The following is a 136,333-nucleotide window of genomic DNA, read 5'->3' on the forward strand; positions in this document are numbered from 1 at the left end:
GTTAGCGTTATTGTTGGAGCGTTCCAGCTGTTGGGTTAATGTCATGTTCTAAACAACCGCCAGCAAACTTTTTGTGAATTGACCGCCAGGTCTCTCTTCAAGGTGGAATCGAAAAAAACGTGTTGACGAAATGATTAGAATTTAGTTTTGGTTAACAAACTACCGCTTTCGGTTAACTCCAGTACTTTTGATAACATTTCATTGAACACAAATTGTGATTAAAACCCTCTTTTTTTTGTGCCGCGGATGTTAATTTGCTCACGTGCCGTCTGCTGCAGTAGAGCGCCAATAACAAAATCATTAGTTTCACATGCAAGAAAACCTTTTGGTTTGGATCTTCAAAAAAGTTGCGATTCGGAAGCAGACGCGCGCATTGTTGAGCAGCTTTATTGAGGCCATCGGTTGACGCGCGCTACACGACACGGCGCCGCGCCGCGCCATCCTTCCGACAACAACCGGGTCTACTTCCCCGCCAGCTGCTGGTAGAGTTTGGGCACGTAGTCGTCCCACTCGGCCTGGTAGCAGGTGGCGGCCACGGGCGCGTTCAGCCCGTACTTGCGGCGGAAGGCGCCCGCGCTGAACTGGCCGCGGCCGTCGCCCGAGCGGTTGCTGAGGATGCGCTCGCTGCACGACAGCGCCCCCGCCTGGCTGTACACCAGCCACACGTAGCGGTGGAGACCTGCGCGCCACAAACGCCACAATCACTCACTTGCGCAACACCGCGCCTGGCAAGCGAGCGGACAACCCTCCGCAAACGTAACCAAACGTTTACTTTGTAATTGTGTCACCTGTTCCCTTAGGAGGACCGGAACCCACGTAGTCGGACAAGACGTCGCCCGAAGTAGGGTCGTTTCCTTTCATGTTGACCACCAGGAAGTGATGCCACTCCCTGACGACAACAAGGTCAAGTTCAATAAGGACAAATTCCAGTAAAAAAAAAAAAAAAACGTGAACAATTTGAAACAATTTTGAATTCACATTCATTTAAAAAAAGTCATTTTAATTAATAAATTACTAATTTGATAATTTATAAATATATATAATAAACAGAATTAATAAAATAAATAAATTAATTTAAAATAAAATACCGTAAAAAAAATGGATGTGAAAGTTCAGCAACAAACTTCAAAATAAAAATTGGGGAGCAAATTATCATTTGAAAACTGTTAACGTGGAAGAAATGTCAACATATTTGAATTTGCAAAAATGACAAGAAAAGCTGGCAAAATATTTGTATTAGGGGGTGTGTCCCAAAAAATCAATTTGAAATGTCCCGAAATCGACTTTCTTTAAATTTATTTTAATATGGTCTTGCCCTTATTTGTGTGTGCCTTTTTGGGGAGCGCTGTTCATGTTGTACCCAATTTGGCCACTTAGAGGCAGTGTGGTTCCACTAGAGAGTAGAAGGAAAAAGTCTCAATCAAGTCATTCCAATAAAAGTAGTTTTTTTTGCGGCGGAGGAAGAACATATGCCGGTGAGTAATGTTAACATGCTTCTCTTTAAACATTCCTGAAGCGTTTTGTATGATTAGACCTTCTTTTGTGTTATAAAAATTTAAATGATAAAGTGCTGCACGTAGCGCGCTCATTAGCATTAGCGAGTCAGACTGGAATAGATCAAGATTCTTTGCTCATCTATAAATTGAAGCAGAAATCATTGTCTATCAAATCATTCTGAATCAAAAATCGAATCGACCCCAAAATTGGAATCGAATCGTGAGACGGTCAAAGATTTTTATGATTAAAAAAAACAAAAAAACATCCATCCATCCAATCAGGAAAAATTCACATTTGTTAACATAATAATAGAATATTTATCTAATAGGAACATTAGGCGACAAACTTGAATTTAAAATGTAAATATAAGAACTGGGTAACAATTTTTTTAAATGTAAACGTATCAAAATGACATGCAAAAATAAATGTGAAAAGCTGGCAAAAATACACAATAGTAAAATGTTAGATTAAAAAAATGGAAAAAGTGGCAGGAACGTTGAATAGAAAAATGTTTAACATGAAAAATGGGCGCGTCTTGCAGTTCAATAGATGGAGTTAGCAAGCAAATTGATTTCAAATTCTAAAACGGAGAAATTAGGGGAGACAATTTTGGGAACGTGAATTTGCTGCAAAATGTGTCATGAGATTTGGACCTGAATTTGGGGTTCTTCCTGCTGGGGGCGTCGGGGTCGGTCAGGGCCAAAGTGTAAAGTTTGCTGGGGTCGCATCCTTCCCACTCGATGCAAGTGGGCCGCGTCTGAACCTGGAGGGGTGAAAGGTTGAACTGTTAAAGGTCAACTTTAAAAAACACACTTACTCAAACAAAGTGCAGTTTAAGAAAATGAAACAAGAAACGTTGGGGAGACGTTTGCCCTTGTTTTGTCAATTGTCTTCAATTTACCATAAAATGTCAACAAAACGGAATTGAAAAGAAGAGGTGAAAAATTTAATGGATAATTGACTCATTTTCAGCAGTAAGAAGATTTTTTTTAAAGAAGAAAAAAATGTATAATTAATGTGATAACTTCATTATTTTTCAGGTGCAATTATAACCTTGCTGTCAACCAAAGATGACATCACACTGCTTAGGAAACAAGTAGCGACCAATCATGGCTGTTTGCTAACGTCACATGACCAAAGCCAGAAACCTGGTGAGCCGTGATTGGTCGTTTGCTGAGCACGCCTGATGTCATTTTTAGTCGACAGCAATTCATTGAACACGAACAAATAATGACGTCACCACCTTCATTATATACATAATAATGTAATAATAATAATAATATATAACTATTATCTGCTTTAAATGGCTAAAAGAGTCAATTGAACGCGTTCTCGTCTTTTCAAAGTCACACAGCTTCTTTCCTTTTCCTTTTTTTTTTTTAGCCTTTGACATGACACCAGTACCGTCACTTGCCTCCGATGCAGGTTGGCGTAGGTTCGCTTCCCCGCCTGGGAGAGCATGTTTGTTTGTAGGTGTGCGTGTTCGTGTAAGTGAGTGCAAAAATAAATAAATAAATAAATAATAATGGACAGGACAGCTGAAGCCCGGGAATCGAATAAACACTTTGATCGCACATTTTCTGCCACAACTCGCGGCTAGGCTAGGCTAAGCTAGGCTAAGCTAATGTCGCTAACCTGCGTGGGCGTGAGCACTTTGCCCAGCTCGTCGATCTCCACGGAGCCGTATTTGACGACCAGAGGCCGGCTGGGCTCCTCCTCCACCTCCTGGAGCTGCAGCGGGCCGCTCCACTGTTTCACATCCACGGGCATGTTATCTGGACGGAGCCGCTATCCGCTGCTTTGGTTTAAAGGCCACAAGGGAGTGGGGCGTTCAGGGACCAGCGCAAAAGATGGAATTTTATATAAACGGCCTCTGTAACATACGTCACAACATGCTTCCCTCAATTTGGACTATATTTGAGGGCCATTTGCTACACAAGTGACTATTTTCATCCTTTATCTCCCATCACTGTATATTTTTATCAGGGTAATTCCTTTATCAATGAACGTTACTGAGGACATTTAAACGCCACAAACATCAGCAATGGCACAAAACGGCCACTGGAGGGCACTTCAAATTAGACAGATTTATTACGCTAAATTGGACATTCAATAAAACCGTGATTTTAAATGTGTGTGTGTGTTTATTAGCAACCGAGACTGTTATTTATTATTATTGTTGTTATAGTTTTAAAAAAAAACTGCCCCCTTCCTGCCCGGCAACAGCACAGAAAACAAGTTACTTTGGGTACTTTGTGACCAACTTGGAATTCTGTGTATCTATTTTGACATCTGTCCGTGTGACATAACATGTGATGATTTTGCTGAATGACAATAAACCTGAGTCTGAATGATCTGCCAAGTGAGGGCATGGGAAGTGTCTGCGCCTTTAAGAAGGTGCGTTCAGGGCGTGGCGAAGGTTTCCGACAAAGTTCCCTCGCAAGCAAAAAGAATGCCAGAAACTGAAGGAAGAAGTGCGACACAAGCGAACAAACAAAAGTAGCGGGGCGCTTGAAAATGCAGCCGACGTCACGCGGGTCCTCCTGAGGAGGAGCCACGTGACGCCAACATGGCCGCTCCGTTGTTCGCCGACCTCACCTGGGAGCTTCCGCCTACGTCACCTGGTCAAACTGGTCGGACTGGGGTGGGGGGGAACTTTTTTGTTGTTTTTGAATCACGCTCCCTCACTCCCTCTCTCTCTCTCTCTCGCTCGCTCTTTGTAGTTAAATTGTAATAGTTGTAAGGAAATGACGAGCGCGTGGCGATGATGACGAGGAGGACGTGGGTGGTAGCGTGCGTGTTGGCTACTACAGGTGAGTGAGTTCGGCCCGCTCACATGATGAGGTACGCGCGCAACACGTTGCAACCGGCCATGTTTGTTCCAGTCGCTGTTTGGGCGTCGGACGCGCCGGCCTCGTCGGAGCCGGCCTCGCCGTCCGACCCGTCCGACCCGTCCGACTCGTCCGCCATCACGGCCGCGGCCGGCGACGTCGTCCTGCTTCCGTGCTACTCGGAGGGCTCCGTGACGCCGTCCCGGACGCGCTGGATGAAAAACGGAAACGAGGCGGTGCCGAGCGGCCCAGGGGACGGCGAGTCGCGGGTGCTGGTGCTCGGCAACGGCAGCCTGAACTTCCGGACGGTGTCGGAGGGCGACGAGGGCGTGTACCTCTGCGAGGCCACACTTCCGGGGAACATGACGTGGCGCGCGCGCGTCCTGCTGCAGGTGGCAAGTAAGTCGTTGCTGAGTTGATCTTAAACCGCGGCTATGGGGTCGATGCCACGGACTTCCGACTTCCGGGTTTTACACATCAGCGCGGTTTCCGGCCACTGCTGGCCGCGTTCCAACACTGACAGACGCTATAGCATAGGTGTCAAACTTTGGTCCTCGAGGGCCGGAGTCCTGCAGGTTTCGGAGGTTTCCCTCTTCCGACACAAGCCGATTCCAATCGGCAGGATCGTTATCAGGCTCATGCAGAGCTTGCTGATGAGCTGATCATATATCAGCTGTGTTGGAGAAGGAAAACATCCAAAACCTGCAGTTTTCAATATATTTGATGACATGATTGTTATTTAATTAAAACTATAATTGATTGACTTTTTTTTTTTTTTTTTTTACTCTTGAACAATTTGAAACCTCAATTATTCTTTTTTAATTCAAATATGTCTCACGGACTCAAAAGTTTGCCTCCCCGATGTCAAGTGTGACGTCACCTTGCGCCCCCCTCAGGCGGTCCGGAGAACGTGTCGCTGTCCATCGTGCCGTCCACCGTGCTGTCCAACGGCACGCTGGTCTCGCACCGCGGCTCCGGCGTGTCTTTCCACTGCGTCGCCTCTTCGTACCCGTCCCAGCGCCTCACGTGGACCTTCGCCGGGACGACCGCCGGCCGCGGGACGCCGCTCGCCTCCGCCGCCGGCGCCCCCTGGCTGGACTTCAGGATGAAGGACATCCAACCCGAGGCGCAGGGCGTCTACAGCTGCGTCGCCAACAACACGCTGACGCACGCCGTCGCCAACGCCAGCGCGCAGCTGCTGGTCTACTGTGAGTTCATGTCTGTCTTTTTTTTGGACTCTCAAGTTATCATTCTCGTTTGGACTCTTTGGCTGCATGTTTGTTAAAAAAGATTGATTTGAGTAAAACTGCCATAATTGTTTGTCTGAGTTTTGGGGGGAAAAGAAAAATCCAAGGTCGTATTTAAAGTCTGTTTGGTGTTTTTTGTTGGCGCAGACGCTTCCGAGCGCCACCCCGAGTGCTCGTGGCTTCAGTCTTCGGACCCGACGCAAGTTGGCTTTAGCTGCGCCTGGCCCGGATGCTACCCGGACCCCGAGCTCAAATGGACCCAGGGCGGGGACGGCCACGGGGACGGCGAGGGCCGCGTGCTGGCCTCGGAGGTGACGTCCGTCCTGCGGGTGGCGCTAAACCGCTCCCTGCTGGCCGGCGGGCAAACGCTGAGGTGCACGGCGCAACACTCGGCGCTCGCCGCCGGGCGGGAACCCGCTTGCTGCTTTAAGCTCGGTACGTGGCGCGCATGCTAACGACATTAGCCAGTTTGCTCTTGGAAATAACAATGTCCATGACATCCTTCGAAGACCGACGGACACGTTTGACCGCGAGGAGCAGCTCCTGTTTCTAACGGACACGCTTAACGCTAGGCGGCTAACGGCGTGCATGTGCTAATACCGCAGAGGCGCCGAGTCCTCAAGTTTCCCCGCTGGCGTGGGTGCAGGAGGGCAACAGCGTGACGCTAACGTGCACCGAAGCGGCGTCGATGCCGCCCGCCAACGTCACCTGGAGGCGAATGGCGGAAGGGGCGGCGCTGGCGCCCGGCCCCAAGTACGCCCTGAGCCGGGACGGCGCCACCTACAGCCTGACCGTCGCCAACGTCAGTCGGGACGACCGCGGCGCCTACTTCTGCTGCGGCGAGAACGCGCTGGCGCTACGCCGGGCCGAGGTCTACCTCAACGTCACAGGTGAGTGGCCCGGGAAGGAGCGGAATGCCGACCGACCGGTCGCCGCGCCTCTTCTTGTCTTGACGCCGCGCCGTTTGTCTCGCCAGCGGCCTCCGACTACACGGGCGTCATCGTGGGCGTCTTCATCGCCGCGCTCATCGTGGGCCTGTCGGCCGTCGTGGCCAAGCTGCTCTTCGCCAACAGACATCGCGTCTGCCTCGGTAACTGCGTCTGCGCACCCCCCGTCCACGTCCAAAATCGCTTGCCGCGCCCCCTTGAAAAGGTCAAAAAAGCTTTTCTTGCAAACCACGCGTTCCTCCCACAAATGTCGTTGGCGCACCCCCAAAAAAGTGTTTCAAGTGACAAACAGCCAAACATAACTTGGCACACCCCCTAAACATTCTCAGTACTTTGTGCGCACCTTCAACATTCGGTTCTTCTCATTGCGTGTATTTTTGAGAGCCTTCGCGTCATAAAGTCACGGAGCCCCTAAAGTGACATGGGAGAATTGAAACGAGAAACATAAATAAAAAAAAGTCTCCCATGTCACTTTAGGGGCTCCGTATAAAGTAATCGTCGAAGATGCAAAAGAACACGCCAAAAGGTGCGCATGGTCATCAGCGGGAATTGCCTGCCTTCAACCTCGCAACTCATTTGGTGGCGCACCTTCTTCCCTTTAAGTCACATACACGCGCGCACCACGCACTTTTGTATCCCTCTGGAGTTGGCGCACCCCGGCCTAGAAGGGCCACGTATAAATATATTGTTTCTAGAGGGCGGCGGCAATATTCCAAGAAGAAAACGTAAATTCCCGACTTTGTAAAGTGGCAAATTTGCGAGAGAGAAAATCGCAAATTTGTGACTTCGTTAAGTAGCAATTTTGTAAGAAAAAAAACAGTAACATTTTTGACTTTATAAATTGGCAAATTTGCGGGAAAAAAATCACAAATTTGCCACTTTATAAAGAGTTTTTTTTGCCCCACCCTCTAAAAAAATATTTATACGTGGCCCTAATACACATATATACACATTTATACAAATTAGTGGGCGCACCCCCAATCAAATAGTTGATGCCAGGGGTGTCCAAACTTTTTCCTTTGAGCGTCACGTGTAGAAAAATCAATAGATCCAAGGGCTGTTTGGACTTAAAAAAAAAGCTATATATATTTATCAAGCATAACAAAAGAAGTCAATAAAGCAGTTTCATTATTGTTTATATATTTTATTTATTTATTTATTATTAAACCTGCTACCTGAAGCACTTTCTATAAGGCACTTTGTTTTTTGGGGTGGTGAGACCCTGAACGCCACCAGGAAATATCGGAAATATCGGAAATATCTACTTCCTGAGCACAAGTGATGTCATCTTCAGTCAACAGCAAGTCGACATTTTAGTTTGTAAAGATATAATTGTACATGAAAAAATAATAAAATGATCAAATTAATTCTGAAAATTGTTCAATGAGTTCCTTTAAAAACACTTCCATGGCAATTATTCACGTGATATTTTCACAATTTGGACCTTGACACAGCACAAAATGGGGGAAACCATTTTGGCTTGTAAAAAGTCATTATCTTTATTAACCAGTGTTATGAAGACAAATGTTACTTGTTTAATTGTAAATACTTCATTTCTTATTTAGAATATATCAAACAAATTGATCAGTTGTTATTTTTAGTATAAATGCGCGGGCCGCTTCAAATTCGATGGTCGACCACAAATGGCCCCCGGGCCACAGTTTGGCGACCTCGGATTTACGCCATGCATGCCCTTCACCATGCTAACGTAATCGGCGCACCCCCACGAAAATCTGAAAAGCTATAATGGCTAACTTTGAAAGCGGAGTACCTCAGCTAAGTTGCGCACCGCCAACAAAAGCGTTTCCAGCTGCGCACCCCCTTTGAACATCCTGATTACTAAACAGACTAAATGGTTTCTCATAAGAATCACAATTCTCATTTAGTACGATTCAGAATCGATTTTGTATAAATATCCGTTCTTTTGAGTGATAAAAGTGCCGCGAGTAGCGTGCTAATTGGCGTTAGCGACCATTCTTTGCACATCTATAAATTGAAGCAGAAATCACTGTCAATCAAATCGATTCTGAATCGATTCGCAGGCCTAAAAATCGGAATAGAATCGAATTGTGAGACCGTGAAAGATTTTCACCCCTACTGAGAAAGAAAAATCATCACAGCTTTTATTTGGACTTTTTCTGACCTTGGTTTTTGCCGTTTGTGTTGCAGGGCGACCTTTCGGGTGAGTCAAGTGCCGCCGGTCACTTTGTCCAATCGGTACTGCAGCAGCGACCACTCATGGTGACGTCGCCACAATTGAAGCGCACACGTTCTGTTGGTGTTGACATTTTGAAGTGCAACCATTTATTGACAACGGGGGCAAGTATTTGAGCAAATGCAAACACGGATTGAGACGGTGAAAAAAAAAAGGGGGAGGATACTGATGGGTCGCTGTCGACATTTCCAAGACGACGAAAGGAGGCGCGCGGACGTGGCGAATGTTTGAAGCTGTTCCTGTTGCAGATCGTCGGGGGGCGACAGAGGCCACGTGCTGAGCTTGGTGGAATCTGACGAAGAGCAGATCTTCCAGGCCGTCCCGCGCCTCCCCGCGGTCACGGACGCACGCCCCACAACGTTGGTCCAGATCCACAGACTCCCGTCCGGTACGCGCTCGACATGTGTCACATTGGCAGGGGGGTGGTTGTGGTTTTGACGCCAATGTCGCCCCCTGCAGGTGAGCAGGAGGACACGGGAAAGCAGGACGCCGGCCAGGCGCCGCCCGACCTGGTGACCTTCTAGCGCTGGCGAGCGAGTCTCATTTCCTCATTTCCTCATTTCCTCATTTGCATTCCATTCGCAAGCGCTCACTTTGATTCCGTTGAGATTTTTTTCTAATTTGATTTGTTTCACTTCTACGGAAGACGATTAACGCCAAACACGAGGGTTGGCAAGATTGTGACTTTAAAGTCAGAATCCTGCCATTTTTTTTCTCCCTTCACTGGCCGTAATCATTTTCCGTACACTTCAATTCAATCCAATATTGATTAATTATGGAACGTCAATTCTTCTTCAATATCGAGGACATGATCACAAAAAGCGCCACATGGAATTTTGCAAATGATTGAGTTTATTAATGAAAGTAACGCGTTATCATCACCTAAAATGTTTACGCATCAGCAAGGATGAGGTGGATTATTTTCATAATTCTAATTCAATAATTGTAAATGCAAATTCAAAAGATTTTGAACAATCTTGAAGTGCAATAAGTCCGGTCTTTCATAAATGCAAGAAAATACAAATCAGGAAAACGGTCAAATGCTTTAAAAAGAAAAAAAAAGGGCTTTTAAGATATTAAAATAATTTGTGGTTTTATGAATCGATATCAGGCTGGAAAAGGAAAATCGATTCACTATCTTAAAAAAATAAATAAATAATTGTATTCAGCCCGACCGACAGGTACTCTGAGAATGTGAAAGGAGCGGTGTTTGTTTTTGTGCGGCTCAGCTTGCAAAATGTCCCATTGGTTGTGATTTTTTAATTTTTGGGTTTTGTTCTACCACACGCCCCCCCCCCCCCCCCCCCACGCAACACTCAGCATAAGCGTCCGTTTCTCAGCATGCTTTGCATTCCTTCAGAATGAAACTGAACAGGAACAACACGAACGCGTGTCAACGTTCACATTTGGAAAAAAAGTTCAGCGTGGAATTTTTGTACAGACAATAAATCGTTTTTATGTTGACATAAAATGTGTACATCCTCAACAAGTCTGTGCTTATTTTTGTGGTTATTAAAACGGCACCCTTTTCAAAACATGAGACTCCTTGAATCGTTTCCAGAATTCCTTTCAAAAAGGCAAACTTTCAAAGATGATAGATTCATGTTCTTTTTTTTTTTTTTTAAAGAGCTCAGTATCGTTCATTCGCTAATGTCATCATCATTGCTCTTTTTTTTAATATTTATTTTGTATGTGGGTGTGCGTTTATTAAAAAAAATCCCATACCGTTCACCTAAACCGAACACCGCCGTCAGGAGACCCGAGGAAGGACCAAAGAAAGGAAAGTGAAATCCAGCAGCGACCAGACGCCACCCAGCGGGCCCCCAACCCGAGTCCTTCACCAAGCCCAGAAACATCTCAATTGCAACACATCACGGAGACCTCATGTTTCATGTTCCTCTTGATCAAATCGTGTTTATTACAAGAGCAAAATGAGGGCCTTGCATCAGAATCAATAGAAGTGCAGTAAAGCTTTGCTACGTGCTAGCTAACGTGCTATATGCCAGTCTTTTAGCTCGCACATTTGAACTTTCTGCAGTTTTTGCATTGGTAGCACTTGTTCAATTTTTTAGATAACTCAATTGTATACATACGTGGTTTTGATTCTTCGTTTATAAACGTGCAAGCAACTTTAGATTAATTTATGTTTATATCGCAGATTGTTACAGGAGTCAAACGACATGTCATCACATTTTGAAATCCAAAATAATCCTCACAGATTCAATTACAACCGTCCGAAGTCCATTGCTTTTCAATGGACGGAGAGGGTTAGTTCGCAGTTAAAGGCCGCCATTTTGGCCAACTCGGAAATGTCAATCAAGCCGATTTTGCCGAGTCAACACTTGTACTGTATTTTAGTCTTGGTCGTGATGGTGGTAGTGGTTGTAGAACCTTTGAAAACCAGCAAAGTTCATGAGTGTAAATCAAGCGGAATGGGCAACGAGCAACCTGGGGCGGGGGGCGTGGCTTTTCCCGTGGGAGCCACATTTGGTCGTTAGGGGGGCGCGGCTTAGCGACGTTGCGCAAGGAGCCCCGAGAACGTGACCAGGCAATGACCGCGCTCGGAAAAGTGTCGTCATCAGCGCGGCGTCGCCTTCTTTCACGGCTGACGTGACGCGAGGTAACCGTCGCCGATTCCCGCCGAGAGCCAAGCGGGGCGATGTGAAGACGACCGCGACCGCCATGTGCTCAAGCCAAGACAACGCGGCGGGGCTCCAGCCGACGTGTACGTAAACGCATCACCGCCCTTCGCGTCCCGCCGCCGAAGCGCAGCAGGCCGCGGAAGAGGCGCGGGCGGGCGGGCGGCGTCCGTCCGTCGTCCGTCCGTCGTCCGTCCGTCCGTCCGTCCGTCCGTCGTCCGTCCGTCGTCCGTCCGTCCGTCCGTCCGTCCGCCGTCCGTCCGTCCCCGCTCGGTGAGTGTTGACGCGCTTGTTTTCGCCTTCCGCAGCCTCCTCCGGTTCCGACCCGGCGCTCATCTTGGAGCTGAAGACCCGGCGGCCGCCGTCGTTGGAGGGCCGGCCCGGCTGCGAGACGTGGAGCGTGGACTTCTCCCCGGACGGAGCCTGGTTCGCCTGGTCCATGGGTCACGGCATCGTGTGGGTGGTCGCCTGGCCCCTCGACTCGCAGTACGTGCTCCTTGAACCTCGCGCGAGGCGTTCGAGAGACCCTCGGAAACGCTGACAACTTTTTTTTCAAGATCGTCGTGCCTTGGCAAAAAAAACGTGTCGTCAAACGTTACTTTGGCTCTTCAAAACGACGATTAAATGCTTCGAAGGCAGCAACTGGGAAAATAAACGTTTACAATCTTGCGGAAAGATTTTTGATTGAACATCGCAAGAGGCGTTCGTAAAACCCTCGGAAATGTCTACACTGTTTAAGAATTAAAAAAGGCTTTCGTCTACGCAAGTATAATCTTACAGTGATGATTCAATAGTTGAAATGAAAAAAAAACACAATTAACATAAAAACACATGCGCTATTCAAACTTGTTCATTGAACATTGTACAAAACCGTGGAAATGTTATATTAAAATGGGGGGAAAGGTCATATATCCACAATCAGTTGTCTTTAAATAACTGTTATTCACTATTTTTCAGAAAATAAAAAGCAAGACTTGCTTGAATAATATGTGTTTTAAATTTAGGGACTTCATTGGAAAACAATGACACATGGTGACTAACTGACACATATTTGTGAATCACGCAGTGAATATTTGTGCCTGAATATCGCCCGAGAAAAGAATGTTTTGTGTCCAAGTCTTAAAATGATGTTTAAATAGTTAAACAATATTACTTGGTAAATTATTATTATTTTTTTTTCAAAGGCAACACAAAAAGAGACCGCTATCCACAACAATTTTTCAGAATTAAAAAACAACAAACATGACTTGGCACAAAAATAATAATACAAATATAGTGACCTAAACTGAAAACAATGATTCATGTCCTTCAACCTCATGAGAGGCGTTCGTGAAACCTAGGAAATGTCAACACTTGCAACATTCATTTCAATGGAAAAAAAAAAAAGTACTTGCAAGAATTTATTGTGTACCGTCTTACGATGGCAATTATTATTGGATGGTTTGTTTTTGTCAACTTTGCTCGCAGAGATGAAGGTCAGGACGGCGATGTGGACCGAGGGGACAAGAGCTTCAGTTGCGGACATCCCGTTTGGGGTCTGGCCTTTGGGCCCCGAGCCCCAAAGTCGACCGCCCACAAATCGCTATCGAAAGGCAACAACAACAACAACAACGACGGCAACGCTCTACTTCTGGCCACCGGTTTGGAAAATGGCGCCATCAAAATCTGGAATGTTCTCACCGGTGAGCTTGCGCTTCCTTTCTGGCGTGTCGGTGATGACATCATCGCGAGAAAAAAAGAGTACATGTACTTAAGCGCAAGGGATAGCGACTGCACCGGCCCATTAATAGTGAAAATCCACATACATTTGATTCCTGTTATAAATGCTTTAAAAAAGGAAAAAAATTCTTCACTAAGTGCGGATTAACTGACAATTACTTTTCCAAGAAAAAATAACCAGGGTTGCAGCATAGAATATATACGAAATTGACAAAAACATATTGCCAAATATGTACAAAAAGTACAACAGATTGCATCTAATTACAAGTAAAAAAAATAATTAAAAAAAACGTACACCCTGTACTTACAAATAAATAATAATACCGGTACTTGCACTGTATACTTAAATAAAACAGGTAAAAAAAAAAAGACTGGTAAATGTAGTGATTTGGGCACAAAAAGAAAATAACTTGGGCAAGTTAAAAAACAAAAAAAAGTAGTACTGTTTGAGTATAAAATGGCGCCATCTACTGGCGGCTGTGTGTCAATCTTGAAAGTCCCAGTGGAGCGTTATCGATCAGACGCTCGTGCGTCCATGTTGAAAAACGAGCATGTTGACCGGTGGCGGACGGTGGAAGAATCAAGATGGCAAACGCGGGTCACCCCATTTTCCTCTCGCGATTGAGAGCGTTTGCCAAAGTTGAAAGAAAACAAACGCCCCTCGCCTGTTTGACAAAATACAGCCGTCTGCTTTCAAACGTCAAAAGTCAAGTGTCGGTCAAATGCTGCTCGCTGAAGAATGTTCTCCAGTACGCGTATTTGTACTCGCTCGCTGCTTGACAAAGGTTTTTGTATGTTTTTTTGCGCGGCTTGAGGCGTGGCCGTGTTGGACCTTCACGGCCACGAGGGCGTCGTGCGCAGCCTGCTCTTCCTTCCCAACGGGACCCCGACGCTGGTGTCGACGTCCCGAGACAAGACGCTGCGCGTGTGGGACCTGGCGCACAAAGGTGCAAACGCAACATCCTCAATTTCAACAAAAAAAGCATGAAATGGATTTTGGCTTAATTGTAATATAATTATTATTTATTGAGTTGTTTAGTTTATTATTTACTTTATGAATGACTTATTATAAAATGAGTGTTTCAAGTTGTTGTTTATTATTTAGTCTACATATCACATTGAGTGAAGGACTCCGAACACAATTTAGCAGTAATAAATGTGATTTAAAAAAAAAAATATATATATATATATATATATATGTATCTATCTATATGTCCACGAGTTGCACCCTTGATATGCTCTGAAATTGAAAAGAAAAATGTGCTGTTCCCGTTCCAAACGTCCAACATGAAACACTAATGCTATCTAGAGGCAGAAAATCACCTTAACACAAATGTATGACTCAATGTATTACACTCCTTTTAACCATGAATCTTTATGAATTACTTATTACTTATCAAATGAGTCTTTCAATCAACTAAAAGTTACAACCACTTTTGTATTTGGTAGCCATTTGTGGCCACTTTTGTCAGTTAAACAAGAGTATGAGAAACTTACAAATCTATTTTATTGTACATTTGTGTGATCAATTTCCAAATCATATCAACGATGGAAATCGCGATTAAAAATGGCGAGGTGGGCACGAAATGAAGTTGAAGTTGCGATGAGACCTGCAGAAATCTTGACTGTACAAAGTTAGTCACGTCTCGATCGGAGAACGATGTTGTTTCTGTGACGCCGAATAAAAAGCCAACGCGGGGCTCGTTGTCCTTTTGTGTGCTCAGGCAAGAAAGTTCAGGTGCTGTCCGGCCACAAAGACTGGATCAGCTGCTGCTGCGTGTCGTCCGACTGCAGCATGATGGCCACCGTGGGGCGCTTCGACAGGGTGAGCGCCTACCATACTCGGGCCTGAACGGTCCCGGGGCTTGCGTTTGCGTCAAGGCGGCGGAATGAGGTTAACACGTCTCTGTTAAGTGGCGGGAGGGGGAGGCGGCCTGCTCGCTGCATTTGGGCGCCAACGCCCGACTATGGAGGACCAAAACGGCCCAAAAGAAAGAAAGAAAAGTGAAAATATATAAACGTCGTATATAAAAAATTACAATTCAAAAATGAAACACAACAAAATAAATATAAGTGGAAATAAAAACAACAATATATAAATAAAAGTAAAATAAATAAATAAATAAAATGGAAATAAATACAAAAAAATATTTACAAATAGAATTAAATATCGATCAATCCATAAAAAACGCTCTGCTCTCACATTTATTCATTTCATGCTGCAAACGCTCTGTCGTCTTGAAATGTTATTCAAATGAGGGGGCGGTCCTAAGCGTGTCTTGGGTTGGGCTCCGCCGTTGCAAACTGCCTTTCATTGGTCGAGTGAGCGTCTCGACGAACAAGGAAGTCTCGCTCCGGCAATGGACGCCTTTCTTGTCCGCTGTCACCGCGACTTGTTTTCCAGCAACTCAAGTCGCAAGTTGTGGGATCAAAAAAATCAATCAATGTGAGAATAGAGCCTTTGTATTTATTGATTGATATTTAATTATATTTATATATTTATTTTTGTATTTATTTCTACATTTATTTTTATTTTTATTTTTTGAATCTCATTTTAAATATTTAGACTTTTTTTTAATGTAATTTTGAGTTTTTTATATCCGTTTTTATTTTCACATGTATTTATTTATTGATTCATTTATTTATTCTTTGCTTGGACATTTATTAATATTTAATTATATTCATATATTTATCTTTGTATTTATTTCCAGATTTTGTATTTTTTGAATCTCGTTTTTTTTGTATTTATTTTTACTTATATTTATGGATGTATATTTTTTTCTTCTCGTTTTTATTTCCATTGATATTTTCTATTTAATTTTTGATTTTGATATTTTCACTTATTTATTTATTTATTCTTCGCTTGGACATTTATTCATATTTAATTGTATTCATATATTTATTTCCACATTTTTTATATTTATTTTTTGAATCTCGTTTTTAAAAAATTTTTGTACTTTTATTTATATATTTATGGATATATCTATTTTTTCCTTCTAGTTTTTATTTCCATTGATATTTTCTATTTAATTTTTCAATTTTTTTCATATCCATTAATATTTTCCGTTTTATTTATTTGTTTATTTATTCATTCATTAATTTAAAATTTGGTCCGTTTTGGTCTTCCATACCGCACACGTCGCAAACAGGAACCGGAAACAAGGCAGGAAGTCGTAAGTCCCGCCTCCTCCGTGGCATATATACCCCATTGAAGTTGCTGTAGGTTGTGTTTTCAAGTGTGCCTGTTTGCTGAGGGTTTTTTTTTCCTCCCCCTCATCCACACTAGGCTCCCCTCCAGGATCTTAATCGATTTTCCCTCCTCCCACTTCCTCATGTTTACTTCTTTACAATCTAAATAAGGTTGTCTATATTCCATTTTGTTGCAGTGAAAATGAAACGATTGTGATTAAAGCCGATGGACTTGAACTTCTAGTCAAAGCCAGTCGGCTTGCAAGGCTGACGGACGTAGCTAACGGACTTACGGCAAAGTCCAGCGGACTTAACGTCGGCGCCGGCGGATGCGTCGGGCGGACTTGCGCTTACGTGTTGTCCTTGGCAGATGGTGTGCCTGTGGAGCCTTCGCTCGTACACGTTCATCCGCAACTTGACGGGCGGCGCCCACAAGACGCTCTACCTGCTGTCGGCGTGCGACTTTTCGCCCGACGGCGCGCTGCTCGCCACCGCCGCCTTCAGCGGGGCCAGCTGGTGGATCGACCTGTGGGACCCGTACACTGCGCAGAAGTTGGCCTCACTCGCGTAAGGAGCCAGATGGGCTCGCCGGCAGCAAAACGCCGTCCGGTAAACGGGCTGCTCATGTCTTGCTAAGCTAACGTGCTCATCTCCCGCCACAGGGACTTCTTTGAGGATTACGGGCAAAACCAAATCTCCTCCATTCAGTTCTCTCCCAGCGGCGTGCACCTGGCCATCGTGACGGACGACAGGTGAGTTGGATCGTCACGGAAACGTACTCGCCTTGGTTGTCACGGTAACACAAGCTTGACCCGCAGAGCGCTCTGCATTTGGGAACCCGGCGAGCCGGGCCTGAGCATGCAGACGGAAGCCGACCGCGACTCCAACGGCCTGTGCTGCAAGTACCATCCACAAGGGGGAGTCATCGCAACCGGGTAAAAACATGCTTCATTTTTAAAACATCGCTAGCCTAGCGCTAATGCTAAAAGCGAAGGGAGGGTCCCATTCAAATGCTAACAGAAATTGGCATCAACGTCGGGAGTGTTTTCTGCCAAATAATGAACATCGACACACACATTCTTCCCAATGTGTGAGAAACGAGTTATTTGAATAGAATTCAATCGCAACACATGAATCTATACAATAACCTTGCATATGTCTTTTTTTACATTTTTCAAAAGGTCATAGGCTACTATGAACTTGTCAATAGTGAACGTTTGGACTTAAGTGACACCCATTGAGAAGGAATTGGGGAGGGGAGTCATTTTATGCATTATATATATATATTTAAATATGCGCCACATTAATCTGTATTTTTTGTTTTCTGCCCAAAATTTGTATCAGCATTGGCCTTAAAAAATGCATATCAATTTAATTCAAATGTTTATTTCATTCTTTAAAAAAAGAAATGAAAGGGGAAAGAAAGAAGTGAAACTTGTGCCCCTGATTGAAAAAAAAAAAAGAAAAAAAAAAGAAAGGATAAATAAAACAAAAATAAAAAAATAACAATAGTAATAGTATGGTTGGGGCCCTAACTTGAAAGTAACCTTTGAAAGACTTAAGTGATGAAAATCTCTTGCTCACTCAAAGCAAATCATTTCAGAACCCGCGACGGCCACGTGAGGTTCTGGCGCGCGCCGCGGGCCGTGCCGGGTCTGCGCCACCTGTGCCGCGCCGCCCTGCGCCACTCGGTGTCCACGCACCAGGTGGAATCGCTGCCCCTGCCCAAACGCATCCTGGAGTACCTCACCTACCGCGACATCTCCCCGCACTCGCATTGACTGCGGACGGAAAACAAAAAACGGAACATTTGTCTTCGAAATGACTTTGGAGATTCTTCTTAATATTTTTGCACTAGCACTCTTTGATACTGCTGCTAATTTATTTTTGATTGTTCGTTCTGGTTTGAATGCACCGCAACTGTGTAACCGCATGTTAATAAAACATGAATAACTTTGATTAAAAACATTAAAATGCACATTTGAAGTCATATTTGTGTTTAGCTGTTGATGAAACATGCAAAAAGGCTTCGGAGAATTTTGCAGAGTTGTCAATTTTTTGTTGTTATTTTAGTTTTGAATAAATGTTGGTGCTTTATACGAAGTGACAAAGCCTTTTATTTCAAAATCAAGTTTTTGTTTTAGAAATGAAACTGCCGTCAAATTATTTTAGAAAAAAAACAACCCAAAAAGGTCTTTTTTTATTATTATTTTTTTCTTTTACATGCTTATCTCAAAACCGGAATAACTGATTCCAAAACACTTAATCACACTTTTGTTGTTGTTATATTATGGTGGATGAAGCTTAATCAAAGTAAAATAACGTGTCTAAGAGTTTTAAGTTATGTGTGTAAAGGCCCATGTATAACTTTTTTTGTGTTAATTTAAAAAAAAAAAAGGTAATGTTTTGGCTTCAAAGGAAAATGGGTAAGGATAAAGTTCAAGATTGACACTTTTGTTAAACTTGGGGACAATTTGTTTTTCTTCTGAATTGTCATTTTTTTAACTATTTGAGAAATTGGTAATCATAAAAGTTCACTTGAAAAGAAAACTTAAAAAAATATTAACCTAATCATAAAAACAAAACAAAGAATAGTTTGAGTTTAAAAGAAAGTGGAAGATATGAGGCATTGTAATTTTGGATTTAAAAAAACCGACGTTACTGATCGCAGGTGAGAAATTCTGCCTCTGTCTCGTGGTATTCGGCCGTTCTCGTGAGATATGAGATTGACCAATCAGAGCGATGGTCGTTTTGCGTCACGCGGTCAAGTGACCCGGCCTGGCCAATTACGTGCGCTTATCAAGGGGCGGGAAATTGAAACGGGAAGTGTAGTACTGGGGAGCTTGTCAGACAACCAGCCAACTAGCTAGCTGCAGGTTTGCTCTTCTCTTGGTCGTTTTCTATTTTCTTCATGCTTGACGCTCAACTCAGGCTAAATGTTTCTTTGTGGGAGCCTCCTGTGTGGCCAAACAAGAGCTCGTTTCGAAGGAGACAAAACGCGGGTTTTGTGAGTGCAGTTTATTGTAATGTTGGCCTTCCTCAGTTCTTTTTGCCAGTTTGCGTCAATGTTACGCAATATTACGTAATGTGCATTCATTACTATCTAGCATTGCGAGACCGTCCATGGGATGATTTCTTGAGCAATTCAATACTTGAGCAGTAAGTTTTTCTTAGAATGGCATTTGACTGACTGGAGTTTTGGTCCTGTTTTACAGGCCAGCTTTTTGACCGTAATGGCGATCTGAAGGAAGGAACCCGTCTGCAGGTCTTGAGCCTAAAGAGCTCTTTGGATTTTGAGAGTGGCAGAATCGCACCTCGCCTGCTGGGCCGGTAGGTGGCTCCTTGCAGCCCGCAGTTTCTCCCCACTTTCACACCCCCCCATTGCCACTCGAGGTTGTCACATGAGTGGGTTTTTTAATCCCGCCCTATGCCACGTTTGTAGAGAGAAAAAAATCCTGTCCAGTCTCGGTATCGAATTGTGTCCTATGAATCGTGATACAAATTGAATCGCCGGTACTAGGCAATTCACACCCCTAATAAATATAAATATATATATATAATGCTGTTCTATTGCCGTTCAGAATGACTCAGACTCCCATTTTGGAGGTCAGCTACATGCTGATGCCCCCCCCCCCCCCCTAAACCGGATAATCCTGCTCCTGTGAATTTTTTGTCCTGTCCTGTCCCAAACCCGTAAAGTAGTTGATTCCTGAAAAAAAATGTCAGTCTCTGATTGTCACCAACTCAACATTAATCCCGCCTGTTCAGTTCCTTCATTTTGTTTGTTGTCGATGTGAATTTATGTTATAATATAAGGTATCAGAATTCCCCCCTTGAGTCCAATGCTAGACTTTTGATAACATTCGATGACGAGCCAGCCTTGTTCGTCTTGTCTGGCTCTACAACAGGTTCCTTTCCAGCTCAGAGTATTGCTATAAAATGATGCAAGCCCGGTTACTTCCAAAAATGAGATTTTTAATACATGAAAAGTTGAGAACAGATTTGACTTCAGTTTAAGGAATATTTTTTGTGTGTGTGGCAGTCAGGAACATTTGCCATCTGTATTACGCAAGCTAAGACAAAAAATACTTTTAGGAACACTTTCACTAGGGCTACTTTTCTAATGGCGCGGTTGCCACGGCGACCGTCCGTCACTGGGCCTCGCCGACCACCAGGTCGCGGACGGCCTGGAACGCCGCCACCATGGAGCTCAGCTGGATCTTCTCGTTGGTGCCCGATGCCAGCCGGTGTCTAAAAGGAGAGAAAATGGCGTGGGGTCAGCACGAGACGCCGCCGGCTTTTACGTGGTCACCCGCTCGCGTCGCTTACTCCACGTCGGCCATCTTGATGAGCAGGTCCATCCGCACCGAGGACGGGAAGTCCACTTTCAAGTCGGGAAACGAGTTTCAGATGAGTGACAAACACAAAGAAAATAGTCACGTCAATGAAATGAGATTCACATTTCTTTGTTGGAGATTCATATTTCTAATGGATGAACTAGCGAAGCGAAATCAATGTAGCCAAAATGTACGCTAGCGACGTATGTAGCGCGTTGTTTGCATTTGAGAGAATTGAAGCTGAGGGCGTCATTCTTTACGAAAACCTCCTTTGTAATTGTTGAACTTAAGCAAACTCGTGCGAACGTGTTGGACGGTCAGCAAAACGTCCCGTGGTCAGGCAGGATTTGTGCTTTTTGGACGCGGCGCGTGCCTCGGCGTACCTCTGTGGACGAGCAGGTGCACTTGAGTGAGGATGTCTTGCAGCGCCAAACCTTTCAACGTCTTCAGCTCCAGGATCTCTGGCGGGCGCGTCAAGAACAACGTTAACATCAAATCCATGTCGCCCAAATTGGGCCTTAATTCAAGGGACGGCGTTTGGCGGGCCGGCTGCGTCGCGCAACGCCCGCCAAACGTACCGACAGGTTTGAAATCGAGCCAATTTTTAACATTTCGTGGCCGTGCGTTTAGTCGGTGTCGGCGGTGCGGGGGTGGGGCCGCACGCAATCGCCGTGCCAGCGGCTCCTTTTCTCAGGTTGGGAGGGGCTGGTGCTTGGAGAGCAGAAACACTTTGAATTTCTTATACTCGGGCCAATGGAGGGAAAGACAACTTCGGTCATGTTTTTGGTGAGCAATTAGCATTTGAACGTGGCCAAATGTTGCAGTCCCTTTAAACCTTTTGCATTTTCAAGTAGCAGGTTTGAGTTTCCTTTCCTTTTTCTTTAAATATAATTTTTTTTTTTTAAATTCCAACATAGAAGGTGAAGGATTCAACCACTTTTTTTTTAAAGAGCTTGACCAAATACACAGCAGTCAAAATTTGATGATGTAATTGATAGACCGATATGTTTTTTCTTGGGGCCAATACGGATACATATGATAAGAAAAAGGAGGCTGGTAACCATTTGGAGATGATATTCTTTTGCAGTAAAATGAAATGAAATGATATGTTTGTTACTTTTCAAATTTTCAACATGTTTAATGTTTTTCTTTTAATTTAAACATACAGCAAATAGACAGCTTTGTTTTAAAATTCTAACAAGACAGTAAATAATTTTCTATAGTAACTGTTTTTTAAATTTTACTTAACTAAAATGTTAAACTTTTACTTATGTTTTAAATTAAAGGCTAACCCCCCCAAAAAAAAGTTACATGAAATGACCCTAGTTCTAAATTGTGCTTCACAAACAGTCAATTTAAATTAATTTAATATATTTATTAAATCATTATTTTATCAAAATTATTGTAAAATTTGTCCAAACATGTTCACAATTTCTTTGACGAGGAAAGCTGTTTATGACAAGTAAAATTATTTTTTTGTCAATGTTTTTATTGAATTATTTTATTAAAATACATTTCTTGAATATTTAATTAAAATTAATTTGATTTATTTCATATTAATTCAATATATTTATTAAATAATCATTATTTGGTCAAATTTGTCAGAACATGTTCAAACTTTCTTCGTGACACGGAAAGCTGTTGACAATTAAAAACTGCCCGTCAACATCTTTGCAACCTTTTACAAACTCTAAAGAAAACACAAAATTCACCAAGTCGGCAAACGTTCACCGCTGAGAGAAAGTTGACTTACGCTTGTAGGCGCTGGTGAAGTCTTTATTGAGCGACCAGTCCAGGATGTTGGCGATGTCCGAGCGCAGCGGGTGTCCCGTGCACGTGTACACCGTGTCCTCGCTCACGCTGCCGTACGCCATGCTGGTGCTCTGCCGACACGCGCGCGGGGGGGGGCGTCAGTGGGAAGCTCAAAATGGCCGCAGCCGGGGCAAAGACGGCGCCACCTGCAGGATGTTGAGTGCTCTCCGCATGTCGCCCGACGACAAGGTGACCAGCGCCTTCATTCCGTCTGGGGTGACGTCGATGCTGGCCCAAAAAAGAAGAAGAAGCCTCAAACTCGCACATTCGTGTTGATTCGGCGTATATTGTCCGTTTGATCTGTTATTTTGGTTTCAATCACGCATGTTAGTTTTTATCGCAACTCGTCAAGCTCATCCTGTTTGGTTTTTTTAGTCAAGCATTTCAGTAGAGCTGAGTTTGAAAAAAATCGAATAATTGATATTAAATCGATTTTTTTTTCTTTTTCAAGCCTGATATCATCAAACCACGAATCGATTATTTTAATCTTTTTCCCCATAAATATTATTTTAGTCAGAATCCTGCCAAACTTTTTTTTTTTGCTCTCTCTTCACTGGCCATAATCCTCTTCCGTATACAACGCATCCGTTTTTTTGTGTGAAAAATGTGCATCGACGAACGTGTTTTCTAAGTAAATGTTTCCTCAAATCTTTCATTGAAATGATTTGAAATGCCTTTAATGGGTTTGGATAAGGAAAAGTAAGAAAGTGGCTTGAGGACGTGCAATTATTGAACTATGTCCGTCGTCAAGCCGGCAGCCACGAACGAACCTCTCCTGCTGGATGACGTGCTGCAGCCTGGGTATCATCTGGTCCGGCGCCAGCGGTCCGAAGCGGAAGCGCGTGCAGCGAGACTGCAGCGCCGGGATGATTTTGGACAGGTAGTTGCAGATCAGGCAGAAGCGAGTGTTCTCCGTGTACTTCTCCATCACTACGGCAACGGGAACGCGTTTGTTGATCGCTGCATCACGCGTTGCCGCAAGCGCACGTCCAAGCGGCTCACCTCGCCGCAATGCGTTCTGGGCGTCTTGCGTCATGGCGTCGGCCTCGTCCAGTATCACCAACTTGAAGCCTTTCCTGAACAAGCGCGGGAAGCCCAGGAGAAAGATTTTTTTTAATTGGACCTCGAGAGTCCTTCGATTGAAAACAAGTCAGCGTGCCACTTGAGCTGGAAACGAAACGCGTGCCATCTTACTTGAAGATGGTTCTGGTGCTGGAAAAGCTCAAGACGGGCCCTCGCACGACATTGATGCCTCGGTCGTCCGACGCGTTGAGCTGCAAGACGAGCTCCGGTCACAACAGCATCAAGTGGCAAACGGGCCGAGAGGACGTACCTCCAGAACCATGGAGTTGAACTCCTTGCCCTTGTACAGCTGCTTGGCACAGGCTAAGATGGTGGACGTCTTGCCGGTACCGGGCGGGCCGTAGAACAGCAGGTGCGGCAGTCGATCCTCGCTGATGAACTTCTGGATTGGAAAACATGCTTGTGTCTTATTGGATCGGATGATTAGCGCAAGTTGTCGACTTACTGGTGGTGAGAATGTCTTTGTGCGAAATCAGGTCCTGTAGTTTCTGCGGTCGGTATTTTTCCACCCTACGACAAACAGTCACGTTTGAAATGTGACGGCTTCAACCTAACTTCACCCAAATCTCGGTATTAAATACAAATATGAATGCTTTGGAGAATAAAACAAATGGTAGAAAATTTACTTGGTAGGGATATTCCGACAACGTACACTGAACGCACAAGCATTATTTTGGCGTAAATAATCTGTAGTTGTCGCGCGATTCACGGCAAAATAACACAAAGTGACGAGTTGCCGATCACGGCAAAGATTTTGACTAAGGAAAAGGGAAACGATCATAGAGCGTTTGAAGCAACTCTGCTACCGTCGACGCGACAAAAACTGTGAAGTCGGACTCAAGTGAAGTACTTGAACTACTCAAGAGCAAATGAAGCAAGAAGAAGCAGAGCAGTTCGGCGGCACCGGGCCTTAATTGCGACCTAAGCTAACTTGGCTCGTCAACGCCGCGTGTCGCTCACCAGGGTAAGTTTCTGGGTTGCAGCGGCGCTTTAGCGGTGGAGGCCATCACTTAATTCTGGAATACAAACGTCACCGGCCGCGCTAACAGCAACTTTGACGCGGCTCGAACTCAACTGGTGCTTCGTCGCCCTGTTTGCCGCGCGAGACACAAAACGGAAGAAGCGTCCCTGCGTCACGACGTACAGCCAATGGGAAGGCTCGTTCCTTGGTTGCGGATGGGAAAACGAATGTTGCATTCGGGGAAGGTGGGAAGTCTGAAGTTTCCGTCTTCCGACAGGAAGAGTGCCCAGGAAATGTGTTTTGAACTGGCAGGTCCGAGTTGCATGGTACCGACTTCATGGACACACAAACCGTGCATTGGAAAACTAATTGATGTGATTATAAACATTTATATCTCTTTATTTCTTATTACATTAATTTTGTTATTCGAAATAAGTAGCGTCACGTGACAACGTGATTTGTACCGATTGTGTTAACTACTACTACTTTACATTTGCCTCAAACGCTTCGAAGTCGCAACTGGGACAATCAAAGTGACAAAACTCTAATTTCCCATGTTCCTCGAATGCAACATTAAAGCTCGGGAAAAAACGCTTGAAAAGTTGCGCAGAATATTTACAAAAAGACATGTTGTTTATTGTAAATAAATGTGTAAATCGTTGCAAATGTACTATATTCCTAAAAGACGTGATTTTTGTAATGTACATTTCGCTTTTTTAAATCAAATAAAAACAAATACAAGACAGGAATAACCCAATGACTATAGTACCATACTTTGTCCACCCCTGATCTGATCTGGGCTTGTATGTTGACAGTGGTTGTATTGAGGTGAGTTCGGAGCCTATAGACTTTTCTTGCACCCCCCTCCCAGCCCCCAGTTTCGCTTGAGATCTCGCGAGATTTGCACGGCTTTGATTGACGGCTAACATGTCGGGGGAGTACCCCGCACCACCACCACCATCCTCATCGCTTTAACACCATTTGAGGGACACCCCCAGGCAGGTAGAGCGCCCCCCCCTCCCCGGCCCCCCATCAGCCCCAGCCCTCCACCCCCCCTGCCGTTTTCCATTTTGGAGCCTCCGTGTCCATCGACGTTTTGGTCCTGCTTACCGGCAGGCCAGCGGCCGCCGCCATCCTCGCATCACTGCGAGCGAGCGAGCTCCTCCCCCTCCCCCCTCCACCCCCTTCCTCCTCCTCTTCCTCCTCTTCCATCACCACCGTGATGAGGCAGCATCAGCCTCATCATCACCGCCACATTCATCAGTGATGGAGCCGCTAATAACGCCGCCGCGACACCTCCTGCCTCCTCTTTGGACCTTCGTTCCTCTTCCTCGCGCGTGAGAACGCTCGCTCGCACGCACGCACGCACGCACGCACGCACGCATAGGAGAGGAGGGTGAGTGTGCGTGTGCGTGGATGGGAACGATGAGCGAGGACGAGAGCGGCCCGCGTGTGGCGCGCGCGAGCGTGAGCGCGCACAAAGCGTTGCAGCAGTGCGAGCTGGTGCAGAACATGATCGACATCAGCATCTCCAGCCTGGAGGGCTTGAGGACCAAATGTGCCACATCCAACGACTTGACGCAGAAGGAGATGCGCACGCTCGAGGTGAGTGAGCGAGCGAGTGCGCGCGCGCGCACGCATCGTGCGTGCAAGTGGCTTCCTGCTCTCATTGCGTAACTCAGTGCAGAGCCGTAAATCAAGAGGGAAAAAGGAAAAAAAAAAGGGGGGGGGCTGCAGTTGTATTCTGCAGGTGGACATGAAAAAGAAAGGAAAACACCCCCCCCCCTACCCCCACCCCTCCACACACACGCTCGCTCACCTCCTCCTCGTGCTTGTTATGCAAGGGGAACACAGGAATACACCAGAGGTGCAAAAAGTACTCAGACGAAGGTGGTCTGAATGTGCGTGCCCCCCCCCCCCCCCACATAAAAAAGAAGACTCGGGTCAAAAGTAGTCCAGATTCAACTCGTGCAAAAAATACATCAAATCAAATCTGAAATGCGATTAAAAATCATTTCTGCTGTTAAGCTCTGGTCAAATGTGTTTGATTGATGTACAATATCCTTGATGATCTTAAAAGGCACGTACAAATAGGATTATTGATCACTAAAATACTCTGCTTAAAGTAGACGTACTGATTTATCGCCTTTATACTTTATCCAAAGTTTTTTTTTTTTTTTTTTTTTTTTTTACAAGTGAGCATCTTACACGTACTGTATTTTTCACTGACAAACGTTCGTTACTCCGGTAGAAGCAGAAGTCTCGATCCAATTGATCTACTTAAGTAAAAGTACAGACTGTCCACTGTACAAATGTTTTGGTCTACCACATAAAATACTCTGGACTATAAAAGTAGAATATTCAGTAACTGTTTACAGAAGCCAGAAATAATAACAGTTGTACAATCTGATATGTACTTCACTATATACAAAAATAGAACTTCAGTAATGTAAAACATATTGAACCTGAAAAGTAGGCTACTTTAGTACAAAAGTATTTATTTATTTTTTACTATAAAGTATACTGTACTCTGAGCTATGAATTTAACTCCCGCACTTGCGTAGAAGTTAAAAAGTACAGACAAAAGTAAAAATGGGTTGTTATGTCAACGATATCACATACTGTAGTCAAAGTATAAGTACTGATTCAACAATAAAAAGTACACAATCGGATATGTACTTCACTACAAAAGCAACACAAGTATACAGTACTGGAACTTCAGTAAAAGTAAAAAACGTAAGCTACTTTTGTACAAAAGTAAAACAACCTGTGACGTATGCAGTACTCTGGTAAAAAGTAGAAGTGTTGATTTAGGTCCTGTACTTAAGTAAAAGTTTGGTTTTTAATTTAAAAGTACACACTCCAAAATGTGCTAAAAGCTAACATTTAGTTTTTCCAATCAAGTATGCAGTACTCTGGTAAAAGTAAAAGTACTGATTCAACTCCTGCGCTTGACTAAAAGTAAAAAACACAACATCTGAAATGTATTCAAGTGCAAAAGAATAAATGTTTTTTTGTTGTTGTTTTCTTTACAGTCAAGTTGCAAGTTTTGGATCCAATTCTTGTACTTGGGTCAGAATGGGGAAAAAGTACAAACTCAAATGTACTTACGAGTAAAAAAAAGAACTTTAACTTTCAATACTCTGAGCAAAGTAAAAATACTGAATTCTGCAAAAGAAGTACAAGTACTGATTTACGTGACGTCGTTTTCCTACACTCAAGTAAAAAGTACAAACTCTCAAAAAGTAAATCAAAGCAAAAATGGACAAACGCCAAAATGCACTTAAGTTGGTGCGTGCAGTACTCTTGTAAAAGTACAAGTACTGATGATGAACTTGCTGTACTTTATTGACCTGTATTTGAGTAAAACAGTTTGTTTTCTTTAAACAGGCAATTACATACAAATAGTCTGGTAAAAGTACAAGTACCGTTTCAAATCCTGTACTTAACTATAAGTAGAAGTAAAAAAGAAAGTCCTCAATCTGAAATGTACTTCATTCCAAAAAGGAAAATGCTTTTTTTTTTAAACTGCAGTACTCTTAGAAAAGTATTGATTCAGCGCCTGTACAAAGGAAACAAATACAAATACGGAAAGTTCCTCAAGTACTCGAGTACAAAAGTTTTAGTGCCAAACACATGCAATATTCTGTTAAAGGTGCAACTGCTGATTGCAGCGTGATGCTTACATCAAAGTAAAAAAGTACTTTTGAAGGTTTTCACGCTCTGAGAAACGGGAGACTCGCGTATAACATCACTTTGAGGAAACCAAAATACGTTTCTTATTCATTTATTGTCTGTCTGCGTGCGTTATTTGTGTTCAGAGGTGGCAAATCCAGGTCCAGAAAGTCAAAACCCTGCCACGCTTTAGCTTTAGCCCAGGTGCTAGCTAGTTTCCTAGCTAGCTCCCATGGTGCTTGTTTACCTGCTAGGGAGCTAGCTAGCTAGCTAGCATCAGGTGCTAAAGCCAAACTGTGGCAGGGTTGTGACTTTCTGGACCTGGATTTGCCACCCCTGTTTGCGTTCAAAATATAAAGAGTTGGAAAAACACAAATAGCGATGCTAACGGTTAGCACGTCAATGTCACTTATCATCCACGTTAGCATCGTATTGTGCCAAACTGCTGCTTGTTGTCAAGCGAGCTGAGTTGAGTTGAGCTGACGGCCGCCGCGCAGCGCTTGCGTTGACAATTTTTGATGAATGACGACCGCTCGCGTCTCGGAACTCGTAAGTCACGTCGGCTGAATTTCCCGGCTCACTTGTAGTTCAAAGTGTGCCTAATGATTTGTCCACTGAGCACGCATGCCTCCGGGCCTCTTTTGAAGGAGCTGACCCAATAATCGACCAGACAATTCAAACGTACCTCTTTGACATGTTAGCGCGGAACTGCCAATGTGGAGTCAACATTTTTGACTGCCGATTACGTTGGAACATACTCGCAAATTCATTTGAATGTCCTTGTAGGCTAAATGCTACAAACCCAGCATCTTTTCCCATAATGCAACGGGGGTATTACTTGCACAAGTGCGAGTGAAAAAGAACACTTATTTTTTTGGCCTTTTAGCATTTGGCAACATTAAGGAACTTTCAGTCTATGTTGATTATGGCGGCGCCATATGGACAAAAGCGGTATTGTTATGTTTGAATGAAGACCACGGTTCCTACGAGGACAAGCGCATTGCGTTGTTGTTGTTGTTTTTTAGCTCCAGCGAGTGAAATTGGGGCCAATGTTGATCCTTGACTGTCCTTTTTTCCGGGCTAGCTTAAAGCCGTAAAGCAGTCGGAACATTTGTGGGTTTTTTGTGAGGCAGTGTTCCTACCACCCTCCTCGTGCCGATACCGACGCCCTCGGGCCGTGGCAAAGGGTCCATTCAACTTGTTTGAAGTCCATGTTTCATTCAAAGAGTTATGAAAATGTTTTGATTAAGGTTGAAAAGTTCCTTAGTGCTACTTTAAAGCAATACGTTTGAAAATGAAGTAAAAAAAAACACTGTATTTGTAACTATTCAGATTTATTTTTATGTCTGCAGGATTTTGGGTCTGCATTTTGTTTCCTACATCATGCAATGAGGTATCGATTTAGGCAATACCCCATTGCATTATGGGAAAATATGCTGTGTTTGTAGCATTTAGCCTACAAGCATGTTTGTACATTTTTTTTCTTTCCATCAGTCTGATCAATACAGTTGATTCATTGATTGATTGCTGTAAGCATTGAGAAACAAAAAATAAGTTATTACACTCCATATAGCGCCCCCCCCCCCCTTTTTTTTTTGTATCATCATCACATGACATAATCTGGCCTGTTGCTGTGCAGCGCTTTTTCCGTTTGGTCATTCCAGTCCATGAACGGACGTACCAACAAGCAAAAGCCCAGGAGTGCCATTTATCTCGTCGTCTCAGACGGACTTGAGCGCTGAGCACCGAGCGAACGTGCGGCGCCGACGCGCGCGTGCAAGCAAACGCCGTTAAGCGCGTCGCATTTATGGCCGCCATAAAGTCACTTCAAGGCCAAGTGATGCGGCGCTCGTGTCATGTGCGAGCCACAGAAGCAGGCAGCCAACGCCTCAATGTCGGATTAGCGACTTCGTTGGGGTCTCGTCGCGACACGCCGCTCTCGTTCCCGCTCTCGTTCCCGCTCTCGTTCCCGCTCTCGTTCCCGCTCTCGTTGCCCCGTTTTGTAGCTGTAAGGAAACAGGACAAAAGGACGAGAAGGAACCAACCCTGTAATAGCCAAAAGCTGCCCACCTCCAGAAAGAGTTCCATTTGCCTGTAGATGGCAGTAAAGCACTACGTTTGTCTAAATGGAGCTCCTCAACAAATTTCAAGCAAGTTCCTCCACATCAAGACGCCAACAAACGCTGGCAAACGATTCCTTCTCGCGCGACTCACTTCAACTTACTGAAGATCCTTGACAATAAGATGCCAGCGGATGGCGGCAAAGCACTACCTTTGGCTAATTTAAAATGCTCAACTCACTTCAACACTTTTCCTTGGCAACCGGATGCCACTAGATGGCAGCAAAACGCCACTTTAGTTCAAATGAAGCTCTTACATTTATTTCAACATAATTGCTTTTTCGTTTTTTTTTTACCGATCAGAAATTGACTGTGAACTTTTTCGCCACATATTCACCATGAAGCTTTCCAGAAATGTATGTTAAATTTCCTGAACATGTTTACAGAAATGTACTCCTACAAATTCCAGAATTTTTCTGTGAACTTTTCCAGAAATTGACTGTGCCCCCCCCGAGATTTACCGTGACACGTTTGCAGAAGTAGACTGTGAAACTTTCCGCACATTTATCGTGACGTTATGCAGAAATTTATGTTAAACGTTTCCAAAAATGTACCGAACATTTTCCAGAATTGTAATTTGACCAGAAAGTGACCGCACGCTTTCAATACATTTACTGGCCACTCAAAGAAATTTTTCAGAAATCTGTTCAACATTTCCCAAAATGTACCCCAAACTTTCCCAGCGATTTTTCCCCTCAAACATTTCCAAGAATGCCCCAAAACCTTTTGCCGAAAGTTTCCCAAAACATTCCCTGATTATTGACCTTGAACTTACGTCTCAAGGTGGCGCTCGCCACGCTTGCGTCACATCAGACGTGAGCGCCGTTCGTTTTCGGTGACGTTCAATCTGGCGTGTGCTCGTTTGTCAGGGCAAGCTGGTGAAGTACTTCAGCCGCCAGATGTCGTGCAAGCGCAAAGTGTCCTTGGAGGAGCGCGACGCGCAGCTGGACCACTTCCCTCGCCTGGGCCACTGGTTCCGCATCGTCAACCTGAGGAAGGAGGTCGCGCAGGTGAGAGGGGGCGGGGGGTGCGAGGCGCGCCCGTTGTGCGGACAAAATCGCTCCAAGAACGTTGAAGTGGTGGAAACCAAGATGACGATTGTTTGTTTGCTTGCTTGTTTTAAAATCACCAAGAAGTTGGTCGAAGGTTCCTGTCGACTCTTATAATAGTTTTACATTTTTCATTCAAAGTTTTTTGTCTTCTCATTTTTATTTTTTAAATTCATTGGTTTTTAGAGTTAGTTCGTCGTTTTTGGTTTCAGTTTACTTTTGTTGAGCTCCGACGAGGTGAAGAACAACAGCGGGGGAAATCGAACCAAAAAAGAACAACGAGTGTCGACATTTCCCAAATGTTCATCTGTGACTACGTTTGCGTGCCGTCAATATTTGGGTCTTGCAAATAGTTCAATCAAGGTGGCGCCATACGATGGAGAATTCAGGTTGCGTAAGGGATAACAGTCTTATTTCTGTTTTTCAAACCCCAATAAGAACGTATTTGTGTTTTTGCACGTGCCTTCCAATATTGTTAATATTCGGGTTTTTAGAAGGTTATGGACTGTATGTAAATGTAGCCTGTCCAATGCTACAGAAGTTAGCATGCTAGCAGTGTTTTTGTTTTTTATTGATATCATCTTCACAAATTGTACAAACAATTTGGTACATTGAATAGAACATGAGAACGACATGCGACTTGTAACGGCACAACGGACCAACAAACATCTCATAAAAAAAGAAAAAATCAGAATAAACAATGAAAAAGAAGCAATCATGAAGACGTGTATAGCTTTAAGATACCAAAGTCAATATATGCGCTGAGTAGAGCTTTTGTATTGTCAATTTAAAGAGCTGAGGTGATTGTTTGTGATGCGTTCATGAAACCAGACAAAAAGTTGACTTTTTCTGTATTTGGAAATGTGGGAGAAATACTTAGCGAAGCTCGTTTAAGCTAGCAGCGCTGTCACGCTAACCCCGTCGGAAGTTAGGCTGTAACGACAGAGCTGCTTGATTGTGAAGAAAAGATTCATCACAATTCATTTGGTAAGAATTGAGATCACGATTTGGACGAGCATTTTGTTTTTTTGCCGCAAAACGAGAAAATGTTTCAACATAAAAAAATATACATTTTGTCAAAACACGTTTCTTTTGGACCAAACACGATTTTTATTAAATTAGCGATTTAAAATAAATGCCCCAAAATGAATTGAATTCAATTTCCTTTATTCCAACAAACATGTCAGTTGCATGCTGGCCTTCCTTCTCAAAAGTATTGGAACAGCGTCATTAAAGGCCACGTGAAGCCCAGACAGACTTGCTGGCGTGCGACGGGGCCAAAGGTCAGCTGGCGACAACACCAGCTCAACACAAACAACGTGACGTCGTCACAACGGGAACCAGCCTGGGCATGCAAAATCCGAGCTTGCCTGTAGATGTCATCATCATCATCATCATCATCATCATCATCATCATCATCATCATCATCATCATCATCGGCATATTTCACCTTTTATGTTACATTTAATTTCCCAGTTAACAAATACAAATCAGCGGGTTTGTAACTCTCTGGATTTGCCATTTTGTGGTGTTTCTATGCTGTGCCTGTCAGGACATGAGCCCCGCCGGGGTGACGCTGGAGGGGCTCCTGGACATGAGCGAGCAGCAAGTGTGCGAACTGCTGCAAAAGTTTGGCGCCAACGGCGAGGAGTGCGCCCGCCTCAACGCTTCGCTGGCCAGCCTGAGGAGGGCGCATCAGCTCGGTAAGATCCGACCTCCGCGGGGGACTAGCTTAGCCGCTAGCAGAGTAAGCAAACGCATCGCTAGGCGGCGACGCACGGGGAAAGTGCGGCCATTCTTTTTGTACGCGCAATAAAAGTCAAATGAAATGCAAAACATACTTTGAATGTGAATGTTGAAGAAGTTTTACTGGCAGCGAAGTTTGCCTGTCTTCCTGTGGGCGGGGCCGTAAAGTACGTGACTGACAATTAGCAGACAGTCTTTCTTTCTTTCTTTCTTGCTTTCTTTCAGCCGTCGATTTGTTTCACCCCCCAAAATAAATACATCGATTCCCATAACGGCACTCAAATGTGTTTGAGGCATTTTGAGGAACTCTGATTATGATTTGTTACTTAACAACATACCAATAAGATATAAGTGAAAAGATTGAGCGCTCAATTGACGCGTCGTTTTATTCCACCCACCCCATTTTAAAGTCAGTTTTCTGTATTATGTCCCATTTTACTTTCTAGGACAGAATTTTTGTTTTTTTTCCAAATCACAATGATTCAAAACAAACATTCGCATCGACCGTGTATTTTTGCTGCTCTCTGTAACAATTTGGCCAAAAATATCTTTACAATGTTTTCTATCTAATCTAATCTTCTAATTAGTAGATTAACACTTTAGCTGTTGACAATGGCTACTCGTGCAAGGCCAACAGTTTTCAGGCTGGATTGGGGTTTGAATTTCCCGCCCGAGTCTGTCTGCGGATGTGACGTCAGTTTGATTTTTCATCAGTAGCGATTCTTAATTGATTTTTTTGCGTTTGGTGGCGTTTTGGCAGTTGATTTATTATTTGGAATGTGATTATATGTACACAAATGCACCCTCTAAAAAAATAAAAATAAATAAAATAATAATAATAATAAACAGCCATGGGCTCTAAGGTGCCAGTTTATGTCTGGCCGAGCTTCCTTTTGTTGTGTTCGTGCAGCTCTTTAGGTACGTCATGAATATCGTGTTTAGGATCTTTATAGGTTTTCTTTTGTCAGTGCTGAGTCAAATTAATTGGGAGAAAACATTAATGATCAATGAAAAAAATATATAACGAATGAAAAAACCCTTTTTGTCCCTTAATACTTTTTTTCTCACCACAAAGAATTCACAGGAAGGATGCACTTTGGCTTGAATGGCGTCAGAGCTCCATCTAGCGGACAACCGCTGCAAGGACATCATTCTGACCTCAGCATTTATTTACCGTTTCAGGACAAAAATAAGGATATAGCGTTCAAAGGGCAACATGTTGGCCAATTAGCATTATTATTTTAAATCAGCTGACTAATGAATTGCTTGGCCTTTGTTTTGTTTTTTTTTGCAACAAATTGTCCCTTTTGAAAATGTCATTTTCAAATGATTTACTGGTATTGATTGGCTCAAATGGATTTCATTTCACACATACCAGCTTGACTTTTTTGCTTTTCTCCCAGATGACTTAAAAAAAAAATCGATTTTCTGGACAAGGAAGCGATATCGTGTCATATTCTTTGCGCCTGAAAGACAAGTTGAATGTCTTACTGCATTCTCGTGGATAAATGGAACGAGGCCGGTGCGATTTGAAGAGAAAATGGTTTGAATGTAACAAGACGGTGCGAGTAGCGATGTGCAAAACCCCCAATTGTAACGACGTTGGGGTTTTCTGTAAACGTTCAAAGTCATCATGTGGAATATTCCGCGCAGGTGTTTTTTGAGCATTCCTCATCTTTGCCAATCATTTGTTGCCCCGTTTCATCTTTTTTTGGAACGTGTCGCAGGCATCACCTTCAGATTGAGGGAATATTTGCAAAACAATAACATTCATCAGTTTGATTGTTAAATATCTTGAACGCAGCTTGAAGAGGATATGCAAATCGTTTGATTCGGTTTTTAGCAATGTTTTACAAAACGTCACAATTTCATTGGAATTGCCGTTTGTAACAAATAGCACCGATTTATGAAGGAAATGTTCGTGAACGCGTACGAATGCGAAAGAGCAAAGAATAGAAAAAGAACAATAGACCAAAAAGGGCGACTTTGACATTCATTCACTTTATTAAGCACACTAAAAAAAAGGCATTTGAAAGGCTTCCAAGTTGTTGTTGTTTTAAAAAAAATAAAAATAAAAAAGAAGAAAATTCCGCAATGGCAGAGGTGGCAAATCCTGGTCCAGAAAGTCAAACCCCTGCCACAGTTTGGCTTTAGCCTCTGATGCTAGCTAGCTAGCTAGCTCGCTAGCAGATAAACGAGCATCATGGTCAGCTCGCTAGGGAATTAGCTAGCAGCTACCTGGGCTGCAGGTGGCGGAGTCGAACCGTCACTTGCTTACGATGCAGGTTGGCGCGGGTTTGCTTCCCCGCCATGTTTGTATGCGTGCGTGTTTGTGTGAATGTGTGGCAAAAAAAAAAAAAAAAGGGCTCGCACCTGAGGCTAAAGCTAAACCGTGGCAGGGGTTTGACTTTCTGGACCAGGATTTGCCACCTCTGACCTCTTGTCACGATGCTACTCAGTCTTGAAAGCCTGATTTGAAACCGCAACCTTTGCTCGAAAGTGTCAATGATTGACTTGAAACCGAACCCAGACTTGAAAGGTCAATTTCAAGTCCTCTCGGAAGTCTTCTTGGAAATTCTGACTTTTGCTTGAAACCCCAACCTTGGCTTTAAAGTACAATTTGAAACCTTCAACCTGTTTTCAAATCAGCCTTAATTTGATGAATTACGATTTTGCTCTTCTGTTCAGAGCAGAAACGGAGACGGCGTTTTCTTTATTCGTGTGGCCTGGAAACAGCAATTTGGTCGCAAAATTGTTTCTTTGCTCTTTTATTATCATTAGTATGAGTTGTTGGGGATGTGATGGCGTTCACACTTTTCCAACACAAAATTAATTGCCTTGTCAATTGTGTTTTCTTTTTTTATTGTATCCGTACCAAAGGAGGGAGAAAGAAAGAAAGAAAGAAAGAAAGAAAGAATAAAGATGGTGGGTGGTGGTTCGAATGATGATGATGATGATTTCAATATTTTAATTGTCCCCCTTCGGGAGCGGAGGTGGTTCGAAGTGCAACGTTGCCGTGACGTCAGCCTTCTAATTGCCAACAATTAGCAGACACGCCAGCTTTCCATTTGCCTTGCCATTTACTTTCCGCCTCCACAACGCTTTCCAAAATACATTTCAACAAATACGTCCGTTGTGGTTGCACTTATAGAAAATTAGCATTTTAATTAGCAGTAACCTGAAGAAAAAACAAACCCCAAAACATTCGATTTCTTGTTTTTTGTTTTTTGTACGTCTGAGCTCAATGATGTCCTTCTCCGTTGAGACACCAGGGGGCGACAAAGGCCCAGCCCTGCAAGGCCATTGCAATACCACACGATGTTCAGAGGGGGGCAGTAGAGCATCGCTACAATCGTGCGCTTATGTCGAGCACGCACAGACGCGCCAAAGCATAATTCAACATTCAAGTCGTTCTCATGGACACTTTGTCAGTTTTGGTGAAAACTTGAAATGGTTCGCACCAAAACAAAAGAGAAACCCTCCCTCATCCATCTCCGCTGATGGCCTCCCGTTTCTTTTGCCTCTCAATCTAATCCGTTGGCTTGAACGTGACAATGTGTTCAATGTCCAACATTTGGGACCCCCCCCCCCCCCCCTCTCCCCCCGAAGATGCAACAAATGCATCGTGTATTTCCAGTAAACTTTCCATCCAATTCAAATCGGGATATGATTGGACGCAACTTAAGTACTCCTTTGCTGGATCCTTTGCCGATGCATCGTTTGGCAGCAGTCGGAGCTTATCGCCGTCACGCCATCGCCAATCTTTTTGAATGCGACGCCACGCGTCCTCTTTTGGGCGGTGCGGGAACGAGCCGAGAAACGGAAGCCTCCCACTCCCTCGTTAAAGCGATGGCACCAGAAGGTCGTTAAACGAATGACTGACCGCCGCCGCTAAAAGTCATTTGGGCTCGGCAGAAAATGGAAAAAAAAAAAAAAAAGGCCTAAAGGTCAATGTCCTCCGACTAATCGCCGGGTGGACATACGCCCACCGGACACAACATTAGGAACCACATTGACAGCCAATATGTCGAGAAAATGAGATATGACGATGATAATAACGCATCGAACAATTAAAGAGACTTTTTTTTTTTGGTACTTGAAAGACTTCCCAGTTGTCTTAATATGTTTCGAAAGCAGAGTTGGACTCGCTCCGAAAGTGAGAGTGCAATACAGGACTGCATAGCAACTGCATAGCAACTGCATAGCAACTGCATAGCAACTGACGACATTATCATCATTGGGTGCATAGTAATTGAGTAAGACTCGAAAAAGGAAGAGTGGCAAGTCATCACACGCGATTCCGTTTACACGTCGGAAGACGAGAGACATAGTAACCGTATAAGCAGCTGAAAACCACGTAACAGCCCTCGACATCCAACAAAGTCTTTTGGAGCCAAATGCTAAACCTGACAGGACGTCCGCCATTTTGGTTTACTTTGTCATTTGTGGCCGTTTTTCATCTTTTCATCGAGAAAAAGTATTCGATCGTCTTCAAATTTCATCGAAAGATGAAAGTTACTGAAAACTCTTCAGTTTGCCGTTTGCAAAGAAAACCGCTGGCGCTTTTTAGGGTCGAAACTCATGAAACGTTGCAGCTGACCTGACGCATCAACAACATCAATATTTGACCATTTTGCAATTTTCCATAAATGCCAATTTCAATATTTTTTTAAATCGTACATTTTTTTTCCTTCTATCTACCCATTTGAATGACGCATTCCCATTTGTATGTTGAAAAATCTTTCGTAGCCAGATGTTCAACCGAACAGGAAGTCGGCCATTTTGATTTTATTTTGGCAAAAGCGCGGCGTTTTTTGGCCTTTTTCCAAAGTCGTCATGAAAGTTTGCAAAACCCCGAAAGTCCGCAAAAGCATTTCGACTTTGGAGGTTTTTTTCTTTCGTCCCCCCAACGTGGTCAGGATCGCGAAGACCCTCCAGAGCTGCCCACAACTCCCGTTATGTTTTGTCGCGCTCGTCAGTATGCGCGTTTTGCAAAATGCCGCGGCCGAACGTGTTGCGCGTTTGTTTGCGTTTGTGAAACACAATCGAGTTGTCGAGATTTTTCTTTTCCTTTCATCCGCTCAAAGGAAGAATCCAAGCATTTCCAAGGCCAAGGATTACAGATGATGTCCGTGTGAGATGTTGCCCCCTGCAGTCTCCATGACTCATAGTGGCGGCGGGGGGGGGGGGGGGGGGGGGGGGGGGCGGGGGTTGCTTATATAAAACGTGTGGGTTACAATCCGTCCGGATTAGACACGGCCTGCGAGGACGAGAAAGCGACGACTTTGCGGCTGGCTGGCGCGAAGGCTGCAGGATGGAAACTAATGGAATTCTGCGCTCTTGGGAACGCCGGCCGCAAACACGATGACTCATAGATTTACCAGGCAGCTGCCACACACGCGCGCACGTGCGCGCACACACGCGCGCCCTTGGTGGCCGATTAGAAGCGATCCTCCATGATTTGCTGAAAAAGTCAGCCGATTACTTCCTGTCTGTTTTCAGGAATGGCTTCCTTTTTTCTTTTTCTTTTTTTGGTGGGTCTGCTCATTCAAGACGCACCCACCAAATTGGGAATTGGGAATTTGTTTGTGGAGTTTTTGTAACCATTTCCTTGATTTTTAGGAATTGATATTCTATAGTTAATCGAAATCGATTCGAATCGGGAAAAATCGAATGGAACTGAACTCCTGTGTATCGAAATTGAATGGATTGAGGAATTTAGAAGTGATAGTCAGCCCTAATAATTCATATATTTGTATTTGACAATTTTAAAAATGTGCAGAATTTCACAATGACTTCATGTTAAAGATTTGAGCTGTCACCAACATCTTAAAAATGCAACGATGCCATCTCGTGGCAGAAAAATGAGCTCAACACAAATCAATATCACACTGTTTTTTTTTTTTTTTTTAAATTTTAACTCAATTTTATGGATTATTATGAAATTACTGTATTAATGACTAGAAGATGCAAACATAACATTTTTTCCCACTTTATGAAAACACAGAAAAAATTATTGTACATTTAGAACAGATATAAAATTTGCGATTAATCACGAGTTAACTATCAAAATCATGGAATTCATTATGATTCCAAATTGTAATCGCGCCTAATTACGGGAACGTCGAGCAAAGAATGAAAGTGGTGGGACGAATATGTGCCATATGAATTCACGTGTTTGACGTAACGTAAGGTGTTCCGCAGGGTTCCATTCTGAGGCCTCTACTTGTTTCTTTGGCTCCCATCTTAAGAAAACAGCTCAAAGTTTTGAGTTGAGCGAAGGGAGTCGCCGTCTTAATGACGTCATCGCATCCAGATGCGAATACGTGCAAGATGGCCTCACGATACTTTTGGATTATTGAGGCATATTTGCATGTTAGCCCAGGAACAAAGTGGCGGTATAAAAAAAAAAAGACAAGACATTTAAATGTCAGTTTGCCAGCCAGTTGCCAGGCAACCAATGGGAGGCTCGGCCGGTCCCGACCTGACAAAAACCTGGGAAAAAAAGAGCGTGACATTTCCTGCATGTTTCTGCTGTCACCCGACACCCGTCGACTTTCAACAACCTCCTCTCAACTTTTTTTCTCTCTCTCGTATTCCTCATTGAGTTGAAAAGCTCGCCGATTGGAGACGAGTCATTCACACATCACCAAGCGGAAATGTGACGCAGGTTCGAGACGCGCGGCTGTTTAATCATCTTTCTATTTTCTGGAGAAATCTCAATGGTTGCCCACAACCCGTCTAGGCGGCCGCCTATTTGGATGGGAAATGAATCCCGCGTTCGTTGTCCAACCTCAGCTGCGACTTTCTGCTCCTTTCGCTTTGCAACACGACATTTGGTGGGCGCAGACAGGAAGTGGATTCGTGGTGGGAAAAAAAAAAAGAAAGAAAAAAAGTCAAGTATAGTGATGTGAATCTGACCGCTAACCAATGCTGGCTAACTTACTAGCTTGTAGCATGGAGCCATACGAGCTATTAAGTTGTTGGTAATTAGTAATAAAAGATAATTGTGTGTCAAAAGCTGAGAGAAAATTGGATGTGAAATTGTTTGATATCTGAAATGTTCAATATAATCTGCTGACAAAAAAAAAACTTGGATAAAATGATTGCCCGGACTAAAACGAGACGAAAACCTTGACACGTTTTGTTGACAAAAAGTACAATTGTTTTCTTGTACTAAAATAAAAACTAAATTGCTGGAATTATAGTCGACTAAATAAAAACGGCACGAGGCGGACAAACTATGATCAAAACTAACAAGCGTGATTGAAACGCGACTCAGACTGAGACTAAATTTAAAAATGGCGGATAAAATCACACGACCTTGAAGTGGACAGATATTGGCATGCTAGCATGGAATGCTAAGTCAAGTTAGCATCCATCTTAAGATGGAGTGCAGCTAAAAATAAACGTGTCGCGTTCATTGATGTGACTAAATGACGTACAACCACAACCCCGCCCCCAGCCCCGCCCCCAGCCCCGCCCACAGCCCCGCCCACCAACCTCCTTTGCAACGTGTAAAAGCCGGGGGCTTCTTTGTCATCCCAAGTTCACAAACTCCAGCGGGACTTTTTATACGTTCGTTGAAACATTTTTATTTTTTATTTTTTATCTTTGTTGGAGTTCAGTTGATGCTGCCGGTGTTGATTTTGTGTTTGAAGTTAGCGTTTGATGCTCGTCGCTCCTCCGAGACGTCGCAAAGCAAAAAATAATCACGCACGCACGCACGCACGCACGCACGCACGCACGCACGCACGCACGCACGCACGCACGCACGCACGCACGCACGCCCTGCGAGGTCCAAAACGTCCCCGGTTGCCGAACATGAGCGTCCGTGGGGAAGATGGCGGCGCTGCCGGGAGTTTGTTTTCCTTCAACTCAATAATTAGACAGAGGCCAATAACTTTTTGTTTTTCAGGGCTAATAGCGATTATTAGTAATCAAGGAGGCCATTAACCATATTTATATTTATATGATATTTATATTTCACTGAAAAGTGAAAAACTCAAACAAGCCTCCCTGTTGTGTTAAGTTTTCCAAAACGTAATTCATTTCAAAGAGAATCGGAAGTTGTAGAAAGTTTGGAACGTCAACAGCGTCTTGAGCTAGACCAGTGCTGTCAAACGTACGGCCCGCGGGCCGGTTCAGGCCCGCAAAGGGGTTTAATCCGGCCCGCGAGACAATTTTGTAAAGTACAAAAATGATTAAATTGGACCAATTAATCAGCTGGCATAGAAATCATAGAAATGTGTCAGTTGACAGGAAGTCCTCAGATGAGCGATGCCAATGACACGGAATCGTCCTGAATGTCAATATTTTACACACAATTTGGAGTTACGGTTTGTAAAAAAAGAAAAAGAAAAAAAGACTCAATCATAGACTGACAAAAACGTATTCAATACGACACAAATTCAATTCCTGCTAACACAAACACATGACAAGGATTAACGTCCTTATGACTTCATTAACTGCGCCACGCAATGCATTCTGGGAACAATATGCAAAACAGGGCGATTGAACGCGTCCGGGACTCGTGTCGGCAAAGCGTTGCCGCGTTTCATTTGCATTCGTGTCATTTTTTGGAACAACGCGATCACAGTTGAGCTCCGTAATTCCGATCGGCCCACGAATAGCCAAAGTATAATCGACGGCAATTGTTTTCGAGTTATGGAGCAATATTTTACCGATGCGGCCCACTTGCTGATATCTTTTCCTCCAAGCGGCTAATATGAGTTTGACACCCCCGAACGAGACGGAGTGCAATTTCTGCAGTCATTGCGTGGGAATGCTTATGAAGTCAATTGAAAGATGAACGATGTGAAAACGACAAAGTATTCATTGGAGTTGAAAGATTTAAAAAATAACTTCAACTGGGGGGGGTTCGAAGTAAGTTGAAATTGATATGAAAAGTGTTATCTGAAAGTACCCTCCATTCATTTGGATGGAAAAGTGGATCGAATGATATCCAATAGAAAAATCAATCCGTCAATAGCGCCACCTAGGCATGCAGTACCCTCCATTCATTTGGATGGAAAAGTGGAACTATGTGAGCCAGTTGGTATGCATTTATATCACTTAGCATAATTACCATGGCTAGATTTGCGATGTACAATCGGAGGTGGGATTGGAACCCGCGACCTCCCGGTGACAGGTCAAGGTCATTTACCAAACGCGAGTGATGACGGCTGGTCACGATGGCCGCTCGTATGCGTGGAAAGTGAAAATGTGTCCCGTTGAAAATCAAGGAGGGAAAGTTGATGTCGAAGGTTCAATTGTGCAAATCCTGGACGGAATGTGGAACCAGGCGAGACATGGCCAAGATGGCGGCAATTTTTGGAATGCTGTCAATCGGAAGTATTTTTTGTGCGGGGGTTGTGTTTCTTAGGCAAAAAAGCGAGGAGAAGAAAAATGTCAATAACGTACGCGGGAATGCTGAGGATTGTTGTTTACTTGATTGCACAAGAATGATGAATTATTCGACTACTACTAATCGTAATGAAAACTAAACTAAAATAAAAGCATCCCCCCCCCCCCCAAAAAAAAAAACTTGCTCTAAAAGTTCCTGAAAAGTCATTGACTGAACAAAAGTCAAAAGGAAATCAAAACAAACAGAAATGAAAAATCCCAAACGTTGTGGAAATGTTCACAGGCATATTTTCTTTATCCTCTCTGAAGAATGATTGAAATGAACGCGTGCTCGTGAGGACGTGTGAGCGTCCTCCTGTCCGTCCGTTTGTCTGGATGTCCGATTCGTGCCGCGGCCGGGCTGGCCTTGACGTTTTCTTTCTCTTCTTCTTTGATTTCCTGGCGAAGAGCAACTCGAGGAGGATAAGTTGCACGGCAACGCAGGTAAAGTATGTTTGCCGCCGGCGCCATCCCGATCATCCATTGGCTGCCGACAAGCTGGGCGTCGACCCGCCTGGTCAGCGTTGATTTGCAAAACCTGCCAAAAATAGCATTTTTTCCTTTTTTGGATACGCTTCAAAATCCAAACCCTCCAAGCGTCCAACAATGCACATTTCTAGCGTTTCCATTCAGTTTTTTCCATCGGCAATTATTTTTGTAAATTCAAATCAAAAAATGTGTGGATGGAAACCGGCAGTTTTGTTTTCCAGGTCAAACATTTTCCAGTCAACGTTTTCACGCATTTCGAAACAGAAAAACGACAACCGTGTTTTTATCAAGTAAAAAGTACAGATACTCGGATAAAAGTAAAAAGTAGTGTAAAAAAATCAATACTCGGGAAAGTACAAAGTACTGAAAAAAACCGACTCAATTAAAGTAACAAAGTAGTTGTACTTAGTTACTTCCCATCTCTGATCGTATACACAATTTGCAGCATTTTGCTGCTGTATTAATATTAGGGCTGGGTATCGATTCCGATTTCCTCAATCGATTCGATTTCGATTCACAAGAGTCCAATTCAAGTTTCCCAATTAGATTCGCTTCAATCTGATATCAATTAATTATGGAACATCAATTCTTCTTCAATATCAAGGACATGATAAAAACGCCACAAATATTCAATTCCAACATAACTTTGAACACGTGTTATTATCTCCCAAGCGTTACACAAATATTGAAATCATATTAATTATTACTTAATTTAGTTAATAATTCATGATGTAAAAAAAAAAGAATAAAAAAAACGTTTAGATACGTTTTTGGGACCACGGCAATATTTAAAATACAACATTTCAGTCAGGTTATTTCAAGAAAATCCCGCTTTTAAAAAATTCAGCCTTTAAAGTTCTATTTTCTTAAGAATTTATGGGAAAAACACAGAATCAAATAATCGATTCATGTTTTTAAGAATCGATATCGACATTGAAAAGGAAAATCGTTCCCATATGGATTATTCGATTTTTATTGTTTTTTTTTTAAACCCAGCTCTACTGTACATCGTTCGGATTCCGCTTACCATATGGGAACGCAACATTTGCTCCAATTACGAGTCGGCACTATTTGACAGTTTTTGCCCATTTGAGTTTTTGTTTCAATAAAAAAAAAAAACAACCCCATCTCATTGTTCTCATTCTGCATCGCCCCAAAAGCACCCGTGATGACGCGCGGTGTCGCCCGCAGGAAGCCACGCCAAGCAGGATTGCTCCATCCAGTGGCCCACGTCCGATTCCGGCAAGGAGAACACGCCCGTGTGCCAGCCCGAGGCCAGCCAGTGGATCCGTTTCCAATTGGCCCAAAGTCCCAAAGTCCAGTCCAAGTACAAGCAGCACACGTGCCGCAGCCCCCCGGCGCCGCCGCTGTACGCAGAGCGGCTGACGGTGGACGGAGCGCCGCCGCCGCTGCCGCCGCCGCCGCCGCTGTTTCTGCCGCTGCCGCCGCCCGCCTCGGACTGCGGCCACCGCTCGCTGCCGCCCTCGCCCCGCCAGAGGCACGTGGCCCACGCGCCCCCCCGGACGCCGCTGGTGTTCAACACCATGACGCCGCCGGGCACGCCGCCCGTCAGGCGCAGGAACAAAGTCAAGGCGCCGGGCACGCCGCCGCCGCCCAGCCGCAAGCTCATTCACCTCCTGCCGGGCTTCACGGCGCTGCACCGCAGCAAGTCGCACGAGTTCCAGCTGGGAAACCGACTGGACGACACGCACACGCCAAAGTAAGTGAGCGCCGCTTCAAACGCGGGCCCGAGCGATTCGGCGCCGGCGATTCCAATGAGCTCGTTCGTTATTGTCCTTCAAAAATGCTTTTAAAAACCCCAAAGCCAAAATGTCCTTCAATTTGGTCGTCGCCAATGACTTGAATGCATGATTTGAAATCGATTAATTTCACCGCAACAAAGACGCTTGCAAGTGTGACGTCATCTCGCAGCAGCCAATCGAAAAGCACCTTCAGGTGACAATTTGGCAGGCTTGACCTTTGACTCCGACGGATAACAAATGCTTTACTTGTCCAATTGTGTTTTTTAAATATTGTCATACACTTTGTTTTTTTAAAACTAATACTGAAACTAAAACTAAGAATTTTTTAAATAACTAAAACTAAAAGTCACACCATTTAACAAAAGGACATCAAAAGTAACTGAAATGAAAATTCCCAAACTATAATAACCCTTTGGAGGTAACACCCACTCCCAAAGAGGCCCCGCCCCCAAATTTGAGAAGGACTGTGTTAGTTACAGTCATTTTATTGTATTTATTTTCTTTTCTATTTTTATATACAGCATTTTATTTGCGTGCACAATTCAACTGCTGAACACAATTTTGGCCCATCGGCGGTCTCCGAAGTTTGCAGCGCCACCTTTCGGCAATCGGCGGCGGCGCGCGCGCTCACCTTCCAATCAGCGGATAAACAAAGATGGAGGCCGCAGATAAGATAAGGCGGCCCCGCCGAGAACCCGCTCGCCGACGGCTCGGCCCGGTTTTTGCGTCCGCCGCGAGCGCTGATCAGATTTGAGGAGGCGGCCGCTGCCGGCTAATCAGGAAGCAGAGCCCGGCGCGCTCGTTCCGCCGAGGTCGGCTAATGCCATTTGCGGCTCAGCCACCGGCCGTCAGGGTTCGAGTCGTGCATTTGATGACGGGCAAGGGCGAGAGCACGGCAGGATTGATTAGCGCTCGCCGCGAGCCCGGGCTCCGAAGACCCCCGGGGGAGCCGAGCGGCTCCGTTCCCATCCGGCGAGCGGCGTGCTGACGTTTTCACCGGGAGCGCCATCAACTTGCGTTTCCGCTTTCTGCCGACCTCCGGGGAGTTGATGAGGCGGCTTCATTTGGACAAAAGTAGCGCTTCGCCACCTTCCGGTGTCGGGATCGACCGATAATCGGCCAGGCACCGATATTGGGCGTTTTGGACCGATATCGGTATCGGCCTTTTTTCCAAATCTGCCGGCCGATAAAAAACATTTGAATCTCAGGAAGCCATTCGAATTTTCCGTTCGCTTTGTAAGCGATGACCTTGCGAACCGTCGCGACCTTTTGTTTTCGTTTGACATTAAAACTAAAGAATACGTTTAAGATTTCCGTTTTTTTAAATGTATGCTTTTATTTCCTTGAGTGTCCATTTCACTTTTTAAGACGTACTGATAAACCTTGGGAGAATTTTTAGAAAATAGCAAATAGTTCAATAAGCATGAAGACTTTAAGACGTCACAACAAAGTGAAGATCATACAAAGAGAATTCGGGCCACGAAGAGGAAAAAAAAAGTTGGGCAGGATTCCGACTTCATTCTCAGAATTCTCACTTTAGATTAAAGTCACAATTATACTTTATTTTATTTTATTATTATTTTATTTTATTCATTTTTTATTCTCACTTTAAAGTCAGAATTATTATTTTATTCTATTTTCTTTTTTAAACTTTAACGTCAGAATTCAGACTTCGGAGTGAGAATCCTGACAAACTTTTTTTTTCTCTCTCTCTCTTCACTCGCCCTAATTTTCTTCTGTAAGATCAACTTTTGTGTTTTTATTTGTTTTATTTTGATAGAAAATGAATATCGTTTTCAAATATCGGATAGCGACCTCCTTGACTGCTAATCATCGGTATCCGGATCCGCCCTGAAAAAAACGTATCGGTCTCTGGCTATTGTTGCTGTCAAGGAAATATATGGAGGAGCTCGACTTAGCCAAAAGTAGTGCTTTGCCACCATTTGTTTCCCACGGCACCCGAGCGACGGTAGCGCTGCGCTACGCGGCGGCGGCGTGGACTGCCGCGTCGGAAGCGAGCCGTCAACGCCGTTGTCAGGCACGAGCGCGAGCGAGCCGAGGTTCCGCCTCCTCTCCAGGCGCCAGCGTGAATATTCACGAGCTGGGCCGTAATGAGAGAAAATGTCCGCTCTCGTTTTCACGCCTGCTCCAAGAATGTCTGTCGGGTCGCAGGGCAATCCCCGATTATTGTGTCCCGGCCAATGAAGTGAGGAGCGCTTATTAAAAACCTGCAGGTGCTGCTTTCTGCTCTATGCTATGCTAATTAGCCCCCAAGCAACATGAATCTCGATGTATGTAAAATTGTGTGAATGCTGAAAACATTCCAATTCTTTATTATTGTCGTGTGAATGCTGAAGCATTTTTATTCTCCACACTTTTTTGCTGTGTAACAATTCCCAAATTATTTAAAAATGTCCTCATTTTTCGTCAACTGACTTCATGAGCACACGCGTTCAAATCTTAGCATTCATCTTTTCAGCATTCACACGACATTTCTGCAGAAAAGGCACGTCGAGTTCGAAAAGCAGCACTTGACAAGATGGTGGCCTTTCCGTTTGTCCTGTTTGTGAAGACGGCGCGCTCGAACGTTCATGTTGCCAACGAGCTTTTTGGCCGTCCCGTCCCGTCACGTCCCGTCTTGTCCCGTCTTGTCCCGTCTTGTCTCGTCCCGTCCCGTCCCGTCTTGTCCCGTCCCGTCTTGTCCCGTCCCGTCTTGTCCCGTCCCGTCTTGTCCCGTCCCGTCTTGTCTCGTCCCGTCTTGTCCCGTCCCGTCCCGTCCCGTCTTGTCCCGTCTTGTCCCGTCTTGTCCCGTCCCGTCCCGTCCCGTCCCGTCCATTCCCGTCCCGTCCCGCTGGCCTTCTCACCCAGAGAGAGTCGATGAAGCCGAGCCACTCGCTCCAATCCAACCCTTTTTGGGCGGGACGACATTAAAGGTCAAACTTTCCACAGTTGAGACGAATCATTTTGCATAAATAGTTGACTGATTTCTTTCATTGATTCTTTCACGCTCGTCGCTTTTAAAAGTTCACTTAATAAATGGAATGAGATTTTCTTTTGATATTTTTTAAACTGAAGCAAGTTGAATTTCTTTTTTATTTGATGAAAAACAATGGCATGGTTTAATATGATTGTATTTAATATATTCATTTAAATGCTTTGAATTAAGGATCAATCAATTATTCTGCCGATTGTTTTGTTGATTAATCAATGAATCAGATAATAAAAACAACAACAAGCTGTTTTAACTTCCATCCCTTTATTCTAAAACGGCATTATTTCAAATTTGCAGCAGAAACTGCACAAGTGCCAATCAATCAATCAATCAATCAATCAATCAATCAATCAATCAATCAATCAATCAATCATGATTCGCTTACTGCTTTGCTCTATAAAATCAATCAGAAAATCAACAAAAATAGTGAGCATTGTGTTCCAAAGTGAAAGTTCATGTTTCCAATTTTCTTATTTTGGAAAAAAAAAGTCAATCATTTTATAATGCAGTGTTTTTAATATGTATGTATTTGAATATTTATTTTCATTTATGTCATATTAAAATACATATAATTGAATTCATTTATTTTAAGATGAAAATGTCTTGAAATGACTGCATTGGAACTTTCACATTTTTAAAATGATTATTAAATGTATTTTTTGTTTTTAAATGAATGATCTATAAAAAAAAGCAAACATTTAATCGACATATTTATTGAATTGAAGTTTTCTTACCAAACGTCCACTTTTGAAACGTCTCGATGTCAAGACGCGAGCACGCGTCACTTTTTTCCGTGGCTTGTTGTTGTTGTTGTCGATGAGGTGTCGCGGTCGCTTGGCAACTGCGCGAAGCCATTTGCAAGTGCTGCCACCGCCGTTGCCACGGTTACCGGCACTTTTTCAATAAGCCTTCTCTTTGCCAAACTGTTGAAGCCGCGCAGCGTCTTCTTCCATCCTGATGGGGTGGGCCGGCGGCGGCGGCGGCGGCGAACCCCCTCTCCGCCACGCGCCGTACACCTCGGAAAAACGCCAATGGCGGAAACGTCCCGGCAGCAACCAAACGCAAACTGTTGAAGCCGTGCACTCACCTGACATATTAATGGCGCATCCTCAAAGAACAAAAACACAAAATGTCCCAAAAGTCCAGAAGCATACATTTATTTATGTGTCCATGCAGCTACAAACTATCTAACATCCGTCCATATGTCCATCCATCCGTCCATCAGTCTGTCCTTCCATCCGTCCGTCCGTCCATCTGTCTTTTTGTCTGTCTGTCCATCCATCCCACCATCCATCCATCCATCCTTCCATCCATCTGTCCATCCATCCGTCTGTCTGTCTGTCCATCCATCCATCCCACCATCCATCTGTCCATCAGTCCGTCCATCCATCTGTCCATCCATCCGTCTGTCTGTCTGTCCTTCCATCCGTCCGTCCGTCCGTCTGTCTTTTTGTCTGTCCATCCATCCATCCCACCATCCATCTGTCCGTCCATCCTTCCATCCATCTGTCCATCCATCCGTCTGTCTGTCTGTCCATCCATCCATCCCACCATCCATCTGTCCATCAGTCCGTCCATCCATCCGTCCGTCCCATTCTTCTGCGCACACGCCCCGATGGAAATTGCGATTTGCATCGGGGGTTGGCAGGTTGTCGATTTTGGGTTCCAACGCTTCCTAACAGTTGACGTTTCCCAACGCTTGTTTTTAACGCACTTGCTTCAAGATCCACGTTTGACGCACCTTCTCATTCACACTCCGTTCTGAAATTGCGCAACTTCACACCCACGAACCCGAACCAAGCAACATTTATCAACCCCTCGTTATCCGTCCGTTTATCGCTCATACCCAAGTCATGGTTGGGAATTTATACGAGTGTTTAGGGGAGGCGGCCGGACGTATTTTACGAGCCTGATGAGCCGGGAGAGCTGGTGGCGGTTGGGGGGGCGGGGAGGGGGGGGGGGGCAGTCGGGGGGGGGGGGCGACATAACCGGCCTGGCCACCAATCAACAGGAAATGACTAAGCAGTCACACTGCCCTTTTTCTCCCCAGAGGAAGAACTTGATTGGCTTCCGATTGGAAAATGTGACGACACCATTTTTAGGGATCACATAAAGCAAAAATCAAACCAAATAAAGGACGAGCCTCATTTTCATGAGAAGCGGCATCAGAAAAATGAAATCAAGACGCATTTTTGAAATAAACAACAGGAAGATTTTCAACATTTTGACATTTTCAATATCGTTTAGAAACGAATATAACGTACAGCATTTCCGAGATTTCGCCCAAGGCGACCGTTGCCGTTGCCGTGGCGACGGCACACGGTGACATCGGTTAGACGAGATTGACTTGATGAGATGAGGCGGCACGGCAGCGGCGGGCGAGTCAATTAAAACACTTTGATTGAAGTCGGACAATTTATCCGTCGCAAAATTGGATTCAACCCTCATTAAGATGATCAACGACTTGTAATTAGAAATGGCGGCAACAATATCATCATTGCGATGACGTGCAATAAGTGACAAAAGCGTCTTGAAAAAGGAAAGGACGAGCGTGGCCCCGCCCCCCACTCATGCCAGCAGGTGTTGGTTTGCAGCCGGCGATCTGCAAGTCGGCGCCTCCTGGAGGCTGAATGAACTCGGGATCCACTCGGAAAGAATCCCAAGACGGGGAGTCCTCCCGCCTCCTCTTCATGTCTGCGCCGCATCCGAGGAGGCGGAGGACCAAAAGGCTTTCATCGCCTAAGTGGCCTCATCGGAGCAGCTGACGAAGGGAGGAGCGCGAACCGCGAACCCGCGGGCCGCCGCTTCCTCGCTTTAATTGCGTGACTCACTCAACTGTCACTTATTTTTTTCTTAATGATGAATGAAGTGACTCGTACCTCCTCGCACTTTCTTTCCTTTTTCTTTTTTAAACAGGCGCACGTTTGCTCCTGATGCGATTGGTCGACTCAAATGAACCTTGACGCCGCTCCCCTTCGTTGCGATAGCTGACGTCCGCTGTGACTTGCCAATATGCGTGACTTAACAATGTCCACCGTGTTAGCGAGTCACGGCGGTCGCTCCAGAGTCACAAGTGAGCGTTGGCAAGTCATAAACGGGCGCGAGGCGCGCTGGATGTTCGGTGAATCCAAGTTGAGTTACGGAGCATATTATTGCGTCACAGCGGATGGTTGCGAACCAAAAAATGAGTCACAGGGGGAGTTAGAGAGTCGCAAACGAGTCGCAAACGAGTCGCAAACGTGTCGCAAACGAGTCGCAAACGAGTCGCAAACGAGTCGCAAACCAGTCGCAAACGAGTCGCAAACGAGTCGCAAACGAGTCGCAAACGAGTAGCAAACGAGTCGCAAACGAGTCGCAAACGGGTCGCAAACGGGTCGCAAACCGGTCGCAAATCGGTCGCAAACCGGTCGCGAACGTGTCGCGAACGTGTCGCGAACGTGTCGCGAACGAGTCGCAAACGAGTCGCAAACGAGTCGCAAACGAGTCGCAAACGAGTCGCAAACGAGTCGCAAACGAGTCGCAAACGAGTCGCAAACGAGTCGCAAACGAGTCGCAAACGAGTCGCAAACGATTCGCAAACGAGTCGCAAACGAGTCGCAAACGAGTCGCAAACGAGTCGCAAACGAGTCGCAAACGAGTCGCAAACGAGTCGCAAACGTGTCGCAAACGAGTCGCAAACGAGTCGCAAACGAGTCGCAAACGAGTCGCAAACGAGTCGCAAACGAGTCGCAAACGAGTCGCAAACGAGTCGCAAACGAGTAGCAAACGAGTCGCAAACGAGTCGCAAACGGGTCGCAAACGGGTCGCAAACGGGTCGCAAACCGGTCGCAAACCGGTCGCGAACGTGTCGCGAACGTGTCGCGAACGTGTCGCGAACGTGTCGCGAACGTGTCGCGAACGAGTCGCAAACGAGTCGCAAACGGGTCGCAAACGGGTCGCAAACGGGTCGCAAACCGGTCGCAAACCGGTCGCGAACGTGTCGCAAACCGGTCGCGAACGTGTCGCGAACGTGTCGCGAACGTGTCGCGAACGAGTCGCAAACGAGTCGCAAACGAGTCGCAAACGAGTCGCAAACGAGTCGCAAACGAGTCGCAAACGAGTCGCAAACGAGTCGCAAACGAGTCGCAAACGATTCGCAAACGATTCGCAAACGAGTCGCAAACGAGTCGCAAACGAGTCGCAAACGAGTCGCAAACGAGTCGCAAACGAGTCGCAAACGAGTCGCAAACGTGTCGCAAACGAGTCGCAAACGAGTCGCAAACGAGTCGCAAACCAGTCGCAAACGAGTCGCAAACGAGTCGCAAACGAGTCGCAAACGAGTAGCAAACGAGTCGCAAACGAGTCGCAAACGGGTCGCAAACGGGTCGCAAACCGGTCGCAAATCGGTCGCAAACCGGTCGCGAACGTGTCGCGAACGTGTCGCGAACGTGTCGCGAACGAGTCGCGAACGAGTCGCGAACGAGTCGCAAACGAGTCGCAAACGAGTCGCAAACGAGTCGCAAACGAGTCGCAAACGAGTCGCAAACGAGTCGCAAACGATTCGCAAACGATTCGCAAACGAGTCGCAAACGAGTCGCAAACGAGTCGCAAACGAGTCGCAAACGAGTCGCAGTCAGCCATAACGAGTCGCAACGAGTTTCCCGAAGGAGTGGATGTTGATTTTGAGGCCGCGGTCGTTGGGCGTCCGTCTGTGTGCGAACGAAGCGGGTGCCGGGTGCCGGGTGCCGGGTGCCGGGTGCCGGGTGCCGGGTGCCGGTTTTCCCTGCTGTGGCGTCAGCAATGTTTTTGTTGTGCTTCCCCTCAGAGCCAAGAAGAAGAGCAAGCCCTTGAACCTTAAGATCCACAGCAGCGTGGGCAGCTGCGAGAACCTGCCCACCTTCCTGCCCAGCCAGCGCTCGCCCCTGCACACCGAGCGCTCCCTCCGATCCTTCTTCTTCCCCTCCTTCGTGCCCTCCACGCCGCCCGTGCACGCCGAAACGCCCTCTGCAAGTGAGACCTTTGCATGCACTCGTCTTCCATCTTTATTTCTCCCGCCAAGAGAGACAAAACAACCTTTTCTATTCTCTCGAATATTCAGTAGTGACGTTTCAAGAAATTCAGACGCTTTGACCAAAAATCCAATTCTTTTAAATTTTTCATTGAAATGTTTTAAAAAGCATTTTCCCCCGATTGCTGTTTATTGATCAGTAATTGGTGGTTATTTCGTACTTTGTATTCGTATAGTGATTAAAAAACGGTTATTGATGATTTGCCGTGTTAGCGGTTCGGCCATTGTTTTCCAAAGTAAATACACGTTTGCAAATGTCTTATTTTGATGAAAGGGTTTCGCTTTATAAAGACTTTATAACTTTTATAAAGTGGCAAATTGACGACTTTTTTCCCGGGAATATTGCCCCCGCCCCCGCCCTCCCCCGAAAGATACATTCACACGCGGCGCTAATACGCCGTCGTAAATTTCCGATTCTTCCGAGCCGCTTTTTGTTGTTGGCCCTTTTGTGTCTCCTCGGCCCATAATCGCTCCCGCCTCCGTAATCCATCTCGGCGTTCCGGGGAAAGACGTTAAGCGCGGCCCCGGCTGCAAATTGCCGGCGGTGAACAATGAGGCGCACGAGTCGCCGCGCTGCAGGAGCCCGGGCGCGGCCGCTTGCGCGCGGCTAATGCGTTCTACGGGAATGGCGCGGAAAGCATTAGACGGCGCCGGAGACGCCGACGCGGCGGGGAACTGAGGAATAAACGGGGGAATAATGGAGCCCGTGTCAAAGGGGGGGGGGGGCTGACGTATCGCTACCGATTTAGCACCGGCAGACAAAACCGGCGGCGTGAGGTGGAGTAACGGCGGACCCGGCGGAGGCTCATTGTCGTGCCGGGACGTCCGACCGCGACGTCCGACCGCGACGTCCTACCGGGACGCTTTGTCATCTGGCTCGCTGGCAACGCAAACGATTTCTTGCCGATGGGAGTCCCAATTTGTCCAAAGCCGCCTTGAGCTCGTTTGCGGCACAATTGAGAGGAGGCGAGTCGCGAAATCAGCTGGAGCCAATCAAAGTCCTTGAAGATCAAAAGCAAACTTTTCTTACTCGCGCGTCCGCATTTTGTCAAAAGCGAGCGCAGCGACGAGCGACCTCGTTGAAACGGAGCCAATTCAAAGAATGGCGTTTCATTTTTAGTTTCCGCGTTGGCGAACATTTTCGGCAAACCTGGAAGACAATTTTTGCCTCGGATGAACCTGACGTCCGTCAAAGACGCTCGCAAATATGTTTCCGCAAACGGCAAAAACAATCTGATGCGACATTTCAAAGCTCATTTGGTTGAAGCTCGCACCTGCGGCCTCATAAAGGCCGAGCGCGTCTGCCGCCGCCATTTTCGCAGCCTGCGCAACCAATTTCATGTCAGCAATTGTGTTCGGGGGTCTCGGGCAAAATGGATGCCGGCCGCCCCGAGCCCGGCCTCCAAATATGGACAGCTATTGGTAGTGATGGGAAAATGAAGCTTCGTGAACCATTTGCAGTACTTTTTTACTCCTCCAGATGGCGCGGTTGGTTTAAAGCTACAGTAAAGACTAGCGCGATGGAAATTCATGACATTTCGACTGCATCTTTAAACCAACAGCGCCATCTGGAGGAGTAAAAAAAAAAAATGCAAATGGTTGATGACGTTTCATTTGACCTTCACTCGTTATTGGCCTCCTTGACTACCACTAATAAGGACTAGTACAGTTTTGTGTGGGGAAAAGGGGACTGCTAAGAGTAGAAGTATCAATTCAATCCCTTAAAAAAACAAAACAAAAGTAAAGCATAGTTTTTACTGCAATACTCGACGTCAAAACAGAATCCAAAAGACATGAAAACAAGTCAAAACCCGCAACTGTGGTGGGAACACAGACAGTCGCTAAGACTGGAATTTCCAACTCCTCCAAACAAAAACAAGAATAATAAAAAAAATAATAATAAAAAAAAAATTATATATATATATATTTTCATATTTCTATATTTTAGCCAATTTTAGGAAAACATCACATTTGAGGTGAATGAACGACACGTAGGCTATTTTTGATGACTGTTTAACTGCACCTGAACAGGAAACGTTTCAATTTGGTGACTTGCCACGCACGCACGCACGCACGCACGCACGCACGCACGCACGCACGCACGCACGCGCGCACTCGGAGCGAGTGTGGGATGTGTTGGGCCGCGATATAAATGGCCCAACGTCCTTCTCAGCAAACTGTTATTCCGCGCGGGGTGACGTCAGCCACTCCAAAGCGCCGAACCCGCCCGCCCGCCCGCCCGCACGCCCGTCGGCCGCCTTGCGTCACGCGTCTCCTAGCGACCGACTGGGGGGTCCCATTGAGACTCGGCGCGTTGAAATTGGCTCGGAGGACGTGCTAAATTTAAATGCGGGGCAAAATCAAGCGGCTTCACATGAGCAAGGAAACGACATCCATCCAGACCAAAGCAATCAAGCCAATTCATGTTAGGAAAATAACAATACCAACACACCCCCCCCCCCCCACACACACAAAAAACCCTTTAAGACATGAGAAAGCTACGATGGCGTATTAGGACCACGTATCATTTTTTTTTTGCCAGAGGAGGCGTGGTCATATTCTGATAAAAAAAAACTCTTTATGAAGTTGCAAATGGACGATTTTTTTCCGGCAAATTTCGGATCTCAAAGTGCCGTACTTTGGAAACGCTTGTTTATAAAATGTGCTAAAGAAATCAAGTGGATTGATTGCATAAATTGTGGGCCAAACTCTTGATCCTTGAGGAAAGTCATCGTTGAAAAGAAAAGAGAGCGGCTCACCGGGCAACTTCCCGGAATGCCGGACGGGCAGTCCGGCCCGGGACAGAATCTCTTCGGGGAGTTTGTCTTGAAAACCTGCCAAATTGGCAAATGTCGGTGACATTTGTTCATGGATGCAACTCAAAATGGCTGCCGTGCGGTGGCGGCGATGGCAAGTGTGCCGTTTGCACTCGTTTGCCGATTCGAGGCGCCATTGATGCTCAGTCATGCCGGCCTTGGAACGGCAGCCCGTAGCACGCACGCACGCACGCACGCACGCACGCACGCACGCACGCACATTTATGCCTCGCATGGCGTGCTTTTGTCCGCCCGCGCCTTTTTTACACACGCGGCCGCTCGGCAATGCTCGGCCGGCATTTGGCACGATTTGTTGAGTCAAAAAGTCAGGCCAGGTTCACACATTCTTGTGCTTATATCGTTGTGAGGACCTCTCATTGACCTCATGACCTTTCTTTAACCTTAACCATCACAATGGATTGCCCAACCCCAAGCCTTGAGCCGACCCCAACCAAAACCCAATTCAAACCTAAACTCTAAAACCAAGTCTTGAGTTGTGAGGACAAAATGTCCTCACTTGACAAAAATGTGTTGCTTAAAAACTAGGGGTGTCAAAATGAGTGCGTTCGTTTTGAGGTCATTTAAAGCTGCTTAATGCAACTCATTTTTCAAACCCGCGATTAATGAGCGCCCCTCATCGGAAAGCCTGTATTGGGGGATTTCCAGTTGCAACGCAGCGCGCACGTCCACGTCAAAATGTTGCAGTCGTAATAATTCGCATATTCGGCAAATTGTATTTCAGCACTTTTAAATTGTGCAGAATTTCGCAAGTGATTTCATTTTAAAGATGAGATCGTTCTTAAGATGAAAAGAAAAATGCACTGAGCTGTCACCAATCACTTACAAATGCAACGATGCCATCTCGTGGCAGAAAATGACCTCAACACAAATCAATATCACACTCGTGTTTTTTTACAGTACATCTTTTTAATTTCAACCCCCTTTTTCTGAATTATTATGAAATCCATATTTCTATGAGGTTAACAATTTAGAAAAGAAGCATTTTGCATTCTATTGTACATTTTGAACAGATATAAAAAGTGCGACTCATCGTGAGTTACGTCATGTGATGAATTAGGATTGAAAATGGGAATCGGCGGACACCCCGATTCGGAACTCCTTTTGGTCCTCACAATGGCGAATGTCAAAATACACACGCGCAGACACACACTTGGACTCTTTCTGCCCGGATGTGGGCCCTTCCTGACCAATCCTACTTTAGAATCCGGTACTGGTCCGAGTTGGTGCGACACTGCGGCTTTTCACTCCAACTTGATTTCATGACGTGTTTTTTCTTTTCTTTGAAATATAGAAACAGCTCAATTTGTTTGTTTGCTTGAAATGGATTTCAATTCATTTCATCGTTTCATCTTGGATCAAGTTTCCAAGTGGAGGCGGTAGCGTCGTCAGTAGCCATGAGCGCGCACACGCACACGCACGCACGCGCGCACGCACGCACGCTAAGCAGCCGAGTGGCGTCCAATCACGTGCCCCCCCCCTTTGCTCTGGATTGAGTTATCGTCTTGATTGAGTGTAATTGAGACGCGCATCGGAGCGCCGGGAGAAGATGGCAGCCCCCCCGGGGGCCGCGGGAACAGGAAGAGGGGGCGGCCTTCCAATATGGAGCCACGAGAATGAGATTAACTGTCAGCGAGTCACGACGGCGGCCTGCGCTTTGACGAGGAGCAGCCGTCCTCGGCGCTCGTTATCGGCATCGTTAAAAAAAGCAAGTCGATGGCGTCGCGAGCGGATCGATCGGGACGGTCCGACGGTCCCGGGTCGCAGAATGGCCGGTCGATCTCGCAAGTCACGGCGCCGGGCCCGAATCGTCATCGCCGCGACTTTAACGAAGCATTGCCGGCGCGTTGTCGCGTTTCCGATTCTCTCGACGCTTTCCGTGTAAAACGTTCACATTTCAACTTGCTTGAAAAAGTCACGATCAACTTTCGGGACAGACGTTGAACTTTCCATGCATATAACTGATCATCATCATCATCATCATCATCATCATCATCATCAGCAGGCGTCCGATGCGACATCGTAACCAGGAAGTCAACATTTCATCGTTTATCACTCGATTTACTTGATTAGCATTCCGCTTTTTCAGCAGAAATTGCGCTTTGCTGTCGATTATTTCATTGCTTCATCAATGAATCGGATCACAGCACGTTTTATTTTCCGTCCCGTTTCAGACTGACAAAGCTCCGACATAAACGAGATTCCGTTGGCGGAGGTCTGTAAAAAAGGGCCAAAGCGGGAACGCAAACGTTTTGACCGCTGCCGGCGTCCGTGGACGCAATCGGACAATATTTGCTGTTGAGATCCGCGGCGTTTACACGCATTGAAGTGAAATGACGGCAACGGGTGATCGGAACCAACGCGGGATCCTGTTTTCAATGTTCTTCTCCCAATGCTTGATGGAAACGATTGCCGGCGAGTCGGCGTTTGAAAGTTGCCGTCTGCTTTTGTGTCCCTCGGCAGACACGCTGTCAGTGCCTCGCTGGTCCCCGCAGATCCCGCGCCGAGATCTGGGAAACTCCATCAAACACAGGTCAGTGTGTTGCGCAACTTTGCCGCGAGGTTTGCGGCCGGCCCGTGTTTTCCATTTCGATCCGTGGCGGGCGGTCAGGGACAGCGAGGCGTCCTCTGCCGCTGGCCGAAACGGACATTTTGGAATGACAGCAATAATTGAAGATTCGCAACAAAGCAGCTTTGAATTCCGCCCCCAAAAGGTCACCCAAGTGCGGTTTTGAGGTCATTCTGCTCTCCAAGCGCCGGCCCCTCCCAACCTGAGAAAAGGAGCGGCCGCTCACTCCGTGACGCACGCCCACTTTCTCTGCAAACCGCCCGTTTATCAGTCAACGTTGCAAGCAATCAATTGTCCTTCACGTTTGCGACGCCGATGAGCCGCCTCGCATTCCCAGACCGCTTCACGCGGCGCCGCTTCACGCGGCGCCGCTTCACGCGGCGGCGCTTGCGGGATCAACATGTTACATTGATGCACTTTTGAAGCGACGCAGAAGGCACAGGGTTCGCGCTGCGCTCAGGTTGTCCTTTTCTTTCTTCCGTCTCCTCCAACTACGATTTCTTCGATTTTCTTTCGAGTCGTTTTGTTTCAAATCTCTTTTTTTTCTATTGAGGAAGTGAACGTCCGTCCCATTTCAAGAAACTGGCCAGAGTGTGCTTGTGGGCCGGCTCGGACGAGAGGGGCGTGGCATCGGTGCAGGGAGAGGCGGGGTTTTACGGAGCCAGCAAAATACATTTTTAACGTTTGAGGCTTTTAGTTGGAAGCGCTTAAAATACCAAGATTGAATACCTAAACAAGATTTTCCTTTTTCTATACCTTTAGCAATGAGAAAAACAGCCGTTTCTTATCAAGTCCATTATATGATAAGCCCCTCGATTTGCGCCCCCCCCCCCCCCCCCCAAAAAAAAGAGTGTTATTCATGTGATTTTTACAGTCAATAATCTCAATGGACATTTCCAAAACGTTTCTGGAAAATGTGTCCCCCTTTTTGCAATTCTTTTCATGTTCTGTCCCATGAAAATGCCGTTCAGTTTCCAAATTTCCCACCTGAACTTAAACGCACCAGAAAGATTGCAGAAGTTTATTGTGCATTTTCACCTGCTGAAAAAAAAGAAAAGCAAAGAAAAAGATGTGAGCTCTTGATCAGCGTCAGCGGCAAAAGGTCGCTCCGACTGAGAGGCGGCGTTCCCAAATGTCACCAGCGCTGTTCTTCCCGCCCGCGATGCACACGCCGCCGTCTTCCTCCTCCTCCTCCTCCTCCTCCTCCTCATCTTCTTCTTCTTCTTCTTCTTCTTCTGGTGCAGGTTTTCCACCAAGTACTGGATGTCGCAGACGTGCACCGTGTGTGGGAAAGGAATGCTGTTTGGACTCAAATGTAAAAACTGCAAGTACGTCGCCACGCGCTTCCGCTCTTCGCCTTCTCCGATTATTCCTGACATAAAGTCTTTTCTCTTACTTTAACTCTTCAATGTCAAACGTGATCATTTATTTGGAAAAAGATATTCGAGCTTCATTTTTGTTTTGAGTCTATTCGAGAAAGTCAAAAGCAATCGTACAAAGTCCCAAATCCGGCCTTCATGCGAATCGAATCCATCCGTTCCCGATTCAGACGCCCGAAGAATCTATTGGGTTCGCTTTTTGTGCTGGCGGTTTTCGGTTCGCAGTCTGGCAGGCGTAACAAATAACCGCTCTGCAATTGGAGGGCAAAAGGTCAAACCTGTTGTTTGCATCCATCGGTCGCCGTTCGTACCGCAGAGAAATGAAAATACGGCGCGAGCCCGCATTTCACGCCAAGTACTTTTTGTGACTAAACGCTGTTACGTGAACATGTCGCGTGTTTCTGGCGGCAGCGTCCGCTTTGGCGGCATCGATGTTGCGTTCGGCCATTGTGCGACCCATCGGCGCTTTTTGAATTGCACGTTTGCCATAATTGAGCGCAATCGTCTTTTAGGCTGAAGTGCCACAATAAATGCACCAAAGAAGCTCCGCCCTGCCATCTTCTCATCATTCAGCGAGGCGGCCGAGAATCCTTCAAAGGTACAACAACAACTTTTTTTTTCTGTTGGGGTCAAGGGTCACGGGGACTTGCCTTTGAAAAATGCCTTCGAAATGTACCATTTCATTGTCATTTGCAATCATCGACACGAAACCTCTCAAAATATGCGTATGTACTAATTTAGTGGCTTGTTTTTTTATGGATCTGTAAAAAAAAAAAAAAAAAGTAGCCTGGATCACAATATTTGTGTGTGTTTTGTATCGACATTTGACTTTCCCGCCTCACTTTCAGGCATCTCGCACACATTTTATTGTCCAACGAAAAAGTTAGCATCACCTGTTTTGTGATTTTTGTTAATACTGCACATCCAAAACAAAAAAAACATATTTGCCTTTTTGGGTGATTCTTTTTGATTATATCCAAAACAAGGAAAAGAGTTCCAACGTTTGAAAGAACATCGTTTTCTTAATATTATTATTATTGTTATTTGAAAGCAAAAGGTGCCGATTGATTTTTGTGTGGCAACGCGGAGAGGCGGGCTTTTCAGCGGCCAGCGTTTTTGGAAGCGGCAGGCTAGCGTGGATGCTAAGCTAACCCGGCTAGCGTGGATGCTAAGCTAACCCGGCTAGCGTGGATGCTAAGCTAACCCGGCTAGCGTGGATGCTACGCTAACCCGGCTAGCGTGGATGCTAAGCTAACCCGGCTAGCGTGGATGCTACGCTAACCTGGCTAGCGTGGATGCTAAGCTAACCCGGCTAGCGTGGATGCTAAGCTAACCCGGCTAGCGTGGATGCTACGCTAACCCGGCTAGCGTGGATGCTAAGCTAACCCGGCTAGCGTGGATGCTAAACTAACCCGGCTAGCGTGGATGCTACGCTAACCCGGCTCCGCTTTTGTGTGGTCATTCAGCAGGCATCAAATTGCAACGAATTCTCTTTTTGTCCTCTCGCAAAAAAAACGGCAAATGCAAATGCTTTTATCCGCTGCGCGACATCAAACCTTTCTCAGAACTTTGTTCTTCTCTTCCTCTCTTTGCCGAGAAGACCACCAAGGAATAACTCAAGGTAAAGACGTCAAATTAATTCCTACCCGTCTAATTGTGTCAATGTTTTCATTGCGATAACGAACGTTTGAAGGTCCGACGAAAGGCGGCTTTTGTTCGCTTGTGAACGGCGGCGCCGCCGCGCCGTCCCTTGTTTTCTTTTTTTGTCTTGCCGGCAGTCGCTCGTCTGGTGCGGACCGAGTCGGTGCCGTGCGACATCAACAACCCGCTCAGGTACAGCGACCTGCACGTCAGTCAGACTCTGCCCAAAACCAACAAAATCAACAAGGTCAGTCGCCGAAACCCGCGCGGGACCTTCGACTAAAGTGTCTTTACCGGTTACGGAAAAAGACGTACATTCAAGTTATTGAAAACTAAAATGGACGCTTCATTGATTAAACACGTGCACGAGGCGACCCGAGGAAGGATTTTCCCGGGAAAGTGAAGTTGGGGTCTTTGAAGACTCAACGTGGGTCTTTGGTTCCCTTCGCATCATCTTTTTTGGTCTTCTCGCTTCGCGTCCCCAGGATCACACGGCGCCGCCGTACCAGCCGGACTCCAGCAGCAACCCGTCGTCCACCACGTCCTCCACGCCGTCGTCTCCCGCGCCGCCGCCGCCGCCGAGCAGCGCCACGCCGCCCTCGCCGCTGCACCCGTCGCCGCAGTCGGCGCGGCAGCAGAAGCACTTCAACTTGACCGGTTGGTGGCGTTTTTCATTGCGGCAAAACCGCAGGACCGAGTCGGGCGGGAGGAGTCTCGGCTTCCGCGTGGTCGCGTGGAAACACAAAATGGGCGGACAAACTGAGCGTCTTCATCGCTGTTGGCGTATAAAACAAGAATCCCAAAGTTCTAACAGCGTTTGTCTCTCTGCAGCGTCCAGTTACTTCAAATACAAACAGCAGTTCATATTTCCAGGTAAGTCGCCTTGGATTTTCCTTGACCGCCGTACGAGTTGCATGAGTCTTGCTTGTTGGTTCAGATCCCGCCGATTATGTTACGACGCTTTTGTATTACTGCCACACAGAAAGGGATGAACGCGCAAAAATAAAGGTGCTGTTTTAAACGTTTTTGGGGACACGGAGGTCACGTACACTGGACGACGATACGGTAGTGTTGCAGTCGAGACCACGTCGACCGAGACCAAGACGTCGCCGAGACCAGAGAATATCAAAACTGAGACGAGGCCAAGACTTTTGGAAGTCGAGACCGAGACGAGACGAGACCGAGACGAGACCAAGACGAGAGAATATCAAGACACCGAGACCAGAACAAGACTTTTGGAAGTCGAGACTTAGATGGGACCAAGACATTGTCAAGACCAGAGAATATCAAAACTGAGACGAGACCACGACTTTTGGAAGTGGAGACCGAGTCGAGACCGAGACGAGACCGAGACGAGACCGAGACGAGACCGAGACGAGACCGAGACGAGACCAAGACATCGTCGAGACCAGAAAATATCAAGACACCGAGACCAGACCAAGACTTTTGGAAGTCGAGACTTAGATGGGACCAAGACATTGTCAAGACCACAGCGTATCAAGGCCGAGACCAGAACAAGACTTTTGGAAGTCGAGACGGGACCGAGACGAGACTAAGTCAAAACCAAGAATTTTGGATGTCGCCACCGACACAAGACCAGGACTTTTGGAGATCGAGACTGAGACGAGACCAAGATTTTTGAAAGTCGAGACCGAATCGAGACCAAGACATTGTCAAGACCAGAGAGTATCAAGACTGAGACCAGAACAAGAATTTTGGAATCAAGACTGAGACGAGACCGAGACTGCATACGTCAAAGAAAAAAACCATATTGATGAAGATGTGCAGGTTGTCGTTAATATTCATAAAACTTTCAACCATCTTCGATGTTCGGAAAAGCGATTGTCGAGTTGGCCAAAGACAAATTGTCCTTTGACCTTTCAGACAAGGTTTCCATTTTTTTAACTGAAACGCTAAACATTGCATGCTTTTCTCCGATTTTTATGGCTGCGCACTTTTTTCCCTTTTCCAGCCAGAAAGCATGAAGTGACTTTTAATGTGACGAGCGCGTCTTTGATGGCATCAATTAAGGGATGAAAGGCGACGCATTCAGGGAGCGCAGGTGCAAAAAGCTTCCAGTTTGCTCCGCGTTGTCGCTGCCGCGGGCGTCGGCGTCGGCGCCTCGTCGTCAATGCCGGCATGACTGACGTCGGCTTGAAAGAAGGCCCGCCGGGGGGGGTGGGGGGGGGGGGGGGGGGGTCTGTGACGCAATCTGACGGGGCGGGGCTTAGCAAGCAAAGCAAAGTCCACATCGGCGGCAGTTGTCTTTGACGTTGACAAGAAGTCGTCCGCGTTGGCTTCCTTGAGGACGCCGTTGTCTTTCTTGTGTCTTTAATCCGGTCCTTGCGTTGGCTGTTGTTTGGACGGCGCCTGCGCGTCAAACCGGCAACAAATCAGCGTCCGTCTTCGGCGTCTTGACACTTTTGGGCTTTCTCCAAATCGTATTTTTAATTTCAGCAAGGTGCGAACTGTGTGGGAGGCAATTAGCCACCCCCCCCGCGCTCAAAGACTTGTCACTACGTGCGAGAAGAGACGCACGCCTTTGATTCTGAAGAACGTGCGGCCTGTCTCATGTCAAACTCTTGTCAGCGGGCTTTCGTGAGCAAATCGGAGCGCTGCGGTCATTTGATCGCTCGTCAAGGCAATCTTTCGATATCCTGATCGAGTGGGTGCGCCCCTCTCCCACCCTAAAAAAAGTACCCCTCCCCACCTCTCGGCAAAATTCTCAGCTTGCGCAACTTTCAAACGCCGACGCACCTCCCTTCGCTTAAGAAGTAAAAGAAGAAAACAAGCATTCAACAACATCTCTGGCAGAATAAAAACAAAACAAAACCCCAAATATTTTGGAAACGCACCCGCTTTCATGATCGCCACACCCCTCTCACCATACGCACCCCCCCCCCCAAAAAGTAAAACAAACTCTCAAAATGCCGCCAAACAATCAAGCAGCGCACCCCCCCGTACATTGCACCAAAATTGGAACACCCCCTCTCCTTGGCACCCCCCACCCAAAATTGAAGCAGAAAATACTCTTCAACATCCTGTGACAAATGTGCGCACACCCCCCCCCCCCCCCCCCCTCTGGACAGAATTTGCCAACCATTTTCAGCCTTCTGGACAACTCATCAGATAAGACGCACCTCCTCTTATCAAGGTTTTTTATACTCAACAAATGTATGTTTCCACCCGCGCACCCGCACAGGTTGGTGTCGATGATTTGAAAATATGCCCCCCCCCCCAAGCAATAACTAACAGGCACACAACGTGCAGGATGCGTCCGATTCCTCCACTTTGGTGTTAACGCTCCGCCTAAAAGTCCACGAACGGCTTGTTTTTACGTTTGACTTTTGCGGATGCAATTTCTTGCCGCTCGCGCTTTTTGCCTCTTCCGCGTTTGCCGCAAGCGAGTTGCCGTTATTTGCCGTTATTTGCCGTTATTTGCCGGCCGTCCTGCAGCGTTTGTCTCGTTCCAGTGCCGTGAAACGAGCTCACGGCGCAACCTTGACACGGCGGCCCTCGGAATGAAAGCGCTAATCGAACGCACGCCGGAACGAGGCTTCAAAACGGTCAAAATGTCGACGTGTTGAATTTGCTTTTTTGCTTTTTGCTTTTTGAGGGTTTGTTCGTGGAAGGCAAAGCGTCACTTAGGTTGGAATGTTGAAAGTTGCGTGACTTAAAAAGCTCGGGGAAAAATAGAAACCTTGACATTGAACTCATTCAGTGGGTTTTAAGGTGGGAGGGGGGGGGGGTCACCTCAATGTCTTGGGGACGCTGAGGTGTGTGCGTGGCCTCAACATTTGGGGCATGTCGGGAACTGCCCCAACATTGACTTGCGGCACTCGTAGTGAGTTTCTTCTGTCATTTCATTGAGGGTGTGCGCGAGTAAAGGGGGTGCGCGAGTTATGATGTCACAGTTGGCTTGACTGCTGCTGGAACGCTTCACAACATGGACGCTTAGCAAGGACAGTTTGTTTGTTTGAACCTTTTGACGTGTCGATTTCGATCACGCGTGTGCAGGCAAGAGCGCCGCACTCGTGTTGCTTCCTGTTTCTGCTGACGCCAATGCTAATGCCAATGCTAATGCCAATGCTAATGCCAATGCTAATGCCAATGCTATGGTTTCCCTCGCAGACGTCACTCCGGAGGCTCCTCCCACCAGAGCGCCGCAAGTCGTCCTGCATCCTGTCCTGTCTGAGCCGGGGTGAGTCCGACCCAAGTCGTTTCCAAAAAAGCGTGACCAGCAGAGAAAAAAACATTTGCACATGAACGCTAAAGTGGAAGTGAAGTGTAGAATGCGAGGGCGCGTTCCAAAGGTCAGTTGCAACGAGGAATGAGCAACCAATCGCTTATCAAATTCATCCTTTTTCTTTTTTTTACTATCAATGAATCGTTTCGAGCTCTTCTTCAATTTAAAGTTGTCAAATGCTCAGAAATTCAGCCTCTTAACGATGATTATTTTCCGCTTTCTGTCGTCCACCACGAAAGCCGACTGATGGTAATAATAATAAATAAATAAATAACAAAAATCGATTTTCCTCAACAGGGGGTGTGTGGGCTTTAGGTGACAAATGACAAGTGCGGAAATGTGTATTGGGGGGGGGGGGGGTTGTTGGTGGACGACGGCCGACATCCAGCGATGAGTCGTTCGTCAACGGCGAACGTGAGTGACTCGTATTCAGATGTTTAGAAATGGCTGGCAGTCCGCCAGGCCTATAAAACACTGGGGGAAACGCAGGAATGCGGATGTTTCCGTGTGGACTAAAAATAAGTGCGGCTTTCCAGCATTCGCACGCAAGCGCTCCTCATTAGTGGCGTTTTTTTCTTGTCTGCTTCCTGTTCCGTGCTGCCGACGTGGCGCTTTTGGTCGGGTGGTAGCGGCGGGCGAAGCTCAGTGGGGGCTTTAGGTGACAAGTGCGGAAATGTGTATTGGGGGGGGGGGGGTTGGTGGACGACGGCCGACATCCAGCGATGAGTCGAACGTGAGTGACTCGTATTCAGATGTTTAGAAAGGGCTGGCAGTCCGCCAGGCTTATAAAACACTGGGGGAAACCCCGGCGCAGCGCACTCGTTGGAGGCGTCTGTCTTGAAAACATTTTTCGGAGTAACACGTGAATTAGTCGCCATATCGTTTCATCGTTTGCTTTTTGTGATGGAATTGTTGCGGAATTTTCCGACGGCGAAATACTTGCCTGGAGGTCCAGAACCAGCGGATCTATTTCCTTGGGCGGCGGCCTTGCCATGTTTTGGTTCCGTTGAGGAACGCGGCTGTTTCCGCGCGGACTAAAAATAAGTGCGTCTTTCCAGCATTCGCACGCAAGCGCTCCTCATTAGTGGCGTTTTTTTTCTTGTCCTCTTCCTGTTCCGCGCTGCCGACGTGGCGCTTTTGGTCGGGTGGCAGCGGCGGGCGAAGCTCAGTGGAGCATCCGGAGAGACGCGCACCGGCGGGCTAATGTTAGCGCTCGGCGGGCTTCACGCTACGCCGGCCACGCCAAGCGCATTTGGGCGGGGACGAAACGAGGGGACGGCAAGACGGGATGCCTTCCGACCCGGACCTTGATTAGATCAGCGTCGCCGTCCGTCAGCGAGCCATCAAGATGCTTCCGAGGCGGCTCGCCGTCAATTGGTCAGCGGCCCGTCGTGCTTTTCCTTCCTCGCTCGATGATCATTCGCGTCATCCTTCAACTTGGGACGGATTGATTCAAATCTTTATTTCAGGAGGAAAATAATAAGAAGAAATGATTTGAAGATTTGTTATTATTTCTTTGGCCCGCTATATATACTGTGTGTGTGTGTGTGTGTGTGTACATTTTTGAAATCAGATTAATCACATCAACATTTTGATGAATCACCCGATTAAAAAGGCTTTTTAGCAACATTTTTGTGCTTGCCAAATTTGAAGAGCAACTGTCATATGTTTATTCTTTTGACATTTATTGTTATGAGGACACTTTTTGATCCACTGCACGCGCTCGCGCCGTCGTTTTCTAACCAGTGAAATACTCGCATAATTATTTTTATTTTTTTATTTTTTATTGCATTTTTTTATTTTTTAATTATTTTATTTATTTATTTAAAAAAAGATTTTGATCCACTGCACGCGCTCGCGCCGTCATTTTCTAATCAGTGAAATACTCGCATAATTATTTATCTTTTTTTATTTATTTTTATTTTTTATTGTATTTATTTTTATTTATTTATTATTAATATTATTTTTTTATTATTATTTTAATTTATTTATTTATTTTTTTTTTTGATCCACTGCACGCGCTCGCGCCGTCGTTTTCTAATCAGTGAAATACTCGCATAATTATTTATCTTTTTATTTTTTTATTTTTTTTATTGTATTTTATTTTTATTTTTAATTTTTTATTTTTATTTATTATTATTATTTTTTTTTAATTTGTAATTTTTTTAAATTAATTAATTTATTATTATTATTATTATTTTTTGATCCACTGCACGCGCTCGCGCCGTCGTTTTCTAACCAGTGAAATACTTGCATAATTATTTTTCTTTTTTTAAATGAGTCATTTGACAAATATTCTGAACGTCATACGCCAACATTTATTAAACGCTTTACTTTAAAGCACGTAGTTCTGCTTATTGCTCAAACACGACCGGCGCTACCGTTAACATAAGCATCCGCTGTCTGAAGCTAAAGCTAAATGCTAATCTGCAGTAAAATGTATAAATATATAAAAATATAACGCGATCAATCTTCGTTAATACATAATTATTGCAATAGTCACTAAGCATATTTATATTTGCAGTGTTAGAATTAATAGACGGAACATGTGACAGCCATTGTAAGACTTTTTTGTTGTTGTTGTCGACTCATGAAAGAAAAACACATTTCAGAGGCGGATGATAACAGTTTGCGTTTGTAGGTCATCAAACATGAAAACACGAAAACGAACCAACGCAAATTTGACACAACGCATTCCCAATTCGATGGACGCCATTTCTTTACGTGACCAGCAAGAATGTTTGGTGACCGAAGTTGTTTGTGTTTGCAGGAAGGAGGGAAACCCTTTGCTTCAAATCGAAGTGGAACCCACATCCGACGTGAGTCCGTCTGCCTTTCATGTCACATCCGACGTGAGTCCGTCTGCCTTTCATGTCACATCCGACGTGAGTCCGTCTTCCTTTTATGTCACATCCGACGTGAGTCCGTCTGCCTTTCATGTCACATCCGACGTGAGTCCGTCTTCCTTTCATGTCACATCCGACGTGAGTCCGTCTTCCTTTCATGTCACATCCGACGTGAGTCCGTCTGCCTTTCATGTCACATCCGACGCGAGTCCGTCTTCCTTTCATGTCACATCCGACGTGAGTCCGTCTTCCTTTCATGTCACATCCGACGTGAGTCCGTCTGCCTTTCATGTCACATCCGACGCGGAGTCCGTCTGCCTTTCATGTCACATCCGACGTGAGTCCGTCTTCCTTTCATGTCACATCCGACGTGAGTCCGTCTTCCTTTCATGTCTATTTCCATGCTGGAAACGCATTGTTTTGTTTGCGATGGCTGCCAAAAACGGGACTTTGGGCCCTCAGGTGAGTCGTGCGTCACAAGCCAGCAAAGACTCGCTTGCCGTAAAATGAAGGACGCATTTAGCTTAAGCAGCGGCCATGGAAATTGCTTTGAAAAAGGTTCCAGCGGGTGTCTTGGAATAGAAGGTTTTCACCCTTGCAATACATTATGTTTCAAATCACATGGGAATGAATCATACGCTGAGTCCCCCCCCCCCCCCCCCCCCCCCCCCCCCGGCCCCCCTCCGGCTCCTTTCCCCTTTCATAACTCTCAAATTTGGTTTGTTTGTTTGGATCCATCAAGGCCTGAACTGCAGTCATATTTCAAACCCAAGCAAAAGGAAATGCAAATGTCGCCATCTCTGCGTCGACACGAGCGTGCCGAGTGACTGCGGCGTCAATTTGCTTGCTTCGTCTTTCAGTTTCCACACTTTGAAAGACATCTCAGCGTCGCAACATTTCTGGGCGGGGTTTGAGTTTGAAGGTCGCAAATGAGAAAATCAACATGAAAAATGGCATCCGCTTTTTCTTTGCAACCTTTTGCACCATTTGACAAACACTGCCGCAAAGTTGCCACGTTCGCAAGCATTCCCAGCTCAGCTTTTATCCACCTTCAGATTTGCACCCGTGCCGATATTTGTTCAAATGCCGAATATCCTCATAAGGGACCAGCCTGGACAAACTAACCCAAATCGGGAGCTGGAGCCCTCCTGGTGGTTGGCGGTCCTGGGCTTGCAATTCGAACCCCCTTGTGGATCGCGTACGTCACGTGTACGGGAGCATTTGGGCAACTTTAGTCCTCCAACGAATGAGACAGGATTTGTTTCTGCTTCTTCTCACGACGTCACGCGATGCTAATATCCTTTTTAAACTTTGACTTTGAAGTTTGAAGCGAGCTTGACTTCCCTTTTTTCGACGTTTCTTTTGTCCTACTTTTGATTGACATTAAAGTTGTGACCAACATCAACACAACGCTATCCTGAACTCGCATTCAATCGCTAATTTAGAAACCGCTACTTAATTACGCCCTCATTGATTGTCTAGCAAGTGGCTAGCGGCTAGCTATTAGCATGAGCAACCAGTGTCGGGCTGCGAGCTGTAAAAGGGTTTGACACGTGGTTTACTTGAATTCTTTTTCAATATTGTGGACCAACTTTGTCATTCGCTCTCCATGTTTAAAGGAAGGCAAAGTGCCTTAAATTGCACGTTGAGGTCTTTTCATTATTAAAAAAAAACGTTGTCTTCATTTATTTTAAAACAGCTTTTCCCCATTTTAAAAGAAAAAAACAAAACAATTCAAAATGTCAAAGCTGTTGAGATTTCAGGAAGACAACTTTAAGCCATTAATACTTTGTTATTCTACACATGGACCATGTGTAAAATAAGAATGTTTCTGCTTCATATTGCATTTTTTCCACATTTCACATCAAAGCATTTGACAAAATAAATGAAGACAAAGTACAATTGATGTTTTTTTTGTTTTTGCCGATCCCAAAAAAACCATCCGATCGGTGACTCAACGAATCCACGATCGGCGACAGTCAAAATAACGCTGATGAAAATCATGTTGATTGACCCGGCTGACCTCGCAAGCGCGGCGGCGCCGTTTCAGAACGAGGAGGGCAACGAGGAGGAATCCGGCGACGAGTTTGAGGAGATGAACCTGTCGCTGCTGTCGGCCCGCAACTTCCCGCGCAAGGCCAGCCAGACCAGCATTTTCCTGCAGGAGTGGGACATCCCGTTGGAGCAGCTGGAGATGGGCGAGATGATCGGCAAGGGCCGCTTCGGCAAAGTTTTCCACGGCCGCTGGCACGGCGAGGTGGCCGTGCGCCTCATCGACATCGAGCGCGACAACGAGGACCAGCTGAAGGCCTTCAAGCGCGAGGTCATGGCGTACCGCAACACCCGCCACGAGAACGTGGTCCTCTTCATGGGCGCCTGCATGAGTCCGCCGCATCTGGCCATCATCACCAGGTTGGTGGGGGGGGGGGGGGGGGGGGGGGCTGTTGTTGCCTGCTTTTGTGGCTTATTCGTGTTTGGGTTTCACGAATAAGCCCAACCTTTTAAGCTATTTATCACACAAAGTTGAGAGTCAAATTCAACCTGTAAAGCAACCCAATTTTTGGGGGTCGTTTCGTGTCTTATTCAATCATTCGACCCGATTGAAATGGGTCAGAAATGAACCGACCCTTTTTGAGTTACTTAACCCAAATAGTTGGGTCAAATTCAATTCATAACCCTCGAAGCAACCCACTTTTTTTTTCCACTTGTTTTGTGGCCTCTTTCTTTAACTCAATTTCTTGGGTTGAAAATAACTGAACCCAATTTTTTTGTTATTTAACCCAAAAAGTTGGGTCAAATTCAACTCAAATTGGCAGTTTGTTTTGTTTGAGCCAACTTTTTGCTTGAATTGAATCATGTGAGAAATGAACCGACACCGCATTTTGAGTTATTTAGCATACAAAGTTTAATCAAATAAACGCACAAAGCAAGCCAATTTTTTTGGCTCGCTTTGTCTGTTATTAAATCATTCAAACGGAATTTTGGGGGGAATTGGGTCAGAAATGAACTGACCCAACCTTTTTCAGTTATTTAATCCAAATACTTGTGTCAACTTAAATTAATAACCACCACAGCAACCCAATTTGGCCATTTGTTTTCTTTTTTTCTTTTTTTTGGGAGAGCTCAGTTCATTCGGTAATTTTACCGATTTGACATGTCATCATCATTGCTCTCTTTTTTTAATTTTTTTATTTATTTATATATATTTTTTATACATTTTTATTTTGTATGTGCGTGTGTGCGTGCGCGTGCGCGTGAGCGTGTATTCATTCGTTCACCTGTAAACCTATTAAAAAAATCCCTAAACCGAACACTTCAGAACCCGGCCAGAGTCGTGAGGCCGTCAGGAGACCCGAGGAAGTTCGTTTGTTTCGTTTGAGCTAACTTTTTGCTTTAATTGAATTCGGTCCAAAATTAATTGAGCCAACCTTTTGACCCCAAAAGTCATATTTGAGTTATTGAATTCAAATTTGATTGAAATAAAATTCATAGCAACCCCGCAAAAAAGGGGGGTTGTTTTGTGGGTTCGTCGTTTGAGGGTGATTTGAATAACCCATAAAGTTGGGTTGTTTTTTACGCGGACCCCTTACCGGTAAGGTGGTCTTGCGGGCGAGCTCGTCCCGCAGAGGAGTCGGTGGGCTCGTTGCGCTTTCCCGTTTGTCGTCGACAGTTCAATCCAACGGACGCGCGCACAATAGCAGCATGCGTTGCACACAATACGTGTCGTTACGTAATCACGGATGCGTACAGTGGATTTCGTGGAGCTTCCGGGCTTTTGCTGCTGATTAATATGCATGAATCGTTGGCTCGAGGTCGTTTTTTAGTTCCTTGGCTCACCTGCGTGGCACAGTTGGGGTGGTGCGAGACCTTGGTCCTCAGGTGCACGCCAGGGGGGGGTGCCAGACCTTTCTATTAATAGGCTGCAAGGACCCCCCCACCCCTCCCCCCCTCGTCGCACCTCGTCCACAAATCTTTTCTTGAAAGATAAGTTAACCTTTATTAGTCTCACAAAGCGGAACTTTGTAATGGCTCAGCAGAAAAAGCGCACCCGGGAAGCTCGTCGCATCAAGTGGAAACCTCAACTCTTCTGTGCGTCGCAATCCAATCTATGCAACTCTCCAATGTTCCGCTTGTATACTCGGACAGCTGCTGGCGAGCAGAAGCGGCGGAATCTGTCGGGGGGGTTGGGGGGGCGGGGGGGGGGCAGTGCTCCTCTCATATGTGTTTTCTCCTCCTCGCAGCCTGTGCAAAGGCAGAACGCTTTATTCGGTGGTGCGCGACGTCAAGGTCGTCCTGGACGGCAACAAGACGCGACAAATTGCGCAAGAGATGGTCAAGGTAACAACGCAACAACAACAACACACACGCGCCGCCCCTGAACGCTTACACGTTTATACGTATTTATCCTGCAAAGCAACATAACCCCAACCTCAACCCTATTAAACGGAAGCTCAGCCGTCTGCTCAATCATTTCGGAACACCGTGAAAAGCGAGGAAAGGAAAGCGATCTGTTACACTCCTGAGTAGCTGCTAGCCTGCGCGAGCCATTGAAGCCACAGGGCAGCCATCTTACTCCTCCCGTCTTGCGAGCAGACCGCTGTATAAACTATACAGTATACGTACAGATTTGACATATGCAGCTCGAAGGCTCTTAGCATAGGGCCAAGGGTGGGAGGGGCCTAAGGTTGGCTGCGCGGCGACCATTTTGTAACAAGTGAACGGTAGGTGCTGTTTTGAAGACCCCCTTTTTCATCTTTTGTTGAATTACAGTTATAATTCTTGCATCAAGTTTCCTCCTGTAAACAGCAGCAAGCATGTCATTTATATATTTTTTTAAGGCAAGTTGTAAAATGTCTGAAGTCCTGTGGTTTATGTTTCGCAAATGTAAACGTCACAAATCATGCTTTTTCGACAAAGTACTGTGTCGAATGTTGGCCAATTTGGATCCTGTAAATGTATAGGAGGGTATGGCGAGAAAGGTTTCTTGGGAGGAGCAAGATGGCGGCTTCAAAAGTCTCGGCCTATCGGCTATCCGGTCATAGATTCAGATCAGCGGGAAAAGCTCCTCCTCCTGTGATGTCCAGCGCCACGACCCCCTGACCTCAAGCCTATCGTGCGTGTGCGTGTGCGTGTGCGTGTGCGTTTGCAGGGCATGGGCTACCTGCACGCCAAAGGCATCCTCCACAAGGACATGAAGTCCAAGAACGTCTTTTACGACAACGGCAAAGTGGTGATCAGCGATTTCGGCCTCTTCACCATCTCGGGGGTCTTACAAGCCGGCAGGTGATTGGTCGCAAGCCGGGCCGCCTCACGTGGCCGCAAAAGTAAACAAGCACGTTTGTCGCTTTTGTTTTGTTCTCGCGCCCACAAAGCCGGAGGGAAGACAAGCTGAGGATCCCGAGCGGCTGGTTGTGCCACCTGGCTCCGGAAATCATCCGGCAGCTTTCCCCCGACACCGAAGAGGACAAGCTGCCTTTCTCCAAACAGTCCGACGTCTTCGCCTTCGGGTGAGCCGCGCAGACGTGCGAGCGCGGCGCAAATGCGGCAAGCGCTGCCGCCGCGGAAGACGCCGACTTGTTGCCGAGGATGCTCGTCAATTGCCTTTTTTTGCTTCTTGGTTGTGAATTTTACACTCGGGGAAAACTTTAGTGACGCGCAACCGCCAGTAGGTGGCAGTAACACGCTGAATGAGTGCGATTAAAGCGCTTGGTTCTGGAACCGATTGGACGATGATGATGACGAGGGACAGACCGATTACCAGCCGGGCCAATTATCTGCGCTGATATTCAGCATTTAGACGAAAATCTGCATCAGCCATTTTGAAGAATCATACGGCCGATTAAAAGGGAACTGATTATTTCAATTTTCATAGATGCTTTTGACCCTGGGAACTCTTCTGAAACTAAGATAAGTACAATTTTATTACTTCAGATACAGATTTTTTTAAAATTTGTATTATTTACAATAGCAAACAATAGGGAGCTATTTACTTAAGATTGTATTTCACTTTTGAAGACATGCGCGCTGCTGCCCCTGCAAGATCCCTGAACTTGTTGTTAGATTTTGTTCTTTTTTTTTTTAACTTCAATATTTGACGAACCCTAAATGTTGTTTATTCTTAAAAAAAAGCTGGAGTTCGATTTTTTTTTTTTTTTGAAACCATATCGGTTTATCTCTCATGATGACAAGAAGCTCGCAATATGATTGGTGGAAAGTTAGAGAAATTGATCTTGCTCAGCAAAATTGGGCTTTTTTTTTTGTCTGGACAATTTGCGTCTTGAACATGACTTTTTTCTTTTTTTTGTGCAAAATTTGATGCCCCGCCCCCATCAATAGTGTTTTCAAAAACTCACGATTTTTCCCCCCTTGATGTTGTCCCGGGTGTTGAGATGGTACAGCCCAAGTTTGAAGTCAATCGGGTTAAGCGTCTCGGACAAGGGGGCAAAAGTATGGACCCCTGTAAAGGTGCCAAAATTGGAGATTGAAATACTTGCAATTGATCACTTCCTGTTCATTTTCTTTTTGCAGACAAGTCCGGTCTTCCTGCTTCCCGGCGCTGTTCCTCGTTGGGAAGCAGCAAAATTGTTGGGTCCACTTCATCCTCCAATTCCGTCTCGGTGCTGTCGTGTCGCAGGGAAAAAAAGGCCACATTTTGCATAATACAGTGTGAAAGGGTCTTTTTTTTCATCATTTGTCCGGCTTGTTGCTGAGAAAATGTTTGAGGAAAGAAAGCGAGCGGCGGCGGGAGAATTAGCATCCTTAACAAGTCCGTCCGTTCACTCCTGAAAGTCACGCTGGAGCCGGATAAAAATAGTCTGCAATTATTTATTTTTTTACGGAATGCTCATGAATATGCAAAAGCGCCATGGGGGCGGGAGGGGGGTTGGGCGGAGGGGGGTGCGACCTCTAGGTGGCAGGACAAAGGCGGAAGGTCCATCTGCACCTTCCGCCTTTGTCCTGCCTTCGAGCGCTCTCAAATTGGACTTGAAACTGAAACCTGTGTTTGAAATCCGCTTTTGAAAGTTGAACTCACGATTGAAAGTCGAACCTGACCCGAGGTCCTCATTTCAAACCTTTTGAAGCGCTATTTTGAAACGGTAAGCTCGACTTATGAGATGAGGCGAGTGTCGAACCCCTTTCGACTTCCCTCCCCGCATGACGTGGCATTTTCCCGCCGTTGTCCGCGTCGCCGCGGTGCCTAAAAGTAGCGGCTCGGCGCGAACCCGAGCCTCCGTGAGCCCGACGCGCGTCACAGTCCCGTCCGTCTCCCGTTTCAGCACCATCTGGTTCGAGCTGCACGCCCGCGAGTGGCCTTACAAGAGCCAGCCGGCGGAGGTCATCATGTGGCAGGTCGGCAGCGGCGTCAAACCCGGCCTCGCCCACGCCGGCATGGGCAAGGAGATCCTGGTGAGGCCGCCGTCGCTGCTCGGGCAACGCGTGCTCGCCGTCGCGTCGCCGCCGCGTCGCTGGCAAATCACTATGGAGCCACTCTGCACTCGTTTATTTATTTATATATATATATATATATCTTATTTTGCCACTTCCTGGTTTCTGGCCAATGCAATTTACCAAATGCGCCACTGAGCCAAGCCGTTAATGATGGTCAGTTTGTATGCATGGAAGTGGGCGGGGCAAAAGTTCAAGGTCAGTCCCGTTGAAAATGAATAGGAAAGACGATAAATACCCGGAAGGCGCGAATGTTTGAAGCAAGTGTAAATCCTCTTACAAATGCAATGATGCCATCTAGTGGCCGAAAAATGACCTCAACACAAATCAATATCACTACAGTACATCTTTTTAAATTTAGCTCAATTTTATGAATTATTATGAAATGATTGTATCAATGTCTAAAAGATGCCGCCATATTTCCATTAGTTTAAATTTTTTTCCCGTTTTTGAGGTCACACGATTATGAAAATGTAGATTTTTTTGGGGGGGGTACATTCCATTGTACATTCAGAGCAGATATCAAATTTGCGATTAATCGTGAGTTAACTATTGAAGTCACGCAAGTAATTCCGATAAAACATTTGAATGGCCTATTTGAAAGTCTGACCTGTGTTTGAAATCCAAGCCAGAACTTAAAACCCTAACCTGTGTTTGAGCCCCTATTTTGAAAACCAGACCCGAATCGTTTCTCGTGGGGTACAGGGCCATAAATCTGCCCTCAGCCCCTTCCGTTCAAACCCTAACACTTGTTTCAAAGCCCGGTCGGAGCCCAATCTTCAATCCGATGGCTGTGGTGACGTTCTGGTTGTGTGTGTGCGCGTCAGGACATTCTGCTGCTGTGCTGGGCTTTGGACCAGGACGAGCGTCCCAGCTTCTCCAAGCTGGTGGAGCTGCTGGAGAAGCTGCCCAAGCGCAATCGCCGCCTTTCGCACCCGGGACACTTCTGGAAGTCAGCCGAGTACGTCAAATGAGTTTTGGGCTCGTCTCCTGTGCACGCCGTCCACACGCACGCACACACGCGCGCGCGCGCACACACACGCACACCCTAAAGAAAAAGACATGCGTGCCAACTTGCTGTCCTTTCCGAATCGTTTTTTGGGCAAGCGACAAATGTGACTGTTGTACAGTTGAGTGTGCGGCCAGACGGCCGTCCGTCCGTCCGTCCGTCCGTCCGTCCGGCCGGCCAGCATCGCTTTTTGCAAGTTTTGTTGACTTTTTGTGCGTCCGGCCGCACTTCAACATTGACAAAAGCTTTAACGACCGCTCGGGTTTTTATTCCTTTCCGGTCGCTTTTGGTCATCAGCTGCGTAGCGCATGAATGTCAACACGTTTTGCACCCGCCCGAGCACTCAAATGTAACGTCAGCGCCATTAATGTGTCGGAATCACTTTTTTTGGGGTTAGAATACGCTCACAAAAATATTTAAGATTGATGTCATTTTTTTTTACATGACAAATCATTTTTTACTTCATCATTTTAATGCAAACCTACCAAATAATTCTTATATGATACATATTCATTAGTCTAATAAAGCTTATTTATTTGAAATGCATGATCCTCAGGTTTATATATTAGTATTAATAAAGTATAATTATTAATGATAGTATTTATTTAAAATACATCAAGCATATTATTTGAATTGCATAATAATCAGGTCACCTAAACATGATAAATATACTGCTATGTATAAAACATTGATGTCCTTTTAAAACAATTATTTTTTTATGTTTTTGGGATGAAACCGAATGCAGACATCCCAAAAACGTAAAAAAAAAGAAAAAAGTAATTATCATTTATTAATACTGAATGAAATAAACCTGAGGAATATGCATTTCAAATAAGTAGGCTTTGTCTGACTGAGGAATGCAAATCATGTACGTTTTATTTGGTAGCTTTGTAGTAAAATGATCAACAAAGAAAAAGTACATGGGAAGTTGTCATGTAAAAAAATGACATAAATCCTAATTTAGGCTTAAAATATTTCTGAGTGTACCCACGTGGAAAAGATAATAATCGGAATTTGGCTTAAGTTAAGTGCAACTGGCAATGTCAACATTTTTGACAAACGTACTTGTACGCTAAATGCTAAATGCTAAATGCTAAATGCTAAAGCGATGTCAACTTGTTCATAAACAAGTAAAAAAAAAAAAGCTTTTTATTATACCAACACTTTTATGAAATAAGAACATAGACATTGTTTATTTGTCATTTTTATGGTTTGCTATTACGCCTCCAGTGCATGATTTCCTTTGGACATCTTTTTCCCACAATGCCGCAGGGTATTTTCTTGCGCGTGTGCGTTGGAAAATGAAGGACGTCAGCAAACATTGTTTATTGGTCATTTCAAGGAGTTCTTGTTCCGTCCGCAGGTCGTGATTTCCGCTACTCCGAGGTATTGACTTGCCGCAAGGCATTGTGGGAAAAATGTAGCCTTTAGCATACAAGTACCTTTGAGCATATTTGCAAATACAATTGCATGTATTTATTCGTTGAAACGGACTTGCAAATCCAAATGCAGCTTCTTTTCCCTCCCAAAATTCCGATTGGTTTCAAAAACAAGCATTTCCCTCCAAAATGATGACTTTTCGAGACAAGAATTACAAAAACAAAAAGTTTCTGCAGAAAAAAAAGCCTCCAAATTAGGGTTCTTTTTTTATTCTCACAAAATTATGTTTCACTCTCTCAAAAAATAAATACAATATTCTTTCTTATTGTGAAAACACGACTCGCTTAAATCCTTATTTTTTTTTTGTGGCTGTTCCGAGACTTCCCTTTGCGCTTAAAAAATCAAAATGGATTCAAAATCAGTGAGTTGGTATCAATGTAAAAACAACAGCAACAAGAGTTTTCTGCTTGTCAAGACTCTTTCTTGTCTTCTACTGGACTCGAATAATTGATGAATTCATTTTTTGATGACTTGCTTGTGATTTGAGTCAACATTGAAAATGTTTTTAATCAAGCGTCCTGGCGGCTCGTTTGATTGACGGGCGTCTCGCGGGGAACTTTTTCAACTTTTCATTCCCCCTCAAAAAACAACAACAGAGCATCGCGTCGTGTTCCTTCAAATTGTTGCCACTCCCTTGAAAATAGATTTTTGTTTTTCTTGTGAGCGATTTTAGCTGCTGCTGCTGATTTTTGTGAATTTTGTCTGCGATTGGACGACCCGCGTGCATACAAGACTTATTCAGCTCAAGAAAAATTGAAGAAACCACAAAAAGGTACAAAATGGAACTTTTTTGGTTTCCATTTTGTGCAAGGAAGTAACAGTAAATGTTGGCTTATTTGTTTTTTGGGCAATTGTAAGGGAGCCTCAATTTTTTGTGGATTTTTGGGTCGATCTTTTTTCGGGGAGCTATTCTGAATTATTTACTTGTTCCTATTATTTAGGAGTTCGTCGTTTTAGCCAATCACTCACTTATTTGCAGGAAGCATAAAAAAAAAAAGTTGCATTCAAAAGGCCACTTGAATGATTTCTGTTTGTGGCATTTTGTTGCTGTGGCAATTGTAAGGGAGGGCAAATGTTTGCCGAAGATTGTGCCCAAAAATCTGCCACCAGGGAAAATACTGGCAGATTTTTGGGCACAATCTTTCCGGAGTTCTTCTTGGAATTCATCCCCATACATGGATTAAAAAAATAATAATAAAAAAAATCAAATCAAACGCTGGTCATTAAGGGGGAAACAGTTATTTATTTATTTATTTTTAGATGATGTTTGCTCATTGTTTTTATATATTAAACAATCACCCACTTATTTGTGGCAAGTCATAAATATGTACCGTATATAGTTTTTGTTTTTTGTTTTTTAAAAATTCATGGAAATGATGAATGTGCGTAAGTTAATCATGGACTATTTTTTGTCTTTTGTAATTATTAGCCGATGTTCATCACTGCCGGTGGTTGAGCTTGTTCGCGAAAATAATCGGGCGTCCGCTGTAAATAGCAACATTGGGCAAAGTCATCATTTTGCAGTCATCGCTTCTTCTTTTTTCGCAGCTGTATTTATCCGAATTTCTACTGTTTACACCTTGCATGACATCGACACGCACACACACACACACACACACACACACACACGCACGCACACACGCACACATAAGTGGAGCTGTCAAGCGTCAGCCGATGATTGCTGTTTTTTTGTAATGCTCCGCCCCCTCGTGTAAAATGCAAACGAGCGACGTTTAACATTCGTGCCAAGTGTACAGAACAGATTGTAGACCAGCTTTGCCGGATGATTATGATTATTATTATCAATAGAATGATTAGCATTAGCGTGGTTCTTTTTTCTTCTTCTTCTTCTTCTTCTTCAGCTACTTTTGAATGTCGAAGAAGTTTATTGTCTTGTTGTTATTTTTCATTTTTGTTTGCTTCATTTTCTTTCCTGGATGTGTTTTTTGTGTTGTAGCTTGTAAACAAATATACGGCATCACGTATACGGAATATTCTTTTGGGATTGTGAATGTGAAGGATGCCTTCTTCTTCTTCTTCTTCTTCCTCTTCTTCCTCTTCTTTCTCTTCCTCTTCTTCTTTTCTTCTCTTCTTCCTCCTTCCTCTTCTTCGCACCGGCTGATTTGCACACTCATCCTTTGTCAACGTTTGAGGGTGACAATTAAAAAGCTCTTTTTTCTCTTCCTCTTTTGTCGTCTTTTTTCATACAAATAAGCAGTTTTTTTTCCAAGTCAAAGGTTTTTGTTTTTGTTTTTGTTTTATAGTTTTATTCCAAAAAGTTGCTTGTTGGCTTATTGGACAACTGACAAATAATCTCGATAGCGCGTTAGTTGAATGTGTTTGGCGTATCATCGCAGGGCAAATCAACGCTGCTCGCGGCCACGACGACAACGTTTGAAAACTGTTTGAGAAAAATGTCAGCAAAAGAATCAGTAGTCGTCGTAAAAATGTAAAATGTGTTACGAGCTTCGTAGACTGTCGTCGCTGAAAAATGCGATGACAGAAAATGTTGTGATGAATTAGTTCCAACATTTGAATTTTTTTGGGCCACTTTCTTGTTTTTAGACCGGAAACAGTACAAGTACTCAACTCTTGAGTAGTTACCGATACGAAGTTCAATACTCGAGGTGCATAGTTTTCCTCTCTTTGTTTATTTATTTATTTATACATGATCTAAGACAAAATACAAATATGGCAGCAAAAAAATGCAATAAAATACAAGACGTGAAAGTGGTAGAAAGCAATGATCGAAGACCCCAAATGAAGAAACATTTAAAAAAAAAACACAAATCTACGACTTCCTCTCTTCTTCATCGTCTTCCTCCTCGTCAAAGTCCGATGGCGTCAGAAAAAAAAAAAGAAAGGAATCCAATCTGTCGGCGCACCTCCATAAAAGGCACCGGAGCGTAAATGTTTGGGTGCGCCGCTTGCTGCCCAAAGTCAGATGAGGACGCTGACAAGTTTGGCAGGAAAATGAATTTTGCGCTCTGACTTCCGCCGACGCTGAAATTCTCGTATCTCTCGCTCAAGAAATGCAGAGAAATTGTGATGAAATGAATTGTGACTCGCTAAAACGTCCGGCGTCGACTCGGACTTCGGAAAACGATTTCCTGTGGCTCGTTAGCATGCTTTTGTTTCGCCGTTGTTCAGTGTTAGCAAGTCACAAGCTTTGAAACCAATTGGAACGGAAAAAATCAGACAAAATTTCAAAATCAAATAAAAACGAAAATGCTTTTTGAAAAAAGGAAAACTAACTAAAACTACATTTTATGTTTACAAAACTAACTCTAACTCTAATGAGAGCGAACACGTCCTTGATTTTAGTCTTTGGTCATTCATTTAACGCATGAGCTTTTGGGGATGATTTTAAATGTGATTTTATTTCATCGGAATGCGAACGTTTGAAAGCGACGTCATTTAGCGGCAGCCAATAGAAAAGCACCTTCGGATGACGTCGCTCCAGGACGACAACCGAATGCAACGGCAGGTAAGAAATGAGTTACTTTTCTCATGGTTTTCCCAGGCTGCTTATTAAAGCAGAGGTGGCAAGTCCAGGTCCAGAAAGACAGTTTGGCTTTATTCCCAGGTGCTTGCTAGCTCCCATGGTGCTCGTTTACCTGCTAGCGAGCTAGCTAGCTGGCTAGCTCGCTAGCACAAGGGGCTAAAACCAAACCGTGGCAGGGTTTTTACTTTCTGGACCTGGATTTGCCACCTCTGTTGTTTTTCAAACTAAACAGATGTTTGCACATTTCGATTCAACGCAGAAGATAATCAGTCTTATTTCATGAAGGACGACAGAAATCAATCAACAACGACTGTTGATATGCTGAAATCAGAGAATTTGGACAAGACGAAAACAAAAACGATGACTCGACTGCTCAAATAGTCGCCGATGCATTTTGAAAGCTGTAACCTTGTGTGGTCGTCTCACCAAAACCCCAAAAGAACGAGACCGATTGTGTATAAATGATGGCGGATAAAAAGGTATTAAAAAGTCCCTGAGTGAAAAGGAAGCAAATCAATTTGAAACCAATAACAATAAAAACAATTTTCCTGCCGACGCCACAAAAGTGCCCTGGAGTCACTTTAGCACGGACAAAATGTTGAAGCCACACGGCCGCCGAGGACCGCCGCTCCTCGCCGCTCCTCGCCGCCCGCTCCTCGCTCTTTCCAAAGATGCCCACGGAGCTCATTATGTCCGGCAAGCGTTCCATTAGACGCCATCTTTATTCGGGGGACGCAGAGGCGGGAGAGCAGACGACGGGCAAAAGCGCGTCCCAGCGGCCCGACGGATGTCCCGGGGCCCAAATTGGGGCTGGCGCAGCACCTGCACGGCGCCCGCCGCCGCCACGCGGGCGAGACGCAGCTGTCCGCGCGCTACGCGACACCTCAGGTGTAAAAAAAAAAAAACGTGCGCCTTATCGCCGCTCTAATTACCCGAGAGTCCCGCCGGGGTGCGACTCCATCTACTCGAAAGTAACGTCTGACGCTCGAGACGCGACGAGCACAAAGAAGACAGGATGCGGTCCCGGGTCCCGGCCTGCCCGGCGGCCACTCGTATGCCGGCCCATCTGTTCATCTGCACGCAAAAGCCGACCGCGGCGCGTCAACGGGATTCTCCAACATCCGCCGCCACTCGCTGACGTTCGCGAGGATTGGTCCTCGTCCGCCGCCACTCGCCGACGTCTTCTGTGATTCGCGTTTTTTGGGATTCGCCGCCAACGTTTCCGGAGGTTCTCTGATGTCCGCTTTGACTCGTTTTGTGACGCGACTAAAGTCCTCGCTGACACACTAGCGACAGTTAAAAAAAAAAAAGTGCCAGGAACTCGTTGACTGGCAGCCATTTTCACGGAAGCAAACCCCTTCGGATTTTGAAGGCCCACAAAATATCGGGTTCTATTGCTATCCAAACATGGAAGCGATCAAAAGAAAGATTCGAGTCTCTTCTTTCATCAGGAAAGAACGTATATTTCCAGCATAGCCCTGGTTGATCTCTTATACTCTGCTGCCACCTGCTGGCCGAGCCGTTTTTTGTAATAACTGCCATTGCTTTAAGCCACCTCTTCAAAAAAAAAAAAATTTGGGAGAGGGAAGGACAAAGTATTATTTTTTTTTTACACGTTTTGGAGATTAAATGAGTTCAAAAAGAATCTGCATTAAAGCGTTCATTTTGAAAGCCCACTTCAAACATGAATAATATTATTTAGAAACAAATCTCAAAATTCTTCCTCGAGTCACTCCAGTTGAACGCACGCCCTAAAGTCCGCACACCCCTGGTTTGTTGGGAAGACGATTGGATGACTCGTTGGTTTTCGCGAGAGGGAAAACAAGCTCAAGAACTTCAGTCAGTTCTCGAGAATGTTGACAGTCTTCAGCCCGGGGCGAAGTACGCCCACGCGACGAATGCGTTCAAGCGAGGCGGGATTGTTTAGCATTCAGGCGTCATTAGCATTTCATGGTCACATTCTTTGGACGGCAACAAAAAGCATGTCAACGTCCACATGGGAAATATTTCTGCATACTTGTTTGTCCCTCTTAGCGCGGGGGACCGCGTGAACCCGAAGCCTAACGAGGCTCCTTCCATCGTGCCGAGCTATTCGACCCGATGCGTTCTCAAGCCCCGCCTCCCGTCCCGTCCCGCTGTAAAAGGAAAACCAAGAAAAAACCAGAACTGAAAGCTGCCAAGACCAACCGAGCTCTAGTCCAGGGAGGGGCCGCGGTCCTGCCGGTTTTGGAGGTGTCCCTCTTCCAACACAGGCTGATTCCAATCAACAGGATCGTTATCGGGCTCACGCAGAGCTCGCTGGTCGCACATCAGCTGTGTTGGAGAAGGGAAACATCCCAAAAAAAATTGTGGGATGACTTTGAATGAGCTGGAAAAAAGCTGAACATGTTGAAGTCGGGATGGTTTGAATTGATGGACAAATGCATCGGGACCAAAAACGGCAGAAGGAAAACAAATAACAAGGAAGCACAAAAACCAGGAAGGAAGACGAGGACGTAATTCAATTCAATTCAAAAAAATATTTCATTCTTTATAAGAAAAAGAAATGAAAAGGGGACAGAAAGAAGAAAAATGTGTGAAATCTGCCTCGAATCAACGCACACAAAAAAAATAATAAAAATAAATAAAAGGTCAACACGAAATGACGAGAAAACAATCAATAGAATAAGTGACCTTGAGCTAAATATATTTTTCCAGTAATTGTGCATTTATACATTTATAAAAAAAATACGAATGTAACATTTTGACCAATATGGCCCCCAAAAACTGGGGTGTACCTAATATTTGGGCTGTTTTGCACACCTCACTGGACACGCAGGAAGTTGGAACACTTTAAAGTTGGAACGCTTTGAATTGGTCCAAATTGCAGAAACTAAAAGGGGGGGGGGTTAGGTGTGGGGGGGGGGTTCGAGGGGCACAAAGGTTTTTCACATTTGTGTTTCAATATTGAACATTTTGAACCATGTGAATGTGTTAAGTTGAATTGGGAACGAATGTTGAAATTGGGGGAAATGTGACAAACCATCGGCCCGAAAAGCACGAGTTTGCGTCGAGGACGAACAAATGCGAAGACGTCAGCCGCGTTTATCCGTAAAAAGCGCGCCCAATTCAAAGAGCGCTTCCAGCTCTGAACGTCTCATTTCTCTCGAGTGGCCATTTTGTGTCAAAGCATCAACAAATCCCGCCTACGCCCGCCGCCCCGTCAATTAGCATGAACTGGTTCCGTCCAATCTGAGCAGGTGCGATACACCTGTGCTAGCAAGCTAACTCCAGTTACAAAGTGAGGCGACATTTGTGGCCCCCCCAAAAAAAACCTTCCAGAAGCAAATAAGCGAGAGTCGAGCGAGTGCGTTTGCGAAAGATGGATTGCGGTCGCCGGATGCTAACTCGCGGTCGTGAAACGCGCTAACGGTGCTAATTGCTAAATGTGGCTGGCACGTTGACGAACGTGAAGCGGGTTTGTCGCCGCGCGTTTCTCGTGTTGTCGTCTTGAGACCGCTCTTTCTTTTGTATTTGCCGGCATGAGGAATTTGGCTCCAAAATGAAGAATGACGCATACTTTTAGTGATCAAATGTAAGAAATTAATCTGGACGTCATGTGCCAAATGGCACAATTTACCCCAAGCCCACCATTTTGGAAAACATGCTGTTTTGAGCTAGCATCATGCTAACCATGTAGACTCATGTGTGGGAACTGTTTTCAAAGTTGCCTTTAATTGTTCAAACACGGCCATCAAAAAACCTTAATCATAGAATTTTTACTTTGGAGGGCAAAAAAACGTTTTTGTAACTTTTTGTCTCCCTTTTTTTTTTATCGGATGCGCAAAATGGAGGTCTCTTCAAAAACATGAGCAACTTCTTCAATGTTTTCAAAATAACGGCTGGAACGACTTGGCACAAATGACCCCCCCCCCCCCGGAAGTATTTTACATTTCACATCTGATTGCAATTTAAGAGAACTCACCTAACTGAACTCATTTGGCTTTTTGAGAAGAACATTCTCGACGTCAACATTTTTGTACAAACGTGTTCGTTGTTGAGCAAGCGGGTCAGTCATCTTTTTTATTATTATTATTTTTTTTAAAGATACCTTCGGCTATATTCCACCTCACATCAACGTCCCGCAAACACCCGCCGGCTGTCGCTCCGATGCTGTGGACGCGCGCCCCGCGGTGGTCGACGCAAATATTTATTGTCCACGATTGTTATCGGAACATTTGCGGACGTCCTCGATTGTTATCGGAACATTTGCGGACGTCCGCGATTGTTATCGTAACATTTGCGGACGTCCACGATTGTTATCGGAACATTTGCGGACGTCCGCTCTGCCTTGCCGTGTCACTTTGCCGGCAGAAAAGCGAGGAGGCCGGCAAGACTGCATTTCCCATCAGTCTTAGACTCGGAAACAGGAAGTAGACGGCAACTCGTGACGAGATGCGGACGAGAACGTAAATGTCACGATCGCGTTCTTTTTTTAAAATTGGATTATCCAATGAATCGCCACGGCAACGCGCGGTTGACGTACGCGGCCCCGAACGATGAGCTGACGCCGATACGGCACCCGTGTGAAGACAAAACATCGGGCGGGCAAAGTCCGCCAGGACTTGGGACCCTAAAAGGACGACCGCGCCGGTGAAACCTGCAACATCTGCTCGCCACTTGTTTGCACTTAAGAATCTTTCAGCAAAAAAGCGTCCGCCGCCGCCGCCGCCGCCGCCGTCTTCCTGGCGCAGACGCTTGCTTTTGTTGTTGTCGTCGGCTGCTGGCGGAGTCGCCCCATTGGACGTCGCCATGGAGACTGAAATGAATGCCAAAGCGGCCTAATGGAGGAATAAAGGGGCTCGCACCTGCGCAGCGCGCACAAGCCACAAAACAGCTCCTTGTCTTCTGGACCACCTTTCAACTTTTGTTGTTTTGTTTTTGCTTTCCTTCCTTCCTACCTTCCTTTCTTCTTTGTTTCCTTTGTTCATTCGTTCCTTGTTACCTTTTTGCTCAATCAGTCCTTCTTTCCTACCTGCCTTCATTTGTTCCTTTCTTCCCTCCATGCCACCTTCCTTTGTTCATTCCTGTTTCTTCTTTCCGTCATGCATTTCTTTCTTTCGTTCTTTCATTTTTTCTTTCTTTCTTCCTTCCTTTGTTGCGTTCCTAATCTTGTCAATCCCTTTGAGAGGCCTTTTTTATGTCTATTTTTAGTTTTCTACAACGAGACAGAAAAAGTCCGAAAGTGTTGTAAGAGAATGTGATGTGCAGTAACACGGAAGAGCCGCCACTGCCGCCTCCGCCGCCGCCGCCGCCGCCGTCTTGGGTGCGCGCGGTGATGGCGGGGGGTGCTAAGCGCGGGGCTTTGCACGGTGATCCGCACGCGCGGCTTGATGAGGGCAGATGGCAGCACTCAAGCAGGAAGTGATTGACATGTAATGACATGCGTGTGCGCGCGCGCGCATGTGCGCACATAAGCACCTTGGTTGAAAGAGAATCTGTCGGATTGCGTTCGTTTGCTTTCCTTGATGACGATCAAAACTTGTCATAAAAGATGATGACGACGATGATGACGATGATGACGATGATGACGATGATGACGATGATGACGATGATGACGATGACGATGATGATGATGATGATGACGATGATGACGATGATGACGATGACGACGACGACGACGATGATGATGATGATGACGATGATGACGATGATGACGATGACGACGACGACGACGATGACGATGATGACGATGATGACGATGATGACGATGATGACGATGATGACGATGATGACGATGATGACGATGACGATGATGATGATGATGATGACGATGATGACGATGATGACGATGACGACGACGACGACGATGACGATGATGACGATGATGACGATGATGACGATGACGACGACGACGACGATGACGACGATGACGACGATGACGACGACGACGAAGACGATGATGATGATGATGACGATGATGATTGAGGGACAAGCAGCTGATGAAAGCGCGTGGTTCGACTTGCCTGTTTGCACCCACGCAGGCGATCACGTCCGCGGGGTTAAAGGTCAACAGAGGCCCGTCTCTTCAGGTTCAAGCAATTAACGGCGGTGGTCGCGCGCTGGAGAAGTGAAGGATTTGTCAATCTTTTGTGGCGTGCGCTGACCTTGCGTCTTTTCCATTTGAGCAGCGGACGAGATCCTGGATTTTGGGGATTCGTCAAGGCCAGCATTTATTTTATTTATTTTGCAACCCGCAACTCTTTCTTATTTTGCCGTAGTTGAAATGACTTTATTCCTTTTACAAATGTCGATCTAAACTTGGAAGATTATGGCGCGATGTCGTCTTTGATGCTACGTGAGCTACGATCGAGCGTCCCCAAAAAAGATGTCGATTTGAAGTTCATCTCCAACCAATTTGTCTCCTTTCACAATTCTCACATTTTGTCACATGCAAATATTCGATTCTCTGGACCGCAGTTAGCCGCAATGCAAAGTGAACAAAAAAGCAAAACAATGTCACATTTCGATGCGAAAGGGGGTCGAGGTTCCGATTTGGAGCGGCTTTAGTTGCCGAGTCCGACCCCTGCTCTCAACCCGGCAACAGCCGGGTAGGCACGAGTCAGGTTTCCGTCCAAATGGTTGGAAATTTTGATGCCAATTTTGTGAAAATGCGCAAAACGGACATGCGACTTTTATGCCCGTTTCGATCCGTTCGCTTTTGCGAGATGACGTTGTGGTGACGGAACTTTGGGACGACGGGCGAAAATGTTGCTTTTGACGGACTGATTGAGAGCTGACGGGAAAACAAACAAAAACATCTTAAGTTGCATTCTTGTTTTTTTTCTTGAATTCATTATAAAAAAGAATCGTGTGTCTTCGTCTCCCCAAACACGTCTTACTTGATCATCCGCCGTTTATTGTGACTGCAAACGTGCGCGTGACGTATTCGCAAAACCTGTTTCCATCGGCAAAATGCGCATTTTCCTTTTTTTCCGATATGCTTCAAAAACCAAGCGTCCAAACTTTGTTGGCAATTTTGGGCCTTTATTTCTAATTTCTGGCTTTTCCGTTCAGTTTCTTTTTGGCAATTCTTGAAATTTTGAATAAAAATAGGCGGATGGAAAGCCAGCCCAGCACAACGCCGCTCTGCGATTGGTCCGAACCGTCGGCTCGGTACAAGATGTCATCTCGGGAGTTTGCCGACTCGCAAATGCCGGCAGAATTCATCTTGTTCTGGTCCAGAGTTGAAAAAGCAACCTTTGGGTCAACAAAACGAATTACCGTTGAAAAAGATGGTTGAGCGGCCTGTGGGGCGCGCGTACGTGGCGGCGCGTACGCGGCGAGGGTGGCGGCCTCCGGAAGACGAGGCAAGCTCCATGTTGAATTCTCTCTCTCTCTACCCCCCCCCCCACGCCCCCCCCCTTCGCCTCTGCAGCGGGAGGATGAGGACGAAGAGTCTCCCGCCGCGAGCTGAGCGATGACGACAGGCGGTGGCGCCGAGCGCCCCCACGTACCCCTCCCCGATCCGCCCCCCCCCCCCTCTCTCTCTCTTCTCTTTCTCTCCCGTCCCTTTAAAAAGGCGCCCGAGCTTCGCCGTCCGCAAGGCGAGCCTCCAGAGAGGCAGAGCGCGAGCAAAATCTCCGCGTAATTCCCACCCCCACCTTCCCCCCCCGCGACACCTTTTTCCCTTTTTGACACCCCCACAGCCGTCCCTCCTCTTGCTTTTTTGTGGGGGGGGTGCGAGGAATGAGCCGCGTGCGCCGCTGAGGAGTTTCACAGCAAGTTTTTTCTTTTTTGGCAATTCTTGAAATTGTTCATTTGAAGGCTTTCGCTCCGATTCTCAGCAGGTGAGTTCATCTTTTGCATCCTCGTCTTCTTTCCCGCCGATGTTGTGGTCGGCACGTTTGCGCCAATTTGGGCTCGCGGTGCTGCTGATGCGCGCGCGGAGGCAACTTGAACATTTTAGACTTCGCACCTCCGCTGCGTGCCCCCCCCCCCCCCCCCCGCCCACCTGCTCAAGTGATGGAGAACTTGTTGCTGAGTAAAATCCTCCACACAAAACACAGCATTGTGCTTTTTTTTTTTTTTTTTTTTTACCTGGCCAAACTAAAGCAAGCAGATTGAACATTGCGTAACAATTGCGGTTCGAATGCAAATGCGCAGCAGGTGAATTTCAAAAAATCGTATATATATTTATATATATATTTTTAAGATCAGTGCAGAGAGAGGTTTTGTTTTTGTGCACGTTTTGTGACAAGTCATCGTTACGGTGATCTGCTTTTTTTGCAATCTTCGCCGTCAAATTGTCAACGCTGCTTATGAAAACGGGAACGTTGCGGACTCAAAACGCGCCGTCGATAGTGAGAGAAACGTCAAGTCAATGAAGTCATCGATGTTTGCCAAAGCAAGAAATTGGAGTTCACCAAAGTCTAAAATGTCAGCCATGTTTAAACCCATGTTACTTTTTACACAAGGACTAAATTGTGCTCAATATTTTTTTTTTAAAAAGAAGACAAAAGTCTGAAATCATCGGTTTTCAAAAAACGGCAGCAGTCCGTCGTTGACTGCCGGCAAATTTCCCACAAATGTTTACGTTGGCTTGTTTGAAGATGAAATTGTCGTCAATGTTCTTGAAAATGTTTCCGGTGGCGAAGACGAAACGGTGGTTTCGTTTTTACGAAAGCGCGCGATGAGTTCAATGGCATCAAAATCATCGTTTCAACAAACGCTTACGATTGCAAGAGTTGAGGAAAACACAAACAAGGCTGCGCGTTTGTTGAATGAAGCCTTTTCGGGAAACGCCGGCGTTGGCTCCGTTTTTAGGGAAACGTCGACTTCATTGAAAACGTGATTTTGTTTTTTTTAAGAAAAGTTGAAAATGATCTTGTCACTGTTTCGGTAAACACACACAACGGTTTAGTTGAAGAATAAAAATGGCGGTCAGTTTTTACCGACGTTGAGGTTATTGTTTGCTAAATAGACATCGAGATAAAAAAAAAAAAAACAACAACAACAACAACGCGCATGCGCTACGTTTGTTGAAGACCTGAAATCGGGAGTCCCCCACTTTTTTTTCCTCCCCGGACCGCTTCATAGAAGTCCGTAACGTTCGTAGACCGGCAACGGGGGAGGTTTGATGACGCGGCGGCACGAACACGATAAAAAAGATGCACTTTGGAGCATTTTGCAGATAAAACAATAAAAAGGAAGTCACATTTTGATGTCGCAACATCATCTGAAATGCGCCAACGTAACAAAGCTCGGCACAACAAATCCAAAGTTCACCGGAAATACCGATGTCAAGCTGTTGTCTCACCTCTGGCAATTTTAGCCCTTGCAAAGAAACTTTATTTATAAATATATATAAATAAATATATATGTTTGAAAGAGGACCAAATATGTTGGCCTTTGTGACGTTAAAACCTCAATTAAAATGAACACGAACAAACGAATCAATGAATCAAACTTTGAAACTTACACTTGAAAAAAAAACATCTTTTTTTTCCCGGCCGCCGTTTTGGCGCTATTTTGTTCAAATTCGCAATGAATTGTGGGTAATACACACAACAAGAAAAAGGGGCGGGGCATGGCGACGGCGCGCTTCGGACACCTGGGACGCCGTCCGCACGCGCGCCCGTCAACAGGAACGCACAATTGAGGGGCACGAGGTGCGAGCATTCGGCCTGACATCGTTCGCGTCGTTCGCGTCGTCGCGTCGTCGCGTCGTCGCGTCGTCGCTTGCGTCATCGGAATTGCAACAGAGCGTATCCGGCCACTTTTCAAAATAAAATCTTTTTGGGTCTCGGATAGCAAATCAACCGCAAGTTGTAAATTCTTTCAACTGCAATGATTGGCGAGCACCAGATGTGGACCTTCCGTCAATATCGGCGCGAAGTAAAGTCGGCGGATCCGTCAACGGCGGATGCAATATTTTGCTGACGGATCGAGAGTTGACCGATCTGAAGGCCGAGAAAGCGGAAATGTTTGTGAACGTTTGCCAACTTTTTGTTTGTCAAATGTTGCAAAAGGTTGCAAAGTTGTTCACAGGCAGTTTTCACTCGTCACGAACATCCTTTCTTGTCGCAAAGACCTTTTGAACATGTTCTCACAACTTTTGTGAACATCCTTTGACGAACTCTGACGAGAACCCGAATTTGTTCGCAAGCAGAGCTTAAGAGAACAACGGCGTTCATTTCATGTCACTTTTGATGTCTTTCTTGATTTAAAATGTCACTTCAATTTAAAAGAGAGGCCGCTTTTTTATTTTGTTCAAATGTAAAAAGTATTTCCTGTTTTGTAAGAATTTGAAAACAAAGCTGTCCATTTGCTTTATGTTTAAATGAAAAGAAAAACATTAAACATGTTGAAAATGAGAAAAGTTGTTTTAACAAACAAGCTTTTTCTTGCTAATTTTTTTTTTATTTTACTGCCGAAGAGTATCAGCTCCAAACATCGGTGATCAGCCTCTTTGCCCGCTAATAATCGGTATCAGTATCGGTATCGGTATCAGTATCGGTATCGGTATCGGCCCTGAAAAAAAAAACGGTCTAAAATGACTACAAATGAAATCAATGACCGAAACGACTGTTGTTGTTCACGTGAGTCGGCCGAGCTGCTCTCTTGCACACAAATATGCAAATCTATATTTACTCGCGTGTGCGTGTGTGCGTGCGCGTGCGTGTGCGTGTCTTCTGAAGGCCGCCCCCCCCCTGCAGATATATGCTAATGTTCGCACATGTTTGTACGACGCGGCTTCTGCTCGACCACGCGCTCGTTCGCGCCGCAATGTGTGTGCGCGCCTTCCATCTGAGTGCGCGTGAATCGGCGTTGCCGCTTTCCCGCCGTCATCTGCTCGTTACCAAGGAAGCGAGCGTGAGTCAAAGCCGCGGGAGGCGCCGATCGCCGGCCGCGGCGGCCGCGCCGGCTCCCGTCCGCATTCGCAATCAGCTGACTTTTGCGGCCATCGCGCGCCTCGGCGGGGGAGCCCAGCCGGCAGCACCGGCGTGGGATTAAAGGCCGGGACTTTTTGTGGGCGCCTCGGGCCAACGCCGCTCGTTTGGTAACGCGCCCTTTGAAGACTCTGACTCATCGGCCTTTTCGGAATCGCAAACGTTTGCTTCGTTGAAGGTGAAATCGACGAGAACCAAAATGAGCACTTTTAGTCGGTCGAAGGCTAATAAGGCTCAATCCCAATACAATTTTTTTGTGCAATTCATGAAAACTTGAATACAAATCGGTGGGTTGAAACCCACCTTGTGGTAGCGCATTTTGTGCACTCGGTTTGGAAAAAGTGTTGCTTTTGAATATTTGGATGGTATCGGTGCAAGTGAATGCTTTCAGTAATCGATTAATCAGCCCCCCCAAAAAAAGATCAATCGAATTAAAAATGTACATTTCCATCTTCAAACTGGACATGATTTCAAATCAACATTGCTCAAATGAATTATGATTCGGTTCCTTGCTTGTTGGCCCTGGTTGCTCTCTTATACTCTGCTGCCACCCGCTGGTCGTTTTAGTAATAACAAGCATTATTACTAGGCAAGGGGCAAGTTTACTCGTTTGTCCACGTGAGGACGTGCGGGGTCGAGTTTGCAAACGTTTCTCACGCGCGTCTTAGCGGGCGGGCTCCATCCATTCCGCTGGGTTCGATGTTCTCGTAGTCATCGCAAGGTACGAGATTCGGCGGAACCTCATCGAATCTCGCCAAAGCCGCGCGGACGTGAGCCGAGCAACGCGTTCTTCTTCACGTTGTAAGTGACTTTCAAGTTTGATGATTTGGTGGGCAACATCCGGAACGTCCAAACGGGTTTTAGGATCCGACTGAAGCTTAATAGACGTGAGAAAAAAAAAAAAAGAACTTGCTGCTAAGCCCATTAGCTTTGAAATGAAATGAGTCTCTTTCCTCCTTTTTTGCTTTTCAGAAACGGCTTGGGGACACGCGCGCTAAGCCTCCCGCGCACGCACACGCACGCACGCACGCACGCACGCTCGCTCGCTCGCACGCACGCACGCTCGCACGCACGCGGACGCCATGCAGGAGCGCGAGGCCAGCGTGTGCCAGCTGCAGCCCAACATCATCTCGGTGCGCCTCTTCAAGAGGAAAGTGGGCGGGCTGGGCTTCCTGGTCAAGCAGAGGGTCTCCAAGCCGCCCGTCATCGTGTCGGACCTGATCCGGGGCGGGGCGGCCGAGGAGTGCGGCCTGGTCCAGGTGGGCGACATCGTGCTGGCCGTCAACAACAAGCCGCTGGTGGAGCTGAGCTACGAACGCGCCCTGGAGACGCTGAAGAACGTGTCGCCCGAGAGCCACGCCGTGCTGATCCTGCGCGGGCCCGAGGGCTTCACCACCCACCTGGAGACCACCCTGTCGGGGGACGGCCGCCCCCGCACCGTGCGGGTCACCCGGCCCGCCGCCTTCCCGCCCTCCAAGTCCTACGAGAACTGCTCGCCTCAGCTGAGGGCCATCGAGAACCTCTCGTCGCCGTCCATCGCGCTGCTGGCCGGCCAGGAGCCGCTGCTGCTGAGGGAGGGGGGCCGCGGCGGGGGCGTGGGCGGGGGGGGCGGGGGGCTCTTCTGCAACGGCCTGGAGGAGAACAACGAGCTGCTGAAGGAGATCGAACCCGTGCTACGCCTCATTCGCAACGCCAAGAAGGAGATCAACGGCGAGGGTCAGCGGAACGTGGCACGGAGGGACGCCGCCGTCCAAGTGGCCGGGTAAGTCTCGCCTCCTCAGACCGCCGCCGTTGCTCGAGGTCAGTCGCATGTCGCCTGCTGGGAAACTCAAAGGAATCAGTAATGTCGCTAATTACTTGTAAACGCGTTTTTTTTTTAAGCGTGTGACGTTCCCCTGACGAAATGGTAGTCATTACAAAAACGGCGAGCGGCAGAGTATAAGAGATCAACCATGCAGGTAAATGTTGCAAAAAGGCTCTTTTCCTCAGCGATTTGTGAAAAACGATGAAACTTGGCTATATTCAAATGCTAATTGCTGCAAAACGGAAACAGATAGAAAGATGCTTCTTTTTTTTTCTGATGAACGAAGAGACTCTAATCTTTTGGTGGGTTCCGTGTTTTGAAACACAACATTGTGTGGGCCTTACGAAATCAGTCCAAATCCAGTAAAACAGCCGGGAGTGAAGGGGATTGCTTCAGTGAAAATGGCTGCCAGTCAATGAGTTAATAGAGCTCGTCTGAACTTTTGGGATTTTTTGTCATTTGAAGGACAAACAATCGGAAATAAACAAGTTCAAACGAAATGTCAACAAATAAAATGCTCACATTTTTTAGAGACGACAGTTGAGTTGGGTTGGGTTGGCCTTGGGCGTATTCAGGGCCCCGATGATGATGATGATGATGATGATGATGATGATGATGATGATGCATGTGATCGTCAACCGCCGTTGGGGAGGCGACCACGAGCAATTAGCGGCAAACAGCGAGACAAGCGGCGCCAAATGCCGACGAACCACAATCACGTCACCTTTTGTCCATTTAATGATGATGACGATGACGATGACGATGACGATGACGATGACGATGACGATGACGATGACGATGACGATGACGATGACGATGACGATGACGATGACGATGACGATGACGATGGCTATGACTATGACGGTGACGGTGACGGTGACGGTGACGGTGACGGTGACTGTGACTGTGGCGGTGGCGGTGGCGATGGCGATTCCAGCGCCGCAGCATTTCCGAGTCTGTCTTCCTGCTTATCGGACGGCGTCCATTGCGCTCATTCGAGCGAGCCATTGAAATCCAATTGAGGCCAGTCGTCCGTCCCCCCCCCGATCAATATCTCCTTCTTGATCCGTCCACGCACGTCGGCTTCTCATCCGGAAATTCCCTTTGGAGGATTTTTGGCCTTCCTCGCAGAAGGCGACCCTCCGGGTCTTCTTAGCTCGCTTGCCTCCCGCGCGCACTTTGAAACGCATTTCAAGCCTGGGATTGATCTGGAAAACATTCGCCGATTGCGCTAATGGCGGCCGTTCGTTCAATCGCGCCTCGTTGAAGGCTCGCCGGGTTCGAGTGCTTTCCTAAACGGGAGCTGACACTCCTGCTGCTTCCAATGAAGAAAGTCGACAGACTTTTCTTTCTACTATTTTCTTCCTCTCAAAGATGGCGGCAGGCTGCTTTCTGCCTTTTTCGCTATTGTTGCTCGAACCAAATCAGGACAACTTTAATTGAAAAGACCAAATAAAGCACGCAGCAAAAATGCTTTAAAGAAAAGGAAAACGCTTTTTTTTGTAGTTGAACAAAGTCGAAGGCGGCGCCGTCCGCAAACCGCTGATGGTTGGTCAAACCAAATGTTATAAACTCGCTGCTGGCTGACACGACGGAGCGAAAAAGTGCTTTGGCGCTCACAGTCAGGTCAACCAATCAGATGGCTTGCTGCCCGCTAGCCACGGTTGGCAGGTGGCCAACGTCAAAGCCCGTCCATTGTGATCATCTGGAAAACCTTCGGGAAAAATAAACTTCGATGCCGTTCATTTTCATGAATTAAAAAAAGCAACTAGAAAAATGTCCGCGGAAATTTTGAATGGGCCTGCTGACTCTTTTCAATGAGCTGAACAGTTTAAAATTCAAACCATTGAAATCGCTCAAGAAATGTTGAAGTTAACCGTAATCAAGATCAGATAAAAGTATCTTGCTGCCCCTTCAAGAACGCACACACATTTATTTGATCAACTTGAGTAACTTGTTGGGTGACGTCACGCACCAACATTCCATAGATTTTGTATCGGATAAGCACACCTCAAACAAAAGCCTCTCGCGACTTAACGGTTGAAGATGCAGATTCCAGAAATGGCTCGTTAGAAGGGCAAGGGTCAGTTTTTTAAATCGGATGAAAAATGACCAAATGAGAGCAGGTTGAAAACTTATGATTGATCGAAAATGAAGAGGGAAAGAACGGCGAAATTAACATTGAAAAGAGATCGAAATAGTGCGACTTCTCCTCGCTTAAAGTGAAAATAAAGGTACTAAATGACACCTTAGCCAAATGAACACTTTTGGCTACAAAATGTGCGACTTTGATGTCTCGTGAGCAAAGATTGTGGCCGTGGTGACGAGTTGAAGTGAAACTTTCGGAAATAGATTTTTTGGTTCCCGTCACTCAAGCCGATGCAAAAAAGGCGACTTTCACCCCTTCGCTCACTGTCTTTGAACCCGCACAGGGGGGAGAGCTTTCATTCCTTAATTTGTTTTTTGACACTGAGCTAAAGATGACAAAAATTCCAACAAAATGAGCTAATTTTTATATCAATCGGTTAACGTCTGCGCGCGCAGCGTGTCTTGGAAAAAAGCTGCTTGATTTGATGTGATCTCTTTCGGTTTCCCATTCATTCCTATGGGACTTTTTTGGGGGAGTTTTTTGGGAATAGCGTCGCCATGGTAACTGGGAATTCTTAGATGACGCCATTGCCATCGTCATCGTCATCGTCATCGTCATCATCATTAAATGGACAAAAGGTGACGTGATTGTGGTTCGTCGGCATTTGGCGCCGCTTGTCTCGCTGTTTGCCGCTAATTGCTCGTGGTCGCCTCACCAACGGCGGTTGACGATCACATTCATCATCATCATCATCATCATCATCATCATCATCATCGGGGCCCTGAATACGCTTAAGGCCAACCCAACCCAACTCAACTGTCGTCTCTAAAAAATGTGAGCATTTTATTTGTTGACATTTCGTTTGAACTTGTTTATTTCCGATTGTTTGTCCTTCAAATGACAAAAAATCGAGTCAGATCGAGCCGCATCGTTTGATACCTCATTTGTGCCGGTGCGATCTACGGTTCGGGCCGCATTCTTGCGGAAAAATCCGTGGAAGACACAGCAATTAATAATTGAAATTTCCATTACGCGCCCCGAACGAGCATCGCAAGCACGCCGCTGGCCGAGAATGCGGCGCGGCGCGATTAATGATGAACGGCGCGACTGCAAACGTCCCGACGAGGCGTCCAGCGACATTCTTGCTTGTCACGTGACATTCTTGCTTGTCACGTGACAACTGTTACTTTTGCTGCTTTGAAGAGCGCAGCGAGGAAAAGAACGAGCTGTGAAGAACCAGTTTGGTCATTATAGGTCTCGCCACACCCGAGATTTCCCGCAGCTCGCTCGCCGGTCCACGGTCCAAGGCTGCAAGCCACGCCCCATTGGCGTCCGCGTACTATTTAAGATGCGCGCGTTGACAACGGTGCGAGCTTCTCATCTTTCTCGCCGCAGCTGTCTCAGCTCTGCCCGCAAATTGTTGTCGCTTTGCCCAGCTTGCGCTCGGAGTTCATCAGTTTGGCACGGTAAGCGATGAAGCGCGTGATTTGCCGCGTTGTTTTGTTGCGGCGTTGGCGCCGGTTGAAGGAGAATTTCCAGTCGTTGAGTCGCGTCGAGATTTGCCGTCTTGGAAGGCTTGATGCAAAAGCGGCGCCGAGGATCGAGATGCGTTGTCTTCAAATGCTCCTCCTCGTGCTCTGTTCAGCAATGCACAAGAAGGAGTCATGCCGTTGTGACAGGACAGATGAACCCGGGGGGGGGGGGGGCTCGTCTGTCCCGTCACACCGTATGACCTTTAACCAACCAAGGCCAACTGTGGCAACTGCGTTTGTTTCTTCCAGAGCACATTTCAAGTACGCCGTCCCAAATTTGAACTGCGACGACACGTCCGATTGCCGCTGAGCCGATTCTCACGCTTAACGTGGCTTTCCCAAATGATCGGTGACGGATATTTGCCGGTTCTGCAACGCAGTCGCTTCGTGAGCCGACGTGAGTTTTTTTGCGCAATCTGCTCCTTGAAATCCTTTCCGGCGCTGTTTTGGAGCTTGCGACCCTTCGAACCGCGAGCGCCTTCTCGGAACTCGTCCCTCCGAGCGTCGTCGCGTGCGTTTGTTTACAAGTCTTGCCGGGATACGACAGAAGCAACTCTTGGTGGGATGGGCCAAATGCGAATCCAAAAAAATGACCCGCACGTCGACAAGGGCGGTTGCCAAGATGGAAAAACAAATATGTGATTCATAAATAATTATGAGTTGTGTTTAAGTTGTCTGACGAGGCTGACAAGGAAGTTGCCAGATGGAGAACGGATCGTCATACCTCTGCAGGGCGGAGTAGTTTTTTCTTGAGACGTTAATCAAGATTTGCCTCCAGCGCTCCGCGTTTGGCAATTTGTGAAAAGCCCGAACCCGCCGACGGCTGCAGGCAATTAGTACACCGCGACGTTGCTGAAGCACGTCGCGTGTATGGAGACAAAACTAACATCCTCCGCCTGCTGGCGAACGAAGGCGTGGCAGCGCGGGAAAGCGCAACGACCAACGTGAGAGCGGCCTCGAATGGTCGCATTTTCAATTCCGCGGTTGACGCGCGCGGCCGCTTTTTAGGGACACGTCGTCTATTATTCAAAATGATCCGGCAGCCGACTGTCATCGCGACTCAGCCGAATCCTCAACTTTTGCAAGTCGGCTCGACAAGGTCAGAACCCGTTTCGCGCGGCTGTCATGCGAAGACCCCCAAAACGTCTCATCGAGTCAATCGAGGCATCGACCTGAAAATGCAACGCGTTGAAGCGTTGCTCAAATTCAGACCCTGAAAGCTGTGAAATGTGTCGTCGGCGCTGGAAATTGGACCGGGACCGATCCCTTGCAATTGCACGCTGGGTACGATTCAGACCCGACTCTTCTTTTCTATTGGGAGAAGACGCATACAAAAGAATCCTTGCCTGAAAAGGAGCAAAAAAAAGGCTGCCAGTCGCAAGTGGTCAAAATTGGATCGGGACGAGAACTAAGTCTCAAATCCAGTCCTTGAATTTGGGAGGTTTCGGGTTCAAAGCGTCAGATCACCAACCAGCGCTGCAGAACCCTGATAGCGATCCTGATCATTTGATTCAGGTGTGTTGGAGGAGGGAAAGGTTGAAACCTGCAGGCCCTCGAGGACTCGGAAGATGAAATGTGCTCAAAAAGTCAAGAAGATCTTTCGATGAAACGGTTTCAAGACCGTCAAAGAGTTTGTTCAAAAATTGCAAAATCAATTCAAAACAGTTCACAAATCTCGGTGAATTGTACAAGTGAGAATGCAATTTGTTTTATTTTCCTAGAGGGCGCTCCTGAGCCATTTATTCAAAATTGCACAAGAAATCTCGACGGCACCAAAAGACTGTTTTTGTGACAAATGCCTCCAAATTTTCTTGGCTCGCGCTGATTTGTGCAAGCGCAAGAATGCCACATTTGAAGCCCCGCCCCCGTCACGTCGTATTTTGAAAACCACCATTTTTTTTTCTACGATGTTGTCCCGAGAATTGCGATGCCACGGCCCAAGTTTCACGTCAATCGGGCTCCCCGTCTCGGACAAAGGGGCAAAACGTACGACCCCGGCCGGCAAACCAGCACAAATGGGCCAAAATTCGGACCTTTGAGCGCTCACTTGACGTTCGTTTTAGGGAACGCGTCGTCCAATGTTTTTTCTTCATTTTGGGGTCTCCCAATTTCCGTAGCTGTCGGTCCGACGTTTGACCTCAACAGGGGGCGCTACAAGCCTCTTTTTTTTTTGGTACTCATAAATGGCAACTTTAAAATAGCCATTTTTTTGCCAGGTGTGTGCAAAGTTTGCCGACTTTTCGTTCATGTTTAATTCCTCAAAAAGACGATTCTTTGAGGAAAAGAATATCGAATAACAATTCATCCAAAAAAAAAAAAAAAACATAGCGAGGGCAGTCGCTGGTCAGGCCTTCACAAAATCATCATTCAAAAAAGGTTCAAAGGTCAAACGAAGTTGACCTGCAAGGGTTATCCAGCCCTGACCTCTGACCCAGCCCATCCATGTTCCCGTGTTGCAGGGACCTCGGCGTGGGAAACGGAACTTCGGGCCCGCTTTCGTCGGAAAGAAGCAGGAGGCGGGACAACATGCAGGTGGCGCTGCACAACATCGAGGCTGAGCAGGTAAAAAGCAAAAAGACACCTGCTCGTGCTGGCCGAGCACGTTTGTCAACGGGGAGGCTCGGAAGAGGATCTCGGACAGGTTTGAATCCTCATTTGTGCTTTTAGGAAGCGAGAGGGCTATTTTTGTGTCCTCTGAAAAAAGGCAAAATAAAACATTGGCTCTCCATCCAATCATTTTATCACCTCGACCCCCCCCCCTCCCCCCTCCCCCCTCCCCCTCCTCCTCCCCCGCACCCTAGATTCAGATCCTTCCGGGCAACAAGCCGTTGCCACGGCGGCAACGTTAAATCCGGATTACGCGATGGTGTCCTAATCTGCACGTGCTCCGTGTTGATCCTCGAAATACTCCCACGGGGCAAAATGGAGGTGCCCCCTTTTGAGGCTGTTGGCATCCCTCGAATTAGAGGGGGGGGGGGGGGGGGGGGGTCGCGTGAGAAGTCATACAGGAAATGTTATTCTTGGCGTGAGTGACTAAATTGTAGCAAAATTTGAAATCGAATCACTTGAGTTTGAGTATATTGCTTTGAAAATAAAGTACTCAACTAAGTATTTTGCTGAAAATATTTTGATTTATAATTGCCAATAAAAGAGTTATTTTACTTTTACAATCTTTAACCAGGTTTAAAAAAAATAATGATAATAATCTTGACCCTTACAATTTATTTTTTAAGGTTGATAGGAAAAAATTCATCATAATTTTAATTAGAATTTTTTTTTAATGCATTCATTCCTGAAAATACATTTTAATTGCAAATGATTGTCCTTTATTTATTATTTTGTTTGCTTTTAGAACATATTTGTAAAATGTATTTGATAGTGAAACAATTATTTTTCATTAATTATTCTCATTCATTGAGTAATTAAAAAATCAACAAAAGAACAAAAATGGCATTAACATTCATATTTGACTTATTTTAGAATGTAGGCTACATATGACATTTTTAAGATAATTATATGTTTTCAGTTGAGTTAATTTAACAAATAAAATGTAAACATTGCTATCAGTGATTGCGATTCAAAATGACATTTGATGTCATTCAATCTGAAAGTGATTCATTTGAAAATCATTTAAATCAATAATAAACACATAAAAAAAGGTTTGAAAATGTTTGTTTTTTCAAAATAACATTTAAACTTGGGAGTCAGAATCCAGTGCCATCGCGTGGAAAAAAATATGCGCGTGCGTGAGCGTGTGCGAGTTCACATACGCGACAGGAAGTTGCATCACACATGAGCGTTTAATTTGATCAAGCCTGCCGCGGTGGCAAATGTGTTCATCCAAGGCTTGCATCCTCGCACTCTACTGCCGGATTAGCCACGCATGCCCCCCCCCACTCCCCCCCCCCCCCCCCTCCAGCCGCCCTCCTGCATAATGTAGCATTTGCAGAAGGTTCCGTGGCTTGGGATGCAGACGCAGACAGATTGCTCGCTGACGTCCATTAAAAGTGCACGCCGAGCCTTTGCTCGCCGTGGCGGCCGTGCGCGCGCGCGCGCGCGCGTGTGGGACCCGTCCCACCCAATCTTTTACGCTTTACTTTCCCGGGCTGCCACGCGCGCTCGTCCTCATTTGCATTTATTTTTATTTTATTTTGGTAGAAGCCGTCCCCGGAAGTTTCACTTGTTGACGCATGAAGAACAGCGCGCATAAATAAAACATGTTCACTGTCACGTGTCACTTTGTCATTTTGATTTGACATTCAAATCAAATGCATTGCTTTTGTGCAAATAGGGAAGCGTCCGTATTTTGTCGTGTGCATTTGTATATGTATTAGTGGCGTCAAAGTTAAAGTGTTAACTCATTGATTAATCTAAATAAAAAAATGATCGCATTAATCAGCCAGATGAACTCAATGTCTTAAAGTAAAGCATTTCATAAATGTTGACATTCAGAATATTTGCTCGTGTCAAACGATTGGGGGCGTTTGTTTTTTTCATTTGAAATGATGATTAGAAAAAGCTGCGGTTCCGCGCGTGTGCAGTGGATGAAAACAATTTCAAGACGCACAACAGGCGCTCTTCAAATTGGGCGGGCAAAAAAATGTCATCGTTTGACAGCTCTAATATGTTTACGGAAAGATTTTCCAAGAAGCGAAGTGTGAGGTTTGCGCGGGCTTGACTTTGCGCGATTGATTCCGCCGATGCTAAACGGCGAGCTTGAGATCAATCGATAGCCATCCGAAAGGTTAGCCGCCATTAGCGGCCGATTGTGTTCATCGCGGGGCTTTCCGATGCAAAGGAGAAGTCGATGTGGCAAAAAGTCTCCCGCCGTGCACTTCATCATCTGGAGTCGGGCGCCGCCGCCAATCCATTTCAATCGACGTGGCGTCCTCGCTGATGTGAAGTGATTACACTCGCAACATGCTTGGATTTGACATTTTCAAACGCCGACCGATCTTTCCAGACCCACAAGAAGGTTGACGTTGACCATGCGGGAAGAACGTTAGCATAGCGTTAGCATTAACAGCTAGCCTTCCCGTTCTTTAGTAATGCACAATGTTTGTCCGGTAGAACTCGGTGCTGCCCAGGTCGTGCTGTGGCACAATGCGGTACTACACTGAAGGCACGCAACGGGAAGCGACATAAAAACGAGGGTTTAAAAATCCACCATGAAGCGAGGGAACACTCTACAAATGGAAAAATGCAAGCTTTCGTGGCAGGGGGGGGGGGGGGCGTCTTGGGGCGGGGGGGCGTCTTGGGGGGGTTGTAAGCATGAAATGATGCCAGATGTCTTCTTTCAGGCCACCGCCCCGAGCAAGATGTCGCCCACCAAAACGCTACAGAACGGAAGCCCCTCCAAGTGCCCCCGCTTCCTCAAGATCAAGAACTGGGAGAGCGGAAGCGTCTTGAACGACACGCTCCACCACAGCGCCAGCAAGGTGAGACCAGGCCATCGTTGATTTGGCGTCGCGATACCTTAGAAATCCAAATCTTCTCTTGGCATATATATAAATACATAAAGTCATATAATATGTAGTGGGGAGGGCCGCATTTATTTGAGGGGGGTCCGCAGCCCAGCCCGTAAGCCACACGTTGGGACGCGCTCGGCCCGTGACGGAAAGCGACAGGCGGGCCGAAAAACATCTGCGCGGCGTCGGAATGAAAATCTGCTTTGAGTCCTGTTGAGTCTCGTGACGCAAACTTAATGAAATCAAGTATTGAACAGACACGCCGCTTTCGAGCGGCGGCCTCCAAACCGGGTGCGAGGCGGCTGACGACCAGCGCCGCTATTGACAGTTGCCGTCAGTTACCAGGCAACCAGGAAGTTGCCGCGCGGAGCCGCCTCGCGATTGGATGACGCCGCCCGCCCGGCCGGCTCTCGGTAAGCCGCCAAGTGGCGAGCGGCGGGCTGCTTTATTAGCGTAGCGCATTTGCTCGCCGTCCGTCTTCTGCCGCCAAAAGGGTCAGGCCTCAACGCCCCCAATTGGCTTTTTATTTTTAACGCTCCCTCATCTATTTTCTCATCTGCTGTTTCCGCCGCCACCTCTCACGCGCCTCGCTCGGCCCGCTCTAATCTTCCGCCTTTAATACCGTCTATCCTTTTATTTTTAGCCGCGTGCTCTCGCGCCATCTCCGCTTTTAACTTTGTGCCTCTTTCGACACATCAACTGGAATCCAAGCGCTTCTCACTAACGTTGAATGTAGTGATCCGGTCGGTTTAGGCGTGGAAGCCCGGCCAAAACCCAGTTTGTGAAGCACTGTCATGACAAACAGATCCCTGTAGATGGCACCATTTCATCGCTTTTGGATTTCAGGTCAGCTCAGCTTTTGAAATGAAGATAACGATTTGGAGGTCAATCTTGTGGAAGTAAAAAGGTTCAACTTGACTATATTTAATGTTCCAAAAGCATTCCAACAAACATTTCATGTTTTTATTCAAATTGACAAAGTCAACCATTTTAATTGTCTGTCGATGAGATGTTTTATAGCAATTTTTTAAAAATACTTTTTCACTCTTAAAATGGGTCATTTTGACCTGGAGTGTATAACATTACATAAACATGATGTGAAGTTGTGTAGCCCCCCCCCCAAAAAAACCTACGTTGTGTCCGCTTGACCCCGTTAGTAGATGCTCAAAGTTCCAAAAACATCCAGAGAAACATTTGTATAACTTTATTGTCTGTCTGTGACAAGTTTGTTATCAAAAAACGAATATTTGTGCTTTGACGTCAAGTGGGCCATTTTGACCCACAACATAACAACTTGAGGCCATGAAATACCGTCCCACAACATAACAACTCGAGGCCATGAAATACCGTGCAGATGCATCAAAATACTAAACTGTAGTCAGAAAATAGTCAAACACAACACGACATTGTGTCCACAAACGCGGTACAGCTCGAGGAAATACAAAATTGTGACCACGAAATGGATTTAACACGCAAATGTAATAAGCAACTGTCGTCACGGAAACGCGTCGGCCCGTCACGTGCACAGATTGAACACGAAACGCTGAAGCGACTGACAACAAGTTGAACTATGTTGGTGTCATTCTCGGCATGTTTTCCTTCCTCGGTGCGATTTTGGCGGTTTTATGGTTTGATGTGTCACAAAAGCAAGAAGCAAGTCGCTCGTTCCGCTTGCGAGAAGTTCGCTTTCTCCACTTTTTGCCCCGAAACGGACCTTTCTGGTCAAAGCCACCATTTTGTGCTGCTAATTATTCAAGGAAAAAAATCCATAACAAAGCGGTGAAAAAGTTCCCAGATGATCATTTTTTGCGCGTCTGCAAATATGAGTCAGAGCTGCCGGAAATCGGATTCCCGCATCCGCTCAATTTCCTTGTGGTGTTTGGCCAAGGGTTTATTTTGGCCTCCGCTGCCAGCGCGTCGGGTCGGCGGCGCGTCCTTCCCTCGGACGAGCCAAGTTTGGACTGACACCGGAGCGGCGGCGGCGGCGGCGGCGGCGGCGGCGGCCGTCATGGTCTGGCGTAACGAGGCTAAATGACAGCCGGCGTTGGAATCATCCGAGCGGACTCTCTTCGCGCGGCTTCCTCCTTCGTCTCGCTCTGGATTTTGCACGCTTCGTTCTGCCGCGGCGCATTCGTGACTCACCGCCTCGCCATCGCATGTCGGCCATCTCGCACAAAGTCGCCGTAAGCCCCTCGGGGCGTTCGCCGGCATCGGCGTCAATTTCAAAAGGGCCTTTTATTGGAATTGAGTCGAACAGCTTGATTTCTTTCTCACTCGGCGCCGTGAAATTTGGTCCGTTTGTCTGCCGTGAATAGACCCACAAAAAAAGGCTTAAGTCATGCGAGCAACTCCGCAGGCACAGGAAGTCGGCCATTTTGCTTGGAAGCAACCGTGTCCCCAAAATGCTCTTAGTAGAACCCCGTTGGATTATTTTTTTTTAAATCAGGCCCTTTGGCCAGTCGGACTTGGCAATAATGTTCATTTGGTCTAAAACGAGACGAGACTAAACCTTCATTAATAAACTTTTGCATTGCGAGACAAAAATGTACTTCACTTCACAAAAACTGGACTAAAATGGAGGGACATTTTAGTACATGAATAAAAAAGGAGACAAAAATGCTATGATTTTGTCAAATCTCGTTGGTCTCTGCTCAATTGTGACTGTGACGCTGTCATGTGACACAGTGACACGCCCCCTTTCACATCCGCAGCTAGCGAGTGCAACGTTCACAAACGCGTGGGACGGACAAGAGGTGGGTTCACGCTGAAAGGTTAAATGATAAATAAATCAATCAACAAAGGACGACCACGAGCTAATGCGGCTAACTTCCGAGCTCGTAGCCACTTGTTGATAAACCGTAATTGTGGGAAATTGTTTTTCATCAAAAAGATGAGAAGAAATTTGATGTGAAATAGTTTCAGATCCGAAATGTTCAACATAATCTGCTGACAAAACGAAATACATAAAATAATTGTCCTGACCAAAAACGACACTTTTTGTTGACTAAAACGAGATGAATGAAATGTTTTCTTGGACTAAAATGTGAGATTTTTAGTCAACTAAAAATGGACTCAATAAAAAACAGGGACGAGGTTGACAAACAAGAATGATCCAAACTGGACTCAATTTAAAAATGGCGGATCAAATGAACGCTACTTGGCAATATGACATTTGGTGGGCTTCTCTGAGATGAGGAGACGGACAGAAAATGTCCAAAAGTGGCGCCTGGAACCCCACAGGAAGCGAACGCGGCGTTCGCTTGCGTATGAAATGAAGCTGCTCGCCTTTCCCGGACCGCGTCACCGACTTGCCGAATTTCCAAGCAGCCGCCGTCAACTTCGGCTTTCCAGGCGCCGCGTAGCGTTTTGATTCTTCTCCGTCTGCTTCCAGATGCCCACCTGCGGTGAGAACGTGTGTCAGGGTTCCATCATGATCCCCAACATGCACGCCCGCAAGCAGGACGAAGTGCGGCCCAAAGAGGAGCTCCTCACCTTGGCCACAGATTTCATCGACCAGTACTACACTTCCATCAAAAGGCAAGACGCCATAAATCCCGTCGCGGCGCTGAGGAAGGAGTCGGCAGCTCCCGGCGGCGTCCGCGCACTCGCAGCCGTTGGTTGAATAAGGATTCTTAGGGAGCGCCACAGGGGTCAAATCCAGGTCCAGAACAGTTTGCTGCGGTGCCTCATTTTTCCGCACAAGCAAACCAGTTTTGGCTTCCGAGGGAGGAGTCTCACGTAATCGTACGCCGTCGCTCAAAAACGCAGAACAGACTCTCGGTACGTAAAAAAAAAAAAAAAAAAAAAAAAGGCATCAAGATTAGTTAGCTGTATCATCAAATTTTCAGTTTTGACCCGTTTCGAAGCTGATTCTGGGCCTGGACAAAAGGGTCGCAAAGAAGACCTTCACCAGCAGTTCGAATGGTCGCCGACAATTTGAAAGACTATTCAAACTGTTGACGAACATTTGCCAAACGAACCCTGAGGAGAAATCAACATTCGCTGCCCTCTCAAACGTTGGCCTCTCAGTGGGATGCGGGTTTTAGAAAACACAAGAAAAACTGGGACGGCCCGTTTGTCTTTGTGTGACATCGTAACGAGTATCTGTTCAAAATGTCCGTTTTTTTCTTAGGGGGATTTTCATCATCAATCTGATCCATTTTGCAACGTTTGCTTTTCGAGTTGAATCCGGATCGGAACCCATTTTGTCAGCAGTGTGAACGCGACACGAAAAACTGCATCTCTTTCAAAGGTTTTCGTGCAAGGAATGTTTTGTTGATTGTCTTGTGAACTTTTCAGGACGCCGAATGATGAAATCGAGTAAGTCCGGCCCGCTCTCCATTTTCCTCGATTCGCCACTAAACGGGGCTTTCTGTAAATGACTCGCTACGGGGTTCTAACTGGATGAAACCTTTTGCCTCGGCATTGACCCGACAACTTTCAAACACGAAAATCATCAAGACTTTGAAATTGGGCGGAAATTTAAGTGTTGATTTCTTTTCACCCTGGATTGAGAATCTTGACGATTTCGATGGGGTTTGTGCGCACGTTTTCACGCCACCCGGGTTCCCCCCTTTTGCGCGCAGGCACAGCGCAAAGGCTCACGCGGACCGGCTGGAGGAGGTGACCAAGGAGATCGAGGCCTCGGGGACGTACCAGCTCAAGGACACGGAGCTCATCTACGGGGCCAAGCACGCCTGGAGGAACGCCGCCCGCTGCGTGGGGAGGATCCAGTGGTCCAAACTGCAGGTGACGTCAAACCATCGGCTTTCATCTCCCAAACGATTGGGCTTCCTCAATAGGGTTGAAGTCAGGGGGGATGGCGCCGGGCACGCCTTGACTTTCTTCTCGTCGCCGTCCAAATGATCAAGCAAATTGTCACCGTCGGGTGCAATACGCCCAAATATGGTCAATTTCGGATATTTCAACAAACAGATGCTCCTTTTTTTTAATCCAATTTATTATCCAATGTACAATGTTGAGAATAGCTCGAACGAATCTACGAACTTTGTTGGGCAATCAGTAGTGATGGCAAAATGAAGCTTCATGAAGCATTTGCGATATTTTTCGACTCCTCTAGATGGTGCTCTTGGTTTAAAGATAAAGACAAGTGCAATGAAAATGGATTACATTTGCATTGCATCTTTGAATCATGAGTGCCATCTAGAGGAGTCAAAAAGTATCGCAAATGCTTCATGAAGCTTCATTTTGCCATCACTAGCAATCAGTCTCTTTTTGCGGGAGCCGTTGAGCGTTACGTTTCCTCAAGTTTGAAAGTCGGGAAGTTCTTTTTCTTGACAGTGAGACCAAATGGATCATTTGCGGATCGTACGTTCCAATTTGTTCGACGTTGAACAATCTTTATCTTTTTCATATTTAGGAAATATGACTTTATTGTATTTCACTGTGGTTGCAATCTGTATTATTAAATGTGCAGGGCCGAAAGTACTCCGGCACGGTGCCGGATTTCCGGCGTCAGAGCCGCTGGCGCACATCCAGCGAAGTCAAGTTATAAATATATAGAAACGCCGCCAATGCGGAGAGAAGGCCGACTTCAAAATAAACTTTCCCACACGACGAATCGGTACATTGGACGCCGCATCGCGGCTCCGCTGAAGAATAGCATCCTTAAAAAAAAAAGAAGAGAGAACTCGCCTGAAAAACGGAAGTACGGTATCCAAGTTACTTGCTATCACTGTCCTAAAGGGACTTCCCCCCCCCCCCTTTTTTTTTTATTTTGCAGGTTTTCGACGCAAGAGACTGCACAACAGCTCACGGAATGTACAACTACATTTGCAACCACATCAAATATGCCACCAACAAGGGCAACCTGAGGTAAACAAAAAGCAAATCTAAGCAAGCGGCCATCTTGCCCCAGCCAGCGTCCGTCCGTCCGCCCGTCCGTCCGTCCGTCCGTCGGCGGCTCTCGTAATCACATGTGACATTTCATCTCCACTCGACGGCGTCACACTCGTTAACCGTGGCCCGACCTTCGGGAAGGCGCGACTCGGCGCCGCATCTCCAATTCGCACGGCGACAAACGAGCAACGAGCTGAACTTGAGAGGATTTGTTTTGTTTTGATCGTCTGCTCCTTGTCAGAGGAGTTTTTCTTATTCATCGGTCTCAATAAACAAGCTCAATGTAGCACAAGATTGCTTGGCTGGAAATGAAGCGTCCTGGTTGGTTGACGAACGGCCGAGGGCGATTGGCTCAACCCGAACGACCCGACGGGCCCACTTTTTTAATCACGTCATATAATAATAGTCTTCCGGCTGAATGCTAACAATATGAAATGCTATAAACGGGTTGATGTCATTAGCATAGATGGCGGAACTGACGCAAAACAAATGCTACATCATCATTAAACATTTTAAATCCAAATTGTTCAACAACATCGTGTCATAACCAAAGTCTGCTAGCTTAATGCTAACATATAGTTCATTTCTCCATAGAGAAGCTAACAGAAATGAGCATAAGCCACAAAACTGACACAAAAACAAAAGAGAATTCAACATTCTATGTTTTTAACTGAAACAATTCTCTCCCATTCCATAATAACCAAAGGACGCTAGCTTAATGCTAACATGTAATGCAAAACTCCGTACGCGTGCTAATGGAAATGAGCAAAGATTAAAAGTAAAAAAAAACTCACACACAAACAAAAGATCATTCAACATTGTTATCATATCGGTCGGGGTTAAAATATCAACTAGCTTAATGCTAACGTACGATACGAAACGCCATAGACGAGCTGACAATTGTAAACCTTGAAACAAGCGCTGCTTTAAAACACGCATGGAGCAGCAATGCATAGAAACCCGACATCCGAGAAAAGCTGCCGATTTGTCCTTTTTTTGTGTGTGTGACATCGCAGGTCGGCCATTACCATCTTCCCTCAGAGGACGGACGGCAAGCGCGACTACCGCGTGTGGAACAATCAGCTCATCCGCTACGCCGGCTACAAGCAGCCCGACGGGAGCGTCCTGGGAGATCCCGCCAACGTGGAATTCACCGAGGTGTGCGCTCACTTGCCAATTGTTGAACCCGTTCTTACACCTTGATCGATTTTTCAGATTATATATGAAAATGCTCCACTGTTGTAGTCATTCGGGAGTCGGGAATGAGTGAATGACCCCCAACTCGCCGATCGCTACAAAGTGTTGCCTTGACATATGAGTGAAGGTCTGCTTAGCTTAATGCTAACAAACAATGCAAACTGCCATTGACAGGCTAATAAATGGTGGCTTTTACTAACCTCACTGGCATATATTCTTGATCCCCTGTGAAGAGCTGCGTTTGTGCCTCCGTTTGTGTTATACTGCCCCCTGATGGCTAAAGTGCACACAACAGGAGGAGCAGCACAACGTCTATTGAATCGAAGCAAAAAAAATGCGGCAGGCTTTTCTTTTCCGTGCTCAATTATCATTTAAAACGACCCCCGCCGCCATTTTTTGTTCTATTCCAATCCATTTCTAATGTTTGTGTATCGCACGCGGAATTTGTCATCTCGGTGGCTTTTGCTGCATTTGTTGGGATGCGAGAACAGATTGCGTTTTTTGTTTTGCTTTGCGGCTGCGCCGGTCAGATTTGCACGCAGCTGGGCTGGAAGGCGCCCAAAGGTCGCTTCGACGTGTTGCCCCTCCTCCTGCAGGCCAACGGCAACGACCCCGAACTCTTTGAGATGCACGAAGACCTGGTCCTGGAGGTCCCCATCACGCACCCCAAGTGAGTCGCACCACGTCATCAAAACACCGACTACGTTTACATGCAGTCGATAATTGTGTTTCCTATTGTGCGAGACGGTCCGCGTTTCTAAGCACGCCATTTTTGACGGGATTATTTGGAGTCATCCCAAATTGTGCAACGGCAGCCGATTGCGCGCCAGCGGCTCGGCGAGCGGACGTCGGCCTCCCGGCGGAGGAGGACGGACGCCCAAAGTGGCTCGTTTGCACTAATGCTTCTCTTGGCTGCCGACTCGCGTTTGCCAGTTGGGGAACGGATTTTTACAGGTGGGCGGGGTCGTCCGTTAAAGCCGATTGAAGCGCCCCCAAATGCGCCCAACACTTTTTGCAGGTTATGCTTTCGAAGGCTTGTGTATTAATTATCGTCAGCGCTCGTATTAGTTTAGAATCGATTATTCAATCGATTCATCGACTAATTTGGATTCATTTTATTTTGCATTCGCGTGTATTACAAAAGCATTTTCTCTGATTAATGTTTCTTAACCAGTGACTGGTGGTTATTTTCGCACTTCATATTCGTATAGCGATGAAAAAAGGGGGAAATGATTGGCTCGTTGTTTTTCTAAAGTAAAAGCAGATGTTTGCAAATATCTTATTTTGGTTAAACGCAGAAGAAGGACGACAGAAATCAGTCAACAATTACTGTTGATGTGCTGAAATCAAAAGATTTGGATCATTTGACATGAAAAAATGGCTCCAAATGACGACTCGATGATTCAAATAGTTGTCGACTCGTTTATTATTTGCCAATTATTCGATTCATTTTCACATTACAATTGTGAGAATGTTCTAAACGTTGTGTTCAACCTTGTCATTGTTTTTGAAATGCAATGTTGTGGTTTCGGGTGCCTTGTCGCGGTCTTGGTTTCGACTCGTCCTCGACTCCCAAAAGTCTGGTTTTGGCCTCGTCCCGGTCTCAGGCGAGTCTCGGTCTCTTGCTGGCAAAGTCGCGAGCGTCTTTTGTCCGTTAAATGTCCTTCGGTTCCCACGTCGGTGACGTTGACTTTGGACCGTTTTCCATCCCGCTCCCGCTGTGCCCAGGTACGAGTGGTTCAAGGAGCTGGACCTGAAGTGGTACAGCCTGCCCGCAGTCTCCAACATGCTGCTGGAGATCGGAGGCCTGGAGTTCACCGGCTGTCCCTTCAGCGGCTGGTACATGGGCACCGAGATCGGCGTCAGGGACTTCTGCGACACCTCCCGTTACAACATCCTGGAGGTGGACAACTTCTGTCGCCGTTTTCAATCATGGAAACGATGACGTGATAACCCGCCGCCGTCGTATCTGTCCACAGGAAGTCGCCAAAAAGATGTCTTTGGACACCAGGAAGACGTCTTCCTTGTGGAAAGACCAAGCCCTGGTGGAGATCAACATCGCCGTACTCTACAGTTTTCAGGTGCCTCCTCCTTCCGTCTCACTTCAATGATGCAGCAGTTTGTTGCGAGTGAGCGGCTTGATGACGTTTTGGGGATGTCGGGAATGGTTGCAACGTTTTCGCTCGCTCACGCGGCTTCGAGTATCGGCCGATAGCGAAGTGCCGCGATATCAGCGCTGATCGGACAATCGTAACTTATTTTAAGAGCTCGTGTTGTGCCAAACCAGACCAGTAGAGAGTATCGAGATGAGAGAGTATCGAGACCAAGACGGGAGCAAGAATTCTGGAGGTCATGACCGACACAATAGCAAGACTGTACTAAAAAAGAACCAAAAACTAATTTGGGTCTGTTGTTTTTGAAATAGTAATGTCGGAGCCCCGTGTTTGATTTGTTTTTTTTTACCTCCAACCACTAGGGGGCAATGTGTTTCGGTTTGTTTACCTGAGCCATGGGCAGGTGGCCAGGTAATACTTAAGTGGGGTTCCACGAGCCGACAGGCGTTACTGATTGGGGAAGCAAACCATTTTCAACAGGTGCGATGTTGTATTCGGAGCGAGTTGTGATTTTATGAATTAAGAATTAAACGTCAACCGTCATTCCAATCAAGAGAGAGTTCCGTGAGTTGTTGTTTTTTTTTGCCTTTTTATACATGAAATTAAAATCAAACTACAATCAGTAGCCACAAGTGTATCGAATAAGTTCTGGTGGCCCGTCCCCTACAAGTACACGAAACATGAGTACAGAAACAACTCCAAAACCTCGAACCCTGACCCCAAAACAGGCTACAGTTTTCTGTGGACCTCCCCTAAACCTGAACCCTAACCTCAACAATTTCTAGACACCGAGGCGCCATCTATCGACTGACCCAAACCCAAATCAGAACCAAGCGTCCAGCGGGTGCGCCAGAGGTGGCAAATCCAGGTCCAGGAAGTAAATACCCTGCCACAGTTTGGATTTAGCCCCTGATGCTAGCTAGCTAGCTAGCTAGCTCCCTAGCAGGAAGCGGGCACCAAGGGAGCTAGCTATGGAACTAGCTAGCTAGCTAGCACCCGGGGTTTTGACTTGACTTTCTGGACCTGGATTTGCCACCTTGGGTGCGCCCGCCCTCTGCTGCGGGCAATGCGGTACTGCACCCGGCCGAGCGCCTTTTTTTCAGGTGTTTGTTCCCACTCAGGTGTGCAAAGTGACCATCGTGGACCACCATTCGGCCACCGAGTCCTTCATGAAGCACATGGAGAACGAGTACCGGGTGCGAGGCGGTTGCCCGGGCGACTGGGTGTGGATCGTGCCGCCCATGTCGGGCAGCATCACGCCCGTCTTCCACCAGGAGATGCTCAACTACCGCCTCACGCCGTCTTTTGAGTACCAGGTGGGTCCCGTCAAAGTCCACCTGCAAAAGGCCGACCGACACCTGTCCTGAAACGCTAACCCTTGCTTAAAGGGGAAGTCCGACTTGCCGCACTGAAACATTTTCGGCAGTAAAAAGTGAATATTTGGTCCAAAAGGAATTGGAGAACTTTGACTTCATTAAAAACAAACGTTTCCATTTCCTGCCGACTGAAGATGACATCACCTGTGCTGAGGAAGCGACCAATCATGGCTCACCTGTTTCTGGGCGTGGTCAGCATCCTGAGCCGCGATTGGTCGTTACCCGCTTCCTCAGCACAGGTGATGTCATCGTCAGTCGGCAGGAAATGGAAAATTGTGTGTTTTAAGATATTGACTGTACATGAAAAATAAGGAAGTTGCCAAATTCATTCTGGACAAAATATTCACATTTTGCTGCTGAAAATGGCTCAATGAAATCAAATCTCCTTTTAAGATTGCCAGATTTGAACCCTTCAACGTTGTTGGAGGCCCTAATTCGGGTTTGAAACCCAAATGTATGCTTGAAACTTGTTTAAAAACCTGAACCCTGACTCAAAGACCTCCCACTTGATTGAACCCTTTACCCAAGTTTGAAGGCCTCATTGCCAACCCAAACAATCCCTAACTTTAGAACTAAATTCTATAAACGACGACGCTCAGACAGCAAAGAACACGAACGCCGCAAAAGCGAAACATGACCAAACTTGACTTTGAAACCCTAAACGAGGCTTGAAACCCTGATACGGTTCCCTCACTAACCCCAGTTTGAAACCCAGATCCAGTCGCCAAACCCTCACTTGAAACCCCAACCCGAGTTGAAAACCCAAAGTTTTATTGGCAGGCAGGCCGGCAGCCCCCCCCCCATTCCAAACCCGAGCTCATTTGGCGCCGGCCGATCGCGTTGCCGTTGACGTGCTGAAATCGGAAGCGCGGCCCGTCCGCCTCTCACCCTTTGCCGCGTTCCGCAGGTGGACCCGTGGCACACCCACGTGTGGAAAGGTGTCAACGGGACGCCCACCAAGAAGAGAGCCATCGGCTTCAAGAAACTCGCCAAGTGAGTCCTCGCCTGTCGAAAAAGAAGTCGCCAGAACGCGAAACCAGGAGCCTCAGAATCGCCCGTCGCCGTAAATCCAGAATTATGCACATTTCTTTTTCTTCTTGGTCCTCGAGTCTCGTCTGTTTGTTTTTTTGCTTGTTTTCTACTCATTTGCTCGCTTGTGGATTTAATATTAGTGTGAGGCGACAAAAATGGTCTCTTCTTTCATCAAAGTATATTTCTGTTTCCATTTTGTAGCAATTAGCATTAGAATATTGCTAAGTTTCATCATGATTGACAAATCGATTTAGAATTGTGAGTAAATGAGCTTTTTTTTTTTCAACGTGCCTCTGGTTGATCTCTTTTGCTCTGCTGCCACCTGCTGGCCGTTAGTGTAATAACTACCATTTTTTTCAAGCGTTCTTTGCCGTTGAGAGGCTGCATCAACGCCGTCTGCATGCTCGAGCATAAAAAACAAACAAACGATAAATATAAATACGTCTTTGGGACGCTCAAAACATTTGAACAGCTCGGATGAGATGAAAATATTTTCATATTTCAAATTCAATAATTGTACAAATAAATTACAAAGATTCTGAATTGTCTTAAAGTGCAACAAGTCAGGTCTTTCATAAATGTAAGAATTGTTTTTTTAATTCAACAGTAAATTTCAAGAAAACAGTGAGATACCAAAAAAAAGACAAAAAGTCGGCATGAATTTTGGGAAAAAGACATATTAAAATAATCGATTCATGGTTGTATGAAAGGAAAAGCGATTTGATATCGCCGATTCCATTTTTTTCAAACAGCTTCCCAAAAAACAAAAACCAGTGGAAACAGATTTGTGTTAAAAGTCGCCATTTGCCTTTTTTGTGCCGGCAGGGCGGTGAAGTTCTCGGCCAAGCTGATGGGCGCGGCCATGGCCAAGCGGGTCAAGGCCACCATCTTGTTCGCCACCGAGACGGGCAAATCTCAGGACTACGCCAAGACGCTGTGTGAAATCTTCAAACACGCGTTTGACGCAAAGGTGCGTTCTTGCCCGTGCCTTGCGTCATCCCGCCCAGCTCTCGCCACGCTCGCTCGCTCGCCCGCCACGCTCTCTCGCCACGCTCGCTCGGCCCAGGTGGCCCAAACGCTCCATTGTTGCCTCCGGGTTTGTCTTTCCTTCCATGCATAACAAAGCGGAGACGTGGAGGCATGCGGATGTGAGGGTGCGCGCGCAAAACGCCCGCCGCAACTTTGGCGTGGTGCTCGTTTCCTCTTTGAGCAAGATCAAACCGTTTTTTACTGACTTCTGATTGCAAAACTCAATATGTATCAATTGATAAATTATATATTTATATATATATAGTCCAAATCATTTTGAGTTGATTTCAAATTCCTTTAACGCCACAAATGTTTTTACCGTGCGATTAATGGGAATTCCAGTTGCAACGGAGCAGACGCGTCCGCATCGAAATGCAGCAGTAATAAATGTCATAATAATGCATTTGTGGAGAATGTTGTCAAGTTGTATTTAACAGTTTGAAAAATGCGCGGATTTTCTTACTTACTTACTTCATGTTAAAGATTTGAAATGCGCTGAGCTGTCACCAATGTCTTAAACATGCAATTGTGCTATCTAGTGGCAGAAAAATGACCTCAACACAAATCAATATCACTTGTTTTTTTAAGTACTGTACATTTTTTTTATTTTATTTTATGAATTGTAATGAAATGACTGAATCAATGACTAAAATATGCAGCCATATTTCTATTAGCTTAACATAACATTTTGGATTAATCGTGAGTTAACTATTGAAGTCATGCGATTAATTACATCCATCCATCCATTTTCTGTACCGCTTGTCCTCACAAGGGTCGCGGGGGTTGCTGGAGCCTATCCCAGCTGGCTTCGGGCAGTAGGCGCGGTACACCCTGAACTGGTTGCCCGATTAATTACAATTAATCATTGTAATTGTCTGACACCCTTAATTTACATGTGTGTGCGTGTTATATATAATGTATTTTATTTTAAGGCTGGGCAACGTGTGGTTATGAAACGTAACGTCAACATGGATGCTCGTGCGCAGGTGATGTCCATGGACGACTACGACGTGGTGGACCTGGAGCACGAGACGCTGGTGCTGGCGGTGACCAGCACCTTCGGCAACGGCGACCCGCCTGAGAACGGGGAGGTCGGGCTTCCTCGTTGACCTTTGACCCCTGACCTTTTCCCCATGACCTCACCCGAGCGGCAACGGCGCTAGCAGTAAACAGAAGCACAGGGAAGAAAAAAAAAGATGTTATGTCAGCATTTCAACAGAAAAATGCACATTTGGATCAGTGAGGGGCGAATAACCTTAACCCGAGTTCAAACCCGACTTTGCAAGACGAACCCTTGTTTGAAGCCGTAACGCTGACCGTGACTCAAACCACGATTTGGAAGCCTGCCAACATCTGGATTAACATCTTTATTTGAAAACCCGAGCTGTTTTTTAACGCTGGCTTGCAAGTCGAAAGCTGGCTTCAAACACTGCACAGCTACATTGTCAGCGCTATTTCAACACCTACAGAGTTAAATTTAACACTCAAGAAGTGTCTAGATTGGTCCACATTAAAAATAGGTAAAGAAACACTTTGGGAAAATAACACTTTTGTCCAAAAAGTTGTACTCTGTTCATCATTTAACTAATTAAAAAATGTTAAAATGACACTTGAGGAGTTTAAATCAACTCCACGAAATGTAACCCTAAAGTTTTAACAATCCAGTGTTTGCGGCTTGGAAACCATAACCCTGCCTTCAAGACTTCCTTTGAAACCTTTAAAGCCCCTTTAAAAGGCCAACCTTTCTTTGAAACCCGAACCATGGACTAAACCCCAACAGGGAGCCATAAGTCTGGCTTGAAACCCTCATTTGAAAACCTGAATTGAAACCGTGAACCGGCTTCAAGGCTTTGCAAAAAAAACTCAGTCTTTACGCTGGCTTGCAACCGTACTTGAAGCAAGTAACCTTTCTAAGAAACCCTCGTCGCGGCTGAAAACTCCATTTGGAAGCCAAAGCAGTGCCCTGAAATCTGGACATTTGTTGCCACCCAAAGACCCCCCCCCCCCCACAACCCCCCCCCCCACACACACACACACACACACATCATTTCCACCAACCCCCGTCAACTGTTGATTGTTTTGTAATCACTCGCTTCTTGCCGTAGAAATTCGGAGCCGCGTTGATGGAGATGCGACACCCGACGTCCAACACGGAAGACCGAAAGTGAGCCGGCGCCACCGTGACTTTTTTTTCCTTTCTTTTCTTTGTCGACACCAAACGAAGAGGACGGAGCTCAATGTGTTTTCCTCGTTTTCCGTAGGAGCTACAAAGTTCGCTTCAACAGCGTCTCGTCTTACTCCGACACCAGGAAGTCGTCCAGCGACGAACCCGAAGCCAAAGTCAACTTTGAGAGCACCGGACCGCTCGCCAACGTCAGGTACGGAAAAAAACGACATCGGCCCGCCGACCTTCTCCTCCTTGCGTTTTTCGCAGACTTTGCCAAACTTTGCGACAGGACCTTCGTTTCTTCATGACTCGTTTTCACGCTGTCGTCGTTAGAAATAAAATGTGGGGTAAAAAGAAAAGGTTTGGTGAAGCTTGCTTGAATAAAGGACGGATGGACGGATGGATGAAGGGGAATAGGGACGGTTGGATGATAAGGATGAAGGGGAATAGGGACGGTTGGATGATAAGGATGAAGGGGAATAGGGACGGTTGGATGATAAGGATGAAGGGGAATAGGGACGGTTGGATGATAAGGATGAAGGGGAATAAGGACGGTTGGATGATAAGGATGAAGGGGAATAGGGACGGTTGGATGATAAGGATGAAGGGGAATAGGGACGGTTGGATGATAAGGATGAAGGGGAATAGGGACGGTTGGATGATAAGGATGAAGGGGAATAGGGACGGTTGGATGATAAGGATGAAGGGGAATAGGGACGGTTGGATGATAAGGATGAAGGGGAATAGGGACGGTTGGATGATAAGGATGAAGGGGAATAGGGACGGTTGGATGATGAGGATGAAGGGGAATAGGGACGGTTGGATGATGAGGATGAAGGGGAATAGGGACGGTTGGATGATAAGGATGAAGGGGAATAGGGACGGTTGGATGATAAGGATGAAGGGGAATAGGGACGGTTGGATGATAAGGATGAAGGGGAATAGGGACGGTTGGATGATAAGGATGAAGGGGAATAGGGACGGTTGGATGATAAGGATGAAGGGGAATAAGGACGGTTGGATGATAAGGATGAAGGGGAATAGGGACGGTTGGATGATAAGGATGAAGGGGAATAGGGACGGTTGGATGATAAGGATGAAGGGGAATAGGGACGGTTGGATGATAAGGATGAAGGGGAATAGGGACGGTTGGATGATAAGGATGAAGGGGAATAGGGACGGTTGGATGATAAGGATGAAGGGGAATAGGGACGGTTGGATGATAAGGATGAAGGGGAATAGGGACGGTTGGATGATGAGGATGAAGGGGAATAGGGACGGTTGGATGATGAGGATGAAGGGGAATAGGGACGGTTGGATGATAAGGATGAAGGGGAATAGGGACGGTTGGATGATAAGGATGAAGGGGAATAAGGACGGTTGGATGATAAGGATGAAGGGGAATAGGGACGGTTGGATGATAAGGATGAAGGGGAATAGGGACGGTTGGATGATAAGGATGAAGGGGAATAGGGACGGTTGGATGATGAGGATGAAGGGGAATAGGGACGGTTGGATGATGAGGATGAAGGGGAATAGGGACGGTTGGATGATAAGGATGAAGGGGAATAGGGACGGTTGGATGATAAGGATGAAGGGGAATAGGGACGGTTGGATGATGAGGATGAAGGGGAATAGGGACGGTTGGATGATGAGGATGAAGGGGAATAGGGACGGTTGGATGATAAGGATGAAGGGGAATAGGGACGGTTGGATGATAAGGATGAAGGGGAATAGGGACGGTTGGATGATAAGGATGATGGGCAGATTAACACGAGCCCCACCCTGCGTGCGTTTGCGCGTGTGCGCAGGTTCTCAGTGTTCGGCCTGGGTTCGAGGGCCTACCCGCACTTCTGCGCCTTCGCCCACGCCGTGGACACGCTGTTTGAAGAGCTCGGGGGGGAGCGCATCCTCCGCATGGGGGAGGGCGACGAGCTGTGCGGCCAGGAGGAGTCCTTCAGAACTTGGGCCAAGAAGGTTTTCAAGGTGACGCACACCCGACCTTCTGGAAAAAGGGGCCACGGGTCCTGACCACAGCGCTTTCAGTTGATGTCATTAACTCTTTTCCTGCCACGCCTCATTCCAAAAAAGCGACCCCGACAGTGCCGGCCCATTTCCAGCATTTTTATTTAAAATGTCCGTTTTACAGTGTGCTTAAATATCACATTAATACTTAAATATGGTGGGCCGAGTTGACCTAATTACGTTCTACAACCAATTACTAATCACAATTTCTTAGCATAGCGCTACTCAAAATGAATTAATTATGTTGGACGTAACGTGTTTTGAGCGACAACAATTTCGTCGCGTCTTCATGAGTGAGAAAGTAAGAAACCTTACGAATCCGTGCGTAAAGTTAAATACGTACTCAAATATTTAGTACTTAACTCATTTGCTCCCAAAAACATATAAATACGTTCTATTTTATATATTACCAGTGTCCCAAAGACATAGTTATGTGTTGTTGTTTTTTTATTACTATCATGGTTCCATAAAATCAAATGTAAGATGTAGTTTCAGTTTCTTTTTTTAAAAAGGGTTTTTGTTTTTTATTTCTCGAAAATGTCTTTTTTTGCCCGATTCGTTCATGTTTGTTAACAAAGCAGCTCTTATTGGGGCCAATTGCATGAATAATCTTAAGTAGCTAAAGTTTGCCGCTTCTTTTGAGGAATGGCCATGAAAAGTCAAGCCGTCCAATGGCGGCCGAGCCGTGCTTGCGTTGGCTCCACTTGAACCGTTTTCCCGTCTTACCCGCCTCAAGGCCGCCTGCGACGTTTTCTGCGTGGGCGACGACGTCAACATCGAGAAGGCCAACGACTCGCTCATCAGCAACCACCGCAGCTGGAAGAAGAGCAAGTTCCGCTTGACGTACGCCGCCGAGGCGCCGGCTCTCACCGACGGTAAAAAAATCCAAAGCGGTTTCGATATCTTCCACTATCTTCCCACATTCAAAGCATGCGGCAACATTTCACCCTTCATGCAGCATCCTGTAAGAGGACCTTGCTACTGAAATGATAAGCATGCAATGCTGTTGAAGTGAAGTGACTGCTCTTATTTTTGTCCACTAGGCTGCGCTAATGTACTCTCATTCAAAGCATGCAGCAACATTTGCCGCCTTCTATTAGCGTTTCCAGAAAGAGAGCCTCGCTCCTGAAATAAGATTGCGTTGCTTTTGATGTTGCATGTGTTTTTGTTTGTCCACTGGACATGACAAATGGTTCAACATTCAAAGCATGCAGCAACACTTGACATCGTATTCGGTAATCCTGCAGCTTGCTCCTGAAATAACAAGCGTGTCGCTATTAATGTGGGACAACGGCGTGTTTGCGTCCATTACGCGGCACTCGTTTTCCCGCATTCAAGGCATGCAGCTACATTTGATACCTTTTTTTCTGTAGGCAGTAAAGCATGTCGTCTTGCTACCCAAACTATAAGTGTGCGACACTGTTGATGATGGATTACGCTGAATTCGTTCGTCCATGAGATGGCGCTACTTCCCCTCTGTTCAAAGCATGCAGCAACGTTTGACGCAGTTTACTGCTTGTTCGTCTTTCATTAAATCAATGTTTCTGATCATGTCTGTCAGATATGAATGTGCAATAGCTTTGTAAAGGCGTATTTATTTATTGTTATTAGCATTGATAAAATGACAATAATTTGACTTGATGATTTTTTTTCTTTTCCTTCCAGCGCTGTACACCATCCACAAGAAGAGAGTTTACGGAGCCAAAATGTTGGAATCGCAAAACCTTCAAAGTCCCAAATCCAAGTGAGCGCTTCTGAAGGAATTTTGCTCAATTTGACATTCATTTGGCGCATTCACGAGACAGGAAATGGCGCCACATTGCTCTGAAATCATATCTTAACAAAAGGCTGCTCGCTTTTAAAGCTAACACCTCTCTGTGAAATGGCATTGAGGGGCTAACCTAAGTTAGCATAGCTGTCAGGGTAATAGGGGTTGATCTCAAATGATGTCTCGTTTTCCTCATTAATATGCATGAGTGGGACAAAATCACAGCGTAGGACACACGCGTCATTTTGGAAGTGAAGGACGTCCCAGGTGTGAAATTTCACAACATCGGCGGCAGAGCTTTCTTGTAACCATAATACGTCTGTTAAGTACATTTATGGTCCGTTCACAAGTTTTTTGGTTTTTGGGTGTCAAACTGCCCTTTTGGAAACCTTCAAACAGCTGCTAATTCACACACACGCGGCGCAGCAATGCACGCTAGCAGCATCCAACAGTGCTCAGGTCAATTGTAAATCGTTTCCGCTGCATCACATCCGCTCCAGCTCAGTGCTGCCAGCCATGTTGTGGCCGCAAGCTGGTACTACACTCCCAAAATCACATGTGTTTTTTTGACTCCAAAAAGAACAAATCGAGCAGCGAGCGGGGGTTGTTGCTTTGCCTTTTCAGCCGCTCCACCATTTTCGTGCGGCTGGACACCAACAAGCGCGAAAAGCTGAGCTACCACCCTGGCGACCATCTGGGCGTCTTCGCCGGCAACCACGAGGACCTGGTCTCCGCCCTCATCCACAAACTGGAGGACGCGCCCGACGTCAATCAGATCGTCAAAGTCGAGTTCCTGGAGGAGAGGAACACGGCGCTCGGTGTGTACCCGCGCGCGCGTCCTTGTTGCCGTCGGTGCCGGAGTGCGTTTGGATGGCGTGCGTTTCTGCGCAACGTCACAACGTGATGATTTTGAGCGCTCGCAATCCACATTTCCTGACATTCCGTGCTTAATTAATCACCTGCACATGCTGCTTTTTCTCCTGCCATTATTATATATTTATTATTTAAATTTCTGACCTTTTGGCACTTTCTCATTTTTCTCGAGGCAAAAATAATAATTGGGCCGTCAGGGAAAAACATCCTTGCAGCATATTAATGCACTTGAACACACAGAGCAAAGCCATAAACTCCCCCCCCCCACACACACACACACTAACTACATCTTAACATATTCAGCAAGTTTCCCTTATCAACATGAAATTTGGTAAGTAGATCTACAAAAAGAATCTCAAAATACCTGAACAGGTACAGGAAGCAGCCATTTTGGCTCTGGACCGGCATCGAGAATCTTTCAAATCAATCAATCAATCAATCATCACCTGCTTCCAGTTGCCCATGACAACATGCAATTTGGAAAGCATGTCCATCGCGAGAAGACCCGCAAAACAGTCCCAAGAAGTCTGGCCTGAAAAGGCACAGGAAGTCAGCCATTTTGGTTCGAAGCCGATATTTTGCCTCGATACTCTCAACCTCCAGAGTCTTTTCAAAGAATTCAGCGCCTGCTTCCAGTTTTCCTTCTCAACGTGAAAAGCCAAAAGATCCGTTTCTCTTCTTAATTACGCCGCATGTCTTCGTTTGGAGTCGGCGCTGCCTTGGAAAACGACGGCTTTAAAATTTGCGATACACTTTAGCTGGACGGCGGCCGGTCGATCCAGTGACTCCGGCTGATTAGGAAATCAAAAAAAAAAAAATACAAATAAACACTTTGGTGCACTTTTTTGTGCTTCACAGGAATAACAGGAGGCTCTTTGTAACCATGGCAACACGTCGGCAAGAAGCGCTTTCAAGCCGAGCGAGAAGCATGTCGAATATGTCGCGGCGTAATTCGGCTCATTTACGTACCAAGGGCGCGTTAGCGGGCCTAAGTTGACCAAATTGCGATGTTTGGCAACAATAAGCCGAGTGGCAGACTCGGAGGGGGAGGAGCTAAAGTAGAAATAATTGCGCTTTGCGGTACGAAACGTTGCGGACGCTCGCTCGTGGCTTCACGCGTATTTTTACTGGTCCGGCAGGCGTCATCAGCAACTGGACCAGCGCCGGCCGCATCCCGCCCTGCACCATCGTTCAGGCCTTCCAGTACTTCCTGGACATCACCACGCCGCCCAGTCCCGTCCTTCTGCAGCAGTTGGCCGCACTGGCCACCAACGACAAACACAAGAAGAGGCTGGAGGTGCTCAGTAAGGTAAGTTGAGAAACACACGCTGACACTGACACAATTTGTTGATAGTGGGAGGGAAGGTTTTGGTTTTGGTTTTGGTTTTGGTTTGTTTTGGTGTAAAAGGCTGTCTTGAAATTGCTTCGTAAAGTCTTTTTCACAATCCCCAAATGTAAATATGGTGGTGATTGTGGGCGTGAAAGGTCTGCAAAATCCCCAAAACCAGTTTCACTTAGCAACGTGAGATTTTGGTAGAAATCGCTGTCATGACGTCATGCCATGTTTTGGTCCAGACCCACAAGAAAAGCATCAAAAGTCCATTCCTGAATATACAAAAGAAGTCTGATATTTCCGTTTGCCATTTTGGTCTGATGCATGTGTAGACCCACAAAAAAGTCTTAAGAGACATAGTAACTGACAGCATCATCAGAAGAGACATAACAACATCATCATATCAACACAACGAGCCAACCCAAAACCTCCAAACTTCAATAAGACGATTCTCCACCAAAATGTCTTGTTTGTAGTCCTATATTTGCATTTTGGTATCTTCCGTCTTAAACCACATTTAAGTAGCCTCGTTCATATTCAAAAAGATGATTATATGCCGATATTCATAGGCAACCTGCTCGTTCTCATGGTTTAGAATTTTTGTGCGGTTACTATGGACTTGATATGATGACGTTCATGAACGCGACACATCAGCTTCATTGCGGCTGACGGAAACAAAAACAGCGTCCATTCAAAGGCACCCGCTGGCTTCCTCGTCCCGGCGGTGCCTTCCACAGGGTGGTCGTGGCTGAGGCCAAGCGGTGACTCACGTTCCCGCGCCGTCGGTGTCCACGCATAAAGACGCGGCGAGCGAGGCAGCCATCCGAATGGAGTTAAGGAAACAAAAGCGCAACGTCGCATTCCCTTTTTATTTTTTGTATGAACTGCATGTGAACTGAAGCCGTCTTTTCGCATCCTTTGTGCGCGCGGCACAGATTTGCCTCCTCGTTGAAGATGTTGCAGGCGAGGCCTCGTTTAAAAGGCGACAACGACCCGCTTTTTTTGGTTTCTTGCTTTACATCATAAAAAACGCCACACGTTCCAAATTCTAGCTTTGATCACAAGCGTGTTCTGCAGCGTAGGCTAAAGTTAGTGTTAGAGTAGACAATAATTAGTATTCTACTCTTTGCGTGTTCAATTAACTGAATGGTGAGATTCTGGTGAAGAAGTCCCTTTGCAAAGGTATCAAAAGCTTTTGATGACAACAATTGAACTCACTCAAACAGTGGTCGGTTCAGATTGTGTGTCCTCTCTACTCCGGCACATCATTATTTATTGAAAAGTGGGTGAATACGAAAAGTCTCCTCCCATCAGCAAGTTCCCAGGAATACAAATCAGATTAGAGTAAAACAATAATACATCAGCCTGTGCCTCCCCTCTTCCGACCGGCTGAGACCGGTACTAGACTAAACTCCCTTCAAGATAGCAAATGGAAGAAACCCGTTGCCCTTCTTCTGAGAGTGAGACAGATAAGAATACAATTCTATTCATTGAGCCATACTGCTATAACTAAATCCAAAACGGCTAAAATATAAATTGAAACTGAAAAACAATGTTAATAACTTAACATTAGCCCAAAAGCTGGCGTTGCATTCGACATCTTTGCTCAAATTGACAGCAGCTAGCCTGAAAAGCTAACATGCTAGCCCAAAAGCTAACACAGCAGTCAACTCTGTTGTCGCCGTTTGAAGGCCACATGACGCCGACCGCACGCCAAATTCACGCGGCCGTTGAATGGCGCCTTCAAATGTGGCTTTCTTTTCCATGGAGACAAACCCCGAGAAAAGGCAGCTTGTTGTTTGTCTTCATGGAAGCTCAAAAAGCCTCAAAGTAATGTTTTCAAATATTCTGTTTCATAATCATTTCATACTTTCCCAAAAGGAGCAGACTGACGGTACTAGTACCAGTTTGACGTGTTTCCACTGGAGGACTGCGCTCAAAGCACCAAGTCGCAAACGTAGCGCTCAATGCTATAAATTGACAAGCGCCAAGCTGATTTTCGTTGTTCCTCCAACATTGACAAAGTGCATTTGCCTCCCAGTTAGCAGTCAGCCCGAAAGCTAGTGCAGCAATCGACACCTTTTGTAGCGGCTAGCGCCAAAAGCTAACGTAGCAGCAAACTGAAGAAACTTGAGAGGACGTTTGTCTCTTTCTAGTCCACCAGCTGCTCGCGTCTTGCATAAGCTGAGCGCCGAATGTTTTGCCTTCGCAACCGACTTTTTGGCCACCTAAAATAATCGCCTTCCAAATGTCGACGACACACAATCGGTTGGCAGACGCTGCCGCATTGCGCTCGTTCTGTTTGTTTGCACGGTTAAAAGAGGAAACCTGCTTTGGCTTCTGCCGGAAATTGCAACAGTTGAGCGCCTTCCTGCCTTCGATCCGATAAACCGAGCCCAATATAGTTTCTAATCTGTGGAGACAACATAAACTGTTCCAGTATACGAGAAATGCAACGATGAATCGACGAGTTGGCAGCTGATCGATAATTATGAGGATTGATTCATCGTTTGGAGAACTGGTTGACTTTGAAATGGTGCAAATGCTGCCAATTTCAGGGTCTGCAGGAGTACGAGGAGTGGAAGTGGTACAACACGCCCACCCTGGTGGAGGTCCTGGAGGAGTTCCCGTCGGTGCAGATGCCGTCCACGCTGCTGCTCACGCAGCTGCCTCTGCTGCAGCCGCGCTACTACTCCATCAGCTCCTCGCCCGACCCGCACCCGGGCGAGATCCACCTCACCGTCGCCGTCGTCTCCTACCGGGCCAAAGGTAAGCGGCCAAGAAAGCCGCGCTCTCCGTTCCCGGCGAACAAATGACCATCTTCGTTCTGATTATTAGTATTATTCGGGCCCGATTACAGAGCTGCCAACTGCTATGGATGCTCGTCCTTTTGTTATGGAAATGCATCATGGCTGATTCCCGTAGTAACACGAATACTACAGATATTTTAAAAAGTTCCGGTGACATCATGCGTCACTGTTCATTCGTGAGCGGCTCGCCAGCGGATGCCGCCAACGTTAGCCAAACGCTAATGTCTCGAAGCTAACCCCAATCCTCTCTCGTCGCTCACATCTTTCTTTTTTTTTTATCTGAGATCTAAGGACACTTTTTAGCAGTGATGGGAAAACGAAGCTTCGTGAAGCACTTGTGATATTTTTTGACTCCCCTAGATGGTGCTCTTGGTTTAAATATAAAGGCTAGTGCAAAGGAAATTGATTACATTCCCACTGCATCTTTCAACCAAGAGTGGCATCGAGAGGAGTAAAAAAATATTACAAGTGCTTCATGAAGCTTCATTTTCCCATCACTACTTTTTAGCAAGTTCCGAATCTGTGCTGATCCCCGTCTGGTTTTCTATTGTTTGTAAAAGTCTGCAGAATGATAAATACCGGAGAAATTGAAGTACAGTAAGAAACCGCTGTGTTGCCACCGCTATTGCGCAAAGCTGTAATCTTCATCATCATCATCATCATCATTATCATCATCACCAGAAGAGCAATAGCTCGAGGCGTGTAAACATTCCACCATTGTGCGTTCCAAAAGAGCCCGAGGGTGTCAATGAAATGGGATTGATTAAAAACGTTCAGCGCTTTTGGCCTGGAGGCAAAATCGTAACAAAGCGCGAACCGCTACATTGACGCGCTGACAAATACGCACACACAAATCAAATAAAGGCCTGCCGCTACAACATGATGAATAAAAAATTCGTCTCGATCGAGCACTGAGATGAAAACTGCAAAAAAACACAAACAATTGTTTTCAGTGGCAGCAGAATCGGAGCTGCAACTCACAATTATTTGAATCATTTTCCATTAATCAATGGATTAGATTTAAAAAAAAAACATGATTTTTCATTTCCATCCCGCTGTTCTGAAACAAAACGTGATTTCAAATTGAAAAGGCAGAAAAAAACTAGTATCAATCTGAAACACAAGTACAGAGAAAAGTTGATTTGGGAGCTGCTGGTATGCGAGCGTTCGTCACGGGATTTTACGGTTGGTGATGAATAATCGATTCATTGTTGCGCGTCCAAACGAAATGAAATGAAACCATTTGTGCAACGAGACGTCCTGCGTCAACGGCCGTTGATATCGGCTTGCGCCACCGGGTGTCAGTATAACGCAGACATGCATCCCAAAGAAGAGTTTCACAACTGACTCGGGCATTCGGGTGTCTCAGTTTTAGCTTTTAGCTAGTGGACTTTTTAAGGAAGTGGTTTGATCAAATATATGTCTCAGTCTGTTTAGCTTCTTTTTTGTTGAAACTTCAACTTGGAATGACAATAAAGAGCTCCAAAAAAAGCAGGTGGGGTAAAAGTTGCCCCTTGTTCATCATTCATCCCTTCCAGATGGCGAAGGCCCGACCCACCACGGAGTTTGCTCATCGTGGCTCAACAGGATCGAAAAGGGCGACATGGTGCCCTGTTTTGTGCGAAGGTACGACAAAAGTCAACCCAGCAAACTCGCGCCATTTCTAACCGAGGTTGGTTGGTTTGTTTGTTTGTTTGTTTGCGTGCTTGCTTAGTGCGCCCTTATTCCGGCTTCCCAAAGACCACCAAGCACCGTGCATCCTCGTGGGCCCCGGGACGGGCATCGCCCCCTTCAGGAGCTTCTGGCAGCAGAGGATGTTTGACCTTCAACACAAAGGTCAGAGGAACGTGATTTTAATATTCTCTTCAAGTGACCAAAATCGTGTAAAAAAAGCCCAATGATGGCGAAATGAATCCGCCGATTTTTGTTTTAACTGGAGTTTGCCTTGTTTATACTATATTGGAATCCACAATTCTTGCAAAGTCATTTTCCAAATACATTTACATCGAAAACAAAAAAAAAACGAAGAAAAATGTAATCGTCTAAAAAAAATGCACACGAGGAAGAAAATAAGTACAATAATTAAACATGGACGTCTCACAGCATGACATAAATAAACGTATTGGTCAAATCCTCTTGCCAGGCACCCAATGGAAATCAAGGGAATGATGCTGCGAGTGCGCCCCCTACAGCTACTTTTGTGCATGTCCTCGTTCAGGTTTGGAGGCGCGGCCCATGATCCTGGTGTTTGGGTGTCGTCAGTCTGAGATGGACCACATCTACAAGGAGGAGACCGTCCAAGCCAGGAACAAGGAGGTCTTCAAGGAGCTCTACACCGCCTACTCCAGAGAACCCGGAAAACCAAAGGTACGCCCCCTGGAGACACGGAACAGAAATCCTTTCGACACCAGAATCTGCGACTCGAAGTTGTGTATGCGCTAAGAACTACTGTCAATCGCGAGCCTCCAAATTCTTCATGGACTAAATTGATTGGGACCGCGAGAGTTGAACCTTCTCTTGGAACTAGATCCTTCCTATGGATCAAGGGCCCTGTCCCGGGTTTGGGACTTTTTCTCTGCGCTAGAAGCTTCTTTGGAGTAGAACTTTGTGCCTCACTCGGGACCAAAATCTTATCTCAGTTCTACAACCTTGTTTTGGTAGAAGTCAAGAGACAAAAGTCCTCTTTTGGTAGTCGTACGTTAGGACTCAAGCCTTCACTTGAGACCAGAGCGCCATCTTGAAACTATTACCTTTTCTCTGCACTAGAACTTTCACTTGGGACTTGACCTTGTCCAGACTAAATTCTCTAAAGTCTCCAAACTTGAATTTGATCTGAGTACCGCTACTTTCTCTTTGTTCGTAGTAGCTAATCTCACAATACAGATCTTCACTTGAGACGAGACCATTCTCTTGGGACCCGAACCTTGTCCCGGGAATACAACTTTTGTTTTTTACTAGCGGCGTCTCTTGGGACAAGCACCTCATTTCAAGACGAAACACCTTCTTTTGGGCCTAGTACAGGGGTGGGCAATCTCGGTCCTTTGAGGGCCGGAGTCCTGCAGGTTTTGGAGGTTTCCCTCTTCCAACACAAGCTGATTACAATCAACTTATGCAGGGCTCGCTGATTACAGGAAATCAGCCGTGCTGGAAACCTACCCCCGGTAGGCACCACTGCTCTCTGCACAAGAATTTTCATTCAGGTCTAGAACCCGATCTTCCGGATCATTCTCTTGAGACGAGACCATTCTGTTGGGACTTGATGCGTTTCTTGAGTCCTCTCGAGACGAGAACTTTGTTTCAGGAGTCGAGCCTTCTCTTGAGTTGAGAATCTTCTCCAATGACAATCAAATTCTTTGCAAACGACAACTTCTGTTGGGATTCGTACCTTCTCCCGTTAGGAGGAGTAAACATTTCTAATCATCGGATTGGGACTGACAATCCATGTTGACGAATGAGCGCGATGGCGGCGCTCTGAAGTCCAGTCCATTGATTCGACCGTTAGTTTTGCGCGTGTTCTGACCCGCGCTCTCCCTCCCGGTCCTTGTTTTGTCGTCCTTTCAGAAATACGTGCAGGACATCGTACGCGAGCAGCTGTCGGAACGAGTGTACCGCTGCCTGCGCGAGGAGGGCGGCCACATATACGTCTGCGGGGACGTCACCATGGCGGGGGACGTCCTGAAAACCGTGCAGCAGATCCTCAAGCAGCACGGCAACATGACCTTGGAGGACGCCGGCTTCTTCATCAGCAAGCTGAGGGTACGAGACATTTCTTTGCACGTTTGTACATCGAAACCGAAGCGCCGCTTTTAAGGGATACGCAAAAACAAAGTCAGATGTGCAGAATGTCATTATTTTTGATTCGAACCTATCAAACGCTTCCTTTTTTATTTTATTTTTTGAAGAGCTCAGTATTGTTCATACGGTAATGTCATCATCATTGCTCTCTTTTTTTTATTATTAATGTTTTAATTATTTTGTATATGCGTGTGTGTGTATTCGTTAGTTCACCAAAAACCTATTAAAAAATTCCATCCCGTTCACCTCAAGAGGATCAAACGCTTCCTTATTTTCACTCGAGCATCCTGGTGGCTGTGCTAAATACTTTAGCTAATGCTAGCACTGTTGCTATCAACAGTTTTAAACACGGAAACACGTACCGCTATCTCCGGGTGACCACAGACCTGTTCAGGGCGCCGTGTGTGACTTTGCAGTCCGTTTGCCGATTGCCTGATGCCAAGAAAAAATATTTATTTGTTTTTAAACGTTGCTGAAATGTGAATGTGCGTATTTTAAGTGCGCCGCACCTTGTCCCGCTCCCAAATACAAACGCGTTATAATATCCGCATCACACGCATCCGTGCCCGCCCGTGCAAACTACATTGACTATAAAGTGCAATCGCACCGCCAGAAAATGCTCACCCCTCGTTTGGTGTTTAGCGCACCATTAGCCAACATGTCTCTGGACGCCCTTTGTTGAGTTATTAACATTGTTTTTCAGTTTTAATTTATATTTTAGCCGTTTTTGGAGTCATTTAGTTATAGCTGTGTAGCTCAATGAATAGTATGGTCTATTGTATTCTTATCTGTCTCACTCTCCTGAGAAAAGAAGGGAGTGTAGTCTGGAACCGGTCTCAGTCGGAAGAGGGGAGGGACAGGCTGATGTATTATTGTTTTTCTCTAATCTGATTTGTATTCCTGGGAACTTGCTGAACTTGCTGATGGGAGGAGACTTTTCGTATTCACCCACTTTTCAATAAATAATGATGTGCAGAAGAAGGAGGGACACACACAATCTGAACAGACCACTGTTTGAGTGTCGTCAGTTTTTGTCATCAGAAGCTTCTGTTATAATGATACCTTTGCAAAGGGACTTCTTCACCAGAATTTCACCATTCAGTTAATTGAACACGCAAAGAGTAGAATACAAAAATATTGTCTACTCTAACACCTTCAAAGGGAGCGGCGCCTTACCTAGCCTAGCCTAGCCTAGCGCAAATCCGGATGGTCGGACGTCTGTAACGTCTTTGCAAGAACGCCACCAGCAAATGTTGCTTGGGATGTCACCTTTTTATTTCTCTCAACAAACATTACTGTCGGCCGTAGCCGACGGCGGAAAAGCGAGTACAACTCCCGAGGCCAGCAGAAAAAAACGCAAGCAAACCGCGCATCTCGTCCCTCCCCTCCCGCGAGACCTGTGTTGCATTCACGAACAGTCGGACAAATGTAGATTATGAACTTTGCCTTCAACAACCAAAAAGTATGACGATGATGATGATGATGATGATGATGATGATGATGATCTTGGCAGGACGAGAACCGCTACCACGAGGACATCTTTGGAGTTACCCTGCGCACGTACGAGGTCACCAACCGACTGCGCTCCGAGTCCATCGCCTTCATCGAGGAGAGCAAGAAAGACTCCGACGAGTACGTCTCACAAACCGCCGCATTTCCGTCTCACAATTTGCCGCTATTCTTTTCCGTATGTCGCAACTCGGCTCGTGCCCGGTGACCAAAACTGTTTGAAGTTATTTATTTTGCCGCGGCCGGCAACTTTGCCATGCTAACCGCTAAGCTAAGTACTTGCGAGACGTCGTATTGCGAATGACCAATCAGAGCCGTTCTCAAGCTAGCCAGCTACAGACGACGTCCTCACAACGTCCACCTTTTGTCTTTTTTGAAAAGTCCGCCGTCATGAACAGTTCGTTGCCAAGTAATGAAATCCCACTCGAGTAGCTCTAAACCAATCAGAGGACGGAAAATGCTGACATTTGCCCAAGGCCCGCGAGCAAGCTTTGTTAACATTCTGTGTTCAACTTGTAATCTGATTGGTTCAGAGTCTTGGAAGAAAAAAAAAATCGATCGTGTCGTTTCCGTTTGGAGTCTGAAGGCGTTGGGGTTTAAAACATGGAAGCTGAAGTCTGATTGGACCGAAAAATAAATTTTAAAAAACTCACAAATGACTGTAAGACATGGAGGGAGACAAGACACGCACTAAGAAATTAAGACAAAAGACTGTATACAACATTTTACAAATGTATATAAAGTTTTAAATTCAGTTGAGGGGCCTGACGGCAAACCATTGATCGATATACATTATGTATCCCAATCAATGCCTGGATAAATCGAATCGTTCAATTATTTGATTCATACTCTTGTTAACATAAAAGTGGGGGGAAATTCAACTAATAGAAATGCGGCTGCATCTTTTAGTCATTGATAAAGTAATTTCATAATAGTTCATGAAATGGAGTTCAAATTAAAAAGATGTACCGTACTGTACAAAAAATGAGTGCGATATGGATTTGTGTTGAGGTCAAATACTGCCACTAGATGGCATCGTTGCATTTGTAAGACGTGGGTTTTTTTTTTATCTTAAGAGCGATCTACTCTTGTAATTTGGGAAATTCTGCACATTTTTCAAACTGTAAAATACTACTTGACCCACAAATATACGCATTATTTTGACGTGGACGTGCAACTGAAATTTCCCCGCGACAGGCTTTCCAATTAATCGCGCGTTAAAAAATAATAATGGCGTTAAAGGAAAATTGACCTGCAACTTATTGCTCAAATTTTGACACCCCTAATTCAAATCTTCAAAATGTCTGGCCAAACATTTAGGACGTGGTTTCAAGTCTCATTCTCACTGATATGTGATGAGAATGAATTGCAATTCCGCGTCCTGTAATTCAACATTCTGTGGGGCGGAGTCAATTCCAATTCAGCCATCGAATCCGATGCGAAAACAAACAAATTAGTAGCAGGAAGGAAGTCGCTTGGGCGTTTCTCATCCTCGCCGCGGACGCCGTCTTCCAAATGTGCTTGGCTGCCAACGCGTCCACGAAACAAGCGTGTTTCCATGGAGACGCGTTGGGGGAGATTTTTTCCTTTTCTTGATAATGAAAGTCAACAAGAGTGTAACATCTCCATTTGCGTCTCCTCTTCAGGGTGTTTTGCTCGTAGGCCGCCGCCGCAGACGAGGCCAGGATGCAGCAGCGTTGCTTCCGCAAAACTGTGCCAACTTTTGTACTGAAAACCGCAAGCTGGACAAACGATATCCGCTCGCAAGACATTCTGTTCGTGTTTGCTTTTTTTGATACCATGTTTTGTGTTTTGGGGCTGCCGAGGTTCCGTTCCGCCGGCGCTAAGCGATTGCGCGCCGCCCGCTGTTCGATTCATGACGACCGCGCGTGAGTCCAAGGGACGAGAAGACCCGCGAGTAAGATCGCGCGCCCGCGCCGCTAAAGGCTAACGCTGTTTTTCTGGTTGCTTTGTTTTTTGATGTTTGCACAGTGCATGCGCGCGCGCGCGCGGCCGACGGTTCGGTCTTCCACAAAGCATGATGGGATGTCGCAACTTTATCGGCGCGCAAACGCACGAGTGGCAACTGTCCTAAACGACAGCAACGACAGCGTCCTCAAATCAAATCGAACCTTTTTTTCCAGACTTCACAAACGCGCCGTAAAAAAAATCGAAATGTTCTTTTTTTTTTCTTTTGGTTGAGTTTAGTTTTCTCCGAAAAGAAAGAAATCAGAAGATAGAATGGAAGCACTTTTTCCCACCAGTTTTCTTTTGGACAAATCACGCTCGTAACAAGTGGTATGTCCCAGCAAACTTGAATGCATCATCAAAAAGCAACATTCAGCATTCGTATTCTGGAAACGGACTTTTTTTTCTCATAAAAGCTTCTTTTTTTTTTCAGTCTCTACCATTTTTTATTTCCATGATATTGTTGTTGTTTTTCCAAAAAAATACTTTTCTCATCACGCATTCTTCTTGAAAGTTGTATTCTCATAACATTAGTACTTTATTTTCCATCTTGAAATTCTGACCTCACCATGCAGGAAAGCTATACAGTGTAAATACGCTGCCACTTGAAAAAACGCTACTTTCTGTTTCCTAATGTTTTGACTTTTCAAAATACTCTCCAATATACGCCCGTCTCAAAACAGTGTAGACGTATATTAAGAAAGTAACACAAAAATTGTCATCATCTTGCAATTGACATTTTTTGAAAGCGAACATCACAAATGATATATATTTCTGCAATTGTCACTTGCTTAACATTTAGGGAAGAAAGACATTCATTTGGTTGTCCTGCTTTCTATTCGACGCTCTACAAAGTTAGCTTGAAAGCTAGCGTAGCCCTAAAACATCATTCAAAATTGCAGTCATATCTCGGCAATTGTCACTCGTTTGATATTTCGGAAAGAAAAAAAAGCCACGTTTGGTTGTCCTGATTTCTAGTTAGCGCTCTATGCTCCGAACGTAAAAGTCGACATGTAGAGCAAAAAGACAAAAATCGGGTCGATTTTGTGTGAAAATTCCCATCGTCGAAGGTTGCCGTGATTGCGTATGAATGAACGTCTCATGATGTGTTGACCTTTTATCGAAATGACAGCCGTGCAAAACCTGAAAACGCTTCAATGCTATATGCGGGAAATATATACAGAATATAGCTGCTACATTAAATATATAAAGCATATATATATATATATATATATATATATATAATTGAAAGCATAAAAAATGAAGAGTACCTGGATCTTTTCTAAGAATGTATTTTCAATATGTAAATGTCCACGAGCATTAAACGATACCCCCCCCCCCTGCCCCCCCCCCCACGCCCCCAAACAAAGGGTCTGCGGGGGTCTGCCCTATCTTTTAGGATAACGAGGCTCAATGCATGGTGATCTCGCGTCCTCTGTATTCATTATAAAAGTCTGTTTAGCAGCACTTGGGTGTCGTGACTTTGTCCAGCAGCGGCGGAACGTTGGGCGGCGTTCTCTGCTTTCTCGGCCGCTTCGGTTCGTGCGTGTTTTGCTGCTGCCGCCGCTGCCAGGAAGACGACGACGACCACGATTACAAAAAGGCACGACACCGATTGTTCGTGCCGATTTTGCTTTGCGCCCGGGAATCACCAAACTTGTGCTCCAAACTCCATTTGAATGCATTCCACTGCAAGGACTGTGCATTGATTTACCAAATAAAGTATAACATTTACTAAATACACACAGGCTTCTTTTGTGCTTCTTTCACTTTGGGGTCTTTGCCTTCAAAACAGCTTGACTTGGGGGGGGTTCAGCTACTTTATGTGTAGGTTTTGCTGCCTTCGGTAAGTGACAAGTATTCTATTTGCAGGGACCCGACTTCACCAATGTTGACAGTTTTTTTTATATTTTTGCAAAAAATAGCTGACTTGGTGAAGGTGAAAGGGCAACACTCACGACAAAAATAAACTTTAG

General features: G+C 45.9%; 6 protein-coding genes across 13 annotated transcripts; 4 read left to right on the plus strand and 2 right to left on the minus strand.

The window, feature by feature from the left end:
- Positions 1–371: 371 nt before the first annotated feature.
- Positions 372–3,347, minus strand: pebp1 (phosphatidylethanolamine binding protein 1). Its single transcript, XM_086075895.1, has 4 exons — positions 3,133–3,347; positions 2,151–2,260; positions 789–889; positions 372–679 (listed from the first exon to the last, which is right to left on the minus strand). The coding sequence occupies exons 1-4, from the start codon at positions 3,265–3,267 to the stop codon at positions 462–464; spliced, it is 564 nt and encodes a 187-aa protein (XP_085932021.1). The 5' UTR covers positions 3,268–3,347; the 3' UTR covers positions 372–461.
- Positions 3,348–3,980: 633 nt separating this feature from the next.
- Positions 3,981–10,272, plus strand: vsig10 (V-set and immunoglobulin domain containing 10). 2 transcript variants are annotated; one of them, XM_086075893.1, is made up of 9 exons: positions 3,986–4,310; positions 4,383–4,727; positions 5,225–5,536; positions 5,723–6,010; positions 6,181–6,465; positions 6,552–6,665; positions 8,692–8,704; positions 8,986–9,125; positions 9,197–10,272. In XM_086075893.1, the coding sequence occupies exons 1-9, from the start codon at positions 4,262–4,264 to the stop codon at positions 9,259–9,261; spliced, it is 1,611 nt and encodes a 536-aa protein (XP_085932019.1). In that variant the 5' UTR covers positions 3,986–4,261; the 3' UTR covers positions 9,262–10,272. The 2 variants fall into 2 exon arrangements, 1 of the variants encoding a protein (XP_085932019.1); XR_015094829.1 differs by having other exon boundaries at positions 3,981–4,310; positions 6,552–6,727; positions 8,692–9,125; positions 9,197–9,214.
- Positions 10,273–11,240: 968 nt separating this feature from the next.
- On the plus strand, positions 11,241–18,381 carry wsb2 (WD repeat and SOCS box containing 2). Its single transcript, XM_086075894.1, has 9 exons — positions 11,241–11,462; positions 11,685–11,862; positions 12,844–13,058; positions 13,911–14,042; positions 14,820–14,920; positions 16,655–16,851; positions 16,947–17,036; positions 17,103–17,219; positions 17,888–18,381. The coding sequence occupies exons 1-9, from the start codon at positions 11,420–11,422 to the stop codon at positions 18,063–18,065; spliced, it is 1,251 nt and encodes a 416-aa protein (XP_085932020.1). The 5' UTR covers positions 11,241–11,419; the 3' UTR covers positions 18,066–18,381.
- A 753-nt stretch (positions 18,382–19,134) lies between these two features.
- Positions 19,135–80,358, plus strand: ksr2 (kinase suppressor of ras 2). Of its 6 annotated transcripts, XM_086075097.1 has the most exons (22): positions 19,135–19,291; positions 19,500–19,614; positions 31,142–31,282; positions 32,874–33,024; positions 42,881–42,916; positions 44,153–44,681; positions 52,521–52,705; positions 58,061–58,130; positions 59,411–59,494; positions 60,058–60,143; positions 61,146–61,166; positions 61,324–61,433; positions 61,672–61,843; positions 62,018–62,059; positions 65,318–65,387; positions 68,203–68,251; positions 70,329–70,690; positions 72,520–72,616; positions 73,428–73,561; positions 73,651–73,785; positions 75,556–75,685; positions 76,552–80,358. In XM_086075097.1, exons 3-22 carry the CDS (start codon positions 31,172–31,174, stop codon positions 76,696–76,698), a joined length of 2,721 nt encoding a protein of 906 aa, XP_085931223.1. In that variant the 5' UTR covers positions 19,135–19,291; positions 19,500–19,614; positions 31,142–31,171; the 3' UTR covers positions 76,699–80,358. The 6 variants fall into 6 exon arrangements, with proteins under 6 accessions (XP_085931223.1, XP_085931224.1, XP_085931220.1 ...); XM_086075098.1 differs by lacking the exons at positions 19,135–19,291; positions 19,500–19,614 and adding an exon at positions 25,601–26,082 and having other exon boundaries at positions 61,146–61,170; positions 61,295–61,433; XM_086075093.1 differs by lacking the exons at positions 19,135–19,291; positions 19,500–19,614 and adding an exon at positions 25,602–26,082.
- Positions 20,239–24,652, minus strand: rfc5 (replication factor C (activator 1) 5). Its single transcript, XM_086077146.1, has 11 exons — positions 24,477–24,652; positions 23,962–24,026; positions 23,767–23,903; positions 23,628–23,707; positions 23,436–23,509; positions 23,204–23,363; positions 22,580–22,661; positions 22,375–22,504; positions 21,005–21,082; positions 20,614–20,668; positions 20,239–20,535 (listed from the first exon to the last, which is right to left on the minus strand). The coding sequence occupies exons 1-11, from the start codon at positions 24,521–24,523 to the stop codon at positions 20,436–20,438; spliced, it is 1,008 nt and encodes a 335-aa protein (XP_085933272.1). The 5' UTR covers positions 24,524–24,652; the 3' UTR covers positions 20,239–20,435.
- An 8,976-nt stretch (positions 80,359–89,334) lies between the features above and the next one.
- On the plus strand, positions 89,335–136,100 carry nos1 (nitric oxide synthase 1 (neuronal)). Of its 2 annotated transcripts, XM_086075665.1 has the most exons (29): positions 89,335–89,507; positions 93,582–94,371; positions 100,494–100,596; positions 103,335–103,472; positions 106,894–107,039; positions 108,089–108,251; positions 109,246–109,337; positions 110,378–110,519; positions 111,089–111,228; positions 112,287–112,461; positions 112,538–112,639; positions 113,794–113,988; positions 114,956–115,041; positions 115,906–116,050; positions 117,096–117,200; positions 118,215–118,273; positions 118,371–118,487; positions 120,088–120,262; positions 121,038–121,176; positions 121,967–122,045; positions 122,694–122,887; positions 124,082–124,251; positions 126,834–127,044; positions 128,624–128,711; positions 128,800–128,921; positions 129,304–129,452; positions 130,647–130,841; positions 132,394–132,512; positions 134,036–136,100. In XM_086075665.1, exons 2-29 carry the CDS (start codon positions 93,692–93,694, stop codon positions 134,049–134,051), a joined length of 4,245 nt encoding a protein of 1,414 aa, XP_085931791.1. In that variant the 5' UTR covers positions 89,335–89,507; positions 93,582–93,691; the 3' UTR covers positions 134,052–136,100. The 2 variants fall into 2 exon arrangements, with proteins under 2 accessions (XP_085931791.1, XP_085931792.1); XM_086075666.1 differs by lacking the exons at positions 89,335–89,507; positions 93,582–94,371 and adding an exon at positions 97,850–97,968.
- Positions 136,101–136,333: the final 233 nt, after the last annotated feature.

The sequence above is a fragment of the Leptonotus elevatus genome, chromosome 5 (assembly GCF_054856555.1).
Source record: "Leptonotus elevatus isolate MCC_2025b chromosome 5, RoL_Lele_1.0, whole genome shotgun sequence".
NCBI lineage: Eukaryota > Metazoa > Chordata > Actinopteri > Syngnathiformes > Syngnathidae > Leptonotus > Leptonotus elevatus.

Coding starts and splice junctions, on each gene's coding strand:
- pebp1 (XM_086075895.1), bottom strand. CDS start 3,267: ATGCCCGTGGATGTGAAACAGTGGAGCGGCCCGCTGCAGCTCCAGGAG. Junction 2,261..3,132: donor AAGTGCTCACGCCCACGCAG/GTTAGCGACATT, acceptor TCACCCCTCCAG/GTTCAGACGCGGCCCACTTG. Junction 890..2,150: donor AGGAAGAACCCCAAATTCAG/GTCCAAATCTCA, acceptor TGTTGTCGTCAG/GGAGTGGCATCACTTCCTGG.
- vsig10 (XM_086075893.1), top strand. CDS start 4,262: ATGATGACGAGGAGGACGTGGGTGGTAGCGTGCGTGTTGGCTACTACA. Junction 4,311..4,382: donor GTGCGTGTTGGCTACTACAG/GTGAGTGAGTTC, acceptor TGTTTGTTCCAG/TCGCTGTTTGGGCGTCGGAC. Junction 5,537..5,722: donor CGCGCAGCTGCTGGTCTACT/GTGAGTTCATGT, acceptor TTGTTGGCGCAG/ACGCTTCCGAGCGCCACCCC.
- wsb2 (XM_086075894.1), top strand. CDS start 11,420: ATGTGCTCAAGCCAAGACAACGCGGCGGGGCTCCAGCCGACGT. Junction 14,921..16,654: donor CCGTGGGGCGCTTCGACAGG/GTGAGCGCCTAC, acceptor TGTCCTTGGCAG/ATGGTGTGCCTGTGGAGCCT. Junction 17,037..17,102: donor GCCATCGTGACGGACGACAG/GTGAGTTGGATC, acceptor CTTGACCCGCAG/AGCGCTCTGCATTTGGGAAC.
- rfc5 (XM_086077146.1), bottom strand. CDS start 24,523: ATGGCCTCCACCGCTAAAGCGCCGCTGCAACCCAGAAACTTACCCTG. Junction 23,510..23,627: donor AGCACCAGAACCATCTTCAA/GTAAGATGGCAC, acceptor GCGCTTGTTCAG/GAAAGGCTTCAAGTTGGTGA. Junction 22,662..23,203: donor CACGTCATCCAGCAGGAGAG/GTTCGTTCGTGG, acceptor TTTTTGGGCCAG/CATCGACGTCACCCCAGACG.
- ksr2 (XM_086075098.1), top strand. CDS start 25,894: ATGGGAACGATGAGCGAGGACGAGAGCGGCCCGCGTGTGGCGCGCGCG. Junction 60,144..61,145: donor CGGCCGAGAATCCTTCAAAG/GTACAACAACAA, acceptor TTTGCCGAGAAG/ACCACCAAGGAATAACTCAA. Junction 61,844..62,017: donor GAAGCACTTCAACTTGACCG/GTTGGTGGCGTT, acceptor GTCTCTCTGCAG/CGTCCAGTTACTTCAAATAC.
- nos1 (XM_086075665.1), top strand. CDS start 93,692: ATGCAGGAGCGCGAGGCCAGCGTGTGCCAGCTGCAGCCCAACATCATC. Junction 118,488..120,087: donor GGACCGCTCGCCAACGTCAG/GTACGGAAAAAA, acceptor GCGTGTGCGCAG/GTTCTCAGTGTTCGGCCTGG. Junction 122,046..122,693: donor CTTCAAAGTCCCAAATCCAA/GTGAGCGCTTCT, acceptor TTGCCTTTTCAG/CCGCTCCACCATTTTCGTGC.